At 35.7% G+C, this 144,179-nt stretch overlaps 1 long non-coding RNA gene and 1 other non-coding gene across 2 annotated transcripts; both read left to right on the top strand.

The window, feature by feature from the left end:
- The first annotated feature begins 26,422 nt into the window (after positions 1 to 26,422).
- Positions 26,423 to 75,451, top strand: LOC122234847. The gene is made up of 3 exons (XR_006212777.1): positions 26,423 to 26,494; positions 27,093 to 27,194; positions 75,426 to 75,451. It is a non-coding gene; the product is annotated as an uncharacterized LOC122234847 (long non-coding RNA).
- LOC122235197 lies at positions 44,638 to 44,742 on the top strand. The gene has a single exon (XR_006213323.1). It is a non-coding gene; the product is annotated as a U6 spliceosomal RNA (small nuclear RNA).
- Positions 75,452 to 144,179: the final 68,728 nt, after the last annotated feature.

Below are 144,179 nucleotides of genomic sequence, written 5' to 3'. Positions count from 1 at the left end.
TGAAACTTGACTATTTTGGTGATCATTTTTTGAGAAAAATCATAGGCAATTATAAATACAAAATTGAGTACAAAATTTTGAAAGGTGTTTATTAAGATCAGAAACACTAAGACTTAATTTTTGTTAACTTCATGTAAATCTGCTCTGGTTGGGGAGATAAATGATAAGCAGTGAAGCTGACTAAACAGTAGGAAGAATCTAAGACAAGATGGTGAGAAAAGATCCACTGGTTTAAATTCTGATGACTGCACAAATAAGGTGAATACAAAAAATAGACCATTGGATTGGACAATATAGAGACATTGTTGAATTTGACAAAGAATACTGTGGGTTGGTGGGCAGGGGAAATCAGATGAAAGTCAGTAATGAAGATGCTATTCAGTATTTCACCATGACTCGTATGGCTTGAAGGTATATCTTTTGTATTGATAGGTGTAATAGCAATAGACCGTAATTAATTTTTCTTAGGCAGATTCATGAACAGCTCTTATTGTTTGTTGGAAAACAACCCTTAAAAAAAAAGAGACTACATTAAGATTAAAAAAAATCATCTGCTACTGAAAAATCCAAATGTTTTAATAATAATAAATTTGTGACAAGCAGAGCTTACTTAATCTTAGTATTTTTTCTGTTATTGTTATAAATTTTAAAAACCTTTCATATCTTACTATTGAATTACACTTTTTAAAACTAAGCCATTTGTTCCTCCCTATCTCTCCTTTATCCTCTATCAAAAAAAATTTTACTTTAGGGATGCCTGGGTGGCTCAGTTGGTTAAACGTCCTACTTCAGCTCAAATCATGATCTCAAGGTTGGTGGGTTGGAGCCCCACAATGGGCTCTGTGCTGACAGCTCAGAGCCTGGAACCTGGTTTGGATTCTGTGTCTCCCTCTCTCTGCCCTTCTCTCTCTCTCTCTCTCTCTCTCTCTCTCAAAAATAAACCTTAAAAATTTGTTAAAGAATAAAAAAATTACTTTAATAAACTCTGATCTATTTTTTTAAGTTTATTTATTTATTTTGAGAGAGGGAGAGTATGCACCAGTGGAGGAGGGGCAGAGAGAGAGAGGGAGAGAATCCCAAGAAGTTTCTGCAAAGCAGACCATGTTGTGGGGCTTGAACCCACGAACCATGAACTCATGACCTGAGCCAAAATCAAGAGTTGGCGCTTAACTGACCAAGTCACACAGTCTGGTCTATCTTTATTGCTTCCATAAACTTTTAGAGATATCATTTTTTTGCATTAATTTAAACAGAGTTTTTTGGAAGTTAGAAACAAAGTAGAAAGGCTAACCAGGTTTAAAATAGAAATAATAGTTTTTCACCGATAATTAAAAACTAGTAAGTTATAAATGTATGTAAAAGAGTATAGAGGGGATAAAATACTATACAGTAATATAAATTGACATTTTTTAAGAATTTCAAAATATCTTAGTATATTGAATATTGCCAATGAAAAATTTTAAAAAGCTCTCTTACATAAATCACACTCTTTAATGCCAAAAATGTAAGTATGAAAACTGAATTATAAATTAACTCACAAATAAGAAGCAAAGTATGTTCACTGTAATGTTAAAAAATATTTCTCTTTTAGTTAGATAAGCTATACCTCACAACAGATATAATACACTTAATTAACAAGGATTTTGACAGCTGATTGCTAGACAAATATTTTTTGAGATTGCCTATGGAATTTCAGAATTTTGTTAAACTATACTTACTTAAAGAAGAATATAAATTGTTGCAAGGATCCCCCCCCAAACCAACAATCCATCTTAAAACCTTTAATTCAGAAATTATAATGTTCCAGAGCATGATTTCTTTTGACTTGGAATTAGTTGAGGGATTGATGTGAGAATCATCATAAATAGAAAATGTGACAGGAACTGATCTTTGGGAGGTCCACAGAGTTTTGATGAAGAAGCCTGTGATGCTGCCCTAAAAGGGCATCATCCAGACTAAAGGTCTCTGGGTTTGGTCCTCTCTTTGCTCTTTTGATCTCTACTCAGCATTTCAATGTCATTACCTAAGAGTAAGAAAGAAAGGTCATTTTTTTCCCCTTAAATTTTATAATCTTAAAACTTCAGTCTGTCTTCATTTCTCTCTTTTCTTTGTGGTATCAATTTATCTCACCTGGTCCATGGTAGTCCAGAATTATAACACTGGCAGTAATGTGTAGGCAAAGAATTCCAGGAGAACCAAGTCAGATAGTGTCTCATAGGCATTAAAACATTCATGGACTTTACAGCTCATTAGAACTTGCTTCTACTTCCAACTCAGTTTCTATTTAACTAGGTGACTGGATCAATTGCTTAGCCTTTCTTTAGTTTTAATACATGTAACATAGCATAGCAATATCCTTTATTTATTTTATACTCATTCTGTATATTAATCCTCATCTCTAACAGATGTGTGCTTTGGGTTAACAAAGAAGCAGCTTGTGATTTTGGTAAGGGGAAAAAAAGCCAAAAACATTTATGTTTTCTTACATATGAGCCTATATGTAGGTGATTTTTATAGCAGCCACATAACTCTAGTCTCATGTTCAGTTTGCAAATAAATGTTACTGTATGAGTATCCTGTGGAATTGAAAATTTGCAAGTTACTCTAATGATCTAAACATAAAGTATGACTTTAACTCCCATGGTTTATTCCAAAAAGGTCATGGGCCTCATTTGTTGTCTAATCTGGAGTACTGGAATAGGGGGACGAAAAGGCAGAAATGAAGAAACATGAATATTAAATGGAAGAACTATATCGATAAGGAAACAATAAGTTACACTCTACTGAGATGAAAGGGCTTAGAGACAGCTCTGAACTGTAACTATCTCATGAAATGAAAAGCCAAATGGAGTTTGTCTCACATAGGGAAGTAGACAAGTAGGTTAGAGAGGCTAGAGGTGTTCTGGATGAACACCATGTCCAAATTTTCTCCCAGCAAAGAAGACAAAATAGCACCAGTGGGCATATGACCAAGGTACTCAGCAAAACAAATAACACAATTCATGACTTACAACAGACTCTGATATTGCTTAGGTATGAATCTAATCTGGGCTCTTTTGGCAAAGGACTTTAGTAGTTTCTTCTGGATGACATCAAAACTTCATTAGCTTAAGAAACAATTTTTAAGAACTTGCTGTATTAAAAGGATGTCTTTGGAGAACTTTTATCATTTCTCATCTTCCTTGCTTTTGCTTTTTTGTTTTTATTGTGGTCTAGTTAACACAGAGTGTTATATTGGTTTTAGGTATATAATATAGTGATTCAACAGTTTCATATGTAACTGAGTGCTTATCAGTATAAGTGTACACTTAATCCTCCTCACCTATTTCCCAACACCCACCTACCTCCCCTCTGGCAACCATCAGTTTGTTCTCTATAGTGAAGAGTTTGTTGTTTGATTTGTCTCTTTTTTAACGTTCGTTCATTTGTTTGTTTTTTAATTTCCACATATAAGTGAAATCATATGGTATTTGTCTTTCTCTAATTTGTTTTGCTTAGCATTATACCCTCTAGATCCATTCATGTTGTTGCAAATGGCAAGATATTATTCTTTTTATAGCTATATTCACACACACACACACACACACACACACACACACACACACACACACACCACTTCTTTTTTATCCATGGACATTTGGGTTGTTTCCATAATTTGGATATTATAAATAATGTTGCGATAAACATAAGGTTATATATATCCTTTTGATTTAGTGTTTTTTATTCTTTGGGTAAATACCCAGCAGTGTGATTACTGGATCACAGGGTAATTCCGTTTTTAATCTTTCTGAGGAACCTCCATACTGATTTCCATAGTGGCTGCGCTAGTTTGCATTTCCTCCAATAGCATCTGAGGGTTCCTTTTCCTCCACATCCTCACCAACACTTGTTTTGTTGTTGTTGTTGTTGTTTGTTTGTTTTGGCTTTTGATTTTTGCCATTCTGACAGGTGTGCAGTGATATCACACTGTGGCTTTGATTTGCATTTTCCTGACAGTGAGTGATTTTAAGCATCTTTTCATGTGTCTGTTGGCCATCTGTATGTCTTCTTTGGAGAAATGTCTGTTCATGTCTTGTGCCCATTTTTTAATTGGATCATTTGATTTTGGGGTTGAGTTGTGTAATTTCTTTATATATTTTGGATACTAAGCCTTTATCAGATATGCCATTTGCAAATATCTTCTCCCATTCAGTAGGTTGTCTTAGTTTTGTTGATTGATTCCTTTGCTGTGCAGAGGCTTTTTATCTTGATGAAATCCCAATAGTTTCTTTTTGCTTTTGTTTCCCTTGCCTCAGGAGACATATTGAGAAAAATGTTATGGCTGATGTCAGAGAAATTACAGCATTCACTCTCTTGTAGGATTTTCACGGTCTCAGGTCTTATATTTATGTATTTAATCCATTTTCAGTTTATTTTTGTGTATGGTGTAAGAAATTGGTTTACTTTCATTCTTTTGAATGAAGCCGTCCAGTTTTCCCAGTACTATTTGTGGAAAACTGTGTTTTTCCCATTGCATGTTCTTGCCTCCTTTGTTGAAGATAATTGACCATATAATTGTGGGTTTGTTTGGGGGCTTTATATCCTGTTCTATTGATCTACCTGTCTATTTTTGTGCTAGTACCATACTATTTTGATTACTGTAGCTTTGTCATATAACTTGAAATCTGGAATTGTGATACCTCTACCTTTTTTTTTTTTTTTTTAAGATTGCTTTGGCTTTTCAGGGTCTTTTGTGGTTTCATACAAATTTTAATATTGTTTGGTCTAGTCTGGCGTAAAATGCTATTGGTATTTTGATAAAAATTGCATCAAATGTATATATTGTCTTGGATAGTATGGCCATTTTAGCAATATTTGTTCTTCCAATCCATGAGCATGGAATATATTTCCATTTGTTTGTCTTCAATTTCTTTCATCACTGTTTTATAGTTTTTAGAGTAAAGGGCTTTCATCTCCTTGGGTAAGTTTATTCCTGGGTATTTTATTATTTTTCTCAATTGTAAATGGGATTGTTTTCTAATTTCTCTTTCTGCTGCTTCATTATTAGTGTATACAAGTGCCATGGATTTCTGCACATTGACTTTGTATACAGTATTCATTTACCAATTCTAGTAGTTTTTTGGTGGAGTCTTTAGGATTTCCTATATATACTATCGTGTCATTTCAAATAGTGAAAGTTTTACTTCTTCCTTACCAATATGGATACTTTTTATTATTTTTTCTTGTCTGATTGCTCTAAGATTTTCAGTACTATGTTGAATGAAAGTGGTGAGAGTAGACATTTTTGTCTTGTTCCTGACCTTAGGAAAAAGCTCTCACTTTTTCACCATTGAGTATGATGTTAGCTGTGGGTTCTTCATATATGGTCTTTATTATGTTGAGATATGTTCCCTCTGAACCTACTTTGCTGAAGATTTTTAGCATGTATATACATTATGCTTTGTCAAATGATTTTTTTTTTTGATATCTGTTGACATGATCATATGGTTTGTATCTTTTCTTTTACTGATGTGATGTTGATTAATTTGTGAATATTGAATTGCTTTACATTCCAGGAATAAATTATTTTTTAAATGCGTTTTGGATTTAGTTTGCTAATATTTTGTTGAGGTTTTTTGCACTTATGTTCATCAGAGATATGGGCCTGTAGTTCTCTTTTTTTGTAGTGTCTTTATCCGGTTTTGGTATCAGGGCTCAATATTCACAAATCAATCAATGTGATACACCTCATTAATAAAAGAAAGTTAAGAACCATACGATCATTTCAATAGATGCAGGAAAAAAACACCGGACAAAGTACAACATGGCACCTGTCAGCTCCTTTGTTTCCTGGCTCTCCTAGAGCTGAGCCTACTAATTTTTAAAATTCCAGGTTTTAAGTCCCACTGGTTGTAAGAACTCACCAAATTTGGTTCCTCTGGTTTTCAAAGTCAGTGTTATGGGGATTCATCGGCTCCCCAATGTAATAGTTTGTTTCTCTCCCCACTCTGTGCCTTCAATGTCCTTCCCTCCTGCCAACAGTCCTTTGTTCTATTTAGGTCCTCACTGAGCCTCAGACCTTCCTACCCTCTTCAATTTGGCCTCCTCTGTACATTTAGTTGTGGAGTTTGTTCTGCCAGTTTTGGGGTCATTTTCTGGGTTATTTACATGGTTATGAGTGTTATCTAGTTGTATCTATGAGATGAGGGGAACTCAGGGTCCTCCTACTCCTCCATCTTCAACACTGCTTGTGCTTTAAATATTTTTTTAAGTTTACTTATTTTGAGAGAAAGAGAAAGAGCGAGTGGGGGAAGGGCAGAGAGAAGAGAGAGAGAGAGGGAGAGATAAAGAGAATCCCAAGTAGGCTGCACACTGTCAACATGGATCCCAAGCATGGCTAAAACTCATAAGCCATGAAATCACAACCTAAGCCAAAATCAAGAGTTGGACGCTTAACCAACTGAGCCACCCAGGCGCCCAACCTTGCTATGTTTTATATCCCAAAAGTTTGAATTACTTTCTGATTCCCAGAAAATTCTTTATTATATAAAGTTTCATTATCCTGCATTTCTCTCTGAAATATTTCATCTTAACATTAGTATGTCAGCTAAAAGACTATTCTGTGCAGAAGCCTCTCCTGACTTCAGCAGGCTGGCTAAATCTCCCACCCCCTTGCACTCACTCAACATTATACACATCTCTGGGAGTCCTCAACTTTATTATATCATAAATGTTTGGATATTTATTTCCAGTAGAATTTAAGCCTGTGTGGGCAGACCCATATTCTCCATTGCTCCTCTCTTCTTTTCAATCCATAGACCTAGCACTGTGCCTGACAGTTAATTTTGTCAAATGATGAAGAAACCAGGGAGATGGCTGCCAGTGCAGGACTAGAGGCAAATTGTGAAACCAAATAGACATTCAATTCCATATAGGACATTTCAGGGCACCTAGTAAGTGATTGATAGGAGTGACTTGTGTTTTCTATGCCACAAACTAAATCTAAAAATGTCTGAGATTTTGTGGTAGCCCTAAATAACTATCTAAATGTTTCTCAATATGAAAATCAAAATACAATATATATAGTGCCTTGCACTAAAGTATTCAATAAATATCTTTTGACTGATCCGTGGCTTGAATACACAGCAAGGGTGAATTAATGAATGAATTCATTGTCCCATAGGCAAAAAAAAAAATGACTTTTATATTATTTTTCAGTTCTGACTTTAAGTTGTGACTCCTGGAGTCACATAACTACTAAAAGTCACTTTAAATATACCATCCTATTAATTTGAGATGCTTTATTTTTTTTGCAGATGATTTTTATAAATATCCATGATTTGTTGATGAGAAACATAACATTTTCTGTGTGATGGTCTTTTCATTAATTTCTATAGAAGCTCCTACCTGAAATCTCTGTCTTAATCTCTTTTTCTCTTTCTCTCTGGGGAGCCATTCTTCTAAAAGACCTACTTCTTCTAGAGAAACAATTACATTTAACAAAGGACAAGGACTAATGCCATTACCATGTATATCCTGGTGCATCGACAACTAGAAAATCATAGTAGATTTATAAACAGTATTGCTGTTTTGCACTGTAGGAAACTTGCAATTTAGTCAAGATCCACATTTAATTCCTGTCCTTATATTCAGTTCTCAGTTGTATTTTCTCCTTGGCATCTTTAAAAGCTATTTTATACAAAAGAATTCTATTAATAATGAATCAGTCTGCCTTTATACCTCACTATAACCCCAAAATTGCTTTAGATAGGTAAAGAGATAGGTAGCACCATAGATAAATAAAAGAAATAATAGCAGTGCATCATATGATTTGTTACTGCATTGAAGATTGTATCTTATAACTTATGACAAGAAAGCTTTAAATGAGTTTCCAAGGTCATAACCTTATGGTGATGAAAAATATATACATAAGCTACAGTGTTCTTACTTTATTTTTTTAATAAAATATTCCTTTTTGTGACAATAAAATATTAACTTATACCTCCTATATTTTTTAAAAGTCTTCTCTGATTATTGCATATGTATGTTGCAGAGCATGCTTGCATCAATAATATATATTACTTTTTCACAACTGGATTTTATGTTCAAACATCTTGATAAATGATTAAACTTTGAACATATGCATTTTCTTTTTCAGGAAACTTGAGAATACCAGAATGAAATTTTATAAAAATACTATTATTTAGTGACATACAACTTTCTGTCTTTACATATGTATATATACAGCACATATAAAATTATCTACAAGAGTTCCACAGAGTAGCTGTGGAATAGGTGGATTATAGTAAAAAAAACACTATAATAACAAGTCTAAATTTAATTTATTCATTAAAAATTATATATATATATATATATATATATATATATATATATATATATATATATATATTCTTTGTGATAGATATCATTTCTGGAGATGACTACATGGGAGAATTATAGTTTTTTTTTCTGGATATTTCTTGATGTTTTAAAATGTGTCCTACCCTCAAAGTTAAGGTTCCATCCTGTTCCAAAATGGAGATTTAAAATTATTATCTCCTACAATCTGGTAAACCTTTGATTTTTGCTTAAGATGAAATGTATAGGAACACAGAATGATTCTTTTCAAGAATATTCAAAGTTTAAGAGTTGATGACTCCAAGTTTATCTTTTTTGTCCCAAAGCTGATGGTTATTTCAGTGCTAAATGGCTGCTATTATTTGCTGTTCAAATTTTAGGGCAAAGAATGCATAATAACAGTCTGTGTCCCCCTGCCCCTTTCCTTCTTTAGCGATGAAATTAAAATCACAGGAATGGGGGGAAATGTAAAATTCCTGAGACGACTAACAGAAGAATTCATTCTAACAAGAAGTAAATATGTGCTTTTCAAGATGAGAAGACTTAAGGCTAACACTCTAAAAGAATTGGCACTCTTTGTGCTATGGCATAATAGATTAACAGAGAGAAACTCCGCCCCTTGAGCATCTCATTCCAATTCAGTCTTGATTAACCGGTTAGTTTGAAACTTCTAAAAATAAGCCCCAAAGTGGCGACCAAAAAGTTATATATAACAAGTTGTATAAAGTTGGTAAAGCCTGTTTGTACTGTGAGAGTCTCAAGGTTGGTAATATGTGGGGGAGTTACTGGTTAATCCCTGGATGGTCCCTGGGAAGTTTCCTGATTAACCAAATTTGTTGGTGCAAGGGGCATGCTTCAGCTTTTTAACTGTGACAGCAGCTGGCAGCATGCTATAAAGAACCTATGCAGTAATCACCAGCTCACTCTGTGAAGGCCAAAAGGAAAACCTCTTTAGATGAAGCCCCAAAGGGTTTCATGCCTCAGAACTGCTAAGATTTTGCAGTTGGAATGATTTTAGAGAAATTTACAAGGAAAACTTCATTATGAATCTCTCAGACATGACATCCCCCGAGAAGCTTATCACTGTTTGTCAACTGCAACAGAAGGCATAATGCTTTTTTATTAATAGGGTCCTCTTTTTTTCCAAAGGGATTGTTGTAAAATACCATGATTAATTGAAGATTTCTTTTTACTTCTGATTTGCCTGATTGACACAAGTAACCCTTATTAATTTCCCCAGATGCCTAAAGCAGCAGTGGCACAGGAACACAAGACAATGCATTATTTATTCTGATATTCGGTGGTCATTTTCATCCTCATCACAAGTATTAATTTAATGAGGTCACATTACCATGCTGCCCACCAACTCTCCCATGCAGAGTGTTGTTGATAAAACTGATTAAACTCTCTAGATTAAGCACACTTACACAAATTCATGTTCAGATACTTAAAACTCTTGCCATGCATTATACCATGCATAATGTGTCTCCTATTACCAGCTGCATTAAAAAGTGATAAAACAAAATGATTTATGTCAAAAAGTTAGAAGCTCTACCAAATGCATCTTATCTCTAGCTGCTTGCTACCTAAAACAACTTGACGGTGGCAGCTTTAAAATTTAATGGGCTTGATAAATTTTTGCTTCACTCATTTGTTTAGAGAGCGTAATATTTTTATCAATATTTCTTATAGATTTTAGCCTTGCAAGACTCAGATACAAGAAAACTGTGTGTTACTCTGTCAGTTATATTTTGTTAAATGCCTTAGGTCCTACTAAAATATGTTATTAGTCTTTTAACAAGATATGAATTTTATCTCCATCCATGGAATAAATTCTAGACCTCTTCCACTACCTCCATGGACCCTCATCTTTAGTTAATTAAGTATATGTACATTAAAAATATAATACTGTTTAAAAAACAAATATCTCATTAAGGATAGGCTATGGTTAATTTCTGAAGACTAAAAGTCATGGGACTAATACCTTTTCTTTTCTTCAAGTATAAGCCCCAAAACATGTGTTTCAAAATTTTTGAAATTACTGGCAATAAATTTGATAGTTTAGGGTTGTGCTCATTATTAGGAGAGTTTGAACCTTGTGTTTTTAGGAACTTGGAAATATGGCCTTCAATATTTTGAATTGTGTCTATCCTCCATCCAACTCCCAGAACCACCTTGGAGGTTAAAATACAGATCTAATCATATTACTTTGCTCTTATAAAATACTATTTGAATTTTCTTTGCCCATAAATAAAAAGTATTTCTTCCAAGAAATGACTTTTTTCTTAATCCCATGACATTGTCTATGTCATTGCCATTTACTCTTGTAGCAAAAAGCTGTTGTTTACTTTTTCTCAATCAGCCTAAACAGGCCAGTTTATATATAACCTCCTCTGTGACTGCTTATGGGATCTCTCGCGAACTTGTTTGTCTCTCTGACATCAGTGCTCAAGATAACCTTGAACTAGCTTTTATATGGTACCACCGCGTTGTGATTCTTTGTTGATGAGGTAACATCGACTCCGAATTTCTCCAGAGAAGGTAGAATTTTGCATCTACAGTGTCGAGGACTGCGCTTGGGAAAGGTGGATATATGGATAACTCAGTAAATAAGTGAATTATTTCAGGCCAATGAGCATTACCTAAAAGAGTATACTTCTGAAGGCAGGCCATAAGACATTTGTTGAAATTTAATCACAGGATCACACATAATACATAGAATGAAGAGACTTAGCATCAATATGGAAATTAATAGTTGGCTGGCTGCTTCTTCATCCTCTAGAAGACTACAGTTTCCCCATTATGAGATAAATGGCTCCTGCTTCCTTGAGTAGTCCAGATTAAAAAAAAAAAAGCTATCAATCAGTGAGGAAAGACAAGTCAGGAGGGATAGTGGGGCCAGAGATCTGGAACTATGAACTACACTAGAAAACCCACTGAGACCCAAGAGCTCAAAGGCAGAGGAAAAGTGCATGACTTCTTCGTTCCCCCAATAGTGTGCTTAAATTCTTTCTTAGGGGCCTAGATGAAATGTAACAGTATTATCTGCTGTCTTACCAGACTTCATGCACTGTAAAGACTAGAACTACGTTTCTTTCCTGTTGCTCTTTCCATCCAAGCTGGGTTTTTTAATACATGGAAGAGCACATGTGCTTGTTGAAAAAATTAGGTAGAATCCTTGCTAAGAGACTCTTGATCTCAGGGTCGTAAGTTCAAGCCTATGTTGGGTGTAGAAACTTTTAAAAATAAAATCTTTAAAAAAATTTTTATAAGACTCTTCTTTAATCCTCACAAGTACCATTGAAGTAGGTAGTGTCTTTTCCTCACTTTTTGTATGAAAACACTGAACATACATAATCTATGTAAGCTAAATCGGGTGATCTTTTTATTTCATATGTGTATGTTTGACTATGTTATGAAGCTCCAAGTCATGCTACCCCATGTATCAGTGGGTTTTTAGCCTCCAACCAATGTGCCCCAGTTATTCATGGGGGTCTCTAAGGAAAAGATCTGATTACTCCCAAAGCAGTCTTTAGGCTGGGGTCCTCATACCATAAACGCTTTACTGCCTTCCCTGCTTGTTATTTGTTCACATGCTGCATTGTTGCTACTGCCCATCATGGGTGTGTTGTCTCTGGATGCTTTCAAAAAGTTTGAAATCCTAGGCAACAGAAAGGGGCTGGGTCCTGGGTGGGAGGAAGGGAGAAGTTGGCTGCTTACAAGGGGATTGGATATCTTGTCTTTCTACCCCTTTTACTTTTACTGGCTAACTGTAATCATGGACCCTTTTAGGATTGAAACTGAAAAATGGATGGCAAATAAGCAGACACAAATGTATACAATATTCATTGATTTAGTAAATACATCCTAAACACCTACTCAGTTCTAGGCATTATTCTAAGCTCTTGGAATACACTCCTGAACAAAATAGACAACAATTTCTTACTTTTATGCACTTATACTCTATATCAGTGCCTTGACTTAGGGTTCATGAGGTCCTAGGAGCTGGCCAATAAAACCAGACTCTGTTCCTGGCTCTCCTACACACAGCTATTACTCCCATATATCTATCTATCTTGGCTTTCCATTCACAGCATGCTCCATTTTCTTTCTCTTACTTGTCTAATTCTTCCACTTTAGAAATTCAGTGTAATCCTTATTAGATGGTCTCAGACTCAGTTTGTACTTCCAGAACTCCTGCAATTCCCAATCCAGTTAACTCTAGAAGGATGAAACAGAGATTTTGGGAGGTGGAGTGACCATTTCTGCATGGATTTAGAAAGAAGAAGTCATGCTGACCCCAATAGGGTATTTTTGTAAAGTTATCATGAAAAGGTAATGAAATTTTTTCTAAACTTAAAAGGAAATATACTTAAAAATAGACAAGTTATCTATATTTGTCCGTACAATATCTTTATCTATACAGCATCTATATTTATGCATTAAGTAAGTTGTCTACTTTTCTGTTTCGTAAACTTCATATGAAGTTCTAAATGATTGTAATTTACTTTCATGTATCTTCCTACATGGATATAGGAGCAATTCAAACAAAATCTAAGAAGCTTCCTGCCCCACCTCACATTTGCTCTGTAGTAACTAGCAACATAAAAATCCACTTAGAAAACTAATTTGTAAATATATCTAATAATAGCCTATACTTCAGAAATATACATTTATATGTACTTTAACATTTATGTAATATGCAAATTTCATTGCTTGATATATATATATATATATATACACACACACATATATATACATATATATCTTTAGTTATATCTATCTATCTTTAGTTATATATAAAACTAAAGAAATATATATATATATCTTTAGTTATATATAAAACTAAAGAAATATATACATATATAATATACATATACATATACATATATATTTCTTTAGTTTTAGTATAAATATTACCAAGGAATCAATTAAGGGGTGGTCTACTGACAGTTTCCATTTGGAAAAATAATAAGGATAGTGAACATATATTGAGTATTTACTATATGTTAGGCACTATTCTAAGGCACTATTCTATTATATTTACTATGTTTTTTTGTTTTGTTTTGTTTTGTTTTGTTTTGTTTTAGTCCACACACAACTGTTCTACAAGAACAGACTATGACTATTCCTATCCTCAGAAATATCATGGAGAAATAGAAAGTTTAAATGACACATCCAAAGTCACAAAACAAGCAAATGACCTGTCAAGGAGTTGAAGGAATTAAAACCAGGCACTATTAACGTTAGCATCCTGGGTAGACTTACTTGTAAGTGTGTGTGTGTGTGTGTTGATTTTGATGGGAATTTAACTTTTATTTATTTCAGACGTTTAAAATGCTTAGTGTTTCCTTTGATACTAAAATCACTATTTTTGTAGAATACTTAACTATGCTCAGTGCTAAAAGGGAATCTCATAATAACTCCAACTATTCAGCATAAGAGCCACCAAAAATTTGACAATTCATATACTGTAATATATTTATATTTGCTTTCCCATGTCTTGCCTCAAGTGTATTGCATCATCATTGATTTAATATAAGGTTATAGAGGTTGACTCAATTTTATCAACCACATACATAACTCCATCTAAATCTTAGGGAACAAAAGAATATATACATTTCTATTTCTAACCAAGCAGTGCATTGAATGGTCTTGAATTAATACTTGAAAAAACTCTTTCTTTATCTTTGAAGAAAAGTTGGGATTCCAAGCTTCAGAGAAGCTAGGATTCAGATATGACTTAAAAAGTACTAAGGCCGACACACCAGTGACATATCATTGAATTTCAATGATATATTATCATACATTTGTAAGTGAAAGGTTATCTCAACAGCAGAGCTGGTCCAAAATCTGGGGCATATTGGAAGCTAATAATTTGACACTTTTAAAATTGACATTCTTTAGGTATATAGAGGGGAGGCTGACCACAGTTTGGGGGAAGTTGAGGAATGTGTATCTAATCTGCAGACCCTACTCACAAAACTAAAGTACTTTGGTTAACTGACCCATTCTCATCAGATGTAGTTTAGCTACTATCTTTTGTTTTTCAAAAATCCCCATGAGTGCTTCACCTTTCCCCTAGGAGCAAATGAAAATTGCCATTTTATCTACATGCAAATATATATCCACATGTGTACATAACCAAATCCAGATATCATATATTATATATATGCATCACCTTAAAATTTCAGAGATTTTTCTATAGATCTTAATCTGGGTAATCTACTGGTTAATCATTCTTGCCTTTTGCAATGCATAAAACCCCAGAAATAGCTTCCCATTGCTCTTAAAATGAAATTTCTACTCCAATGCAGCCTGCAAAGATCTGCATGACCTCAAAGCAGACCCCTCAGGCCTCTTGTAATATGACTCACTCTTTGGTTACCAGACTCTAGACACTTAAGCCTGTGTCCTTTTTTTTAGATACTTGGAACACTTTATCATCTTCTAGCCCTTAACCATGTCCTTATATCTTGTGAAAATTCTTTCACCATTGTGTGATATATCAAGCCCTTTTCCTTTCTTAGATAGGAATTTAAATACTACAACCTCAGTGAGATCTTTTTGACCTATCATACAACTAGTCACTATCATATTACCTGTCTATTTTTAAAATAGAATTATTACTGTTTGTACTGCTTGTTGGTTTATTATCTAATTGCCTGTGATGGTTAATTTTATGTATCAATTTGATTACGTCGTGGGGGTGTTTATATATTTGGTTAAACATTATTTCTGGGTATGTCTGTGAGAGTGTATCTGAATGAGATTAACATTTGTATTGCTTTACTGAGTAAAGTAGTTTGACCTCCATATCTATATATGTCCTCTGTGTGGGTGGGCCTCATCCAATTTCCTGAATAGATCAAAAGATGGAGTATGGAAGAATGAGTTCTCCCTGCCTTACTGTCTTTGAGTTGGGACATTGGATTTTAGGAGAAGACCTTTGAACTACCGGAACTTACACCATCAGCTCTCTTGGGTGTTTTTTTTTGTTGACTATAAATCTTGGACTTAGCTTCCATAATCACATAAGCCAAATCCTTACAATATTTCCCTCACTGCCTCCCTCTATATGTAGATGATATAGATAGATAGATACGTAGATATATAGATAGATAGATAAGATATAGGATATATATTCTAATCAAAGATGTTCAAAGAATTCCACATTCTTTCACTTAGTTTCCATTTGCCCAATTACTAGAAACATCATGAAACTCTTTTTAAAAACTCATCATCTAACCGAGTTTATTTTATTTACATTTTTGTGTGTGTGTCTGAATGCACCAAAGTCAGTTAGGATGTTTTCATGTAATATTTTAAAACTTTACTAGGATTGATTTTTTTTTCCTCCTGAAGTCTGTGTAAATAGCTTCGTGAGAAGTACTATGCTCAAATTTTTCATGAAACATTTTACTACTTCTTTCCTTTGAAAATTCTGTAATTTCACTGACTGATTAAGTCTACCAAAGAACGTATTGCATGTTAAAATGTATTACAATCTCAATGCCAGTAAAGGAAATCCTGCTTCCCTGTTCGCCTGCTGCAGTGAGTTCAGTGCTGGTATAAACATTTGACTCCCTGATGTCTATTTAACTGTAAATAGGAGCCATATGTTTTGCACTGTAACAAAGGAGCTTCTTGTTCCTTGGTCTTTAATTAAAAGATAATTTCAACTGCAAAAAAAAATGTCCTATTGGTTTTGTTTCTCTGGAGAACTCAGACTCATTCACAACGTTAAGTAGAATCTAAGCTTTGTGAGAGAAAGACCTTCTATGCCTTATTCACCACTGGTTCCTCAGCACCTTGCAGAATGTCTACTGCATAGTAACTGTTCAATAAACAGTTGCTGACTGAAGGAATGTTGTTCATGATTACTACAATTTTGAGAAATACCATGGTTTCAGGAGAAGAAAAGTCCCTACCATGTAACTTATAATGAGTTATTTATAATGGTCATTTAGTCTTATGAATATGTTATAGAACAGTTAGTAAAATCTCCTATAAAATGCTGAAAAGGAGAGCCTGGGTGGCTCAGTAAGTTAAGTGTTTGACTCTAGATTTGGGCTCAGGTCATGATCTCATGGTTCTTGAGATCAAGCCCTGTGTTAGGCTCTGCACTGACAGCGTGAAGCCTGCTTGGGATTCTCTCTCTCCCCCTCCTTACTTGGACTCTTTATCTCTCAAAATAAATAAAATAAACATTAAATAAAACACTTCTTGGGGAGCCTCAGTGACTCAGTCATTTAAGCAGCTGACTTCGGCTCAGGTCATGATCTCGCGTTTCATGAGTTCGAGCCCCGCATCAGGCTCTGTGCTGACAGCTCGGAGCCTGGAGCCTGCTTTAGATTCTGTTTCTCTCTCTCTGCCCCTCCCCTGCTCATGCTCTGTCTCTTTCTCTGTCATAAATAAATTTTAAGAAACATTAAAAAAACACTTCTTAACAAAATATGATTAGTAAAATAACGAAAGTTTTAAAAAATGAAACAATTTAATGTATTATAACAACATAAACAAAACCTCAAAACACCAACATGAATTTTTTTTTGTACAAATGTTAAACAAGAAAAAAAATCTCAACCTATTTGGAATAATTATGGGAATATATGTTTAAAACTAACAACATTAAAAGCAAGTAGTAACCCATATAAAATTTAGAGTTGCATTTAACATAAAATATTTTTTAATCTTCTAAAGATGTCTGTTCCTTTACTAGGCTACTTTTGGATGAACCTGTTAGAAGAAAAATCCAAATTAAACTTTGTATTGGAGACAGAGTTCTAACTACTTTGAAGTGTTTTTATTATGGGTAAAATGGTTCTCTGCTGCATTTGAAAGGACACTATGGAGATTGTTGTTAGGAAAGAATGACCACTGTGAGCAAGACTAATTTAAGCTGAGCTTCTTTTGAAAAAAAGTCCCACTAATTTTTTTTCTTGGAAGTAATGACAATTACTCTGTGGTTGTATGATGCTATAATTCTTCTGTGAGAAGTCAGAGTAAACATCTGATGGTAAAATTCATAAACTAATCACTTTTGGTCTATTTCCTTTGGCTTCGCACTCTGTGTATATAGCGGTATGAGGGTTTCAGTTACTTCTCTGTCTGTGAAGTTTAGCCTTGTTTATGTAGAGTAGCTTTGAAAAATAACGGAATGGGTCTCCAATGTCAAATGACGAATATACAAAAGAGAATTCTATATGTAACTATTATAAGACAAAATATATAAATATCCATCCTCAGAAGTACCCTTCTTCTGTAAGATAGCAATTTCTGGGGGTGCCTGGGTGGCTCAGTCAGTTAAACCTCCTACTTCAGCTCAGGTCATGATCTTACAGTTCATGGGTTCAAGCCCTGCGTGGGGTCGGGCTCTGTGCTGACAGCTCAGAGCCCAGAGCCTGCTTCAGATTCTGTGTCTCCCTCTTTCTCTGATCCTCTCCCACTGGTGCTCTGTCTCTGCCTCTGTCTCTCAAAACTAAACAAAACATTAAAAAAAAAGATAGCAATTTCTGACCACTGAGTGACCATGTCACTCAATGTCCAAACTGGAATAGTTTTTGAGAGTGAAAGTGGTTGGGACAAGAGGCATAAATCAGAATCATCGGGTCAACTGTAACACATGTTGGGACACCTTACTCAGCGAACACTTTTAGACCGGTTTGCTTCTCTGTCCCTTTTTTTTCCTGTCATTTTTCAACACTTCTATCTTATACTGTTTTTATGGCTTATCTTCCTATCCAGGTGTCAACATCATGCTGTTATTTGCATTATAGCTACAGAATTCAAAGCTAAAAATGTCCATGAGTTTATTTTTTTCAGGTATGTTCACATAAAGTTCATTTGTACTCAGCAATTATACTGAATGTAGAGCACTCTGATCTTGCACAGAGTAATTATCATCCTAAGATTACCGCTTGCACCAAAAGGGTCACAAGAAACTTTATGGCAGTAACATATAAGATCTGAACCCTCTGATCCTTTTATCTCCAGAGAACATAATGTATTTTTTTACTCTAACTACTGAAATTACAGTCCATTAAAAATTAGGCATTTAACATAATCATTAGCAGCCATTTGTGAAGGATGTAAGTGCCTAGCTACATTTCAAGACTATCTGATATGTGAGTCATGTAGTATACTCACTACATGCAGAAAGTAGACATGTTTAGTACCAGAACTATAATGAACTCTAGTGAAAATTATACTTATTAAGTGGCAGAGTGATATATTATCTAACAATTTCATCAGTAAATATTTATTTTTGTATTAGATTCCTAAGCCTTCATGCAATTTTGCCATTTTGTGGGGGGTTTTTTTGTTTGTTTCCTACTTTATTGGGATATAATGGACATATAACGTGTAATTTTAAAGTGAACAATGTGATGATTTGATGCACATATATATATGGCAAAGTGTTTACCACAGGAAGGTTGGCTAACATCTCCATTGCCTCACATAATTACCATTTGTGTGTGTGTGTGTGTGTGTGTGTGTGTGTGTCTGTGTGTGGTTGCGTGCACACACACATGTGCGTGTGTGTGTGGTGAGAATATTTAAGATTTACTGTTAGCAACTTTCAAGTATATACTACAATATTGTTAATTATTAGTCACCATGCTGTACATTAGATCTCACAACTTCATCTTATTATTGAAAGCTTGTACTCTTTGACCAAGAAATCTCCATTTCCTCTAACTAGAGGGACTTTAATGTGCAATCTAATAATGCTAATAAAAATAAAATATTACTGAATTTTATTTAATGTGTAACAAATCTACTTGGCTTAAAATCCATGTATGGATATGCATATGCGCACACATACTTCATTTTGTTTCAGACTTACAGAAGAATAGAGCAGGAAATACAGTTCCCAGATGTAGCCTCCTCCTCATTTCTCTTATTCTTAATGTTTTGAATTTGTGTGGTAATTTCTTAGAATTGATAAACCAATACTTATATGAGTAACCAAAGTCCATAACTATATTAGAGTTTGCTGTTTGTGCTGTACATTTGATGGGTTTGGCAAATGTATCGTGACATACATCCATGATTACACTATCATACAGAATAGTTTCACTGTCCTCCGCCCTTTTGCCTGAAGTGTTCATAGTAATATTACCAATAATTTTCACAATACTTGATCCAATTGCCCTTCCCTTACTTGATCTTTCAGCAACATGACAATGAGTTCTTGACACACTTTTTTTACCTGGCCTTTAAGACTACATAGTCTTTTGTTTTTTCTCTTCCCTATTCACTATTTCTCAACCTTTGCTGGTTTCTTCCCTTCTCCATAATCAATTAATAGTGGCTTATCTTAAGGCTCCTTCTTTGTTCCTATGCACTTCTTTATCTACATGCATCACCCTAGTGATCTCATCTGGTCTCATGATTTTTAAGAGCATATATATATTAATAATTTACTAATTTATGGCTTTAGTCCAGACTTCTTTCTCATAATCTCAACTCATATATTCAGCTACTCCTTTGATGTCTCAACTTGGATGTGTAATACACATTTTAAGTTAAAGTAACTAATGGTGTTCATTCTTTAATCTGTTTTCTTAGCGTTTTACCAATTCAGTTTGATGGCAAATCCATTCTACCAATTGCTCAGTCCAAGAAGCTTGGATTCATCCTTGACTCCTCTGTTTCCAATTCATCAGAAAATTTTACCAGTTCTAACTTTAAACTACATCTGAGATCCACCAATTTCTACTTTTTTCACTCCTATCACCCTGGTATGTGCCACAAGATATATAGACTAAATTATTGCAGTAAACTCTTAACTCCCGCCTCCTAAGTTTCCATGCTTGTTGGCCAACTGTTCAATATTATAGAATTACCAAGAATTATTATTTTAAACCATGAATCAGAGCATGCCACTCTTTGTTTAAACTCCCGCTTTGCCTTCTCATTTTACTGTGAGTAAAAGTCAGAGTCCCTACAATGGCTGCCAGCCACCATATCTGTCCATCACCACCACTTCTTACTCTTCTATCCCTCGCCCTTGTTTCACCCAAGTCACACTCATTTCTTGCATTGATGCACCATGCACACAACTACCGTCGTGGCTTTTATTCTGGTAGTGCTTTCTTCTTGGAATACCCTCACCATTTTTACCTTCCCCATCTTAAGTCTTTGTTCAAATTTCAAATTTTTATTCATGCCTTCCCTTCCTTTGATCAACTTTTTGTTTTATTTTTTAGTAGCATTAATTGCTGCTAGCATAGTATTGTATAATTTGCTTATCTTGCTTATTGTTTACTGTCTAGAAGGTTAGCTCTTTAAAACATGAATCTTTGTTTTGTTTTGTCCGTTAATATATCCCAAGCATCCGGAACTGTGCCTTGCACATACTGGACCCTCAATACATGTTTGTTAAATGAATCCCGTATTGTGTTTTAATTTTCCCCATGAAATTTGACACTATTAATATTGGAAAAGCACCAGTACATGCCATATGTGCAATCCAAGCATGTCATTAGTAAGGGAGAGGAAAGATTATTATCGTACAATATCATTGTGATATGTTAGCATGTATATATCACAATGAGGCAAATTAAGGCTGATATTTTATAATGTGAACTATTAAAAGTAATGTAGATGTTCAGAGATAAGGGTAAGGGAAGAGAAATAAACTGAGTTTCTAGATTTTTTAAGGTACGTATGAATCATAATTGAATGTAATTTCCTAAGAATAAATGCATAGACCTTGTCTTTATCTTCAGTTTTAGTTATAATATAGCTCACTAGATATTTGAAAAAAATATGTAGGGTTTTCTCTTTTAAAACACATTTTATGTGTCAAGAAATAAACCACGGTTTTCAGGAGTAAAAGTGCTTCCCATATGTTAAAATCAGATTCTGGGTACCAGAGTGCTTGACTTTTCAGTCATCTAAGAGAGATACAGGAAAAAAAAAGGTTTCATCTCAGTCTGACTATCCAGGGAGCCAGTTGTTTATTCTTTAAATTAGGCTAGATGGGTGTTTTCCTTCTTATGTTATATGCAGACCTTGGATACATACATCAGTGACAAATCACTGTGACACTACAATACATAGAACATTTTTATAAATACTAACTTGAGAATTTCTAATTACAGTTATAAAAATTAAAATTTCTTTTAGTTTTTTAGATAAAAAATGAAAGTTTCTCATGATAAGGCAGCTGGCTTCCCTTAGACTAGGTTTTTAAATTTTATTTAAAAATTTTTTAAACTTATTTATTATTGAGAGACAGAGAGAGACAGAGCGTGAGCAGGGGAGGGGCGGAGAGAGAGGGAGATACAGAAGCAGAAGCAGGCTCCCGGCCCTGAGCTGTCAGGACAGAGCCCTACACGGGGCTCGAAATCACAAACCGTGAGATCATGACCTGAGTTGAAGTCGGACGCTTAACCTACTGAGCCACCCAGATGCTCCCCCACCCTTTAGACTAGGTGATTCAAGACAGCAGGAGAGCAACCAAAATCAAAATCATAATGTCTTTCTACCCTAATCTTGGAAGTAGAATACCATCATTTCTACCGTATTCTATTGGTCACACAAACCAACCTTGGTACAAAAGGGAGGGCACTACAAAAAGCTGTAAATATCAGAAGCAGGAGAGTATGGGAGGGCATTTTGGAATTTGGTTACCAGAGCTCAAAGAGACAAAATTAAGGACAATGAAGAACAGATTCCACATGTTCAGAGCTGCTATGGGCTGAATCATGTCTCCCCAGAATTTGTATATTGAAGCTCTAATCCCTAATGTGACAATAGGGCCTGTGAAGATGTGATAAGGGATAAATGAGGTCATAGGGTGGGTCTGTAATCCAGTAGGGATGGTGCTGTCACAAGAAGAGGAAGAAACACTGCTCTCTCTACCAAGTGAGAGGACACAGTGAGAAGGTGGACATCTGCATCTCAGGGAGAGAGTCCTCGCCAGATACTGACTCAGTATCTTGATCTTGGATTTCCATTCTCCAAAGTTGTGACACATAAGTTTCTGTTGTTTAAGCCACCCAGCCTGTGGCATTTTGTCATGGCAGCTCAAGCAGACAAATGGAGGAAACCAAAGAGAGGGGTATCACAGAAGTCAAATGAAGAATACATTTGCGAAGGAAAAGATAACCAATAGTGTCCAAATGAAAATTATTTTGGGGGGATAGCAGGTGAGTTAATTAGAGAAAATTAAGATTTTAGACCACAATTACTTTCTCTGCTTATATAAAGATACATATTTCCTCAAGTTTGATATCTTACAAAAATTTGAAATTGTATTAAATTCCTCTTCCCCAGCTATTTGGCTTTTTAAAATTAGTGCATTGTGACCCTATGATTTTAGGGTATTGTGTATTCATTTGTGTATATACATTTTTTTCTCTGAAACTCTGTAGTGTCGTTAAGTTTGCTAATTCTTGTCTCATTTATTCAGAGAGAGAAAGGTCTAAACCATATATCAGTGTAGTGAAACATTGTCTTCAGGTATTAAATTCAGTGCATGTATTCATCAGATTTTAATTATAAGCAACAGGATACCTTTTGAAAATGAGATATTATTGTTAAGCCTATATAGCATTCTTACAACATTTGATTACCTATTTTTAAACTGATTTTAAAAATTAGCCAATTTTATACATTATAAAATCTTCAAACAGGCCAGTTGAATATTTTAAATGCTCTGATTTGAACTAGATATTGTGTTTCTTCAGCTTACTGCAAAGAGGTAAAAAACTTCAAACCACACCACTCTAGTAAACAGCAGGTGTCAGCTTTAACTGCTTCTGAAAATATTTAATGTATTCAGTTAATCGAATTCTTCAGAGAATGTTTCAATCCTGTTCATTTGTCTTATGCAGTCCTTTGGTAGATTTTGTTTATTATTTATTGCACTCATTTACATTCTATGATAAAATTATATCTGAGATTTTTCTGGTTTCCCAGTAAAATAAATTTAACCTTCTTCTGCCTTTTAATCACAATAAACTGAGCGTCCCACTAGTTCCACTTCTTAACTTCTAGAATCACAGAAATTCATTCTGAGCATCCTGAGACTAACCTGACAATTTTGGAAATTTTACATATCTCAAATTAACATATAATATGTCCAGTATTTTAAAGCTCCATTGATGGGCGTACATCAAAACATGAACATATCTTTTGCCTTATGAGTTTATGAAGCAGATTAAATGAAATTGGAGAAACTGTCAAAAGGCATGAACTTTGGTCTGTGATAGCATACACCTGAACAGTAAGGGACAAGTGACCATCTTTTGTATGCTTGCAAATCCAGTTCCGCAGATATATTTTGAGGTAATTTATTTAAAGAGTGTTTTGCACTTAGTGTCATCTTACGCCATTTTCTTGGATTTTTTAAAGAAATCATGTTGTTCAAGGGTCATAAAATGTGAATCAGTTCTTTAGAAGGCAGCCAAGCCTTAAGGACAAAGCTGAAATAGCGACATCTACTTCCATGTGTGGTAACTTGGCTCCAGTGCTCAGTTTGCAGAACTGTAACATGATTTTTGATTTTAAAGTGGTGTCTTCACTTTGTAAAAGTAAATGATAATTTTTATGTTAGAACAAAGGGAGGGATACTGAGGAAATTAATATGCTATTATAACTTTATTTCAAATGGACACCTAACTATGCCAAACATAGAGTATTATTTTATTCATTTTAAAAGCTGTCCTTATGTCTATTTCTGGTACACTGAGGGAGGTGTATGTCTGTGTATATTTAACTTACAGGCAAAGCACATTTCTTGCCTTAATTCAATAATGACCTGAAGACAAATTCGTGCTGAATATTAGTGAATTGAAAGGAGTTGAAACTGAATAATTGGGAAGCTTTTAGGTAGATTAAGTAAACTCCTGAATAAGTAACATCAATGTTTCATCGAGTCAATGAGCCTCATGTGGTGAGGAGTTTAGAAATCCTGTCTGTCCCATCCTCTTCCCGCAGAGAGGTAAATATAATAATCTCTAAAAAAAAGGAAGCATAATCTCAAAACTCAAGTAATGATTCTGAGGACAGCACATCCTCCTTCATCCAAATGCCAACTCATTTTAGAATGATCTTCCTAACTGGTGAGGCTTAAGGCCAGGAAGACAGATTATCTTCCCTAAACACTTCCATTGTCTGTTATCTACACAGAAATTTCACCATTGTTAATTCATTCAGGTGGGTCTTAGAGGCTTTTGGAATTCATGTTCAGTGTAGAGACTTTCCCTCTGTCATGCTTAAATGACTCAAAGTTACTTGTCAGAGGTAGTTTTCAGTGAAGTAAAGTTTTAGATATGAGATACATGCAGTTCTATCTATAATGCTCCTGAAAGACAAATCTCATACTTAACATCAATATAATTAGTGTTAACATATTAATCTGAATAAGTTTTAGAGATAGACCTTGTTCTGTTTCCCCTCCTCTTTACCAAGGTGCATATTAAACTTAGATAAAAGCCAATTTCCGATGGTGGAGAGTCCAGTAACTTTTATTGCGTACATGGAAACAAAAGTGTAAGGGAAGCAGAATTTTCTTTTATCGCTACTTTGGAATCATTTCAGCGTGCCTCCATTGCTCTCACCACTATTTTCTACCTCGTCTCCTTTCTAAGATGGCAGAACTTTATTCTGTCCTTTACATACCCATTTCAGAGCGTTCTGCACAGATTCATTTGTATCAATTTGATATGTTTGACATACTTTCTTAAGTCAAGAAAAAAGTAAAGTCCCATATATGTAAGCCTAAAGTAAATGGAGTGTTTTGGTGCAAAAACATCCAAACTTTTCATAAACAGTCATTTTAAAATAAAGTCGATTTTGCTTCTAAGTTTCTTTTCACGGAACTTTAAAAAGAATCTTATTATCCAAATTCTAAATGAGTTTCCCCTTTTCTTGCTGAATATTATATTTGGCAGGAAAATTGTTTTAATTAATTCAGTCAAAATTCTGATTTGGGTAAATGTGAGTGGTATGTCTTTACTTACACAAATACATTTATTCTTAAATTATTGTAATAAGGAACATTTGGATGCCAAATCTTAGTGCTGAAGCCTGTGGGTTCAAAGAAACGTTGCATACATATGAAATATTAATTTCTTTTTTTAATGTTTATTTTTGAGAGAGAGAGAGAGAGAGAGAGAGAGAGAGAGAGAGAGAGAAAGAGAGCAATAGAGGAGCAGAGAGAGGAGACAGAGAATCTGAGGCAGGCTCCGCGCTGTTGGTGCAAAGCCCGTCATGGGGCTTGAACCAATGTATGGTGAGATCATGACCTGAGTCGAACTCAGACACTCAACTCACTGAGCCACCAGGGCACCCCAATATTATTTTATTTCTAAAGATTAAAAAAATTGTCAAGTTGTTCTTATTTAATTACTTCACGTATTTCCACAATAGCACACGCTTTTCTTGTAAACGAGTATTATTAAATTTCCTAAAGTTCTCTGAAAAGATTTTTGATATTCTTGTTATATTTTCACTTGGATATGACATTTTCTATTTTATTCTGCAGGAATTTTATTTTTGAATACAGCAATCAATGAATATTTATCACATAAACTTAGTAAAAGGATATGGGGCAGCGCTTTAAATATTTTCATATACATATTTTGTAGCTCTCATTTTGTACCCATTCTTATTTCCAACATGTTGTATTATCAGTTCTTTGATGAACTATTTAATAGTTTAATTAGCCTCTCTCTTTCTCTTTCTCTCTCTCTCTGTCTCTCTCTCTTTTTTTTTTTAGCTGTTGCACTTTTTTTGACAACTTCTCTATGCTACCCAGGAATCTTTATTGTTTGTCTGACATCTATAAAATAAAACCCATGCGTTTTAATCTGTCAATTAAATTTCTATCAATTTGTTCTAATTTATTTTTTAAGTTAAAGTATTATATCTTTTACATCTTCTGTTTCAATCGAATGTGTATGAGTATGTATATGTGAGTGCATGTGTGTATGTTTTAATTGTTCCTGGGCAATATTTTTACATCTTCTAGCCCCACACATGTTTTACCTTATTCCATATGTCTACAACGTCTTCCCCTTTCTCTTTACCTGATTAAATTCTTCCCACCCTTGTGTTAGAGTAACTCCTGCAACTTGCTACAGAAGATAAACACAGAATCTCAGAGGCTAAATACCAACAAGACTTCTCTCTCCCTCAGGTAAGGTCCAGTGGCTCAGGTGGCTCAGGTAGTTCTCCTCCATCCCACAGCTATGCCATCTGTAAGAATAAGTAACTTCCAGGTTCTAAGGCTGAAAAAGAGAATGACGGAAGATGCTGCTTGACACCTAATTGCCCTCACCTAGAAAATACACAGGTCACTTCCTCTCTTACTCCTTTGGATGCTTCCATGGTTCCAATCTAAACAGGAAGCTAGGAAAATAGGGAAACCTATGGAATATTTGGGGCACACTATCTTCATCAGTTCTATTAACACAAACACAATCAACTCCTACTGTAAAAGCCTAACCCACCACCTAAAGCTAAAGCAATCTTTTTCTCCTCTGAAATTCTATACCAATATCCTGTAAAATTGCCCTGCCTGATTATAATGAATATTCTTGCAGCATCTTTTCTACCATCTTTTAAATTAAGATTTAATTTTTCCAAAATTTATTTTCTCTCCTGAATTGAACTGTAAGTTCTTTGAGGGTGGGATCTATGTCGATAGTAACTGTGTCTTGAGAGTACTCAACAAGATGCCTTACCTATAGTGAAGGCTCAATCAGTAGTTTTTGCTAATTTCACATTCCAAACAGGGTCAGTTAATGGAGAAATCTCCAATGAGATAAGAAGTATTGTTTTCACAAGACAAGACAAGACGTCCAACAGAAGTCTGGACTGGACTGCAGGCTTCTAAGGTATGACATCCATTATTAAGACTGATTATCATTTTGCTGATGATGTTTCTTCAAAAAATCCTTAAGTGAAGGACCTAATTCATCTGAAATCATCTGAAAAAGATTTTTTAAAAGGGGTAAGTCACACAATATAGTACTGTTCTTCTGAATTCCTCAGTATCCTCAAGATAGCTTTGTATCGCCTAAGCTTGCTAATACTGCTGTGACTGATGACAGTAACAATTTTCAATGGTAAAGTCTAATTTTCAAAAAAATTACTCTGATCCTTAAAACAGACCTAAAGAAAGGAAAGATGTTATCATAAAGCACGTTGCTTAAATGAGGAAACTGAGGTTCAAAGTAATTATGGAAGTTATACAACTTTAGCATTGACAAAGACCTTAAAGATGTTCCAGTAGAGCAGTTTCATTTACAGATGAGAAAATCGCAGCCCAAATAGGTTGACTTGTGCAAAGTCCTGTAGAGATTGAGTGGACACAGCAAAATGAGAGCTCCCCCAGTCCAGTGATATTTAGACTGCACTATCTGTCTTTTATTTAATTAAGTGTAACCCAAAATATGCATTGTTTAAAAAAACTATTTAAAACACCATCTACCTGAAACGGAGTAAATGTCAAAAGGACTTTGTAAGTCACAAGTTTTTAATATCTTTTACTTCTTCCTCATTAAAAGAGAGAAATCTTTGGGGAAGAAAAAGAGAGAGAGAGAGCGTGCACTCTCTTAGGTGAAAGTGTTCAGTATAAATCTTGAACCTTAATTATATTTGATTTTAAATTGGGTATGCAGCAAATATGCGAAGTTAACTCTAGGCTTAAATTCTACTCAGCGTGTGACAAATCTAGGATATACAGCAAAAAGAAAGAGAACAGAAGATATTTAGAACTCTTCTTCACATAGAATTGATAACCTCATTTGGTTTCCAAAATATTTGGTAGCGTTCATTTTAAACCAGCAACTGCAATTCTACTATAAATTATTTCCGCCATTATTTTAAAGCCGAATACTGTGGATACTATTTAATATGAACACTCTCTATGTCCTAGATTCTGTAAGAAACAAATAAAATATGCAGTTCTGTTTCCAGGACAGTTTCATTTGCATTTCATTACACTTTTAACCCTCAATTTTTATTCTTTTAGAGGCCATTAAAGGGGCTGGTAATCATACCTTATATATTATAAACAACACTTGGGTCATCAAAGAGATCATGTGGTCCATTCCTCTGTTTCTGAGCATGACAACCTGAGATCATTCAAAACTAGAGTTGCTTCTCTAATTTTTCAAGACATCAGGTGTGAAGATCAAATCAATAAAATAAAACGTGTATTTCCTTGGAGGCTGATCTGTAAAACGAATTGAGCTATATCTTGTGATAAATCAAATAATTAGCATTTGGTCTCAAGCTCACAATCTAAAGATAAACTAAAAACACAAAACAAGGTGCAAAATAACATTTCTAATAAAACAAGAGTGAAGTCATTAAGTGATATTCGATTTATTCTCAAATGTTTGATTCAGGCCATCCATGCTGTTAGAGTTAGAGAAGGGGGAAATATATCCCGATATTCAACAGAAATTCTCTCTTACTGTAACTAAAGGCAATTTTATTTGACTTAGTCATTTATGATCTCTAGAGCTGACAAGTTGCAAGTATCATTTTTTTTTAATTCTTTCTCTGCTAGATGTTATCCATGATAACATCTTTTTGAGCCTTCTTTTGTACTTTTTCCCTAGGTTTCAGTTGAGTATCTATTAAATAATCTATCTTCATTGATAATTATGCTTTAAGTATATTTCCATGATATGTCCAACTTTAAACTAATGGAAAGTTTATTCTTATCTCTCATGTACATACAGCATAGTTAAATCCATGCTGTTACCTTTCATGATTTCCAAATCAGTTTTAGCCTTATTTGAGTCTAGGTAGGCCTTTCTCACCTCAAATATACACAGTTCTTTCTTGAAATAATATGTGTTCTGACCCCATAACTATATCTTTTTTGAAAGCAACTTGATTCAATTCTGCTCAAATATATTAATATTGTCATTGCAAATAACTCACTTGGCAGGGACAAAAAAGTTCACATGTCAATGTGATTAGAAAAGAGGTGAGGCACTGGAATAAGTGAGAGAGGCATTTTGGAATTAATCAAGATAAGAGTACTGGCACATCATATTTTACCCACATGAAAGCACAGGGTATATACAATGTACACTTTCCCTTGAAATACTTATTATTTCACTTTGCCTTGTAATTGATAAGTCATTCCTTTAATTAATCAATTCTACTTCTAGACTACAAAATATTAGGTTGAATGTTCTTTTTGATTATTTTTTTCTTGTAGCTTACATTGCTGAATACACATAATGTTGTAATAGGAACAGAAATAGAATATTTTGTGTAGAAGGAAAATACTAAAGACTACAGTGTAAAAGAAAATAATATTTTAGTTATTAAGTCTTTTCGGTGTTATACAAATCTGAAAGAAATGCACTTGTAGGTATCGGAGGGGAATTTCTCTTCCGCTGATGAAATGCGTGTGGATTCAGTGCTGTCTGCCATTGTGTTTACTGTGTAAATTAAAATGCCTTTTCTTTCTCCGTTTCTCCAAGTCACTGATATAATGAAAAATTATCAGTGCACAATAACATAACCAAATCTTATGTAGCTATTCTTCCTAGGTGAATATATTGTTGGAGATTTTTCTGTCAGGGCATGAATACATGAAGGTGGAAGGATGAAAAATGTCCTTCTCTACCTAAAACTTTCCTTCATGTCTATCACACCCCACAAAAAGTGAGGAGACCTGAGATGGAGTAGAAAATAAGTAGAATAAAGCCATAAAGAGCTGTGGATCTCTTATGTTTCATGCTCACCGGTGCTAGTATACTTTCTCCCCAGAGGGAATAGTATCTCTCTTGGATACTGTGAAGATTATAAACCAACCATTTACACAAGCGGTAATATAAACAAGCAAATATGGCATCGATCCTTAGATAAGATTTTATTTCCACTAAATTATCCTGAATGATTTTAATAACACTCCAAATGGGCAAGAGTACAGAGAAACTGGAAGAAATTTAAACCGAGACTACAGTTGATCATATCTAATATTAAATATTCTGGTGCCAGTGCTCAATCAAGTGACTCCATACCAATAATTATGTCTTTTGCCCTTGTTCAAATTATGTCATTGAATAAGTTTCCTAGAAATCAAGCTGTGTATAACAAATCTGCTCCCAGGAGCTTAATCTGTGGTTGTTGCTGGGAAACAACAGAACAGTTGTTGAAGGGAAAATTAGAACCTGACTCACCCGCCTTCACCTGTATTGATATTGAACTATATTCATATCTTCTATGTATTTCCATGTGTTACAGAACTACCTATAATAGTAGGTCATCCATTCATTCAGCCAATACTTAAATAGCATTCTCTTCATGCCAATCACTATGCCAAATAATAAGCTTTCAAAGAAAACTGGAATCCCCTGAAAATGCTAATTCCTTCTCTGCACTAGCATAAAAACAGACTGAGGGCCAGACCCATTAGATCTGTATGTAAGTTATGACTAGGCAGCCACTATAGGAAGAAATAGCAGCAAAATAGGGAAGATGGGCTATATTTATCACAAAAGCTTTTAGTTGTTTAAATAAATACTACTTTGAAAATGTAAAATCATTGTTTCATATTACTATTAAATGATTGCCATGACGATTCCTCAAAGGAGAGGAAAAAGAGGAACACAGAAAAACCCTTGATTTCCCAGAGTTTAACAATTGATAATGGTAATTGGACCAAAGTCCTTTGAAATGTTATTTATACTCTTCATAAGTCACGTCGCCATCTCTTTGCAACATATTTGAGCATTGAGTGTACATACTCGCTGCTTATGTGTGTTTATATAATATATATACAAACACTACATAAATATATTTTGTATGTATGTGTATATGTATACATATGCATTTAGAAAATATATTACACGAACAATTATTAAGAAAATGGGAATAAGAAAGCAAAATATCTTTTACAAAGTGTAAAACTTTTATAATGAACTCATACATCAGAAAATTCCACATATTGAAGATATATTTTGAAAGCATATTGTCAGAACCATAATCCTTACTGCCATGAGTACTCTTAGAGCAATGAGCTTATGAGTCATTTCATTGGGTTTCATTTAAAGAAAGTTTCAGTTCTTAGAAAGAATATATGACAGTTCAGATGTGAGTGGTTTTGTCACTATGACCACATTCCTGTAAGAAAAACTAAAGACAGTTGAGCAAGCCTTCTGAGTCTAGAAATAAACGTCAATGCATCTTTCACCTTTTCATAGAAAGTGGCCCTCAGTTACCTATATAATTGTCATTGATTCCAAGAAATATTTATTGGATGAGAAAAATAAAACGCTAATTTATTAATCATATTTTTGATATTAACTTTGATTCTTTGAGGGTTCTTTCTTTGCCACTTTTATGTGATCCCTTTTTATAATGTGCCTCTATTATAGTGAATGTCATAATTTGACATAGACAAAATTAATCTTGATTCTAACTTCATTTTCTTATAAGGAAATGTGTGGAATCAAAGCTATATGCTTAGTGAAGAATTATTGTAATTCTCTCTCTCTCTCTCTCTCTCTCTCTCTCTCTCTCTCTCTTTCTCTCTCTCTCTCTCTCTCTCACACACACACACACACACACACACACACACACACACACACACACACGCACACGCACACAGACACACACACACAAGATACTAACCTAGTTTTCCATATGCTTCTTTGAGTGATTGTTCCCAACCACATACACTGAATGACTGTGCTGATTAAATTCTGTGATCTTTTCTCTACATTTAATTCATCTTGGCATGTATGGAAGACCAGTGGCTTCATTTCAGAAAGAAAAAAAAAGGCATAGGGCTTTGTTCTTTGACCTTTACTTCTGAGAAACATACTAAAACGCTGAAACACACACATCTAAGTGGCAAACATTTATAGCTAGTTTCAATTTTGTGAAGGTGCGTGAGGGGTTTTTAAGCTTTAAAGTCAATCTAAGTTTTGGAGTCAATGCAATTTTTTCTTTTGCCTTGGACAACTGCTGGAGAAACGGCCTTCCATGTCTCTGTCATTTCCACATGCAGCCTGTGAAGTTTCCCTGAGTCCAGCCTGGTTATCTCACAAATCTGTGCAAAGCTGCAGTGAATAATTTATACCAGGCATGAGGTGACAAGTTAAACACGCCCATTTTGTCTAAAATACTATGAAGGCATCAAGAAGGAGCCAAGCTGCAGGGCAAGGGAAGCTCGGCTGATGGGAACCCGAGTACATCTAGAAGAGAGGACGCCGCTGTAAAGAAAATGAAATGTAATGAGATACTTTTTCATGCATAATTCATAGGTGAAAACATGACTGCATAAAAAAGCCATGGATTTTAACAAGGCAAGCCTGCAATCATGCACATTATCTTCCCAGAGGAACTTTATATAATATTGGTCAAAGGAGAGGATTCTGAATACTGGTACAAAATAAAGCCGACAGGTTTTCAAATGCAACAGAATTTACTTTAATGTACAATGCCCGTAAAAGAAACAATTTCTATTTACACCTGAAAATACTGCTGAGCCAAAATTTACTTTAAGACGTTTGCTATCTCTTCTTTAAATGGGAAAAAATAAGCAGAGGAAGAGAAGATTCATATTGATAAACATAACTAACATGCATAAGCCATATGCACTCAATGTTGTGGGGTTAGGTTAGACTGGACAGGACAGGCATTTTCACTTTTCTGGCAAAAAAAATTTAGATAGAAATGTCATCAATGAAGAGGCTTTAAAAATGATAGCGTGTTAGCTACTGTCAACATAGAGTTTAATTTCGTTGTGTTGTAAGAGCCTATATCATTAGTCTGCTTTTCAAGACCAGTTTAGGGGCTAACACATGCCTGATTTGAAATGCTGTTTAACATGTGAGGCTCTTAGTTGAAAGATTCCAGAGGAATGTTGATTAAAGCTTGGGATGTCTGAAATTTATCACCACCAAACCCTAAAAGACATCTTAGCTTAAAAGAATTGGTGAGGTGGAGGTTGGGGGCCGGGGACCATCCTTTGTCTACATTTAGAAAATACATAGAAATACAGGGAGTACAACAGAGGGGGTCAGGAAAGTCTGCAAAACACACAGGCTCGAGAGCTCTTCAGGCTTGTTTGCTTGGCTTATGCCATGTAATACTAATATTTGAAAGAAAGCAAAGTAGCTACATTGTGCTCAGTTAGTTTTGTGGCACTGATATTTGGCTGAAGAAAGGATTAAATGTTGAAAAAGGTTGACAAATCAGTCTCAAAGGGATCATCTACCACAAGATTTTTGTGTAAGTTGCATGGTTTAAGAAAGATATACTATAAAGAACAGCAGGTGGAAGTGACTTAGATGCCAGATAATCTGTTCCATTTTAGCAAAATTGTATTATTAACCTCTGCTTGATGTATCTCAGCTATGCTTTGGGTTTTGACAACATTTGAAAAATGTGGGCTTTAGGAGTTAGGTGATGACTTAATTTCTAAATATGGACTCTGAGCCTTTGGGACTCATTGTCAGGACAAAGCATAACTATGCCTGGAAGTGGTTACAAAAGAGAGTTCTTTCAGTATTGCGGGACTTCCATTCAGGTTCCAGAGATAAATTTATAGCCTGAGTTTGGCCATTTGCATGATGTTAAACTATTCACTTTAATACTCCTGTGGCATATTCCTGACACTGTTTTGCTATTAAAAGGCATTTACAACATATTGCCTGTTATAGGACCTCAGTGACATGAGGTTATCTTTCCAGGATATCAATAACTAACCAGCTAGTTACACTTGTGTAACTCTAGCAACATAATTTAATACTCCACTCTTGCTTTTCTTGTTATTTTTCTTCTTTCCTTCCTTCCTCCCTCCCTCCCTCCCTTCCTTCTTTCATCTATTGATCTATCTATCTCTGTCTTTATCTCTCCCTCCATCATCTCTCCTACCCTCCCTCTCTCCCACTCTCTCTCACTCTTAACAGCACACACACACACACACACACACACACACACACACACACACAGACTTAGCTCTGCTATTAGCAAATCCAAATTTGTAGTGTGGCTGGGAAAAGACAGTTCAGGGTGACACTATGTATTCCTGACTCTGCTGGAAGGTGGGAAGAAGCGATCACCAGCTGTCTCCTCTACCTGACAGATGTACTCTCTTCTGCCTCTTCTGCCGGTTCAGCATGCTGCTGAGAAGTTTGCTACATTGAAGGATCAATTTTCAAGCACAGAAAGAATTTGTTTGCTTGTACACCTGTGCTATAAAGGAAGTTTTCCTATTGCTTATGCCAGTTGGATGACTTACTGAATTCTTTAGCATATATAAAAATGCAAAGTGCCTGAAATGGGAATCAAACGATAACATTATTAGAATTCTCTCTTGGGGTCAGATGAGACGGACGGCTGCATAAAGAGGATGTGCCTGGGTACAGCTTCTCTAGTCTAAATTTGTTTCCTATTTGTTTCCTTTTCTGTGAAAGCAATGCACATATTAAATATCATATAGAATAAAAGCACATTTAGAATAAAGAGGGAGCAGAAGAAGACAAGAATTTTAAAACTCCCATTGGCTGAGCTTCATGCAAAAGGACTGGTAAAGGCTGTTGTAGGTCTTCTGGATTCTACCTTTCTCCAAGAACCTCCTCCAGTCAGGCAATCTTATAAAACCAAGTCATGAGAATTCAGGAAGATGCAATCCCAAATCAAGTAAATTTTCTTTGCTCAATCAGGTAAAATTAGATTACATCATCACTTGTTCAAATTCTCTAAAAAATTGTCTTATGACACTTGAAACATTGATCCCTTTTGGGGTTTGGTTTCTGTTTGTACCTCCAACTTCCCCTCTCATTCTGCTTTAGTTACTCTGGCTTCCATGATAACAAGAAAGATGATGGGGTCTAGAAGCAAGAGTAGAGACATTAGTAAGGTAAGAACTGTACCTCCCCCACTGTCATGAGGAAAAGGCGTACAGACACAGACGGTAGGAAAATTAGGAAATTCTGCTCTAACGGTGTCTTTTCTATAAGTGACACATGAGGTAAGGAAAATTTTTGGAAGGATTTCAGATTTCACATTTTATCATAATATTACCTGGAGGAATTAGATGCCATTTCATGAATCTAGAAAAAGAAATGATGATAACCAGAAACCAGCATGGGTTCACTAAGAATAACAAGTTTGAGCAAATTTCGTTTCTTTCTCGACAGGGTTATTAGATGAGCAGATCAGAGCATAGTAACGGCCTTTGGCGAGGTCTCCTGTGATGAAAAACCTTGACTCCATGCTTATAAATGTGATGCAACAAAATGACTTTTGCCCAGAGCTGCTAACCATTAACAATCTAGAAAGAGGAATCCAATTGTGAGTCACAAGGCTCTATTCCTCTCCCTTCTGTCCACAATATATGAATAATTTGGATGGAAAAGCTCAAGGCACTTATGTCACATTTGTGGGTAACTTGAATCTGGGAAGAATGGATAGTTACGTGCAGAATTAATATTTCAAAAAATTATGACAAACAAAAGAAAGTGCTTGATTCCTTGATTAAAGTCCTTAATACTCTTGTGTCTCCTTTTCTTTGAAGAGTTTTAAAATTAAAATGGTTTGGGGGTGCCTGGGTGGCTCAGTCGGTTGAGCGTCCTACTTCAGCTCAGGTCATGATCTCGTGGTCCATGAGTTCGAGCCCCGCGTCGGGCTCTGTGCTGACAGCTCAGAGCCTGGAGCCTGTTTCAGATTCTGTGTCTCCCTTTCTCTCTGACCCTCCCCCGTTCATGCTCTGTCTCTCTCTGTCTCAAAAATAAATAAACGTTAAAAAAATTAAAAAAAAAATTAAAATGGTTTGTCCATGATATCGATAAATTCAGGTTTGGAGTGTGCCTGAGTAAAAGAGTTCTAAAGGAGTGAAAACATGTAGGATGATGGCATCTACCTATTCCTAAAAGTGTTTAAAGATGTGAAGTGATCAGTATAATATTAGTTCCCTCTACCTGGGTGAGGAAGTTTATTTGTTTGTTTATTTTCTTTTTATATCTTTATTTTTAATTTGAATATAGTTGACACACAATGTTACATTAGTTTCAGGTGTAGAGCTTAGTGATTTGACAAGTTTATACATTGTGCCATACTCACCAGTGTAGCTGCCATTTGTTCCATTAAATCGCTATTACAATATCATTGAGTGTATTCCTTAGGCTCTGCTTTTTATTCCAGTGACTTACTCATTCTGTAACTAGAGGCCTGTATCTCCCATTCCCCTACACTCATTTTGCCCAACCCCTCACACACCTCCCCTCTGACAACTATCAGTTTGTTCTCTGTAGAGTTCTGATTTTGATTTTGGTTGGTTTGTTCATTTTTAAAATCTAATTTATGAGTGGAATAATATGGTATTTGTCTTTCTCAGTCTGACTTATTTCACTTAGCATAATGCCCTCTAGGTCCATCCTTATTGTTGCAAATAGAATAATTTCATCTTTTTTATGGCTGTGTAATATTCCGTCATGTGTATATACTGTATTTTCCTTATCCATTCACCTACTGATGGACACTTAGGTTGCTTCTATGCTGAGAACTTTTAATTGTCCCCGCCCCTCTTTCTGCTGATCCTTTTCAGATTCATAATTCCAATTACTTCCTCATTTTCTTCTCTAAGTATCTGTGTACCCAGAAACATCCAATGTATGAACTACACTGTCTCTATTTTCTAGATTACCTTCTCTAGAAGGATTTAACTACTTGCCAGGAAGGAGTTCTACATGTTTGGTCTAAACACGCTAAAGCTGGGCTTATTTGCCACAAATAGACTCCTGTAATGAAATAATGTAGAAATATATGTTTTTAACACTTTTTTCAGTTCAAGAGGCAAGTTTCTATAAAATCATCTTGTGCTAAGAAGTTTGCAAGTGAGATTCACTGCAAGAGATGATAGAAAAAAGTTTAAATCTGAATGTTTTTGTAACTGTGCCTTTAGCCATTGCCAATTTATGGAATACTTGAATTAAGATGAACCAGAGGCTGGGCATTTGGTTTATTTTAATATGTCATATGACTAGTTCTTGGAAACCAACTGATATTTACTTAGCTGCTTCCTCAGATCAAGGGCTTTATACTTTGTTACTCATGTAGCAGAATGCTAAAACATGCTGAATTGTAATCTGTGAGAAAAAAAAATAAGGGCATTGTAGATTTTTCTCAAGGAGGAGCAATAATTCAGTTTTAAAATGCAGGGAGTTCCTGAGAGTCTGAGACCATACTCATTTACTGTTGTGGAATGGTCCTAAGCTAAATGGAACCCCTCATTTTTACAAACTGCAGAATCATTTGCTGGAAAAAAAGAACTTAAGATTAAATTTTCAAGAATTCATTGAATATAAATAAGTCACCTTTTTTTGGTCTCCTAAATTATGTTAATGTAAAACAATTAAAAAATACCTTGGGATGTTTTTCAGAATTTACTTGGTAGGCTTATTATGGAAATAATGCTTTTTCCATATAGTATGGGTTTGACCAATTTTCTATTATATATATTTGTTATACTATATGTATAATACATTATATTTTATTTTATTTTATTTTATTTTATTTTTTCTTATCCCCCCAAAAGGAGCTTATTTTATTTTATTTTATTTTCTTCAAGGATTTCCATATGTTTTATTTATTTATTTTTAAAATTTTATTCTTTATTTAAAATTTACATCCAAATTAGTTAGCATATAGTGCGACAATGATTTCAGGAGTAGATTCCTTAGTGCCCCTTACCCATTTAGACCATCCCTCCTCCCACAACCACTCCAGTAACCCTCAGTTTGTTCTCCATATTTATGAGTCTCTTCTGTTTTGTCCCCCTCCCTGTTTTTATATTATTTTTGTTCCCCTTCCCTTATGTTATTCTGTTTTGACTCTTAAAGTCCTCTTAAGAATTTTTGTCTTTCTCTGACTACTTTCACTTATCGTAATACCCTCCAGTTCCATCCACATAGTTGCAAGTGGCAAGATTTCATTCTTTTTGATTGCCGAGTGATACTCCATTGTATATATATACCACATCTTCTTTATGCATTCATCCATCGATGGACATTTGGGCTCTTTCCATACTGTGGCTATTGTTGATAGTGCTGCTGTAAACATGGGGGTGCATGTGTCCCTTCAAAACAGCACACCTGTATCCCGTGGATAAATGCCTAGTAGTGCAATTGCTGAGTCGTAGGGTAGTTCTATTTTTAGTTTTTTGAGGAACCTCCACACTGTTTTCCAGAGTGGCTGCACCAGCTTGCATTGCCACCAACAATGCAAAAGAGATCCTCTCTCTCTGCATCCTCACCAACATCTGTTGTGGCCTGAGTTGTTAATGTGAGCCATTCTGACAGGTGTAAGGTGGTATCTCGTTGTGGTTTTGATTTGTATTTCCCTGATGATGCCTGATGTTGAACATTTTTTCGTGTGTCAGTTGGCCATCTGGATGTCTTCTTTGGAGAGGTGTCTATTCATGTCTTTTGCCCATTTCTTCACTGGATTATTTGTCTTTTGGGTGTTGAGTTTGATAAATTCTTTACAGATTTTGGATACCAACCCTTTATCTGATATGTCATTTGCAAATATCTTCTCCCATTCGGTTGGTTGCCTTTTAGTTTTGCTGATTGTTTTCTTTGCTGTGCAAAAGCTTTTTATTTTGATGAAGTCCCAGGAGTTCATTTTTGCTTTTGTTTCCCTTGCCTCCAGAGACGTGTTGAGTAAGAAGTTACTGTGGCCAAGATCAAAGAGGTTTTTGCCTACTTTCTCCTCTAGGATTTTGATGGCTTCCTGTCTTACATTTAGGTCTTTCATCCATTTTGTGTTTATTTTTGTGTATAGTGTAAGAAAGTGGTCCAGGTTCATTCTTCTTCCTGTCACTGTCCAGTTTTCCCAGCACCACTTGGTGAAGAGATTGTCTTTATTCCATTGGATATTCTTTCCTGCTTTGCCAAAGATTAGTTGGCCATATGTTTGTGGGTCCATTTCTGGGTTCTCTATTCTGTTCCATTGATCTGAGGGTCTGTTCTTGTGCCAGTACCATACTGTCTTGATGATTAGAGCTTTGTAGGATAGCTTGAAGTCTGGGATTGTGATGCCTCCTGCTTTGGTTTTCTTTTTCAAGATTGCTTTGGCTATTCAAGGTCTTTTCTGGTTCCTTACAAATTTTAGGATTATTTGTTCTGCTCTGTGAAGAATGCTGGTGTTATTTTGATAGGGATTGCATTGAATATGTAGATTACTTTAGGTAGTATTGACATTTTAACAATATTTGTTCTTCCTATCCAGGAGCATGGAATCTTTTCCCATTTTTGGGGAGTTCTTCTTCAATTTCTTTCATAAGCTTTCTATAGTTTTCAGTGTATAGATTTTTCATCTCCATGGTTAGATTTATTCCTAGGTATTTTATGGTTTTTTGTACAACTGCAAATGGGATCAATTCCTTGATTTCTCTTTCTGTTGCTTCACTGTTGGTGTATAGGAATGCAACCGATTTCTGTGCATTGATTTTATATCCTGCCACTTTGCTGAATTCATGAATCAATTCTAGCAGTTTTTTGGTGGAATCTTTTGGGTTTTCCGTAGAAAGTATCATGTCATCTGCGAAGAGTGAAAGTTTGACCTCCTCCTGGCCTATTTGGATGCCTTTTATTTCTTTGTATTGTCTGATGGCAGAGGCTAAGACTTCCAATACTATGTTGAATAACAGTGGCGAGAGTGGACATCTCTGTCTTGTTCCTGACCTTAGGGGGAAAGCTGTCAGTTTTCCCCATTGAGGATGATATTAGCATTGGGTCGTTCATATATGGCTTTTATGATCTCGAGGTATGCTCCTTCTATCCCTACCTTCTTGAGGGTTTTTATCAAGAAAGGATGCTGTATTTTTTTAATGTATTGTTGGAGCCGGTTGGCTAATATCCTATTGAGGATTTTTGCATCCATGTTCATCAGGGAAATTGGTCTATAGTTCTTTTTAGTGGCATCTCTGTCTGGTTTTGGGATCAAGGTAATGCTGGCTTCATAGAAAGAGTTTGGAAGTTTTCCTTCATTTCTCTTTTTCAGAACAGCTTCACGAGAATAGGTGTTAACTCTTCCTTAAATGTTTGGTAGAATTTCCCTGGAAAGCCGTCTGGCCCTGGACTCTTGTTTTTTGGCAGATTTTTGATTACTAATTTGATTTCCTTACTGGTTATGGGTCTGTTCACATTTTCTATTTCTTCCTGTTTCAGTTTTGGTAGTGTATATATTTCTAGGAATTTTTCCATTTCTTCCAGATTGCTCATTTATTGACGTATAATTGCTCATAATATTCTTTTATTATTGTTTGTATTTCCGTTGTGTTGGTTGTGATCTCTCCTCTGTCATTCTTGAATTTATTCATTTGGGTCCTTTCCTTTTTCTTTTTGATCACACTGGCTAGGGGTTTATCACTTTTGTTAATTTTTTCAAAGAACCAGCTTCTGGTTTCATTGATCTGTTCTATTGGTTTTTGTTTTTGTTTTGATTGCATTAATTTCTGCTCTAATCTTTATTATTTCCTGTCTTCTTCTGGTTTTGGGTTTTATTTACTGTTCTTTTTCCAGCTCCTTTAGGCGTAAGGTTTGGTTGTGTATCTGAGATCTTTCTTTCTTCTTTAGGAAGGCCTGGATTGTTTTAGATTTTCCTCTTTTGACCGCCTTTGCTGCATCCCAGAGGTTTTGGGTTGTGGTGTTATCATTTTCATTGGCTTCCATATACTTTTTATTATCGTCTTTAACTTCTTGGTTGGTCCATTCATTCTTTAGTAGGATGTTCTTCAGTCTCCATATATTTGTTACCTTTCCAAATTTTTCTTGTGGTTGATTTCGAGTTTCATAGCATTGTGGTCTGAGAATATGCACGCTATGATCTCGATAATTTTGTACTTACTTAGGGCTCATTTGTGTCCCAGTATATGGTCTATTCTGGAGAATTTTCCATGTGCACTGGAGAAGAATGTATATTCTGCTGCTTTAGGATGAAATGTTCTGACTATATCTGTTAAGTCCTCTGGTCCAGTGTGTCATTCAAAGCCATTGTTTCCTTGTTGCTTTTCTGGTTAGATGATCTGTACATTGTTGTAAGTGGGGTGTTGAAGTATTAGTATTGATGAGTTTCTTTATGTTTGTGATTAATTGATTTATATATTTGGGTGCTCTCACATTTGGAGGATAAATGTTTACAATTGTTAGGTCTTCTTGGTGGATAGACCCCTTAATTGTGATATAATGCCCTTCTTCATCTCTTGTTGGAGTCTTTATTTTATTTTTATTTTTATTTAAAAAAATTTTTTTTTAACATTTATTTATTTTGGGGACAGAGAGAGACAGAGCATGAACAGGGGAGGGGCAGAGAGAGAGGGAGACACAGAATCGGAAACAGGCTCCAGGCTCTGAGCCATCTGCCCAGAGCCCGACACGGGGCTCGAACCCACGGACCGCGAGATCGTGACCTGAGCCGAAGTCGGACGCTTAACCGACTGAGCCACCCAGGCACCCCTACTGTTAAATTCTTAAATGCTTCCTTTCTACATTTAGGGAATGATTGAGACCAATAGATGGGGTCAGGAGTGACCAGAAAGAAAATCAGCTTTCCTTATAAGTATGGAATTCTTTCTACTTCTCCATTTAATATAAACATTGCCTTCCTAGCAAACACAAAATTACCGTGTTGTTAGGCAAAGAAAAGATTAATTCTGGTTTCTTCTTCTTCTTCTTCTTTTTTTCCCTCTATTTAGTATTTGTCAAAACATTGAAGAACTATACTACTGCTTATTCCTGAAAGGATAAATAATTTTAGCCTATAGTAATTGACCTAGTTGTTTTTGTTTTTGTTTTTGTCTTTGGTGTATAGATTAGGGTGTATAGATTTGTGAATGTCTCTTAGAATAGTATTTCCAATCTTTACGTATAAACCCATCGGTGAATCATAAAAGCAATTTAGTAAGTTATGAAACATGTTTAAATGTTTTAAAAATGAAATCATAGAAAATATCAAGAGTTCGTCACACAGTATTGTTCTGGGAAACACATTTTTCAGTTGTGTGTGTGTGTGTGTGTGAGAGAGTGAGAGTACTGGGTTGTAGGATAAAAAGGATTTTTGACTACGGTTTGGAACAGCAACAATATTTCTAAATAGTTTATACGAGTATTTTTAGAGGATCACCTAGAAGTTTCTGATAGCTGAGATAACTGAGCACACTTCCTATGAAGAAATAGGTAGTAAATTATTGTTGAACTCAGCACTCAGACTCACAAATTTCATTACAGTGGTGTTGAATAAGAATATTAGGTTCACAGATGGCTCTCTTACATCTTTGTCTGAAGCCATTGTCCACTTTTTAATTTGTTGCTTAAACATTTCTTAGAACAGTAAATCAGTATATTTTCAGGACATTTAAAAAATTAAAATATCATTGAACTTCTTCGGTTCACGTTTTGATGAAATACAAATATTCCATCATTTTTTCCCTTATTTTTAAAATTTCCTTTGCCTGGAATTCTCTGCTTCCAATTGGTCATACAGGCAAGTACTTTGCATAATTCAGAGATCATTTCTAAGATCACCCCCATAGAAGGGTTTCCTGAACCACCGAATCTAAAATCTGTCCCCTCAGTGTGTCACAAAAATATTGTTTTCTTTTTAGTGCCACTTATCACTTCTCTAAATTGTCTTGTTTAATAAAATATTGGTTTTCTTCTTTATTCTTCTGGCCGTTCACTCTGAAATCCACTTACCCATCTCTCCAGAATGTAAGCACCACGAAAGCAAGGTCCTTGCCTGTCTGTCCACCACATGCCTTAGAAAAGTGTTTGTCACATTCGTTCCTCAATGCTTGTTGAGTAGATGACTGATTTAATTTCAGAAATAATGACAAAAATTTGCTTGTTGCTTTATAAAAACTTTCTAAATATGGAAATGAAGATAGCTACAGTGATATAACATTTATAATGACATCTTTTTGACCTGGCTTTGCCCTCACTAGGCCTTATCTATTTATTTTATATTTACTCTGAGTAGGAATGTTCCGATTCCAAACCTTGAATGGCTTAGGAAATAATCAAGGGTGGGAAAAAGAGCTTCTTACCAACCCTGACTGGCAATGACATTTAAAACTGGAGTCAACAATAACTATCATGAAGGCAATTGAAATACTTGGGAGTTTGTAAGTCAGGTGGATGCTTTGGTGTATTACTGTCTGTCCATCTCCTGTTTTAGGGGTCAATACAAGCCCTCAGTGTATTAAAACCTATTAATATACTACTGAGAGATATTTTTTCAGTAAGAAAATTAATAGAAGCAGACGATTACTATCTCTATTGTACGCTGGGGAAACAGTATATCTGCTTAAATGCACTTATTTGAATGGAAAATAGGTAAATATGAAGTATGCTAAAAAGATATAGGATAAAGCCCTTACGAAGAAGCTGGCCCTATGTTAAAGGTTAAACACTTCAGAAATAACATTATTTGGGGGGAAATTTTGACTCATTATTTGGGGATAATTGAATTGAGTCTTAAGAAATTCAGATATTGATGGGAGTGAGGAGATCGGGGGCAGGGTAAATGAGTGATGCGCATTGAAGAAGGCACTTGTTGCTATGAGCGCTGGGTGTTGTATGTAAGTGATGAATCACGGGAACCTACTCCCGATGTCAAGAGCACACTGTATACACTGTGTGTTAGCTAACTTGACAATAAATTACCTTAACGATTCAGAAATATGTAACATTTAATAAGCTGGGTACATTTTAATAAGCTGGATGCATTTAATAATAGTGATAGTGATATACATTGGCTATGATGTAGCTTTCTTACTTAGGATATTATTGTGATTATAGAGCCACTAGTTTAAATAGACTGTAGTTATTTGGCAGAAAGATCCTATAATAAATACATTACATCCATATTAATACCAAGGAGCAATTAGTAACTTTCAAGTTGAGATTCAGTTTATTTATATACATCCTTCTCCAGATTCTCATTAAGTGCTACCCCCGTTTGTTATGTTTTAACAGATGTATGAGACACCAAAGAGGAAATATGTCAAATCAAATTGTTTATTATTTGATCTTAAAAGATGATCAAGAGGAGCAAATGTCCAATGTTTAAATTCTAGGACCTAAAATAAATATTTCAGAAGACTCTCATCTTTTGTTGATTGCTGAAATACACAACAGAATCTCACTTCCTCACTACTTAATTTGCTGTTAAGAAATAATTTCTTGAAAAGAATTGCTTTGTCTGACAAAAATGGAAGATGGAAGGTCTACCGAAATAAGCATTATGTGCGTGTGTGCATATAGATATTGATATAGATAGATACAGATATAGATTGCCCACTTTGGCTGCACACATAATAGAACTGAAATGATACAGAGAAGATTAGCATGGCCCCCCCATAAGGATGACACACAAATTTGTGAACTGTTCCATATTTTTGCTATAAATGAAAGTTAAGATAGTAAATCCTAAGTTTTTATCACAAGAAAAATATTTTTTGTAACTGTATGAGATAATTATGTTAAGTAAACTTGTAATTACTTCATGCTATATGTAAATCAAATCATTATGCTGTGTCTCTTAAATGAATGCAGTGCTATATGTCAATTATATCTCAGTGAAACTGGAAAGACTGATTATGCCACAAAGGCACAAACTGAAAGGTAAAAAAAAAAATAATCATAGCAACAAAATAATGTTAGTCTATTTTACTGAATACTGAGTTAGTGCAGGTTCTGACCCAGGTATTTTTTCACAAAAATTCTAGGAAGTAGTTAATACCAGTTATACTTCTTCCCAATTTACAAACATAGAGACTGAGAATTTTTTCTTACTTAAACTCCATAAACACTTATACTAGAAGTGCTTAAATACCAGTGAAAGAACTTGGTTTCCAAACTATGACTGGTGAATACAATGTTTCAGGGGGATAATATGCTCCTTCTATTACTGCCACAAAATATTACTTTGGTTAAAAAGAGAATGATTGATTGACTGATTGACTAGTTATGACAACCCTATTTACCCTCACTTTCAAGTCTATTAAGAATTGTCCAGCTGCTACAGGTTTGAAAATGTTTGTAAGTGAGAAAGAATGCCCTTGATAAATGCAGTGTTTTACTCTGTCAAAATGTAACAAAACTTTAAAAAGTGACTATTACTAAAGCACAATTAAACATTTTTTAAGGGCATGCATTTTGGGTTTTTCAATCCATGATACACATTTGGAGTTCTGGCAAATAGCAGAGAATTAGGTCTTCAAAGGGATCCTGGAAGGATGTCTATGGTCAAATGCATTTTCCAAAAGATACTCAATAACTGTTGTTTCCTTATTCTCACAAGGATCACACACTACAAATCTATAGCTATTTGGCCATTGTCATATTACTCTTGACTTACACTCCATTCTTACCATAAACAAAATAGTGACTGGGGTCAAGTAGAAGATTTCCAGTTCTTAATTGCATACCAAGAATTACAGAGAACCTTGGTAATGTAAGATTTGAGGTAGATTAGTTTGAAGCCAATGGCTTCTTGGCTCTGTCTTTCTCTCAAAAATAAATAAAAAGGTTAAAAGAAAAGAAAATGTTATTGAAAGCAGCAACATTTTCAAGCTAGCCCACAAAAGTATCCTCAAACCCAAAATACTTGGGCTCCCTTTGTACCTTTTGGGATATTTATATTGGAATTAAACTACACAGCCTTTGAGAGTTACCTAAACACTATTTAAACAATCTGCTAATAGCAGATTATGTTCTTAAAAATAGATAATAATTCAATCTATCTAAAAATATTTTGTAGCTAAAACTAAAATTGATAAAATGAATAAAAAAGTATTGGGAAAGGACTAATATACATAATGTTTGTATAATTCTGTTTTCATAAACTGCTGTTTAGGCTATCTGAGGAAACTCTAATATATAACACAAATTAATGTATATGTATACATACATGTGTACATACACACGTATGTATACCCAAATCTGAAGGTAAAGCCCATTGTATATGCCAGACTTTCAAAGGGGTCTCGTTTCTAAGAAACATTAAAGATTGAGGGCATAGAACTCAATTTTAATAAGTTTGTTTTTTTCTTATAACTAATACAGTCTATTATACCAGTCTCTAAATAGTAACAAATATTTGATAGTTCACAAAATCAAAATTTATGTATAGTAAAGTGGTTAACGGGAACATTCTGGAGTCTGTCTGCTAAGTTTTGAATCTCAGTTCTGCCACAGGTGACCACAGACAAATAATAATTTCTAATTGTCTCCTTTTAATTTTTGTAAATTGGGAAATTTATAGGGCTTCCCTTTTAGCTTTATTATGAGGAATAAGGAGAAAACTCGAGTAATACACTTAGAATATTGCTTAGTACAGAATAAATGTTCATAAATGAGTTCTTATTATAATACTTACCTTTGCTGAGTGGAAGCACTTATACAGTTAAAGATATATGTATTGTGTGCTTATTTATTTTGAAATCAACCTGGATTGTATATTTGTCCCAGATACCAAAACATATATAGAATTTATTATCTTTTATGTCACTCTTAAATGATAAAAACAGTATATGTTTTAAGAATATATACATTTACACATACATATCCATAGTTAAAATGAACAACCCAGTCTTTTTCTTCCATTGTAGGGAAAAACTCAGTTCATTCTTCCTCTTGTGTGTCTCCTGTACTATTCACACAGCACACTTCATTCTGGCACTTCTGGTCACCAAATTTGTAGGCTTTTTCCCCCACAACAAGCGATTCTCTGAGACATCAGCTGTGTGTCCTATAATTCAAGTCACTTTTAATACTATACCTGGAGATGGTATCAGACCCCACAGGTTAAGGGCTCAGTCTCACAAGACCGTGCCCCCTCTTAATTTCAGATGTCAGTCACAAGGAGTAGGTCTTCAGGTTATTCACCACTTCTGTCTGATTTGGCTGTAAATCAGAGGTTCTTGTGACCCTTTCTCAGTTTCAGTTGAATTGTTAGAGTGGCCCACAGAACTCAGGAAAATACTTACTTATGTTTACCAGTTTAGTAAAGGATATAATAAAGGACAGAGATGAAGAGACACCAAGGGTCTTGCGGAGTCTGGGTATGCCACTCTCTCGGTGAGGATGCATTGGCCAGCCAAGAAGCAGTTTGAACTCCTCTTATTGGGATTTTATGGAGGCTTCTTCTTCACATAGGCATGATCAGTTTTTTGCTCCATTTCCAGCTTCTCTCCCCTCACTGGAGACTGGGGAGAGGGGTTGAAAATTCACAGCTTCCAATGATGCCTTGGTCTTTCTGGTGACCATTCCCCATTGAGGAGCCATGCAAGAACCCACACAGAGTTGTCTTAATAGAACAAAAGATGCTTACAGTGCTCTTCTCACTCAGGAAATTACAAAGGTTTTAGGAGCTCTGTGCCAGGAGCCGGAGGCAGAGACCAATAAATATAGTTTCTATGATGTCACAGTAATGAAACTATAACCAAGTGCACCAATATCAAAAGTTTGGTTACCCTGGGGTGCCTGGGTAGCTCAGTTAGCTAAGAATCCAGTTACGGCTCAGGTCATGATCTTGGGGTTCCTGAGTTCAAGTCCTATGTTGGCTCTGTGCTGACAGCTCGGAGTCTGGAGCCTGTTTCAGATTCTGTGCCTCCCTCTCTCTCTGTCCCTCCCCTGTACATGCTCTGCCTCTTTCTCTCTCTCTCAAAATAAATAAACATCAAAACTTTGGTTCCTTTGGGTAAAAAAGGTTGGACAATATATAGAGAAGAAAGGGAGAGAGAAGTGAGCAAATACAGTGAGATAGCTACATGGATGAATGATTGTATGTTATTTTCCATATGTTTGAACTATATTAATAAAATATAAAATATGTACAAAAGTGCTAGAAACTTTAATGAATCTGGGTGACACTGGTAACTTTTTATTCAGTTTTTACTGTTTCAGAACTACAAGTTATGATATTATTCCAGAAGACCGTTTTTTTTTATTAAGTATTACCCTTATCCCTCTTAAATATATATTAAATATATTGTTCACAATATATAATGACTATATTGGATAACAGCAAAATAAGATAAATTCATTCTTTTAGTAAAATAAAACATTTAAACATTGATAAAATCCAAGTACGTGTTATCAGTAGATATATTTTTGTAATCAGTAGATTAATTTTTCAGTCTGATATATAAGGATATATATTGCACTAAGTCGCTAATTATTTAGTTTAAATAGGTCTTTATAATGCCTTGGGATATTTAATTGATTACAAGGATTGCTTTTCTGCTTGGGTTTAAGTTACAGTTAGAATTTAAAAAGATCTGCAGATATATACATTTATATGCAATACAGACAGTTACATAATGTTGTTTGGTAATTCCTATGATAGGTAAGATATTTAGATAATTATTTAATACCTACTATGTGCCAAGAGCTGGGATGGACTCTGAGAAGATGACATTATAAGTTAATTACCTTGAGGATGATTTGTAGTCAAATAACTACAAAATTGTGAATTGTAAATTATGTTAATATATCTGTGTAAAAATGTTATAGAAGAAGGCAAGAAAAAGGTGTGAAAACTCAGAGACTGTGATTTATGTGACTTTATTTCTCAAAAGTAAAGCTTTTACATTCCGTCTTGGATACCTCTCTTGCTATATCACCTATGCAGGGGCCGGCTGGTGTGGGGGGAGGTGAAATGACTGCTATTTACACACAATAACTAATGAAAGAGAGTCTCTTGGAATTGTGCCAACTGATGGCTCCTTGCAGGGGTGGTGATTTGTCTAAATGAAGATTGTTGTCTTGATTAATGAGATAACAAATACAGAAGTTTGTGAGATTAGATTCTCTGTTGGAAGGGCAAAATTTCATAGAATAAGCATGCTTTTGAAATAAAAAAACACATTTTATTTTCTAGCTGACACTTTCACTCTTATTTGCTGTCAATAAAATAGAGCAAAATTGGTTATACGTGTGTCCTTTCATTCCTAATCCCAAGTTTCCTAGTGATACCCCTCTGCACACGCAGAAATATTCACACATCAGAGGATCTATGACCGAAAATGAAGGCCCCCATATGTTGCAATGTAATTAATAGGAGATTATGAGTAAAAGCTAAGCTCGTGACATATTCTATGGGAAAATCGTCTTCCTTAAATAACCAGATAATCAATATGCAAATATCTGGTTTCTTGTAAGATTCAGACTATATACTCTAGTATTTAATAATTTAAGTATAGATATAAACCATATATAAGAAGGAATTAATAATAGAAAGCAATAAATGATTAATGAAAAAATATAAGTGAGATAAATGAGTAGAGTGTGCATTACGCAGTACCTTTGCTACTCTTACATGGTAAAGTGTTTTGAATTGATTAATTAGTTTGGGATTGGAGTGAAAGAGGGAACTCTAGCCAGGATTTGAAAGATTGTCACAATTTTGTTAAGTGGAGGAGACATGGGGGTTATTTTACTCATTCGTTCAATAATTCATTCATTTAGTCAATTAGTATGTAAAAAAAAATTTGAGCATCTAAGATGGACATCTAAGTAGCAAAATGGGCTTGTCACTGGATTGACAGATGTAAAGCCATTAGAAATGATCTCTGACCACATGGAACCACAAAGTTCATGATAAGTATTATGAAATAAATGTGCTATAATATTAAAGCAGATAACTTTTAATTTAGACTTCTGAGTCACACAGAAAGCTTGTTTGTGAAATAAATATTGAAGGCTAGAAAAATGAATGGAGTGCAGGGACCAATATGTTCTCTGAAAATCAATTTTAGGAGCTCTTTCTGGGTTGCCTGACAATGGTTTCCCTTCCAGTAGCCAAATTCAATGTCCCTCAGAAAAGCCCTGTTTTGGGGCACCTGGGTGGCTCAGTCGGTTAAGTGTCCTACTCTTGGTTTCAGCTCAGGTCATGATTTCATGGTTTGTGGGCTTGAGCCCCACCTTGGTCACTGTGCTGACAGTGCAGAGCCTGCTTGGGATTCTCTCTCTCTCTCTCTCTCTCTCTCTCTCTGCCCCTCCCCTGCTTGCTCTGTCTCCCTCTCAAAGATAAATAAATAAACTTAAAAGAGAAAAAGAAAAGTAAAGCCCTGTTTGTGGGTATGGATGAACTTCTTCACTTCTCATAGAATGTCATACAGCTTGGTCACCCCAAAAGCACAGGAGCAGAGGCAGGGGAGAGTTTGTCTTTCGAGTGAAGACTTCAGTCTTTTGGGCCCTTGAAATCACTGCTTTAGCTGGGCATCGTTCTCACAGATAATTTTGCACCTCCAGACTCCTCTTTTCATTTGATGCAAATAGGCCTTCATGCCGCAGTGAGAAGCAGATAGCACTCTGCAGTGCATTTTCCCCTCTCCTATGTTCTCAGCTACATCCTCATCAAAAAAAAAAAAAAAAAAAAAAAAAGTAAATCAATACATTTAAGAGAGAAAAAAAATCTCATCCTATCTCTTTTCGAAGGTTCCATATAACTGCTCTTACAAATATTCCCTTCGAATAGGAAAATGCACTAAATAATCTTGTAAATCACATCAGAAGTTTACAATAATCTGATAAAATCTATTAGAGGAAATCCCTAAGGCATTCAAGGTGATACAAGCAGACCCAATATTTGATATATCATTCAGTAGGGAACTCAGACATTGAGTATGAGTATGAGAAACATTTCCAGATACCCTATGCCTTTTTCCAGTCAAGTGTGATACATTTTCTATGTAATCTAGACAGGAGTGCTCTAACCTAAGAATTTTAATTATATTATTAGTATCAGCAACCACAAAATTACATTGTGTTCTCCGTTCTATCACATTTTTTTTTGAAAGAGAGAAAATGTGCAATGGGCTAACCTTTACTTCCATGGATCCAAATACACAATTATGGGCAGTGAAGATAGGTGCTGAAGGATGTCATCAGCATGGTATAAATCCGGAGATAGGGAGTTTTCCTTAATGTTATTTTAGTTACCTCCAAACACTGTTATTTAATTAAAGACGTCTCATGATATATGCAGATAAACATTTGTAGAATGGAAATGTGTGCCCTGGGATTCTTTTAATTGTAGATTCTGTGCAGAGGTGTTTGTATTGATGAAATCTTGCTTTCATGCCTTTCTGTACAATGTTCTCAATTTCTTTAGATGGAAAGATTTCCATATCTGAAATATAAGGCATTGTACTCAATACAATCCAAAGAATTCTCTTGTCATAAAACATTACATGGCATCTCCTCCTCAGACATTTGAACTCTTCAGGGAGAAACAAATGTCATAAAAATGGTGCCAGTCTCACAGTAGTGGCAATCCAATATGGCTACCTAACTCCTAACTTCAGATTGTTTTCTGTTTTGCTAACCCAAAGGCTTTTTCCAATGTCCATGTTTAATAATGTGACTATTATACAAAAAAATAACCTGAAAGCAAATACTAAAAATCAGGAGAATAGCAGATGAAAAATACATCTGGTGATGCTTCTGTGGTGTTAACAGCTGACATGTAATTAAGCTAACTCTAGCCTAAGCCTCATTATTATTATGCTTTAGTATCTGTGGACTTTTAATTACTTGGCATGATATGTGCCAGTGTGCTATTCAAATACCTCTATTTTCATTTTCATTGTTTTTTGTTATACTTCCACTGTCATCTTTTCTTTTAATAATTTAATTTAAAGGTAACGATGGAGAACTTCTAACCCTCATGTCTCTGAATATAAATTTTAATGAAAATGGGTTCAACAGTTTTGATTCTGTTTTCTGTTGTTTGGAACTGACTAAAAGTCATGACTATTTAATAAAAGTGAGAAAAGAATCCAACAGAGACCAAATTAGAGACACCTTCTAGTAGTTACATTGAAAATCCGTTGTTAAAAAAAACCTGGTTTTTTGGGGCGCCTGGGTGGCTCAGTCAGTTGAGCGTTTGACTTCAGCTCAGGTCATGATCTCACGGTCTGTGGGTTTGAGCCCCATGTCAGGCTCTGTGCTGACAGCTCAGAGCCTGGAGCCTGCTTCAGATTCTGTGTCCCCTTCTCTCTCTGCCCCTCTTCCACTCACACTCTGTCTCTCTGTCTCAAAAATAAACATTAAAAACATTTCTTAAATCTACTTTTGGGGTAGCCACCTTCATTAACTATCATAGTTGGATCTTCTGGATAATTTGCTGCTGCTTCTACATCAACATTTGCTGCTTCACTTTGCACTTTATGTTATGGTGATGGCTGCTTTCCTTAAACCTCATGAACCTGCTTCCACTAGCTTCAGACTTTTCTTCTGCAGTTTCCTCACCTCTCTCAGTCTTCACAGAATTGAAGAGAGTCAGGGCCTTGCTGTGGACTAGGCTTTGGTTTAAGGGACTGTTGTGGCTGGTTTGATCTTCTATCCAGACCACTCAAACTTTCTCCATAGCAACAATAAGCCCGTTTTGCTTTCTTATCACTTGTGTGTTCACTGGTGTAACACTTTTAACTTCCTTCAGGAACTTTTCCTTTGCATTCACAACTTGGCTAACTCTTTGGCACAAGAGACCTAGCTTTTGACCTGTCCCAGCTTTCAACATGCCTTCCTCCCTAGGCTCAATCATTTCTAGCTTTTGATTTAAAATGAAAGACAAGTAACTCTTTCACATGAACACTTAGAGGCCATTGCGAGGTTATTAATTGTCCTCATTTTAATATTGTGTGTCTCATGAAATAGGGATGCTCAGGGAGGGAGGGAAGTGGGGGAATAGCCAGTCAGTGGAGCAATCACAGCATACACAACACTTATCAATTAAACTCACCATCTTGTATGGATGCAGTTGATGGCACCCAAAACAAAATAGTAACACCCAAGATCACTGATCACAGACAAATAAAATAGTAATGAAAGCCGTCACAAATAGAATAATAATGAAAAAAATTGAAATTTCATAAGAATTACCAAAATGTAGCATAGAGACATGACGTGAGTAATGCTATTGGAAAATGGCTGTGACAGACTTGCTCAACACAGGGTTGTTACACACCTTCAATTTGTAAAAAGTGAAGTACCTGGAAAGCACAATAAAACAAAGCACCATAAAATAAGGCAGGCTTGTGATATATTTCATAATCAGCCAAAAATCAAATTTTGTTTATTGCATTCTATTTAAGAAGCAGAAAATTAGTAGTCTATTAAAAAATGTTATCGGGGCACCTGGGTGGCTCAGTCGGTTAAGCGTCCGGCTTCAGCTCAGGTCATGATCTCACAGTTTGTGAATTCGAGCCCTGCGATGGGATCTGTGCTGACAGCTCAGAACCTGGAGCCTGCTTTGGATTGTGTGTCTCTCTCTCTCTCTGCCCCTCCCCTGTTCATGCTCTGTGTCTCTCAAAAATGAATAAATTAAAAAAAATTTTTTTAAATATTATCAAAGCAGAAAGTAATAATGTTTTTCCTTCCTAAGTTTTTATTTAAATTCCATTTAGTTAATATACAGTGTAATATTAGTTTCAGGTGTAGAATTTAGTAATTCATTGTTTAATACATCATCCGGTGCTCATCACAAGTGTATTCCTTAATACCAATCACCCATCTAGCCCATTTCCCCGCCCACCTCCTCTCCAGTAACCCTCAGTTTGTTCTCTATAGTTAAGAGTCTGTTTCTTGGTTTGCCTTTCTTTTCCCCCCCATGTTTGTTTGTTTGTTTTTCTTAAACTTCACATATGAGTGAAATTATATGGCATTTGTCTTTCTCTGACTGACTTATTTAGCATAATACTCTCTAGCTCCATCCACATCAGTATGAATGGCAAGATTTCATTCTTTTTTATGGCTGAGTAATATTCCATTGTATATATTTACCACATAGAAAGTAATAATTTTAGACACACAGATTGTGAGGTCATATCTCAATCTGCAAATATTTTGGCACTGAACAGTGAGTCTTATATATCTGTAAAATTCACTTCTATGGACCACATTATATTTTACTGAAGATGTGGTCATGTTCTTGAATCACAAGGTACTTTTGACTTCCTGTTAACCACAATCCTTACCTCCCTGTCTTTTCAAACAAACACCAGGATTTGTTTCTATATATTCATATATGCAAGGAAGACTTATTCACAGCTAGGTGAAGACAGATGATGTTCTCTCATGCTAGCAGTGAGACATTAGTCGAAAAAGGAAAAGAAGGGTATACTACAATAGAAAGGCTTCTATAGCACACTAAGTGTCTTGGGGTGGGCACTCTAGAGATGGGAAGTTAGAGGAGGATGTAGATGGAACTAGTCAAGAGGATTCAGAAGCCAAAAACATGATTTTTCTCTGGACCCAGTAGTGTCCCCAGGATTGGAGGCGCTAGGAAAATCAGAATATAATAACTAGGTTGACACACAGATGACCCCAAGCTGTATGGTGGCAGCATCTGGGGCTGTACAAGTGGCTTTGCTCATGGAGCATGCAGACAGGGCAGGACAGGAAGAACAGAGCAACTAATACATTGATTGCAAAGGGATTTTGAGAAACTCCCAGAAACTACTAAGCAAATACTTGTGGATAGAGTCTATTTTAAACGGGTGGATGTTTTTGAGATCATGGACCTATGAGCCACATTCAAATTTTATTTTGTTTTTATCCTGTTGAACTTACTTTAGGTGACCAACCTTTCGCTTTCCTCGGAACATAACTGGTGATCTGTCCTTACGGGATGATAGACTAATTTCTTTGTATAAGATTATACTGAGTTTGCTTCAAATGCACATTTGGGCATGTTATGCAAATAGACAACTGTTATAAATCTCAATATCCAGGCTGACACTCTCCAAGTATGTGTGAAACTCAATTTAACTGTTAAAAGTGATTTATTATTTATATTTCCAAATATGTATATGTCTCTGAAAGTTCTATTTACTGTTCGCTCAGTGAAATATACTGAGTATTTGTAAATGAGTAAATTGCTGATCTAAGTCACTGACCCACACAATTCTCTTAGATATTCTGATAATTAACTGGAGGAAATCTGGCTGGTATCTATTGATTTAGTCAAACAGTTTACAACTTCACACAAAGTTATAGTACTAGATTCAGCTTCTTGCCTTAAAAATTCCTGCACAGGATGACAACTGAACTTCTCTCTGTGATTAGAGTTGTCTGCTATATTTAGATACCCAAGGAACTCCAGCATGGACCATCTGCTTTATTCCATGTACTTTTGTTTAGAAACTTTCTAAACTTTTGTTTAGAGTTTGTTTCTATCCTGACTTGATTCACCAATTATTTGCACAGCTCCCAATGCTTTTCTATTTCAAAAGTCTTTCCTATGATAAAGTGGATAAACAGCTCTTTAAACATCAAGTGCTCAATTATTTTCTTCAATTCTCATGAACAGAGTGTGTATATATATTATTTTGTCTGATCTATGACATCTTTGGAGAAAGAAAGAAGCCATTATCATTAATGGCATTCTAGTGCATTTAATGGGGCACTAGAGTAATCAACACACTGAATCTGTGGCCTCCTTACCTGTGACACACAGGAATATGTTATACAGATTAGTGAAAACCTCAAGAGACACATGTACTCTTTGTATATGTGCTTATGTCTAATATGTATATTTATATCTACATCTGCATCATCTATATATCTTTATCTTGTACCTTGTTTTCTTGTACTTTGCCGATTATGCAAGACAACAAAGAACCTTGCCTTAGGGGTGCCAGAGTGGCTTAGTCAGTTAAGGGTCTGACTCTTGATTTCAGCTCAGGTTATGATTTTGGCTCAGGTCTTTCTTTATTCCAGCTCAAGGTTTGTGGGATTGAGTCCCATGTTGGGCTCTGCACCGAGCATGGAGCATGCTTAAGATTCTTTCTCCCTCTGACCCTCTCCTCCACTCTCTCTCTCACCCTAAAAAAATAAGAATAAAAATAAAAGAACAGTAGTGCCTTTTGTGCCCGCCTCTCACCACCATGGAATGATGTGACAGTAAGTGGTAAATAGTATACTTTCTGGGCTTATTATTTCCCTTGGTGGTGTATACAGGTTATTGCTTTCTTTTGAAAATCTCTGCTGTGACTACTGCTTCTTTCATGACTTTACAAGATGTTTTTTACTGATAACGATCCAGAAAAATTTAATTAAAAAACAAATTTAAATAGGGCCATAAGCAGAGATCTCCTGTTCCCATTTCTAGCTACAGTTTTCACTAGTTCCTAAGTGAGAAGTGAGAAGCTGGAGGTTAAGGTTTTATATTACCTACTGCTGGTTCCAACTTTACTATATTTGATTTAACCATGAAAAAAGCTTTTAATGATGTTATTTAAAGCATTTTCAGGAAATCTTTGTTGTCTTCCAAAAAAATCTGGAGTTAAATAACCCCTTCAGATATTGCTAAAGAAAAAATATTTAAATCAGCTGGTGCTTAAAAGACATTTATTATGTAAATTCTGATGTTTGTACTTTATGGGGGAGAACACAAGACAGAAATACAATAAATTATTCTCTATTTCCTACAATTGCTTTTCAGTGTAGTACTTCCCATGGCTCTTCACAAAATTTTCTATACTCAGAATCTGGAATATTCTGTTTGAGCAAGTCCTATTTGTTTAAGATAATTGTCTAGAAACTATACTACATGTCATCGATATTAGCAACAGGACATACAAGTTTCCTAGAATTCAGTACACGTGATGACAGGGATCAGAAGAACAATTGGATATCTAGGCAAAGCGGTGGAAAAAGTCTGGAGTCTGGACTTGGGTTCACTTAAATTGCTTGACACTCAATATGGTCACCTGCAAAATAATGATAGTAATACTGACTTTTTCCAGAGAAAGGAAGGAGATAATGTGTAAGAAAAACCCTTCCTATACACTTCAGAGTGCTCCACAAACACTAGTTCATATTAATGATGACTGTCACAGATAATTTTGCCACTGGTGGGAAATATGGTCGTCTGTGCAGCATTGATACCAGGGAGGGTATTGCAGAGAACAAGAAAGCTTCGGTATTCGCTAGACCATTGTTGTGTCCAATTTGGGACTGCCATCTGCCCACAGCAGCCTAACCTCTCAAGGTAGACCTGTTGCCGTTCACCACACAGTGTTACAGTAAGGGTCAAAAGAGATTAATTATCCTGCCCTTGTGGCTATAATGCCCTTCATTCACTTTCCCTTTGTCCATGGATGGGATAACCGTCAAAAGCTAGAAAACTCTGAGAACTAACCCCTTGCAATGGCACATCCTCAGCAATGTCACTGGCCACATGTAGATTTCATATTTTATTCTCTAAGGTGAAGTTAGTTTATTTGAAATGGCTGTTTATTTCTCTTTGCAGAAAGGATTGACTTTCTACAATGTCCCTTTTCTATTTGTCTCTTTCCTTGTCTGTTTCCCTTACTCTCTGCTTGAGAGCAGAACAATGATAAATTTATTTCTTGAAAAAAATAGCAAATTGTGAGAAAGCTCTTTCATTAGCTTTTCTTTCTCTGCTTTATTTGCTTCAAGAGATGGAGTAGTCTGAAAGCAAGCCTTTTACAATGGTGCTGGATTTAACAATTATTTGCAAGACTCTACCTTCAAGTGTAGAATTGTACCCTAGCAAATTCCACTAAAAGTGTTATAAATTAAGTAGATGTTCCAATTAGCAATTGAGACTCCTGCAAGCTAACTTTTGAAATAACAAGAGCCCTGAAAATCCAGCTGAGAAACCAGGAAAGGACATTGGAAAGGTTGTCACAATGATGGGATTTTGTCCTGATTGTGCAACATTTTAGTTCCTTTCACTGAAGGTTCTGGAAAAAGGGGCAGATTAAAATCCTTAAGGTGGGTTAGGTAGCCTGACAGACTCTGTCTCACTCCGTATTAATGATGCTAATCTGTGATAAATATTTGGTCTTTGACCTTCTTTATGCCAACCTTCTTTAATTTGCCTACTTTCCTCCTTTTTTGTTTTCTCCTAATTGCTTCACTTGATTCTCATTCAAACTCACTTAGACAAAAAGAGAGGTAAAAAAAAAAAGAAAAGAATATTACAAACATTCATTGAATACATTTAAAAGATATTTAATTAAGTTTTGCCATAGATGCTTCATTATAATTGCTTATTAGAAAAAAAGTAATTTTTCTAAGCTTGTTTATAATTTTACAAATTGGAATCTGGGTGGTATTGTGGCAAGAAACGGAATGTATGATCAGAAACCTGGTCGGGTTGACTTGAAAATAAGGTGTGTGTCAACATTTACCACCCTTAGGATGTTGAGCAAGTGATTTAATTTATATATGTGGTGCATCTTATTACTATCACAGTTTCAAAAATGCAAATTCCCTATTTTATATGCAGCTCATCTGCTCTTAAACTGGTATAATATAATGCCATTAATTGAGATTAACTTGAAGTAATGACATTTTACTTTGGAATAAAGTTAATATTTTAAAATTCATTTTACGATCGGTTAGAACACAGAACTGATAGTTTATTTCAGAGCCAGAACTTGGTGTCCGAATGGGGCTCAGAAAGCCCACCTCAGTGCTGTGGGGGAACCAGATGGCCTTCTGAGTTCCCCCCTTGATACGAAGTCTGTGAGTCTGATAGTCACCCTTAACAAATGAGTACCACATAAAATGTACATATGCTAACATGATTTCCTGCACAAATGTGCAGAGGCCAAAAGTAGATGACATTAGAGCCAGTGAGTATGATAGTCCATCCTGATGGCAAAATAACCTCAGAGTCACCTGAGCTCTGGTGCAGCATTCTCTGCTGCCTCTTTTCATCCCCACTCTTTTCTGGTCAGCTATCAGCTTCTTCTCTCTAATTGTCATACATGTAGACCATCCTGTGCTCTCTGCACTGGTCAAGGCTCTGGGTCTTGTGCATGTATGTTGCAGTATTTGTTAGACATTGTTTTGTGAGAGGTGATTAATATGTTTGGCTATCCTCCGGCCAAAACACTTAGTTTACTAAAAATCAGATAAGAAGTTCTTATGTTTATGCATCTTTATGCTCCTGATACTTTAAAGTATGCTCATGAGACTTTTTAAATAAATCCTCCCCAAAATCACAGAAGTAAATAATATTTTAGTAAATATGCTTTAGCGTCTCTATAGCAAATATGCTTTAATATGAAATGCCTTAATGTTACAGCTGATAATAATTAATAAAGGAAATATAAATAAAGCTATGTGTGTAATCCTCAATTTCTAATTGAACATATTGAATCTACACTTGTCTCTCTGGCACCCTAGAAAAAATGTTCAGTTTTTTAACTTTGATTTTAAATGGACAGCAACTGTTCTCCCTGGGGAAATATTCTCAGCAGAAAATCCAGGAGTCCTATAGTCAATAATACAAGAAAAAAATATGAGAAATGGGGAAAATATCTTCTGAATAAATACATAGGTCAAGAAAAGAATGATATACTTAGAAGCATTTTTATAGTATCTGTACATCCTCTTTTCGGGGCTGGATTTAACAGAGAAATGTCCGGCAATGCGTGACTTGGTGTGATGCTATGGCATTCAAAAGGATACAAATTTTTGAGCAAGGCTGTAAATGATATAAAATATCTCCTTTTAAATCTGAGCTTATACAGTTATATCAACTCTGTAGTTGTAGCACACGTTAAAGTAACTATAAACAATAGTGTTTTCAACTAATAATATCTGGAATCATTTTTTTTATCTTGTAATAGGTAAGTTCAGATCACCCCATAACCAGAGTGTAATGAAATTGTCAACATTTTCTTCATTTCTTCTTTTCCTGACAAATGGTGTGAACATATCACCTTTTTCTCTTAATGGAAAACCTAACTGGAATACGTCAAAATGCTATTAGGTTTTTCATTTTCTTCTACAATGCAATGCTCGGGAATGCATGCAGCCTTCATCTGGGCACCACTGTGGAATATTCCTTGTCCCTGATAAAATGACTGCAAAGGAAAATCAAGCAGAATTGTTCTCAGGTTTGTATTGCTGCTCCTTTGTTACAGTCTCTTGGAGAAAGTGTGCAGGGGGATTATCTGTGCTGCAGGAATACACATGGGTTATGTTAACCAAAATGTGTTTAAAATTTTACCCGAGTTATTTTAATGTGCAAACATGTTTAATGAAAAAGTCTTCATGTCCAACACTACTTATGCATATGCTATATTTTGGAATAAAAGAAAGAACAGTAACATGGACTGCTTGCCATAAGTTTTGAAAGACACTTATTGCAATATTATGTAGGAAGAGGGGAAAATAAAATCAAGTGCCCTCGCCCCATGGGAAATATCTGTAGCCTATTCATTGTTTAATTTATTTTGTCTTGAACTAAACCAATAATGGGATATAAAATAAATCCAAGTGAACATACATGAGACATAGAAGTCAGTATAGGAAATGGACATTGTTTCCATCTAGAAAATTTTACCTATGGATTGCAATTAATAAAAAAGAAAGTAACATTTCCTCCAATGGCAACTTAACAAGAAGAAAACCTTAACTGATATTTTTGTTGACCTGGTAAGCAATTTGATTACCTGTAGCAAAATAAAAACAAGAATACTTAAAATGGAGCGTGTGTGTGTGTGTGTGTGTGTGTGTGTTTGTGTGTGTGTGTGTGTCTGTCTGTCTGTGTCTATATATGTATGTATATATCTTTCCTCTAGGACATCAGTTTCTAAAAAAAGTAGTTACATGGCAGAAACACAGATTTTTGAATAATCAACACAAATCCTAATGTCATTTTTAGAGAGGTGGTCCAGTGTGACATATGTAATCTGATCATTTCAAAAATCATATAACTTAACAAAAAAGTAATTTGAAACTATTTTGAACCTCCCTAGAATTCAGCACAACATAAAATTACTTCATGCTTACTTCTATCAATCAGCTTTAAATACTTTAAATTGTTAATAAATGAAGAGACAATTGGCTCTTTTCTCCAGGTCTGTTATTCTTGACAATGCTTTAGTGATTCTTCTAGCAATGTCTGAACAGTAGTATCTTGATTTGCTCTGAATGACAGGTCCAGAGCAAGCATTTCTCCTAATGCTTGGGAAGAGCAATAAATATTTTCTTGGAGCTCTTGTTATGATTTATTTTTAAAATCCTAACTAGAGTTATGGGAAGACTTCATAGTGAAACATTTTCATTTTATGTTCACCTCAACAAAAATGCACCAGCTGGTAGGGAAACTCATTTGAAGTATAGAAATGATGCCACAATATTCAATAACTGAACTTCCTAGAACAAATGGCTATTAAGAATACACAGTACAGTCCTTTCAATCCCCAAATAATTTACTACTAAATGTGGAATGGACGATCTCAGGCCAGAACAAACACATTTACGCTTATGCCCCTTTCTCTTTTCTGTGTCCAAAGAATTTAAAGGCCAAAACCAAATATTTATGCATCACATTTTCCTTAGGAGGATAATTTTATAAGGAAATATATCTTCAAATTGAAAATTAGAATTAATATTGTACAAATTGCGTATGTATCCGTTAGAGTGATTTGAGGGCTACTCAGCTACTGTCTTCAAATTTGGCTGATTTAAGGTGCAATAGTCACTATGGAGAAATTCACACTTTTTATTCAGGCTCATCAGTGTGCTGAAGCTACTGTCTCAGATAGATATATTTTCAAATCAGGAAAAAATAAAATAAAATGCACCTAGAAATCAAATGTCGAGGTCATTAGCTACCACCATTTGGTCTTGCTGTAATGACATCCCCATCGCGTGCATGGCAATTTGCATACCATTACCCATTATGCTCTGTTCTGCAATTTGGCTTCTGGAGGTCACTGTACCTTGATTTACTTTGTTAAAAGAGAGCATTTTCTAAGCATCAAAGTCATGCTGTTTCAGGGCCCACTATATCTCTGCTGGCAGCTTCTGCGAAAACAAGGTGCAATAACAAATTGAACTGGAAATCCTGAAATTTTAACCATTAAAAAAGAAATCTTTAGAAATATCTCACAATATTCTATTTTAAGAAACCCAAAGGAAAAGAGAGCTAAATTGGAAACTGGTGTCTATGAAGTTTTGTCCTTTGGTGCATTTTTGCAGCTATGACATAGATTTCTCAGGCTCCCTTTATTTGTGTGGCATTTATTTGTTTTATTTTTAATTATAGGTGTGAAGTAGCTGCCTCGCTGATTCATTTACTTCGGCATTAGCTGCTCATGGTAGATACTCAATCCACTAGATATCTGTCACAATTTTGGATTGGATACCCATTATCGAGATTGATAGCAGTTATCAAACCTCAAAATACGTGTGTGTTCTCTTTTAAATATTAGCTGTCAGAGTGTGATAAGTTGTGTTGGGTTGTATGGAGCAGGGTTGAGCATATGACACAGTGAGGCTTAGTTTTAAAGAGGAACACACTTTACAGCTGAAATCCATGACAAAAGAGAACGGCAGGCCGGATGCCAACATGCCGAGAAGACAAACACCGGGGGTTCAGTAACCGTTCCAGATAAAGGAAAACAATTTGACCTTCCTACTTTTGTCTTATAAAACGATCTGTTTAACTTTTGGCTTTAAAACGAATAAAAGAGAGAAAGAGCGTAAAATGGTCCTTGTTATGCAAGTGGGGAATATGAGCTCTATTGTAAGTGCTCAGGGAGGTCGTTCTGCCAAAGAATTATGAAATTCTTGAAATATGCATTCCGTGTAATGCCAGATATCATGAAAATATGAAAAATATTTCCATTTTCAAGACTTTGTTGAAATTGGTATGGAGCACTTTGGGAACTCATTTTGAAAAAGGACCTTCACTGGATGGGTATCTTTTTTGTCACGTCGTCAACATGCTTCTGTGAAACACCACCTATCGGCTTAGAAACAGTCCATGTTGGCATATCCAAAGTCCAGTTTACTTATTTTGTCTTAGCGATTTTATTTTTTCCACTCCTGACTGGTTTTCAATATTTTGCTTACATATTTTTTTCTGCAGAAATTTGCACATTAATTCTATCTAATTGGCTACTCTACAACCTTTATTGTATCCTTGCAGAACAGACAGCTGTAATAGGGAAGCGCTGGCACAATGTTGCCTCTTTAATGGCTACTTTAAAAGTATATAATTGTCCCTTTGTCCACACAGTCTAACAAAGATGCTGTTCTTCTGACAAAGAGTAACTGCTAATTTTATTACTATCGTGTTTTATAGCTTCAAAATATGCTAGCGGAGAGTTCACTTGTAACCAAGCAAATGCGGTGTTTTAATTAAGCGGAAACTTGAAAAGGAAGGCTTCTGCAGAGAGGCTCAATTGCTTCCCACAACCTTTATGAAAAGGGCAGGGTGTTAAAACAAACCTCCCACTTTTATTTTCAAAGGAGAAAAAAAAACCAGAGCTAAAGATAATCTCTCCATTAGTATTATTAATAGTGTTCAGCTTTCTTGACATGCTTTAGAAGCAGACAGACTTGTCATGAGCATCACATTTGCAAGCACTGTCACGGCTCCTGAAGGCTCTGGTGAAAGCAGGGAAGTGTGTTAACTGTAACTGCGAACGGCCTTTGGGGAACAATAGGCTTACCTGAGACTGCGCCTGGCTTTTCAAAATACGAGTTGCTATATTATACTCCATACTCACGTTAGTAAGCATACAATACTTGACCCAGCATCATTTGGTGAAGTACCATTTCCGATTCTAATCTCCTCTCTCATCCCCTTCGGATCATCTGGTTTGAGCCTTAGCGCATTGGCTCACAGAGCTGCGATTCCAGCATGCGTGTCCAATGTTTCTTGCACCCGGGCTTAGTTACTCAGATTCATGGGTGTCTGTTTTCCCTTTTCTCCAAAATGTCTGACTTGTTGGTTCTGTTCAGTCTTCTAGCATTTAGGTGACATAAATAATTATCTAATAAAACTCATGGTATTTAGCTAATAGCTGTAGGTGATCCCAAGGTTTGCAGAACAACTGTGTCATGAAACTCTTCAAGCATATCAGAAGCACTCAACAAGAACAATGTAAAATTTTTACAGAAATGGCCGTAACTAGGATATAATTTCTGTTTCACTGTTCTGTTTTATAATTAATCTGCTCTATGTTGCTGGTGTCATTGCATAAAATACCTTGTAATGGCAGTTTCTCTATGCAGGCTGGCCAAGGGAATGGGCTAAATTTACATGACTGGATTTTGTTCCAACAGAGCAGTGGCTGCAGCATAATCAGTTCGAATAAGTAATCAGCTCGGATATTGTTTTGAGATTTGTTTTTTCCTTAGGTCAAGTAAGTCCCTAACTGACATACTTTTATAGAATTAGGCAAGGACTAACTGAGTTTGGCATCTAATCTGTTTTAGCCAGTAGTTCATTTTATCTATTGTCTACATCCATTGGGAGCCCAAGCTGCCCATCATATAAACAATGTGTGCTCTATTTCTTTGTAGAAATGGTATAAACTTTTGTTACAAAGGTGAAATACGAAAGTAAAATATTTCGTATAATCACATGAAATATAGAACAGAAAAACTGTTATGGAGAAAAGAAGTGTCTAAAAGCAAGACAGGTACACGCATATACCCACACAAATATCAGGCATAGTGAAACAAACAACGAAAAGATCCATTAAATGTTAGAGGGATGGGTAGCATTATTTTAACTCTCTTTTTGTGATTTGCAGAGGTATACTTAATATACACTATAATGTTCATGAGGAACGTGTTTTTCCCTGTGAGATTTTCAAACCTGTAGCACAGAAGATCACTTTAGAATGGGATTTTTACTGGGTATCTTTCTATTTAGATTCCTAGGTAAGAATATCACAGCATCATATACAAGCCAACTGACATGTGGATTCTAATTTTGAATATAACATTGAGGCATTGCAGTCTTGAAACAGAAGACATTATAGGATGCAAAAAAATAAGGAATATTAATCCACTATTATAGCAGTTAAAATGTGATACACATTAAAAAAAATAGAAGGTAACCGAGGAAAGGAATATGGATTATCTTTCTGGATAAATTTGAGAGGGTCAAGTAAATTTTCAAAATATTTTACACTTATTTTAATCCAGAGGGAAAATGTTTTCAAGTTATTAGAACTTGACTTTATAAAATCACGTAAGTACTCCCGCCTCTACATACACAAATGTGTGTGTGTACATGTTTAGTGTTTGGGAACACATGTACATTTACACGTACACTCACATACATATCACTGTAATGGCTTTTCTTCTTTTGTGAATTTAATTTGGAAATACTTAAAAATAAGAAATGGTAATGAACTTGTTCCTACATATGATAAAAGAGAATATAAAATCAATATAACATTATCAGGACATTAGAAACTAATGTGGCTTCTAGGCCATAAAGGAATCCACAGGCGTAATATGGTTTCATCTGTTGTTATTTTTCTCCCACTGAGCAGTCCTCTCTAACTCTCAGCTCTGATGCCCAGGGAAAGTAAAACACAGCAGCTGAATTTCACCCACTCACCCTCCACCTGACTTGTGGATAAAGATAACAGTTCTGGTCCCTGTTGCCTTCGCTTCTTTCCCTGAGATGACTTAATTCATCACAAACAGAGTAAGCAATAAAAACTAAGGCTGAAGCTTGTGCTTTAGTATGAACATAAACTGTGCCTTATATATATTCAAATTCCTGTCTAGTTGGAGGAAATATTCATGACTAATATTAAACTAAGCCTAGAATTAGGCAAAATGCAACAGACATATATTGAAGTGAGCATTTTATTATGTGCCGTGTCAGTCAGATTAAAGAAAAGAGTGCGTGACACCAACAGGATATTGCACGTATATCAAGCAATCTATTTATATGTGACAGGGAGGGTTTGATTTCTGGAGAGAGTGACAACCCAATGAAATAAGAGCTTGCCTTCAAAATTACTATAGTATAAATGTACATCTTTTAAGATGGAATTTTAAATTACAATTAACAAAATGTAGATAAATATGCTTAGGAATGAATAGTGACATACAGAAAAAAGGGGATGGAGAAATCTGTACAAATGCAAAGGCTTTTCAAGCCATTAGTGCTCGTGTCCAGCACAGAATACTGGAGGAGACTTTCTATGTTCCTTAACAATCTAAGAGCCAGACATTTCAAACAAGTTAACATTATGCTGCTACTCAAACAGAGAAGGGTGCAGGTATAGGAGGTAGTTAATCATCAACTGGGAAAAACTAGAAAGTAAAATACAAGCACTACTCTTTTATTAGCAATAGATGATCAGGAAATGATTATATTCATAAAACTCAGGTCTACTTTATTCTTTACATTGACATTTTTTCAAATGAAATTATATATTTTGCTCCACAAATAGCCTGCTTCTATTTCTTTAATTCTTTCCCTACTTATTAAGGGATAAGGACTGAAAGAAGGCAGACTATTGTGCTAAAAGTGTGTAATTACTGTTTGTCTTTCATAAAGGTGGCCTTTGGAAGAGAGAGAGAGAGAGAGAGAGAGAGAGACACTAAAGTTGAAACCACTAACTTCATTACCAGCAAAGATAAAGTGCAGTGAAACAGAAATTCTTTGAGTTCACAATCATTACACTCGGATGCTCTTACCAGGTTCTGGGATAAGAGGAAAGAACAATCAATGGTCAATTGACTTTATTTCCTTTTTTTAAATTATAATTTGTATGACTTTTACATGTTTCTAGGATTAGCTGAGCAAACCACACAGAGACCACCTGACATGCAGTCCATAAAGTACGTTAAATGAGAAAAACAGTTTGGATGTGATGCTCGTCAAGCTGGGTTCTCATAGCAGCAGCTGGAATCTCCTGTCTTTCATTTCCAGAGATTTAGGCAATATCCAAGCGATGCATGTGGGGGAGCTACAGGACAGAGGCAATCAGAGCTGGCTTTGTACATCAATAATGGCAAACCGTATTTTCTCATAACCTTTCCTTCTTTGTTCAAAAGGGGACTTCCATTTTAAACTGTAATCTGTGACTTTTGAAACGGACATTAAGGCACCTTGCCGACAAGTACTTCTGGCTGATTTTCTTTCTGTCCCTCTTGCTGGTTTAAAAGAAAATCATCATGGCTGTCTTATGTGCAGGTGAAAGGTACCAGACCTTCAGGAGACAATTAAGCTCCCCTCCACCTTAAGATTCTTTGACGGGATTAAGTTTTTAGAAAATGCTAATCAGTGTGGTACACTAATATTACAGTTCAGTGAATATTGTCTGTATGTCCTCAGATCGAGCCATTTCCACAATACTCAGACTAAGATCTTGGATTGGGTATTTTCTACTTCCAATTTCCTTTTCCATTTTGCTTAACTATCTGCAACTTCTGAATGCATTGCCAATGCCATCTTAATCATGAATGGACATTCAACAATTTAACAACAAGTGATGACTTAGAAACTCTAAAACTCTAAGACAAAAAGTATGGTAAAGATGATTTGTTATATGCAACTGGTCATTGTCGCATCGTCTTGACCATCCCAAGGTAGAAAACTTAATGATGTTTGCTTGAGAATGATCCTCTGTCTCTCTCTCTCTCTTTCTACTCCTCTTAAGAGTAAGACTTTTTTAGCCACATCATTGGCAGATAGGTAACACACTGGCTAAATCTTGGAAAAAAGTGTGAGAGGTAACACATTTGGCTCCTATATGGTCCATCACCCACAATAAAAAACATATCTTGCTTGAATACCTCATATTAGACAACCTCAAATCATCCTAAATCTTTTGGGAGAATTTTGAGAATTTTCATCTTGAAAACACTTGTGAAGAGTGGGGGGAGGGGTGGGAGAGGAAATAAACAACAGTATTTTGTAAGGTGTATTTATAAATTGGGTTCCAATATTTTCTTTTTGGTAGGTTTACAATTTGCAAGGCCATATGCCATGGGCAGAGTGTAACCACATCTGGCATATGTACCCTCTAAATAAAAAGCAGGAGGTGGTTAGTCATCTGGTGAAACAATTTTGGTATACTGAACCTCCAATTAATTGAACAACAAACCTCTGAGTAAGACACAGAAGAGTGGTTTCTTTTTTTTTCCCCCCAGAACATTAGAAGACACAAGATATTTGGAGATGACAGATCATTCTGATTGCCTCATAAAACTAAATACATATCCAAAGATAATGATTGTGAAAAAGCATTGGAGTAGTCGGGGTTCCAAATACCTCGATTTATTTGGAGACCATGAAATCAAATTCTAAATACGTATATTGTTTTGTTTATGATGATATTGCTACTAGCTTCCTCATATGTAGTATTATGGCAGCAGCATTAAAGCTTTTCCTGAACCCCAGTCCTTTGTCTTCTCAATATGTTGAAGTCTGTCTTCTGAAGAACCTATTAGTGTTCCCAGTTCTCCAGATATAAGAAGCCTTTATTCAGATAATACCCTATATCTGATACAAAATGAATGCACTGGGCATGGTGAGAAGTGGTAAATGTTTGAACATCTTAGAAGCAACACCAAAAATTCTTATTTAACCTAAACGCATTCTGTTGCTTAAATAATGTGAGTAAAAAGAGTCATTGGAAAATAATGGTATATAATAAGTAATATGAAGAAAGAAATGACTTTTTATTGACAGGGCAATTTAGGCCTAGTCTAGTGACCTAAACTAGCAAGAAATATAGAAAATTCAGCTAGCTTTTCCTGACCTTCCCTAATGATGTTTTATTTGGGATTAGTTTACTTCATTAATTGTATAGAAGTTCCTTCATCTGCTAGTAACTATGCAGTGTTTGCAATTATTTGGGAAGACTGCAGACAATAAATGACTAGACTAAAAACCTAAAGAGAATGCTGGAGAAGTGTGTTTGTATTCACCTTTGAAAAAACAAAGCCTAGCTCAATTCTTGTTCCATGGGAAATGCTTCACAGATTGTTTAATAACTGAATGAGTAAATGAATAACTACACAAATGGGGAAACACAGAAATTTGAACGTGCAGTTGCAAAAAGGTAAAATAAAAAGCCAAATTTGAACTTGGAATCATGATAAAAATATTGAATGATATTAAAAATTATTTATATTTAAAAAGGGATTTTTTTTAGGTTTCAACATTTTTTATCCAAGAGTATGCTAGGCAGAATGTTATCAGGACTGTTCCCAAAGAGTTTCAGTCGGGGTGTCTGGATGGCTCATTCGGTTAAGCGTCCGACTTTGGCTCGGGTCATGATCTTGTGGTCTGTGACTTCAAGCCTCTCGTGGGGCTCTGTGCTGATAGTTCAGAGCCTGGAGCCTGCTTCAGATTCTGTGTCTCCCTCTCTCTCTGCCCCTCTCTCGTTCACCCTCTATTTCTCTCTCTCTCAAAAATAAACAAACATTAAAAAAAAGAGTTTCAATCAAGTTTTGCCCATTGCTGTTCTCCTGCAGGCACCCTGTGCTTGAGCGTAGTAATGCTGTATAGCCGCCTAGCAGCCCTACTTTTGAAACTACCGTTCCCTCTGTGCCTTGCTCCTTTTCCCAAACTATATTATTCCTTCTTACTTTGTGACACTCAATCTATCCATTGTCCTTTTGGCATTTTTCTTACGTCCTCAAGTCCGTGACCACTGGTTCACAATACTTAGACAACCTCCAAAATCCCGTAAGACTCAGAACATATGTTTCTGTTGTCATATTTCAGGAAAATATTGTAGTCGTACATGGCATTCTGTATCTTTTGAATTAGTCCATGTCTTATTCATTTGTTGTTTCAAATTTTTTAAATGTGTATTTATTTATTTTGAGACAGAGCATGAGCAGGAGAGGGGCAGAGAGAGAGAGAGAGAGAGAGAGAGAGAGAGAATCCCAAGCAGCCCACCTGAGCCTAGATCCTATGACCCCGAGAACACGACCTGAGCCAATATCAAGAGTTTGGTGTTTAACAGACTGAGCCACCCGAGAGCTCCTATTCATTTCTTTAACAAAATAGTTAGCACTGTTTCTGATAGATGGACAATCAGTACATTTGGTGACTTAATCTACACAGAGGTGGGGCCCCTGGGTGGCTCAGTAGGTTCAGCTTCTGACTTCAGCTCAGGTCATGAACTCACAGTTCTTGAGTTTAAGCCCTGCCCCACCGCTGTCTGTTCTGACAGCTCAGAACCTGGAGCCTGCTTCTGATTGTGTCTCCCTCTCTCTCTGTTCCTCTCTGGCTCACACTCTGTCTCATTCTCTTTCTCTCTCAAAAGTAAATAAAGATTAAACAAAAATTTTTTAATAAAAAAATAAATCTAGACAGGGATGTACAGATACAAAAATTTTACAGGGATGTAACAGACACAAAATAGTCCTGACAAAATAAGTTAAATTATCTGGGATGGAAGAGAATACATATTATGCTAGAAAGCGAGTGTTAAAAATACATAAGGACAGGTAATAACACGTGTGATAAGGACAGACACATAATAACAAAAGTATACAAGTTACTCATAAGGATTCGACTTTTGGGTGTTTAGTAAATGCATGCAAACAAGAATTACTTTTTCAGTTTAAATTTTTGAGCTAGTCTCCCAAATGAGTTGTATGTTAACCTACCAAGGTCACCCCTGCTCTTGAAAACACTTGGAAGTTAAATAAGCCTTTTGTTTTGTTGTGTTGTGTTTTGTTACATTTACAGAAAATGTAACCCTTGCCATTTATAGCTTTTGAAATTAATTGTAGTTTTCTCTGTGGTCCAGCATATGATTGGTTTGTAAATGTTTATGAATACTTAGATATGAGGTTTGGCAGATAAAAAGTTTGACATATATGTGTGGTATATCATTCTTATCAGTATATCAACAACATTCATCTCTGTTTTTAATTATATTTTGTCCATTAAGATTACTAGAATGTAATGATGTCATTCTCCCATAAAATTTTTACTTGTGCTATTTTTTCCTAGTATCTCCCTATTTTATAATAGTAATGTGGTGGTATTTAGCACATGTAAGTTCAATGCTGTCATAGTCTGCATAAATTATATGCATTAAATGTTCACCAATAGAGGGGTGCCTGGGTGGCTCAGTCGGTTAAGCGTCTGACTTCGGCTCAGGTCATGATCTCACGGTTTGTGGGTCAAGCCCCGCTTCAGGCTCTTTGCTTCGGACTCTGTGTCTCCCTCTTTCTCTGCCCCTCCCCTGCTCTCTCTCTCTCTCTCTCTCTCTCTCTCTCTCAAAAATAAACATTACAAAAATTTAAAAAAAATAAATGTTCACCAATAGAAAATAACCTTCTTGCTCCATTAATTCTTTTTTCCCCATTAAATATTTTGACCTGAAATTTTACTATCCCTTACACCCTGCTTTAATTTTGTTTACATTTGTTTGACATATCTCTTAACCATTTTCATTTTTAAGTCTTTTTTATTTTATTTTAGGTACTTAATATATATTTAGATTTTGGCTGATTTCACTTCTTACTATACACAATGGATTGAATTGTATCACTTTATCTTCTATATTTTTGTTCTGTTTCCACTTTAAGTGTCTCCTTGATATTTTTTGTTTGTTTTCTGGATTTTATTTACTTTTTTACTTTCTGTATTAAAGGTAAAGATATGATTAGTGGGGCTCAGCGTACTGGCAATCACTTTTCTATGTACTCACAACAGATTTAAATTCCCAGGCATCTAAAACACAATGACAAAACCAAACCAAAAGCAACGGTCTGATAACACCACAATGTAATATGGACTTTTGTGGACCCATTGTAATCAAGAAAGGTTTTATATCTTTTTGGAGTCTGTGAATTAAGCTGTTCAAGTGCACAATTGCCACATGGGTGGTTTCACTCTCTTCTTTCTGCATTATTCTCCATTCTCTTACCTTGTTTCATCCAAACAGCATACAAATTCCAGCCAGAAAACCTATCTGACTGTGGCTAGAAGAGTAGGGCTCTGGTTTATATCATTCAACTGTTGTTCCTGCCACTGCTCTTTGCCTTCATGAGGTGTTGCTGATGAATACTATGATGGTACTGTCTGCTAAGATCACTGCTATTTGTCTATGAGGCAGCAAAGATCTGCTTGTCTGTAGTGTAGGAAACACTTTTTGAAGGATGCCCAATTTGCAGTGATACCATGATCTCAGCACAATTGTTGTCCCAGGGTACCATTTGCATGGAAAAGGATGAACCCTTTCATACTGCAAAATTTTTCCAGCAAAAGCACTTGATTGTATGTTTGAGTACGGTTTCCAATACTTTTTCCTTACTTTTTTTTTTGTTTAATTTCTTGGTATGTCGAGTTGAGTTTCTGTTCTTTCTATAAGGTCCTTTCTTACATGTTTCTGTATGTTCTATTTTTAAATAGACTTTATCTTTTATAGCAGTTTTAAGATCACAGCAATATTGAATGGAAAATAAGAGATTTCTCATATATCCCCTGCCCCCATACATGCATAGCCTCCCTCATTATTAACTTCCCCCACCAGAGAAGTACATTTGTTACAATTGACAAACATATATTGATGCATCATGATAATCCAAAGTCCACAGTTTACACTTAGAGTTAATTCTTGGGATAGGTACATTCTATGGGTTTTGACAAATATACTATGATATGTTTACATCATTATAGTTTCAATACAGAACAGTTTCACTCACTAAAAATTGTCTGTGCTCTGTGTATTCATCTCCCCTTTGCCCTGAGTACCTAAAAAGACCGTTGATCTTTTGATATATATATATATATATATATATATATATATATATATATATATATATATATATATATCTTTTGACCATTGATCTATATGATATAGTTGGAATCATGCAATAGGTAGCCTTTTCAAGTTTGCTTCATTCATTTAGCAATATATATTTAAGTTTCTTCCATGTCTCTTCATGACTTTATAGCACTAAATATTTCATTGTCTGGATGTACGACAGTTTATTTATACATCCACCTAATGTAGGGCATCTTGGCTGATTCCAAGTTTTGGCAATTATGAATACAACTGCTATAAACATCTGTGTGTAGGTTTTTGTGTGGACATAAGTTTCCTACTCCTTTGGGTAAATACCAAGGAATATGAATGCTGGATTGTAGGATAAAAGTATATTTAATTTTATAAGAAACTGGCAAACTATCTTCCAAAATGGCCATACTATTTTGCATTCCTATCAGCAATGAATGAGAGTTCTTGTTGTTACACTTCTTCACCAGCATTTGGTATTGCCAGTGTTCTGGGTTTTTGCCATTCTAATAGATGTGTAGTGCTATCCCATTGTTGTTTTAATTTGTACACCCCTGATGACATATGACATGGAATATCTTTTCATATGCATATTTGTTATCTATATATCCTCTTTTGTGAGGTGTTTGTTAAGGTTTGGGCTCATTTTCTATTTGGGTTGTTTATTTTCTTATGTTGAGTTTTAGGAGTTCTTTGTATATTCTTCGATAGATATAGGTCTATTCAGATTGCCTATTTCTTATCTGGTGAGTTTTGGCAGATTGTGCCTTTCAAGGAATTGGTCTATTTCATCTAAGTTATAAAATTTATCAGCATAGAGTTGTTCATAGTGTTCCTTTATTTCCTATTAATGTCCATGGGATCTGTAGTGATGTCCCCTCTGTCATTACTGATATTAATAATATGTATATTTGCTCTTTTTTTCTTAGCCTACCTAGAAAGAGGCTTATAAGTTTTATTTATCTTTTCAAAGAACCAGCTTTTTGTTTAGTTGATTTTCTCTGTTGATTTCCTATCTTCAATTTCATTGATTTCTGCTGTAATTTTTGTTATTTCTTTTCTTCCTACTTTGGATTTAATTTGCCACCCTTTTCTAGCTTCCTATGGTGGAATATTAGATTACTGATTTTAAATCTTTCTCTTTTTTTGGATATGTGCATTCAATGCTATCAATTTTCCTCTAAGCACTGCTTTTGTATGTCCCACAAATTTTGATAAGTTGTGCTTCCATTTTCATGTAATGAAAAATATTTTTTAATTTTTCTTGAGATTTGTATTTATCCATGTAGTATTTAGAAGTTTGTTTTTTAATCTCCAAGTATTTGCAAATTTTCCAGATAGCTCTCTGTTATTTATTTATAGGAACAGACATTGTATGATTTATGTTCTTCTAATATTGTTAAAGTTTGTTAAGAATGTAATCTATCTTAGTGAATATTTCATGTTAGCTTAGGAAGAATATGTATTCTGTTGTTGGATAAACTAGTCTATAGATATCCATTAGATCAAGTTGATTGATGGTATTGTTGAGTTCAACTATATCCTTACTGATTTTCTGTCTGCTGGTCTGTACATTTCTGATAGAGGGATGTTGAAGTCTCCAACTATAATAGCAGATTCATCTATTTCTTCTTACAGTTCTATCAGTTTTGCCTCACATCTTTTGATGCCCTGTTGTTAGGCACATACACGTTAAGGATCATATGTCTTCTTGGAGAACTGACCTCTTTGTCATCATGTAATGCCACTCTTCATCCCTGATTTTTTTTTTTACCCCGAAGTCTGCTTTTTCCAAAATTAATATAGATACTACTAATTTCTTTTGATTACTATCAGCATGGTATATCTTTCTTCATACATTTACTTTTAAACTATATGTATCTTTATAATTAAAGTGGGTTTCTGGTAGGCAACAGAGTTGGTTCTTGTTGTGTGATCCACTCTGACAATCCCTGTATTTTAATTTGTGCTTTTAAACCATTGATATTCAAAGTAATTTATTTATATTTGCATTAATATTTTCCATATTCTTCTTCTCTATTTGTTGCCCCAGCTCTTTGTTTGTCTCTTTGTTTTCCACATATTTTCTGCTTTTTGTGGTTTCAATTAAGCATTTTCTCTCCTTCTTTAGCATGTTGTTATACTTCCTTTTTTTACTTTTTTTTAGCAGTTGCCTAGAGGTTGCGATACTCACTTTCAACAAATCCAAGTTTACTTCAAGTAAACTACCTACCACTCACTTCACTTCACACTTCAAGTATACCTACCACTCACAGGTAATATGAATACTTTATAATAACAAAATAATTCTAATTATTCCCCTTTGCCTCACGTATCATTACTGCTATTAATTCCAATTTTACATGAACATAAATAAAAATATATATGCACAAATATATAACATACATAAGCATACATAGCTAATAAGTTTTGCAATTATTATTTTGAATAAGCTATTATTTGTTAGATTAATAAGGAACAAGAAAATAAAAACTTTTATTTTAGCTTCACATATTCCTTCTCTTGTGTTCTTATTTTCTTTATGTAGATCTGCGTTTCTGATACTACAGCAGCCTGGAATGTACCTTCAATTTCAAGGACCTCATCTGTCTTGTTCACTATTATGTATCCAGCGCCTAGAACATTCTCTAAATCCAGAAGGCACTTAATAAACATTTATTGATCAAATGAATAGAAAATAAATGAATATTCTATAGAATATTGCTTTTACCTTTATTGCAAATGTCACACTTACATCACCATCACAGAACCTAAGAACAATATGGCTGCATATGTGTTCCAAGGTATTGATGCTGTTAGCATCAAGTAACATTTAATGAAATTGAAGAGAAAAATTACTAAATGTTTTCTTACCCTGAAAATAGGTGGCAGCTTTGCATTCTAAAATATATGATTGCTCACAGACTGACCACAGTTAGGCAATCATACAAAGAGTTTTAAGACATTATTAAACGTATGTTATAGTTCCCTTTAAAATGCCAATCTCCAACGTCCACAGGGATTTTAATCTCCCCACAAACACATTAAAAGAACAAAAATATCCAAGTTTCTCTAAAGCTAAAAATCCCATGAAAACCCAAAACTTGAAAAATGGAAGAAAGCAAGCTGCAGCATTTTCTGTTATTTACATCTTAAGATTCTTAAGCATCCCTTCATTGGTCTAAAGCTATAAATGAAAGTGAACTTTATGTTACAAGCATAGAACTTCAGAATAAACTGGGGTAATTTTTGAACTAAGGAAATACAGTTATAGAGTCCCTTTCAAAAAGTATACTATTTTTTGTGCCTCAATTCTGATTATTACTGTAAATCTTTAATTCAATTGGTGAGAGTGCATATAAGTGAGAAAACCTTTGGTATTACATTTCTATCAGGCTCGTCATCTGTAAAAAGAAAAGTTTTGTTTCCACCCTCACACTGAGGGTAACTGAGATGTCATATTCTTAGTAGTTTGAGTTTCTTAGAGAAGAATATCTATATAAACATAAGATATTGGGGTGCCTGGCCAGTGGCTCAGTAGGTTAAGTATCCAACTTCAGCTCAGGGCATGATCTCCCAGTTTGTGGGTTCCAGCCCCATGTCGGTCTCTGCTCTGACAGCTCACAGCCTGGAGCCTGCTTTGGATTCTGTGTCTCCCTCTCTCTCTGCCCCTCCCTGGCTCGTGCTCTGTCTCTCTCTCAAAAATAAATAAACATTAAAAAATATTAAACAAATGCATAAGATAGTATTTTAGGGAAATTTTAGAACATTGAAAAAAATGATAAAAAAAGTAATAAGAACAATAAAGGCTCTCAGAATTACAAAAAAACACCTTCCTTCCCGGGAGCCTGTTTACATGTATCAAAGGTCAATAGGAAGAAAAATCAGTGGTATTTAATTACAGAATTTGTGCATAGACGGTTCTGATGGAAATAAGAATGTTTAGTATTGCACACTGAAACTAAAGGTTACTAGCCCAAATATTTGTACATGCTTAATGGCCCAGTTTTGGATGTTAAAATGCCATAGCTTTCCATGTTTGCCCAGGTTTTGGCATGCGAGTCTGAGAAAACCATTTGTCTGTGAAAAACTCTCATTTGAACAAAGATGGACTTAAAAAAAATCCATACTAGAAAATGCTGCAACCTGCTGAAATTAATTTGAGTAATTTGGAGAGATGTTTATTCATCACAGCAGTTCCAGAGATGTATATTATTATCAATTGGCCTGTTCCTATGGTGAACGGGAGTAAAGAGAAAGAGCTTTCTGACAGTAAAGTGCTTCACCGCAGGGACTAGACTAACTCTTTATGAGCGATGGGTCTTATGTACAAGTAACCTCTTCTATGGTGCTAAGTGGTTTCCTAGAGACTAGATGAAGTTAGTTTATCAAACTGCAGCTATAATAACAAAAAATATATAGAATTTCCATTTGCTTCAAATGCTTTCTACAGCATATTTTGTTTGTATAATCACAAATTCCATATTTAAAACACATACAAATGTTTGCACACAGAGAAGAAAAAGTACTACTTCCAGAGACCAGTGAATAAAAGAGTTTGCTGGAATCAATATATTTTTTGTCCCATTGCTTATGTATTACCTGAATTACCTGATTTTAAGACAGACATTTTTGCTTTTTTTTTTTTTTTAAAGGTCAATGATGGTGTGGTTCAATCTGTACCTCAAACTGTTTTGAAGCTACTTAGGGAAAAAATAGTTTTCTAGTACATGAAAGAGTTTAGTATTCTTCATTGAGAATTGAAATATCAGGACATAGCCACAGACGTAAATTCAATTGATTAGAGTTCATTGTTTATAAGTAAGAAAATACAATGTTTGCACAATTTATTTTGCTTTTCTTAAATTCATTTTGAGGTTTCTGAAATTTGTTTATATTACATTATTTAAAAATTTTTTTAATTTAGTGAACTTTATTTACCAAAACCTTCCCCCTTCTTTGTCAAGTTTTGATATTTATGAATCCATACTTTCCAGTGTTTCATAAGCTTCAAAAACTGGAGTTTATGTAAATAGCCTATAGTTCTTTCAACTGGCCTTAACCTTTTAATTCTTAATGTGCTTATTACTCTCTCTGATATATATACATATGCACATACATGTATGTCAATATATATGCGTAAACATAAATGCGAATGGACATATATTTGCAGAAAGAGAAAGCGATGGATAATGATAAGTAGATAACACCCAGTCATATTGTATTTTTGTATGATGTTCTTGAGAATAAAAGTTCTAGTGGTTATTTTCCTCCATTGCTTTTAGAGTGGCCAAATGCCTATATCACAAAAATATATAATCTGTATTCTTGACACACAGGTTACATTTCACTAAATCACCCACTACTAAAGCAACCTTGTTATTGTGACCAGACACACCTTTTTTCGTGTCTTGCATCTCATTGTCATTTCATTTCTTCAGTTGAGCTCACTGGCTGCTAGAGTGGAACAAGTTTTTTGAAATTTAATGGAAAGAACTAAAGCCATTGCAATGAAAACAGGCAAAAACTGCCACTCTTGGGAGTTTGATTTCTGATATGGACATAGATACAGACAGACATAGACAGATAGATATAGATATAGATATAGATATAGATATAGATATAGTTAGTTATAGGTGAGATAGGTATAGATCAACAGAAAAATGTTGAATACCTACTATGCACTGGCCTCCACTGGACACTATGATAAACTATACTTTGAAAGATTGAATCAGAAAGATGGGAAAAGTTCTGTTGTTTGCTAGTACTATTTATTTATCCCATTCTTTCTTTCTCCATTGTCACCTCCCAAAATGAGTGACTCAATGTGACTTCTCCCTAAGCTTCTCATTTCTTCTTTACATCTATCCTTGATGAGGTTAGAGGAAGACAGAATGGGGAGAAAATAACTATGTACTTGGATTTTTAAAGTGTGCAATAAATAGCATTTCCATAGTCCAGGGTTAAAAATGGTCATAAGTAAAAGTTGGGAAAAATCAACAGGGGGTTTCAATGAAATTTAATTACAATACCAAAAAGAAAGTGAGGACAAGATGAGCTCAGATTAATTAAAATAATGAAAAGCTGCCTACAGATAATCAAGCGTTGACTGTAAAATCCAATTTTGGTAAAATAAAGACCCTGACAAAATAATCCTACCATTTTATTTAGGTTTGAACAAAATATTTATTTGTATGTTTTCTTATATTAGTGTCATATTTCTTCAGCGTAAAAAGCTCCCAGAATTTTAAACTTGTCATCATTTTGGATTAATTAATTAATTTTTATTTCTTCAATATATTTACTTTTGAGAGAGAGAGAGAGAGAGAGAGAGAGAGAGAGAGAGAGAGAATGAGAGCAGGCAAGGGGTAGAAAGAGGGAGACACAGAATCTGAAGCAGGCTTCAAGCTTTGAGCTGTCAGCACAGAGCCTGACTCAGGGCTCTAACTCATGAACCATGAGATCATGACCTGAGCTGAAGTCAGAACTTTAACCGACTGAGCCACCCAGGTGTCCCATCTTGGATTAATTTAAGTGAAACTCTATGTGAGCATGAATATCTAGGAAAGGGCATATGCAAATTCTGGTAATAATAGTACAGTGATCAAACAGGTATGTGTGACGTTGCTATTAATACCACTTTTGAAATTATTTCCCTAGGGCATTAAATAATCAAATCAAATTTTTAGAACAGTGATATGACAGCAGTGTATAAAGCAAATCTACAGAGCTAAAAATCATTTTGTTAGCATCTCAGAAATTCATACCTTTATCTGCTCCTTGTTAGTGCCAGTGTAATAATTTATAAAAGGTCATAAATTGTCCTCAGGCAATGAAATGAAATGAAAGGGAGATGATAAATATGGTAAACATTAAATACCAAAATTTGACATTGTAAATGAACCGTGCTGCCTTAGACCTGGAGGTTCCTGCCGCGATCATCTTTAGAAATCCCTCTAGCATGTTCTCAAGCATCACCTGTTCCTATAAGGACAAAGTTTTAGCCTGTTAATAGGGCATCCCCATCCAAAGGCCAGGCCTCCCTTCTATACAGTTTGGGTTCCTTAAATTATCTGCAGCTTCCAGAGGATAACTCATATGCCAAGGCCACAAAGACAAGCTGGTCTGGACTCTAAGTCAGGGTCTAATTTCACAATTTGTGTCCTAAATACTTGCTGTACAGAATTAGTGATTTATGAAATCTTATAATTAGAAAATTCATGCCATGGTTTTAAGAACCTAGAAAATGAAAATATCATTCTAAGTTTCTTAGTTTTTCACTATATAAATTCTTAAATACTATATTCTAGATATCTACCACCATCTTCACTCAGAAGCTGGTTAGATTCTGTCAAAGCTTAACTAGTTATTTTTAGTGTTATTCAATTCTGACCAATTTGATTTGATGATTAGAAGTCCAACTATATTTTCCTAAAAGTAACAATTACCTGTTCCAGCAGGTGTCAGGCATTATGGATCATGCCCTTAAGTCCACACTGCCTAATATGGATTAAACTACACTAGATTCCTTTGATTAGTGTTTTCATACATGTCTTTTATTCCTGTCTTTTTTTTTTCCCATTGTTTTGTGCCCTTATATTTAAAGGCACTTATATTTATATTTGTTTCTCTTGGTTTTTTTTAATTGTTTTTAAGGTTTATTTTTGAGAGAAAGAGAGAGAGAGAGCAGGGGAAGGGCAGCGAGAGAGGGAGACACAGAATCCAAAGCAGGCTCCAGGCTCTGCTCTGTCAGCATAGAGGCTGACGTGGGGCTTAAACTCACAAACTGCGAGATCATGACCTGAGCCAAAATCAGACACTTAACCAACTGAGCCACCCAGGCGCTCCTAAAATACATCCCTTGTAAGGAGCATTTATTTTTATCCATTCTGTTGATGTCTTAATTGGAACATTTAATCCATTTATATTTAATATAAATATTTATTTATTTCTATAACTGCATTATTTATTTTCCAATTACCTCACATTTTTCCAAATACTTAAACTAGCTTATTTTCCACTTATATCTACTTGTAAATTACCCTTTCTTTTACCATTCTTACATTTCTCTAGAGATTACCAAATGCATCCTTACCATATTATAGGCTACTAGTTTATAAGTAATGCTATTATTTGGACCATTTTAACTGTGTGTGTGTTTTAAATTTTCTGCCTTTTATATTATCATGCCATTTATTTTAATTCTACATTTTGTTTCCCAAAGACATTATTACCATTATTATTATATAATATATTCAACAATCATTTAAATCAATCCATGTTTTACCCTCTCAAATGGTCTTCATGCCTTTCAACATTTGTATGCTTCTAAGATAATTTTTCTTATGCCTGAAGCACCCCCTTCATTATTTTTTCTGATGCAGTTTGCCTCTAAGGTTTGAAATTATGGAATTCTTTTTAATTTCCTCATCACTTTTGAGAGAAACTCTTGCTGATCATATAATTCTAGGCTGTTGGTAATTTTCTTTTGGCAGCTTAAAAGCAATATTATACTGTATACTATTTTACATTACTATTCTTAAGACACAAACTACTTGTCTTATTGATGCTGTTTTATTTTTTTAATGTTTCCTTTTATTTTTGAGAGAGAGAGAGCAGGGGAGGGGAAGAGAGAAAGGAGACAGCAGGCTCCAGCTGTCAGCACAAAGTCCAACACAGGGATCAAACCCACAAACCCTGAGATCATGACCTGAGCCAAAGTCAGTCACTTAACTGACTAAGCCACCCTGGCATCCCAATGCTGCTTCAAAAGCAATGCAGTTTTATCCCTCTGTTTTTTAAATGTATTCTTTGGTTTTGTTTTTAGAATCACACGGATTTTTGAACATATGGCTTCATATTTGTCATTATTTTGCAAATTATCAACTAGTGTCTGTTCAAATATAGTTTCTACTTTAGTTTCTCTCTCCTTCTCTTCTAAGACTTTAATTACACATATTATTTTTCAGGCTTTTTCATATATTGTCTTTTTTTTGTGCTCTTAGACCATTGTCCTGGGTACTTTCACTCCACCTATCTTTCAGTTCACTAATTTTCTCTTTGGCTGTGTCCAATCTTCTGCCAAATCTTTCATAATTTTCTATTATTTTTAATTTAAAAATCATAAATTTTTTTATAAATTTTAATTTTTAGTAATATATTTCACCTATTTTTTAACATATTTATTATAGCTATTTGAAATTCTATGACTGCTTTCTATTGTTCTCTTTGCTGTTTATTTGTTTGTGGGGTGTGTGTGTGTGTGTGTGTGTGCATGTGGGTGTGTTGTGCCTATTTCTTAGTATATCTAGTAATTTTGGGTTGAATATTATGCTTTCTGTATGATAAATAATAGAGATTTTTGATGATGTGATCTTCCTCTAGAGAGGATTTATTCTTTCCTCTGATGGGCTGATAGAGTTAGGTATAAATTACTTTAATTCAGTGACTAATCATCTGATTAAAAGTTGGATTAGACTTTTTATAAGGTTTCACTCATCTCTGGTTTATTCTGGCTTTTAGAACACAAGTCTCCAGGGATCTCAAATGAAAAGTTGTACTGCTTACTGAGGACCTTCCCTTTCAATAGCTCCTGAACTAATTTTTCTTTTTTCTCTTTTCTTGGGATTGAACAAAAGTCCATCCTTGTCTTCAGATTTTTACTTAGATTTTTAACTTATTTTTATGTGCAGCTTTAAGAATTTGTCTAATGCCAAGAAGCAAAATTGTTGAATACAAAGTTCACTTCTTTGAACTTCACTCTTTAGTCAACTCTTGGTTCCATATGTCTTGGCTGCTTTGATAGCTCCTACTCTATTTTCTACAACTCCAGCCCTATATAGTTGCCAAATTTTCTGCTTTTGTTAAAACCTTCTATGGCTCTTATTTGTAGGCTTTTGTTTCACTTCTTAGGATTCAGCATAATGCCAATAATTAGCAATTATGCCAGGAGAAAATTGGCTTCTGGTCTATGGGTTCTCTTCTTTCTACATTTTTATTTTCCAAGATCTTAGCCTCTCAAGTTCTCATTGACTTGGCAGCTCACCAGTATCTTTAAACATAATTAAAAAGTAATGTACCTGGATTTTCCAAGTATTTTTAAATGTAGCATTAGTCTGTTACAAGACAAATACATCATAGTCTCAAATCAAGTCTTCAGAAAAAAATAGTTTATGAAAGAGAAATATTAATTTCTATTGTAGTGTTAGAAATTTATTAAACTAACAACAAACTGAAAAATGACCTCCTGCTTAGGTGAACAACTTATCTTGTTTTAATTATCTCTTTTCCAATTTCCAATTTAGAAGGTTTTAACATTGAATACATAAAACTATTCTGCTTTCTCTAACCATAGTCCATCTCCAGTCCATGCAACTAATGCTTAAATATTTTATTATATAAAAAAATCATGGGGTGCCTGGGTGGCTCAGTCGGTTAAGTGTCTGACTTTGGCTCAGGTCATGATCTCTTGGTTCATGAGTTCGAGCCCCGTGTTGGGCTCTGTGCTGACAGCTCAAGCCTGGAGCCTGTTTCGGATTCTGTGTCTCCCTCCCATTCTCATGCTCTGTTCTGTCTCTCTCAAAAAACAAAAACATTAAAAAAAATCATGGAAAATTGTTATCTCTTCTGTAAATAAAGTGTTCTAATCTAAAGTTAATGTACTTATGCTAAGAATAAAGTCACTATACACTTGGGCTTACATTTTAAAGTCCTTCCTCTCTTATACTTCCTCTGAAGTCTTTTCATCGGCTGGTATCATAAATAAGATATTTTAGAACCGGTCCTTAATTACTTCACAGGCCTTCTATTTTTTGGCATTGGCATTATGCAAAGAAAACATATTTGCTTTTTTAAATTTGGGTCTTTTTAGGCCTTATTTGACAAAGTGGAATACAAAGATACCCTAAAGTGGATACAATCGCATGCATGACTACCTGTAACATGGAGAAGACAGAACTACACATTAAAGTTAGGCTACAATGCTCATTCTGCTGACTTCAGAATGATTAAATATAAATAACACTCTCAAACATACAAAACCTAGTCCACTAATATTTTTTTTCCAAGAAAGTATCTACTTAAGTAGGCTTTAAATAGTTTTTATTAGCATTCAGATTATTAGTTTAAAAATCTCCAATCTTCAGGTATGTTCTTATAGTCAATGATTACCTATACAAGCCCAATTTTTACAGATTATGGTCATAATAAACTTCTGATAAAATGTTCATTAAAGAATTTCAATATATATGTACATATAAATACATGTGTATATTTAATGCTAAGTTCTATCTATAGTAAACATCGCCCTTAGATTATGAATATTCTATGAAAATTCATTGTTCTAATTATTTTCTTTCCATACGTGGAAAGCAAAGTAATTTCAATAAAATTAGAAGAGACATATCCTATAAGGAACAAGGAACATATTTCTATGTCAAGAGTATCCACAGAATTGGTCTCGATACGTTTATGTTTAAGTCATTTACTTTATAGATATGCTTATTTCTTATTGAATATACAAATAGTCCTCTGCCATAATAATAAACATCTCAAAGAATTATGATGTTTATATATTCATAAACAGAAACAAAAAGAAAGCAGTTCAAATATTTGATCGTGATATATGATGATATATTGTGACAAAAGCAATGTATGGGGCTTAAAATTTTCCAAGGACACTACATTCAGAAAACACTATGTGATATAATAAAGGATAAACACACTCTTTATGTGCCACAAGACATAGGTAATTTGTAAGTTCAATTTTTGAATAGTGTTTAAAAATGAGCGAAAACTAATTCTATTTTCAGATGGAACATTCTTATATGACCTCCATGTTGTTTTTGTGCACATGTTGATTGCCATTGAGAAGTAAGTGAGAAATAACATTGGAGTAGATTGAACACATTGTGAAGACACATTATTTTCCACTGAACATATGTTTAACTTGTGTGAATTCCAATTTCTTTATTCAGAAGTTGGATTAACTGTGTAAAGCCTTGTCTCAAATACCGCCCTAACTGTCTGCATTTTATTAATATGTGATTAAGTAAATGTTGACTGAGCTAGGGCTCAGACTGGGAGATTCTTAGTGAAATAATAAGGACACCAAATGTGGTTTATGTAACAGAACTAAACTAAACACATTTAGTTTTCCAGAGGTTAACGTACAGGATTTTGAAGAAGAAAGTCACATAATAGTATAAGGCCTACTTCCTGGTTTTGTTATAGATTGAAATTGCCCAAGATAGATTCAGTATTCAAAGAATTTCCTGCAACATGAACATGACTGGAAAAATAATTTTCGACATTAAATTTGGTGAACTGCTGAACTTTGTTAATATTTTTTGCAGTGTTCAATTTAATTTTAATAAATTGCATAGCTCTGGCAGTGGAGTGAAGTCTAAAGATTGAAAGCCTGAATAGGTCAAAGGAAAAGTTGGCTTGCCAATGCAAGCCTGTTAAAACACTAACTAGAAAATTAGGCAGGAAAAACAGTTTAAAAAAATATTGTGAGTATCTTTGATCATCAGCTGGTTGAAAAGAAGTAATATGACAAACAGGAAATTACAAAGAATAACTATTTTGACTGTAGTGGAAATAGCGACTTAGGTAGCCACATTTCAAACTAAATGCGGAATATTTTCCTGGAATTTAAAGAAAAAGTATCCAGATGTCTAAACATTCTACTCAATGCAGCTTTTATTTGGAGTTTGGCAAGCCTTCAGAAAACTAGTAGTCAAGTTTAGTTGGAATGCTTTTTCCAGCCTATTTACATAATTTCATACGTATTTTATGCTTCTGCATTACATTTTTTTTTTAGCAGTGGCCATATTTAATTTTAGGCTTTCTGCAAATGTTATATTTGCTTGCATGAATTATTTTATTGCTCCCCATCAAAATGCTTTGTGGATAAACTTAATATTTAAACCTGTGAAAACTACTGCAAACATCAGTGAAGACAACCTTACATAATATCATTAAGCCCTCTACCAAGTGTCTCCATGTCATGATCCCACACTGCTCTCAAATAGAAAAAAAAAAATCCCCCTCCAAGGAAGGGATGGAAATACTCTTACAGATTTTACACAAATTTGTTTGTTTTTAGTATTTAAAAATAACATATAAACAAAAATTGCTTTATGGATAATTACAGCATATTGGACATTTTGGTTCAGTATAATTACATGATAAAAACTTCCCTTATAAAGTTTTTATTATGAGAATATAAAAATACAAAAGAACTAGCAGGTGTTCTAAATGATTGTAAAAATAGCAACAAAAGTAGCAATTGAATTTATTTATTTGAATTATCTGATTAAAATTGAATTACTGTTACGCTTTGTGTCAGATACTACAATCATGCCAATTTTTAATACGAAAAAGCCATATGGAGTTTTAGTGCTGTGCCTACGGTCACAAAGCTAGTAAAATTTAGAACCAGTATTCAAATCCATTTAGTCTGATTATAGAGACTACACTGAACCACTCTACTAACAAATAAAAAATGGGGAAGAGAGAATAAAACAACAAAACAAAAAGGATCAGCAAACAATTAAGCCAAATCAGTTGAAAATGTGGCAACATTTGAGACAGCCATATTCATATGTTTATGGATACATGCAAGGTAACACTAGAAAAAGACAGAAAAGAAACAAAATAAAGAGTTCTTGATCTCAGGGAATTGAGTCTAGGTGAAAAAGTATACCAATCAGCGTTCTTAGTTGTAAGCAACAGAAACTGATGGCTTTTTAATCAGAAAAGAAAAATGTTGGAAGTATGCCATGCAGCTCACAGATGCCTGGGGAATACTGGAGTACTGAGTGAAAATGGTCACGAACCAAACAGCCTGTGCAGATATGATCACCCACCAAACTATTCCAATGAAGTTTCCCTGTTATCACCACTAGACTCACGAAGCTGCACACGCCATCATTTAAGAGGGCACTGGATGCTAGAGGCATGCTCTGGCATTGCTAAAACTGGGTGTTGCCAGTGTCCTTTCCAGAGAAGAATCATTATGGTCTATGGTCAAGCAGTCAGTCTCTACGAAGGACCAGTCATAAGGCCAATGATGTTTCTAAAAGAAGAGAACTTGTCTACAGAGAATCTGTAGTTTTGCTCTAATATTTTAAGGGTATGTGCTTTCACTTACCTATACAGTCCTGCCATGGGTTTCAAAAGGCATCCCTATAAACAGGAAGAAGAAATCAGGAAGAACCTTTACTACTTTTCTCAGAATTATCCTTCACTATGTAATGAAACATCATTTTAACATTCTGTTTTCCACATGACTACAGGAGGCAATATTTCTAAGCTATCTGTGACTACCTGACGGCCATCCTCTTTCTGATGCTTTCCAGTAACGTTTTCCTCATGTCCGTTTGAGCCCTCAGTGATAGTGTTCTAAAATTCTAGATTTTTACTAACAGTCCGGTTAGTAAACTTTCTCTGTTATACCCCTCAAAATTCTTCCAGCCTTGACTTCCAGTTTCTGTCCCAGCATGTAAGTATCTTAGAAGTCACCACCCTGTAGTAACAAGTTAAAAATTGAACAGAGTGAAAATCAACAAGTCATCTAAGATCCTTCAGAGAAATGCGATCACACAGCAAACTGCACCCAAAAGTTGGAGACACAGACAGGCAGACACAGCAGATCACAACTAGGGCAGCAACTTTCTAGATATGAGTGTCAGGGCAGGAAAACTTCAACTGTAATTGGTGAACCACTGGAGCCTCAGTGTAGACAACTCTGAGAATTAAAAACTCTAGGGGACCCAATCGTGGTGAGTTTTATATCCAGGAGTTCTCCTAGGTCCTCTCAGTGAATATCAGACAAAAATATCCCTCATGCTTCTGGCAGACAGAGGGGGAAAAGGAACCATTTTGAAATACTTGAGAACATTCTGTTCTTTTTTTTTTAAATAATTTTATTTGAATAAGATTCTTCTTTTCTGAATATTAGCAGGTGTTGACTTTTATTTATTAATTTGTTTTTAATGTTTATTTACTTTTGAAAGAGAGACAGAGCACAAGTAGGGGAGGGGCAGGGAGACAGGGAGAATTCGAAGCCGGCTCCAGGCTCCCAGCTGTCAGCACAGAGCCCGACGCGGGGCTTGAATTCACGAACCAAACCATGAGATCATGACCTGAGCCAAAGTCATAAGTTCGACTGACTGAACCACCCAGAGATCCCCAGAATATTCTGTTCTTAATAAGGCCTGCCTTTAGAAAGAACTATTTAACCAGATCCTAAACTGTTGGAGTCGTATCAGAGATTGACCTACCTGAGTCAGGTGGGGATGCCAAACTCCAGCCTCTCTAGTCACCCTGTCTCACTAAGCAGGAGGGCGGAGTGAGGTATGAACTAGTTAAGGGCACAGTCCAGGGAGGTAGGCTCACCAAAAGAAGAAATCCTAGGACGAGAGGATACTTACCCTTCCTGATACCTTAGCAGTATCAGGGTAAATTGAACATCTGAATGGCATAAGAGCACCTTTGAATATAATTTTAAAAAATCATTGTGAAGTTACAATATTATATATTCTATAAGGTTATATGTCACAAAGTGTAGCTGTGCAGAAATGTTTTCACTGAATGAAGAAAAAACAGATGCTTCAAACTCTTTAAGACAGTACCTCGTGGCCTCAATTCCATATTTTTTCCATATTTTTGTTTCTATTCAACAAAGGAAGTAAGTATTTATCCCTTCAAGATATAGAATGAGTACAGGACCCAGCTGAGTAATTTTCAGCTAAGTATTATATTGCTTTAATATCAATAGGATAAGAATAGTTTCTTAGGGGAAGTTACAGTTTTATGGCAAAAGCATTAAAAATCAAAACCATGCTCTCTGAGAAGCCCTGAGACTTGTTTTCTTATATAGTGTCATGTCAGAAGAATCTTTGTCTTTCCCCCCTGTTATTTTCTCCTTTAGTTGTTTGCTAGTGGTTATTTGGCTCTTCTTCATCTCAGCCTTCTTTATAGTTCATATTGTAATATTACATATAATACTCAAGAGAAACTAAAGAAAAGGCAGTTCCTGCCTCAAATTTAGAAGTGGCTTTTGTAGTTAAATCAGGATATATTGTGTCTCTTGGCTACCTTATCTTTAAAATGGGAACACTTAATTTAGAAAATATATTGAGATTTAGATAACAACAAATAATCTACACATAATCAAAAGAAAACATTTTTTAATGTTTATTTATTTTTGAGAGGCAGGGGAGGGGCAGAGAGAGGGAGACACAGAATCCGAAGCAGGCTCCAGGCTCTGAGCTGTCAACACAGAGGCCGATGCGGGACTCAGACCCACAAACCCCAAGATCATGACCTCAGCCAAAGTCAGATACTTAACTGACTGAGCCACCAGGTACCCCAAGAGAAAACACTTTTTAAATTGCCAAGTCCTCACCTATAAAACTATGTCTGCCATTTTTTTCAAGCTGTTTCTGAAGCTGCCTGGTTTTCTGCTTCAAGTTTTTGCTCTTCTTGTTCCTTCATAATGAACTAAACGCAGTTAGTCACACAATTTTGTTGGGGTGTTATGAGTTTGTTAGATTAACATTTGTTAAAGGAGCACAGGGTGCTGGAGGTGGTGAGCCACAGTTCAATGGTTCAACAATGGACCACTAGAGAAATTGAAATAGAGAAACTTATTACTCAGCAGTTCTGGAAGAGTTACACGCAGTGCTGCACAGGGTGACATGGGGAGGCCAAGGCATGGTACAGGCAGAAAGAGAGGCAGGTGCAGGGGCACATGCTTTTATTATGGTCTGTGGATGGAGTACATTAAAGTTCCTGTCCAAGGCCTAATTGGTCAATGCAAACCAAAAAAAGAGCAGGATTTTGGTAAACTACATGGGGATTTTATCTAAGGGGCAGCACAAGGATTAGGCCCTGGGAGGCAGGGGAGACTGTTGGGGAAGTCCTATCAGCAACTTACATTTGCCTGTGGCCCTGAGGGCTGTTCTCTTGGTCATGCAGTTGCACAAGGAGACCAGTGTCAGGTTAAGACGCCCCCCCACCCCCACCCCTGCACCCACCACAGGCTGCTTAGCCAAACAAAATGGATGATGAGGCAGCAATACCACGGACTATCTTAGCTAAAATCTTGATATGAGTTATTCCCATGTTAAATTCTAGGAATGTTTGCTGAGTCTCATTGAAATCTCTTAAGACTTTATTTGGAGATGTAATTCTTTTTTTTTAAATTTTTATTAATTTTTATTTTTTTAATACATGTTTGAGAGAGAGAGAGAAAGAGACAGAGCATGCACTGGGGAGGGGCAGAGAGAGAGGGAGACAGAACTTGAAGCAGGCTGCAGGCTCTGAGCTGTCAGCACTGAGCCCAACGCACAGCTCGAACTCATGAACCGTGAGATCATGACCGGAGCCGAAGTCAGATGCTTAACCGAGTGAGCCACCCAGGCACCCCTGGAGATGTAATTGTGTTCAGATAAATTGTGCACTCTGCTCTTCCTAGATGCTCACATCATCATGCCTACTACCACCAGCACTGCCATCCCCTGTAAACGATGTGTGTGCCATCAAATCAATGCTTCATTCTTTGCGGATCCACTTGGGCTGCTATTGCTGCAAGCGTTCTTCGACTGTGCTTAATTTTTTGCTAGTCTCATAACATACTTTAGCATAAGTGTAAGTAGAATCACCTTTTATCTAATCTTTACTCGTGGACTTTTTGCATTTTATATCTCTGAAGTACAGAAGAGCTCTAAAAAAGAGAGAGAAATGTTAAATAAAAACTTAAGTGTTCTTGAGGGTGCTAAAAGACATGGGTGCCACATTTCATTTTTGTTGTTGATATAAACCTGAGATGGCATTGCTGTCACGCCCGGTATTGAGCTTCAGAAACTGAGGCTTCCAGAAGCCATGGAACTTGCCCAAGATAGCCTACCAAGCAATCTACCGACATTGATTCAACCCCAATCCTCTAACAATGATTAATCTTCACCACAATACTACTGCACATCCTCCTGTTCTGGATTCCTTTCATTTCGACTCAGGTAAGATTTGGCAGAGGGGAGGTGAGGAGAGCAGAGGTGGTAAACAGGGCTCCCTTTGCTTTCAGGGATCTCAATGTGAGGTATATTTATTGCAGAGTGATTTGTAATAGTCCATCAAGAGAATCTGTTTTCTTAATGTGAAGTAAACATAGGTAAAGCGTATAGATATTTGATCATCCCAAGGGAAACTGTTGAGACCTTTGTCCATTTACCATATTATAAATTCTATAAAAGTATACCATTCCTTTCATAAGATTAGATAAAGCATAATGGGAACATGTTACATAACTTGCTTTTAATGACAATTATGCCTTTAAGGTGATGCCTGGGGAACAACAAAGCTATGTTGATATGTGGGGGTTGGGCAGTTCTTTCATTTTCTTTATTAGTGAAGAGACTTAGCCCAGCCTAAGGAGAACATGATTAAAATTTATGCTTCACTTACATTCTCAAATAATTGAAATCATCAATGTCAAACTACAAATGCCAAGAGTTTTTTGATTCTTTGTCAGACACCAGTTCAAGACCAGCAGAAAAACTAAAATCTCCGGCCACTACTGTGTAGTCTTAATGAATCACACAAAGAGTTTCTGTGACTGAAAGGTGTAGGAAATGGCTGATGTCGGAAGCATAGAATACCAAGTAGTGTAGGAGGTGCACCATGGGCTAGAAATTGCTGAAAATCTTGGCCATTATATCAGCCCTTTCCAGTAAGCTACTGAAATTCTTCATTAATGGGAACAAATTATTTGGTATAGATACTTCTAAAAATTCAATTTTTTAAAGATAGCTGTGAAGATGGCTGTGTTTAAGTTTACTTAATTGATTTGTGCGAGAGTATCATAAGCTTTATAGCCAGTGTTTTATTTCAGTTGTTAACTTTACACTTTAAGGAAAAATTCACCAGCCATTTCAGGGGGAAACATATTTGAAGGAAATGGTATATTGTTAGTGTTTCTCAATCTTTTAAATCCAAGCTTACTTTGATAAACAGATACTTGTCACATCCATCTTAATATTAGTTTGAAATCTTATGATAAATTATAGCACATGACTACTATAAAAGCAAAAAACAAAACAATAATTATTTTGAAAAATGTTTTTAAGATTATCTGAACTTCTGGATATATGTACATGACCTCTTATGAGACCATATCCTTATTTCATGTCTGGTACTTTCCTTCTCCATTTGAACATTTAAAAATAAGTTATTTAAATTAAACATTAAAAATCAATCTGTCCCACTCTAGAAAGAAGTTGAAAATACAAATCAAAACCACAATGAGATACCACTCCACACCTGTCAGAATGGCTAAAATGAACACCTTAGGAAACAACAGATATTGGCGACGATGTGGAGAAAGGGGAGCACTTTTGCACTGCTGGTGGTAATGCAAACTGGTGCAATCACTCTGGAAAGCAGTATGGAGGGTCCTCAAAAAATTAAAAATAGAACTACCCTATGGCCCAGCAATTGCACTACTAGGAATTTATCCAAAGGATTCAAAAATGCTGAAACAAAGGGGCACATGCACCCCAATGTTTATAGCAGCTCTAGCAACAATAGCCAAATTATGGAAAGAGCCTTCATGTCCATCAACTGATGAATATATATATATATATGTATATATATATATATATATATATATATATACCATCTCTAGCTAGCTAGCTAGCTAACATTCAATGGAATACTACTCAGTGATGAAAAAGAATGAAATCTTGCCATTTGCAACAATGTGGAATGAACAGGAGGGTATTAAGCTAAGTGAAATAAATCAGTCAGAGAAAGACATCAAATGAGTTCACTCATATGTGGAATTTAAGAAGCTCAACAGATGAACATAGGGGAAGGGAAGGAAAAAGTAAGATAAAAAAGAGAGGGATGCAAACCATAGGAGACTCTTAAATAGGACAAACAGGATTGCTGAGGGGTGGTGGGTGGGGGCATGTGTTAAAAGGGTGATGGATATTAAGGAGGGAACTTTTTGGGATGAACACTGGTGTCATATGTAAGAGATGAATCACTGGGTTCTATTCCTGAAGCTGAGACTACACTCTATGTTAACTAACTTGAATTTAAATTAAAAAAAAATTAGGGAAAAAAAAAGAAGTGGAGTGCAGAAACCAAAGAGAAACATGCCACCAGCAGAATGAGAAACTTTGGAAGTCAGATGTGGTTAGACAACTGCATTTGAGAAACAGGACAGGGAAGAAAGAGCATGGCAGCACAATGTTAGCATGAGGAGGAAGGATGTCAACAATGAAATAGGACATGGAGAAGGAAAAAATGGAAAATGGAGAATATACACACTGAAGATAACTTGCAAATTGATGGTTGAAAAGTTGCCTTGAATCAGAGTGTAGAATAAGGGAAAATTAGATTATTTGTACATGTATTAAAGCTTGACTAGACCATGTGATGGGCACATGTATTGGTTGCAGTGTGTCACCCAAAATTCCTGTCCATTTGGAACCTTAGAATATGATCTTATTTGTAAATTGGGAATTTGCCAGATATAATCAAGTTATAATGAGGTCATCCTGGATTAGGGTGGCCCCTAAATTCAGAATTATTGGTGTCTTTACAGAAGAGGGAAATTCGGATAGTGAGACATGGACACAGAGAGAAGAATGCTATTTGAAGACACAGAGACACATTCAAGGAAGAACACCAGGTGAAAACAAAGGCATGTATTGGAGAGAGGCAGCTTCAAGCCAAGAAATGCCAAAGATTTCCAGCAATCATCACAATCTAGGAAGAGGAAGAAAAGTCTTCCCTAGAGCCTTCAAAGACAGAGCACGACTCAGCCAACACCTTTATTTTAGATTTCTAGCCTCCAGAACTGTGAGAGAATAAATTTCTGTTGCTTTAAGTCTCCAAGTTTGTGATAATTTCTTCCAGCAACCCTAGGAAATTAATACAGCACATGTGAAGATACGGGGTGGGGGGGGGTGCGCAGAGAACTTATCACCTAAAGATGACACAACCCTAAAGATTATAGGCAGAAATTGGTGAGGATGCATTTAGCACTGACCAAGTGGAAGCCTGATTCAGATTTCAAAAATTTTACTCTCTTGAAAAGATTTTCACTGTATTGGGAAACAGAGTCTCAAGCAATCTTAGCTTAAGGACTTCTTGTTAGAATGGTTACTTCTCCTTTACTTTAATTTTACATTTTCTAGAGTAGTGAACTGCCAGATTACAATTCGGCAATTTGTTCATCTCTTATAGGAGAGGATGTCTTTAAGCATTTAAACGTCATGTTTTACAGTTTCCATGGCAATGATGCCTCACTAAAAATTAATAAATTGAGAGCCATGGGTGTCTTAAGCATGGTATGCACATCTGTGGGGCCTGATCACCCCTGGGCACTGATAAGAGAAATAATTCTGAAGGAACCGATAGCAGGATTACATGACCACTCAACCATGACCTTCAAATGCCCACTTTCCTATTCCTAAAACTTGCATATCACCATGTCAGACTCTACATACACATATGATCATGTGAAATAATTTCAGAATTGAAAGGAGCTCTTATGGTTACTAAATCCAATCTCTACATTAGTGAGTCTCAAATAGTTCAAAAGAGCCCCAGAGGTGGTTCTGCAGAAGTGCCTGAAATAACCCCATATCTGTTTCCACTTCAGTTAGACGCCCTGAGTTAATCTGTTTTTTAGAGTGAACTTTGTAAGATTCTATTTGAAGGAACATTTCTAACACACACACACACACACACACACACACACACAGAGAGTTTGAAAACTGCTTCACCTTGGTCCATGTTCAATCTCTGTACCATAATGAAGGAGAATAATATGGACTTTTCTTTTTTTTTTTTTTTTATTTTTTTTATTTTTTAATATATGAAATTTACTGTCAAATTGGTTTCCATACAACACCCAGTGCTCATCCCAAAAGGTGCCCTCCTCAATACCCATCACCCACCCTGCCCTCCCTCCCACCCTGCCCTCCCTCCCACCCCCCATCAACCCTCAGTTTGTTCTCAGTTTTTAACAGTCTCTAATGCTTTGGCTCTCTCCCACTCTAACCTCTTTTTTTTTTTTTTTTTTTCCTTCCCCTCCCCCATGGGTTTCTGTTATGTTTCTCAGGATCCACATAAGAGTGAAACCATATGGTATCTGTCTTTCTCTGTATGGCTTATTTCACTTAGCATCACACTCTCCAGTTCCATCCATGTTGCTACAAAAGGCCATATTTCATTTTTTCTCATTGCCACGTAGTATTCCATTGTGTATATAAACCACAATTTCTTTATCCATTCATCAGTTGATGGACATTTAGGCTCTTTCCATAATTTGGCTATTGTTGAGAGTGCCGCTATAAACATTGGGGTACAGGTGCCCCTATGCATCAGTACTCCTGTATCCCTTGGATAAATTCCTAGCAGTGCTATTGCTGGGTCATAGGGTAGGTCTATTTTTAATTTTCTGAGGAACCTCCATACTGTTTTCCAGAGCGGGTGCACCAATTTGCATTCCCACCAACAGTGCAAGAGGGTTCCTGTTTCTCCACATCCTCTCCAGCATCTATAGTCTCCTGATTTCTTCATTTTGGCCACTCTGACTGGCGTGAGGTGGTATCTGAGTGTGGTTTTGATTTGTATTTCCCTGATAAGGAGCGACGTTGAACATCTTTTCATGTGCCTGTTGGCCATCCGGATGTCTTCTTTAGAGAAGTGTCTATTCATGTTTTCTGCCCTAATATGGACTTTTCTAAAAGTGAAGTGGTACAATAGTAATTCTAAATAGAGTGTGAAAAATTAAAAATATGTAATATAATTTCTAGAACAATCAATAATGCAAAGAAGTATAATTTCCCTCCTCAAAAAATATTACAAATAACCCAAAGGAAGGAAAAGTTGGAACAATTTGACAACAAGAACACCAACAACAACAAAAAAAGGATGGAAAACCAGAAATCAGATTATTAACATAATGAACCTAAGTCCAGTCATATTTAAAAGTATGCTAAATGTTGATGGGCTAAACAGTCCAAATGGAATGCAGCGACAGCTAGAATGGATTAAAAAACAAGATACAACTATATACAGAATTGATGTGAAATAGTAGGGAGTTATGCTTTGAAAAATAGAGTACTCTCTGTGGTAAAGAGGGCATTTCAAAATGATGAAGGATCAGCTCATCAGAAAGACATGATATTCATAAATCTTTATGTACCTTATATTCAAGCAGCAAAATAGATGAACCAATAACTGATAAAATATCAAACACAGAAATGTAGAAATTTCTATTAACATAGAAAATTCCATAATTATATATAGTTTAACACCCCGCTCTTGGCAATTAACAATAACTTGATAAAAATCATTAAACATGTAAAAGAAATGATCAACACTGTCAACCACTTTGACCAAATTTTAATTTGAAAAACTATGTGCAACGGTTGTGGAACACACATACTTTTCAAATGTCTGTGGTCTGATCACCAAGACATGCCATAAGCTACCTATTAAACAAGTCTTAATAAATCTAAAAAGATTGCAATCATAGTATATTCTCTGACCACAATGGAATTAAAACAGAAATCAATAATAATGAGATATCTAGGGATAATAAATATTTGGAAAGTAACAATACACTTCTAAATAATTTATGAATGAAGTAAGATTTTAATATATTACCTATATAGAAAATCCTAAAGAATCTGTGAAAAAAATGACTAGTTTAAAGGATCTATAAGAAACTAGTATTAAAAAAACCTAAAAATTGAATTTAGTAAGTTAGCAGCACACACAGAATGTGTACAAAAGTCAATTGTATTTTTCTATACTAGTAACAAAAAAATTAGAAAAAAGGTATGAATTATATTTATATGGCTCACAAACAAAGTATTTAGTGCTACATTTAAAAATAGATACCTTTTGGGGCACCTGGGTAGCTCAGTCAGTTGAGTGTCCAACTCTTGATTTCAGCTCAGATCATAATCTCACAGTTTGCAGGTTTGAGCCCCGAGCTGGACTCCGCACTGAGAGCCTGGAGCCTGTTTGGCATTTTCTGTCTCTCTACCCTCCCCCACTTGTGTGTGTACACACATGTGTGTGCTCTCTATCAAAATAAATAATAAAAATTAACTTAAAAAATAGTTACCTTTTGGGGAGCCTGAGTGGCTCAGTCAATTAAGCATCTGATTCTCGATTTCAGTTCAGGTCATGACCTGACAGCTTAAGAGTCAAGTCCAGAGCCTGCTTAGGATTCTCTCTCCCTCTCTCTTTGTTCCTCTGCCTGGTGCACGCATACATGCATGTGCCTTCTCTCTCTCCTTCAAAATAAATAAATTAATTAAAAAAGATAGTTACCTTTTTAAAATTGAAATATAATTGATATACCATGTTACATTAATTTGAGGTATATAATAAAAAGTTACCTCTTTTGCAGGTGAGAATACTAATGTCTATTCTCAACAAATTTCAAGTATATAATACATTATCATTAGCATTGACATCATGCTATACAATAGGTGTTCAGAATTAATTCATCTTATAACTGAAAGTTTACACTATTTGATCAATATCTACCTTTCCCCCCACCCACAGCCTCTGGTAAATACCATCTACTCTCTGTTACTGTGTTTCTTTCTTTTTTTTTTTTTAAGAGTCTACATACAGGTGAGATTATGTGATATGTCTCTTTCTATGTCTGACATATTTTACTTAACATAATGTCCTCCAGGCTCATCTCTGTTGTCACAAATGATAAGAATTCTTTATTTTTCAAATATAATTCCATTGTGTGTGTTTGTGTGTGTATACACACACAATAGTATACAGTATGTATATGCTATATATACATATGTATATATAAATTCATATATGTAAATTACATACATGAATATATCTACCACATTTTCTTTATCCATTCACCTGTCGACAGGTTTTTAGCATATCTTGGCTACTGTGAATAGTGATGCAATGAAAATGAAAGTACAGGTATCTCTTAGAGATGGTGATTTAAATTCCTTTGGATGTATACCCAGAAATGAGATTGCTGGATTGAAAAAAAAAAAAAAAAAAGAAAGAAGGTAACTACAGGATATGATGAATATGTTAATTTGTTTCATTGTGGTAATCATTTCACAAAGTATACCTATATCAAAACATAGGGTTGTACACCTAAAGTATATATAATTTTACATAAAAAATGAATAAATATAAAAATAAAAATATAAAAAATAAATGTAAAAAGTTTAAAAATGAAAATAGCCATGTAGGACTTCTACACTGCTGAGACATTGCTGAGAAAAATTAAAGACAACCCAAATCAATGCAGAAATACACCATGTTCATGGATTACAAAGCTCAATATTCATTTTTTAAATTAATTTATTTATTTTGAGTGAGAGAGAGAGAGAGAGAGGGAGCATGAGTGGGGGAAGGGCAGAGAGAGGGAGAGAGAGAATCCCAAGCAGGATCTGTGCTGTTAGCACCATAGATACAGGGCTCAGTCTCACAAACCATGAGATCATGAATGCAGCTGAAATCAAAAGTCAGTCTCTTAACCAACTGAGTCACCTAGGTGTCCCCAACGCTCTATATTCTTAAGATGTTATTTATCTTCAAATTTGTGTATAGAGTCAACACAATTCTGATGATAATTTTAGCAGGTTTATTTATAGAAATTGTCAAGATGATTCTAAAACATATATTGAATCACAGATAACTAGAATATCCAGAGCAGTCTGTAAGAAAGAATAAAACTGGCAAATTGATTACCTGACTTCAGGAATTATTATAAAGCTACAGTAGTCAAAGGAGCATGATATTGTCATGAATAGAATAATAGAACAGAATCAAGAGCTCAGAAAGAAAATCACACTTACATGGTCATTTGATTTTACAAAAGTGCCAAAACAATAAAATAGAAGAAATACAAGTCTATGCAACAAATAGTTTTAGAATATCTTTATATACATATAGAACAAAGTTGCACCTTTCCTCACACTATATGCAAATATCATAGTAGAAATCCATATCTAAATGTAAGAGTTAAAACCATAACTATTTAAATAAATTTTTGTGACCTAAGTGTAAAAAAGTTTTCTTGTTAAAAAATAATGAAATAAAACACTTGACCAACAACAGCAAAATTATTCTTGGACACATCACATAAATAAATAATCCAAAAAATGGCAATGAAAGTCATCAAAGTTAAAAACTTCTGTTTATCCAAGACCACACTTTAGAAAAGAAATAGGCAGACCACAGACTGGTGAAATGATTCACAATATATGTATGTGACAAGGACTGGATATCCAAAATTATAAATAATTCTTATAATGTAACAGTAAAAAGACAACCCAATAAAAATTGCATAAACATTTGAATAATTACTTCACAAAAGAAAATATGATAAGAATCAAGAAGCACATAGAAAAATGCTCAACATGAGGCACCTGGGTGGCTCAGTCTGTTAAGCGGCTGACTTGGGCTCAGGTCATAATCTTGTGGTTTGTGGGTTCGAGCCCTGAGTGGGGCTTTGTGCTGACAGCTTGGAGCCTGGAGCCTGCTTTGGATTCTGTGTCTCCCTCTTTCTCTCTGCCCCTCCCCCGCTCATGCTCTGTCTCTCTCTCAAAAATAAACATTAAAAAGCAAAGAGAAGAAAAGTGCTCAACATTAGTTATCATGGATGCTTGAATAAAACACCTTAACACCACAAGTACCAGAATGTCTAAAATTAAAAAGACTGACAATTACAATTGTTGGCAAGCACTGGAAAAAAATGAAACTCCCAAATTTTATCAGAATATAAAATGGTACAATTATTTCAGAAAAATACCTGGCTGTTCTTATAAAACTAAACATAAATCTCTCCTGTGATCCCACATTTCCACTCATAAGTATTTATCCAAGGAAAACAAAAATTCAAAAAGATTAATACATGAATGTTATTAGTATTTTTAATCATAAAGCTAAAAACTGGAAACAGCCAACATATTTACCAACAGGAAAATCATTAACAAACGATACAATAGAATGGAAGTCTGCAACACAGCAGCAACAGATAACCACACAATATCCACAAAATTCAAAAACATTATACTTAGGGGAGAAAAGACTTCCACTTACACAAAAGAGTATACACAATAAGATTTCATGTATACTAAGTTCTAGGAGAGAAAAAAAAACTATGGTCATAAAATATCAGCACAGTAGTTTCTTCTTGGTGGGTGGGAGGATTAACTGGAAAGAGAAATGAAGGAACTTTCAGGGTTGATAACAATCCTCTATGTTTTGATACAGATGTATGCATTTGTGAAAATTCAGCCAATATACACTCAAGATTTGTGTATTTCATTTTATGTAAATGTTACAAGTAACGTTATCATATTTAATGATATTCATCAGAAGTGTTTTGGTGGAAGCATACTGATGACAAAAAGAGATAGACAGATAGATGTGTGGTAAAGCAGAGTAATAAAATGTTAACCATAACATTTGTGTGGTGGAAATATAGGTAAGTGTAAAATTCTTTCAATTTTGCTATAGGCTTGGAAATTTTTACTAGAAATGATTGGAAAAAGAACAAAATTAACTTTCGTTCCAATAAGAAACATGTTTTGGTATGGTAGACCTACAGACTCACCACCCATTTTCTCCATTCAGGGAAGGGCGTGTTTTCCCACTTCTTTGGAATGGAATTCCTTGGAATGCAATAGCCTTTAGCTGTTAGCCCCTTAAGAATTGCTTCAGCTGCACAGAGCTTCCTCATCCAAGGTCATACCGTCCCTAGGCAATCCAAAGACGGCTGGAGGTGGAGGATACGAAGTTCAAGACATTTTGGCTCAAAGTGTGATGACTCTGATGGGCCATTTCCAATCCAAGAGTGTCCCCTCCCTTCCACAGGTGCTTCTTCCAAAGACACTCCCCAGTAAACTGCCTGTGCATTCAAATTTGTCTAAACTTTCACTCAGAGGCTGGTTTCTGGAGAATACATGTGACAAGTAATTGATTAAGTTGATTCAAAATATTTTACATTTTTTTACATCCACTAGAAAATGATGAGTCAAAGTTAAGTCAATTATAGGACAACACTTTTAGTTTTATTTGCTCTTTACAATTCAAGGTTGATCGTTTTTATATATGCACATAATTATCTAATTACTTGAAAACTTTCTTTGATTTGTGGTTATTTATTGATGAGTAGCTCCATCAATCTCCAACAATTAAATGTTTTAGTTAACATTTTCTGTTTTATTCTTATAGAGGCTTTGTGTAAATATTGTCTTCTTTTTTCAGTTCTTTTTCAAATGTCTCAATTTTCAGAACCAGCAACATCAAAAGGTATATTCTTATTTCAAAACCTCCCTATTGCTATGAGTCAAATACCAGGAATAATAAGAGATTTGACAGTACTTGCAAATCATCCACTGACCCTGCCATTGTTTCATAGATGTTAGCAGAAGACAGAGACAAAAAGGTTGACTACTCAAACCCATCAAGCATCACATGCTTCCTGGTCATGTCAGAGTCATGGGGGTAACATGGAATCGCCCGGGGGGGGGGGATGCTTTGCATCTAGTGTGTTTGTATAATGCTTGGAGCCCATCCCTTAGGCAATCCAAATTCTTCAAACTGGGCTTCCAAGCAAACTGCCCTACCATTGCCCAGAGGAGCTGGGTAGAGTAACTTTTTCCATCTCTCTATCCTCTCCCAGGGCAAATTGTTAGCTATGCAATCTTCTTCAAAAAGATAGGTCAGAGGCACCTGGATGGCTCAGTTGGTTAAGTGACCAACTCTTGATTCAGCTCAGGTCATCAACTCTCAGTTCCTGATTTCAAGCCCCTAGGTGGGCTCCACACTGAGACACAGAGCCTGCTAGAAATTCTCTTTCCCTGTCTCTCTCCCCTGCCCTTCCCTGCTCATTTGTTTGCTCTCTTTGTCTCTCAATCTCTCTCAAAAATAAATAAATAAACTTAAAAAAAAAGATAGGTCAGAAAAGAGGCTATTAGTATTTCTTCCTCAAATATGAGCAGAAACGTAAAAAAAAAACAAAACATGGAGAATTGACTCCCACATAGTGAATTACAGTTTCATTATTGAACTGTGTGGTTTTGTGTGTGTGTGTGTGTGTGTGTGTGTGTGCGTGCGCATGTAGGTGATTGTATCTTCTGGTTTCACGATCGTCTTGTTTCTGTAGGATCATTAATATCTGTTACTTCTTACTTTTCTTTTACTTCTATCTAAGAGGTGTCTATCTGTCCTAAGTTAACTGCTCCTCTCATAGAAATGATGCCATACAAGGCTGTTATTTCTGTTCCTATGAACTGTCAAGCTTCTCTTTTGTTTCCTCATCAAGCAATTTTCTGATTGAATCAGGCTCAGGTTTGTTTTAAACATTTCCCCACATAGTTTAGAATTCTCTTTTTTTTTTGTCAGATTTAATTTGGCCTCTCTTCAGCTACTAGCATGATAGTACTGACCTCTCCCATTTTATTTGCCTGGCACTCAATTCTGTTGTGTATTCTAGAACTGGCTACAATGGTTTCAGAATGTTATTTTCCCCACACATGTGGAGAAATTTTTTAGTGTTCTTATTTCTTTGGGAAATGAGTAATTTTACACGTTCTCCTTGCTGGATTGAATGGCTTTTAGAGACTGTGCAAAAAGATTAATATTTAGATGGCTTTAGACATGTGGCCACTAAATTTTTGTTGACGCTAAGTTAATTTTATAGTTTACCTAGGAGAAACTGAACACTTTTACAATATTAAGGTTTTGCACCAAGAATAATGCTATGGGTCTTCATTTATTCATATTTTATTTTCTACTCTCCTATAATTTTTTGTCTATTTAAAAAATAGGTCTTATTGTTTGTGCTAAGATATATTATTATTGTAATTTTTGTTGTAAATTATATCCTGACATTGTTTTCAGCTTGATTTTTGCAAATACTCTGTAATGCAATTTAATTCTGCATATTTATTTAATAAGAGACATATTTTCTGAATTCTCACAAGGGTTTTAATTTCTTTTTTTTACACTGCTTCTCTTGTTTTCCCTCCCGGGGGAACATACAACTAATGAAAATTAATGTTACTCCCGGCCAATATTTGTAACTCATATTTTATTTTCTGATTCCTTTGGATAAAACTTTTAAAACAGGATTGAATTATGGACACAAGAGTAGACATCATTGTTTTGGAACTCATTACAGTGGAATTACTCTTGTAATTTTACTATGATACATAATGTTTGCTAATACCTTTATATAGATATCCTTTATCATGTTAGGAAATTATCCTATTCCTAGTCTAATAGTTGTCTTCCTAAGTGAAGGCTAAATTCAATCAAATAAATTTTAAACATCTATAAAAAACAATTACCATTATAGGTAATCATTGACACATTTTGGGAGAAAGGAGATGTGGGAACCTTATCCAATCGACACACTGCTGTGGCACTAGCTTTTAGAGAGACTGCCTCAAACACCAAATCCAGTCCTTTGGTTTCCCAAAAAACCTGTAAAATCAGGCTTGGTAGTCATCACTCCAAACATCAGAGAAAGATAGATGCTGACCAAACTGAAAATTAACATCTCTTCTCAGATACATCTGAGAATCAAGGTCACAGGGCCAACTTTTGCCCCCCAAATTGAAGAGACTGATGTGAGATAGATGCAGAGAATCATAACTCAGCAAGGCACAGCCAAGGAACAGAACTTCCATGGGAGCCAGAGCTGCTGTAAGAAAACCTAAACTGTAATTGACAAACTGCTGGAAATTCATTGTGGACAAATTTGAGAGATTTAAAAACAACAACAAAAACAAAAACCTAAGAGAAGCAGTCTTAAAGGGGCCCCCGAGATTTTGAGGGTTGTTCACCTCTATGTAAGAAACTTATAGGTTCTCACAGTGAAGACTGGAGAAGAACCAATGCTTCTGACAGAAGGAGGGAAAAATTAAACTTTTAAAAATACATGCAGAGAATTCTGTTCTTTTTTTAATTTTTTAATTAAAAATTTTTTAGATAGAGTGAACATGTGCATACACACAAGCAGAGGAGGGACAGAGGGAGAGAGAGAGAGAGGGAGAGAGAGAGAGATTCTCATGCATGCTCCATGCTCATCACTGAGTGACATAAGGCTCGATCCCATGACCCTGGGATTATGACCAGAGCCAAAATCAAGAGTGAGACATCAACCAACTGAGCCACATAGGCACCCTGAGAATTCTGTTCTTAACAATGCCTGCTTTCAAGAGAAACTACTTTATCAGAATCTAGCTGAGCTGGGTTTAACTAGAGCCTAAGTGACCTGAGGTGAAGGAAATATACAACTCCAGTTCCCTCTAGGCTTCTGTCTCATCTAAAGGGGTGGGAAAATAGGTTGAGAAACAGCCTGGGGGAAGAGGCTGACTGAAAGATTGAGACCAAATAGTAGGCCTATGGAATACTTCCCTTCCTTGCCCCTATACCTTACCACCACATCAGTAGAGCTCCTATATAATAACAGGTGATTATAGGCTGCAAGTATCAAACCTTATTTAAAAAGTCTTTAGAGAAACCTAAAGACACCAGAGAAGACAAGAAAAGGGATACTGGAAGAAATTGTAGCCCCCGACACCTACATTATATGGTAAATGCAGCCTAGTCTCTAGTCAGATAAACACAAAGTTTAACACTAAAGGTTTATTTGTCTTAGTTCCTTTTACCCAGTATATCACATTCTGCTTTCAACCAAATATTATAAGGCATACTAAAAGATAAAAATCAGAATTTGAAGAGACAGAGCAAGCATCAGAATTAGACTGAGATATGACAGAGATATTAGAATTATCAAACTAGGAAATTAAAACAACTGTGATTAATATGCTGAAAGATCTAATGGGAAAAGTGGACAACATGCAAGAACATATGGGTAATATAAGCAGAGAGATGGAAACTCTAAGAATAGGAACTAAAACAAACAAAGAAACAAAAATTGTAACCAGCAGTGCAGGATGCCTTTGATAGGCTCACCAATAGACTAGACCTGGCTGAGGGAATACCTAATGAGCCTAAAAAGGTATGAATTATAAACTTCCAAAATTTATTTATTTTTTATTTTTTTCCAAAAATTTTTTAATGTTTATCTATTTTTGAGAGAGAGACAGAGCATGAGCAGCGGAGAGGCAGAGAGAGAGGGAGACACAGAATCCAAAGTAGACTCCAGGCTGTCATCACAGAGCCTGACATGGGGCTGGAACTCACCAACTGCGAGATCATGATCTGAGCCGAAGTGGAATGCTCAATCAACTGGGCCACCCAGGTGCCCCTGAACTTCAAAAATTTAAATACAAATAGGAAAAAGAAAGAAAAAAAAAACAGGACAGAATATCCAAGAATTGCAGGACCAATTACAAAAGGTATAATATATGTGTAATGGGATAGCAGGAGGAGAGAAAAGAGAGATGAAAATTTCAAAGATGAAATCTTTGAAGCAATGGTAAGTAAGAGTAAACATTATCCAAGTACTTTGCATCCTCTTTTGGGGGAAGTATTAGTGCATTTTCTGTGGTATATAGAATAGTTAGGTATCACATTAGGTGGAAACAATTAGTGAATTTTGAGTAAACAGATTGCCCTCCATAATTTGGGTGGCCTCATCCATACCTGAAGGCCTGAATAGAAGAAAAAGACCAGCCTGCCTTATCAAGAGAGAATTCTCCAACAGACTGGCTTAGACTCATCTGCATCATTGGCTTTCCTGGGTTTCTGTCCACTGGTCTGGGGTCTGGACCTGTATCATCAGTTCTTTTGGGTGTCCAGCCTGCTGGCCTACACTACAGACTTTGTACTCACCAGCCACTTTAACCACATGTACCACTTGCTTATAATAAACCTTTTTCTATGTTCTGTTTCTCTGGAGAGCCCCGGATAATAGAGGGATTTTATTGCAGAGGGACTCTTCAAGAACTCTTGCAGAGTCGTGCAGATGGGAGGGCAATGAGCTCTAGTGGATGTTGGGAATGATAGTAGGTGGAATATTTTTTTCTGTTTTAACCCCTTGTTTTCCATACCTATATATTTTTCCTAATGTGAACACAGTAACATGTAAAGACGTTTGATGCAATGGTGTCCTGCATCCTCGATGATAACACCTGATTCTCTTATTATTTCCAACCTAGTGCTTCAACTGCACATCAGCAGACCATTTCAACACTCCACCAAGACAGTTGGTTTTACACCAAGACAGTATAATGTGGAATTGGCCAGTGGGTTCACAGTCATGGGTTTACAGCCACATCTTCTTTGCCATAAAGTTGTCTATTTTATTTGAATGCACACTTTCTTCTCGTTTATGACTAAATTATAATATAACCATCAAATCCATAGTGTTTTTCTTGTAGTTGGGTAACATTAATACATTCTAGTAAGGATATTACATCTGTTACGGTAGCTAAAATTGAAGTTACTACATATACATATATGAGTTTGTAATCATCTACTCTCATCTTCTAAAATTCATCTGGTTTCTATGAGGTCAGATTGGTAAATTAAATGAAAATATGATGGGGACAACTATCCCTGCATCCTTTAGATCTTTAAGGATAGCCCAACTTTTGATCATTCCTGGAATGCATTTTTTTAAAATTGTCTTGAAGGAGGAGTAGTTTCAGAGGATTCCACTGAAACCTTCATTCTGATGGTTATTTTATATATCAATTTGTCTGGGCCACAGAGTCCCCAGGTAGTTGGGCAAATATTAGTCTGGGTATGTCTGTGGAGGTGTTTTGGAAAAGATTAATATTTGAATTAGCAGACTGAGTAACATAGACTGCCCTTCCTAGTGTGGCAGACCTCATCCAATCAGAAGAAAGCCAGCAGAGAACAAAAGGGCTGAAACTCCCTGACCCATGGAACTCCTTTCTAATTGTCTGTGCTGAGACATTGTCTTTTTTCTTACCTTTGAATTCTAATGAAAACAAGCTCTTCCTAGAGCTTGAGCCTGGACTCTTGTACTGCAATTTATACCGTTGGCAATCCTGATCCTCAGTGCTTCAGAGTCAGACTGAACTTATATCCTCAGCTCTCCTGGGTCTCTAGCTTACTAACTGCAGATCTTACAATGTCTCAGCCTCTGTAGTCATGTGGGCCAATTCCTTATAAAAAAATCTCTTTATATAAAGGCAAGATATATTTATGTATATATGTAAGACATATATACATGCATGTATGTAAGATGTAAAGATCTTCATGTATATATACACAAACATTTGTATCTTTACATGTATATATAACTTATATGCTTATAACACAGCTTATAATTTTATATGTGTATATAACTCTGTGGGGTGTGTGTGTGTGTGTGTGTGCATGTATAAAACTTGGTTAGTTCTGTTTCTCTGGGGAACACTGACTAATACATTCATTATGTTTCCTCTTATTCCAAAGGGCGAGGACTCAATGTGCTAGTTGTGCTAACTGCTTAAGTATAAAGTGTGTCAATTTCAGGGTGCCTGGGTGACTCAGTGGGTTAAGCATCCAACTCTTGTTTTTGGCTCAAGTCATGGTCTCATAGTTCAGTTAATGGAATCGAGCCCCATGTTAGGCTCTGAGCTAACAGAATGGAGCTTGCTTGGGATTCTCTCTCTCCCTCTCTCTACCCCTCCCCCGCTTATGCTTTCTCTCTTTCTTTCAAAAATCAATAAGTAAACATTTACAAAAACCTAATGTGTGCCCATCTCAGTTAAACATTCAGGGATAAGACCCACTGGATATACACGTAGCAAACCTAGAATTGATTTATTACCTGACATGCATGTGTCCTGGTCTAACAGAGCATTATATTTCAGGTATCAATGTTGTCTCAGTCCCTGTATCCAACAATGGTCCTCAAAATGTTTCTCTTTTCCCCATGTACAGTTATGTAAGAAAATTACTATAGATCTCCTTGAAAAAAGGCTAGGGATATCATTATTGTTTGCAATTGTCATAATGTTATAGATTCCGTCCCCTTGTAGACCTGGTCTTCCCTTAAGACTATGGGTTCTAGATCAGAAAAGTGTCTCAAGTCTGGAAATGTGGGAAAGGACCTTTATTCAAATGAGTGTCCGCATTCTGCCACCGATCCTTGATTTTTTGATGATACAAGTTGAATAGTGCCTTTCTTAGCTGCCAGTCTAGTCTGTTTGTAGGGATGCCATGTTCTGTTAACAATCTCCATGACTCTGTGGGTCAAGCACATTTGGCTATCATTCTGACCCTGAAGCTTATTATGAAATTGCATCCGTCTAGCTTCTTATCTTGTAGTTGCCTGACCTCTATTGTTTCAAGGTCCTATCATTGCCATTGCTATTAGCAAGTCTCTTCTACTGTTAGCTCTCCTTACAGAGGGGAACCACTACCAAACTTTTCAGTACTGCCACTGCCTTTCTCACTGGTGCATTCCTTAAGACCTTAGTAATGGCATAACTTCTGTGCCCTCTGTGGTGAGTATTTCTGCTTTACATGGTTTATTCACTCCAGCATGTTCACATTACTGAGCCTTTTAATCCCATTTTTCACAGTCTGCCATGCAATTCTGGCATTTTAATTTTAATTATCATGGGCCATTGCTTTTTCCCTGCCCCTGGAAGCCATGCTAGCAGAGAGTTCTCAACATTTCATGGGGTCATTGCTAGAGCATTTAAATCTATGTCTTGGGAAAATGCTCCCAAATGAATAAATGCTCCTTGATCCAGTTTTATGTTCCAGTCCCCTAGATTAAGTATCCTTAGAATCTAGTCCATACGTTGCTCCCTGGATCCTGTGCTGGGTGTTGCTACTTCTGGGAGATATAATTGTTTGTTTGTTTGTTTCCTTGTTAGACCAATATAGCTCTAGTTAATTTATGCCATGACTTAACCCTAGTTACAGGCTTAGTGGAGGGAGAGGAGAGGCATATGTTGTCTTGATCAAAAAGGCACCTACAGTTTTGTTCAAATACGTGTAGAGCATTAATTCTTAACAGGAAGAGATGTGTCATTTTTGCATGCATAAAGATATGTATGCATATATCTGTGGGTTCAATATTTTTGTGAGAACTCACTTAAATGTCTCCATCTCAACTGCCAGAGTCCTGTTTATTCCCAAGTAGAGTCCTGGCTTTGACATAAAAAAATCTGCCTTGCTTGGCATTTAACCTTCTCTGGAGTTCTCTGGAATGGTCTGATTATTAAGCTCTGGGCCTGATTTTTACCTCTCTCTGCCTCCTCCCTTTTTGAGGCATGAGATAAGAGCTTTGTAAATTTCTAGTAAGGTCATCTGGTTTTTATACATGGTTTTCAATTGTTTGTTAATCATTAGCATCTCATACTTATGTTTCTATAGGTTATCAGTGGCACTTTGTAATAGTCATCCAACCTCATTATCCTTAGACTTACTATTTCCTTCCAAACTTCTTGACTGCCTGATGAATCACAACAGTTAGTATATTGACTTCTCTGAGTAAAACATCTCAGTTCACTACCAGTGAGAGTTTTAAATAATTGGATCACCATTTTGTGTCTGGAGCTATCTATATTCTACCTACTGCTAGTGTGGTCCTCATATGCCAGCTAAGCAGTGTGGGATATAGTTCCAAAAAACCCACCTTATTACCTGCTTTCTAGGATGACTCCCCACACCAAGTATCACAGGTTGGTTTCTTCAAAAGTAGACCAGATACTGAGATGGAGCTTAGTGTGCAGACTATTTATTAAGAGATGACTACTAAAAAAGAGAGAGGGGAGAAATGAAGGATTGGTCAGAGGGAGTCAAACTGTGTAGAACAACCAGTAAAGTTTCAACCAACCTCACATGGAGTTATGAAGTATCTATGACTTACCAGAGTTTCCTTCAGTTCTCCTGGGGACTGGGCTTTCTTCCCCCTGCCTCGATCAGTCATTAGATTTGGGTCTTCATAGGAAGGGCATGACCTTGCATAACATTGTCTTCAATAGCTGCACCAAACCATGAAAATGCTGACAAAAGGAGACTTGATTGATGGCTGGGCAGCCAGTCCTTGCGGAAAAAAAGGAGGACTTGGGCGGTATATCTCTGTGTCCACCACAGCATTCCCATTATAATGCTGATCTACATGATGAGTTAACTTTTGCATATGTGTATTTTATCTGTCTGATTAAATTATCTATTTCCTGGAGATGGAATATGTATATTCTTTGTTGTACAAGAGTAAATAAACAAAGACCTGTGTAATTATTTGTTCAGAGTCTGTGTAGAACATAAACTTGATAATAGCAAAAATAATCTTTCTTTCTCTTGTTCAATGTTGGATCCTCAATAACCAGGATAACGCTTGGTACATACTAGGTGAGCAATAAATGCTCACACATAAATACATGCGCCAGTAAGTACATAGTAGGTATTCATGGAACATTTTTTTTTTAGTTTTATTTTTTATTTTTTAAAATTTATATCCAAATTAGCATATAGTGCAACAATGATTTCAGGAGTAGATTCCTTAGTGCCCCTTACCCATTTAGCCGATCCTCCCTCCCACAACCCCTCCAGTAACCCTCAGTTTGTTCTCCATATTTATGAGTCTCTTCTGTTTTCTCCCCCTCCCTGTTTTTATATTATTTTTGTTTCCCTTCCCTTATGTTCATCTGTTTTGTCTCTTAAAGTCCTCATATGAATGAAGTCATATGATTTTTGTCTTTCTCTGACTGACTACTTTCACTTAGCATAATGCCCTCCAGTTCCATCCATGTAGGTGTAAATGGCAAGATTTCATTCTTTTTGATTGCTGAGTAATACTCCATTGTGTGTGTGTGTGTGTGTGTGTGTGTGTGTGTGTGTGTGTATATATATATATATATATATATATATATACCACTTCTTCTTTATCCATTCATCCCTCGATGGACATTTGGGCTCTTTGCATACTTTGGCTATTGTTGATAGTGCTGCTATAAACATGGGGGTGTATGTCCCTTAGAAACAGCACCCCTGTATCCAGTGGATAAATGCCTACTAGTGCAATTGCTGGGTTGTAGGGTAGTTCTATTTTTAGTTTTTTGAGGAACCTCCATACTGTTTTCCAGAGTGGCTGCACCAGCTTGCATTCCCACCAACAATGCAAAAGAGATCCTCTTTCTCCACATCCTCGCCAACATCTGTTGTTGCCTGAGTTGTTAATGTTAGCCATCCTGACAGGTGTGAGGTGGTATCTCATTGTGGTTTTGATTTGTATTTCCCTGATGATGAGTGATGTTGAGCATTTTTTCATGTGTTGGTGGGTCATCTGGATGGCTTCCTTGGAGAAGTGTCTATTCATGTCTTTTGCCCATTTCTTCACTGGATTATTTGTTTTTTGGGTGTTGAGGTGATAAGTTCTTTATAGATTTTGGATACTAACCCTTTATCTGATATGTTGTTTGCAAATATCTTCTCCCATTCTTTCAGTTGCCTTTTAGTTTTGCTGATTGTTTCCTTCACTGTGCAGAAACTTTTTATCTTGATGAGGTCCCAGTAGTTCATTTTTGCTTTTGTTTCCCTTGCCTCTGGAGATGTGTTGAGTAAGAAGTTGCTGCTGCCAAGATCAAAGAGGTTTTTGCCTGCTTTTTCCTCTAGGATTTTGATGGCTTCTTGTCTTACATTGAGGTCTTTCATCCATTTTGAGTTTATTTTTATGTATGGTGTAAGAAAGCGGTCCAGGTTCATTCTTCTACCTGTCGCTGTCCAGTTTTCCCAGCACCACTTGCTGAAGAGACTGTCTTTATTCCACTGGATATTCTTTCCTGCTTTGTCAAAGATTAGTTAGCCAAACGTTTGTGGGTCCATTTCTAGGTTCTCTATTCTGTTCCATTGATCCGAGTGTCTGTTCTTGTGCCAACATGGAACATTTTTTAAATGAGTTGTTGAATAACCATTTTATCAATGATTCAAAAGCCAATAGTCATTATATAATTTTCAGAAGATAACATTTTAAAATAACATATATAACTTAGCATCTAATATGTTAAAGTCCTTCCAACATATGAGATTAGGTTTTCCACATTTATATTTACTTTTACTTCATTGACACAATGGCATAGCAGTGAAGGAAGTTATAGTAATAAACATTAGTGCTCAAAGTAATTCATCTGAATTTCACCTCTTTATTTATCTACACATATATTTTAGGATCTAATGAACTTTTTTGAAGTATCATCACGATGATTTATAACACAATTAAGGTTGTGTTTGACCAGCTGTTACTACTTCCCACTTCCCACTACCTCTCAATAAAACACCAATGAGGCAAAGATAATGGAAGAAGCTCACAACAATATAAGCTGAGAATGACAGTCATTGTAACTTTAGAAACTCAGAACTCCACACTGACTAAAGTACTGGGTGAGAACCAAATTGGAAAGAAATCAACACTTTGTTTTATGATATTCTTAGGCTTTTTATAGCTCATGAAATATATAAGATCTAAAACACCCAAATACTTTTCATTCATCTTCACTGTTTTTCTAGTAAAAGTAATTTTTCTTCAATGTATTTTAAAGTTTTAGAGCGCTCTTACACAAGGACGGCTCTCTACCTTTTAGACATTTTGGGGCTCCTGGGTGGCTCAGTTGGTTAAGCATCGACTTCGGCTCAAGTCATGATCTCATGGTTCCTGAGTTCCAGCCCCACACTATCAGTGCAGACTATCTGCACACTATCAGTGCAGAGCCTGCATGGGAGCCCCACTCTCTTCTCTCTCTCTGACCCTCCCCTGCTCATGCTTTCTCTTTCTCTCAAAATAAATAAACTTAAAAAAAAGTATTTAAAATATAGACCTTTAATTTTCTATACTTCGGGTTTTTTCCTGCTAATCCTATTGTTTATACCTCAGTGTTCTCCTCTGTACTTAACATACACTGATCTTGAGTTTGGGACTAAATAAGCAAAGTGCTATCACCCTTAATGTTCTGTTTCATCTGTACTAAAGCTATGTGTGAGTTAATAAGAACTCTCAGTCCTGGGCAATGAAAGAGAAAATGCACACATCTTGGTGGGCCATAGGACCTGAAAGTGTAGAATGACTCAGCCTGCTTAACACTGAGGAGCAGATTGGTAGAATATAATTGAGTGCTAAAATTTGCCTAGTAGCCCAGGCTCAGAAATAGCAACTTCTTTTATTTTTTATTAAAAAGTTTTTTTAATGCTTATTTATTTTTGAGACAGAGACAGAGCGCGAGTGGGGGAGGGGCAGAGAGAGAGGGAGACACAGAATCTGAAACAGGGTTCAGGCTTTAAGCTGTCAGCACAGAGCCCGATGCGGGGCTCAAACCCATGAACCATGAGATCATGACCTGAGCCGAAGTCGGACGCTTAACCGACTGAGCCACCCAGGCGCCCAGAACTAGCAACTTCTTAATGTAACTTTAAATATGCAAGTATTTTGATGCCTAACTTTGTCTCTCACTATTTCATTTTTTCCTAAGTAACTTGAATAATACTTGAATGCAAGAATCACATCTTTTCAGTGCTTTTACTTTTTATGACTTCTACAAATAATGTGGGGTATTAGTACTCATTAATGGCTTCTTACTCTCAGATTAACAGTTATGCTTGAATCCTAGCATAGTTCTTTCATAAGTGCTTAGTAAATGTTTGTTCATTTGTATTATAAAGAATTTTCAAATTAAAATAAGCAATCTTGCATAACACTTGGGTTTTATGGAAGAGTATATTGATGCCACTTTGAAAATAGGTATAATATGCATACACGAGACTTCAACTCCAGAACAAAATATGCTTTCAGAGAGAATACTAATTCAGAAAATATATGTGAGAATTGTTTTATATTTTTGAGACTCTTACAAAATGAATAAATATTCTACTGTCTTTCCCAGAATGCTGAATGATAACATGAAAAGTTCTTCTTTTTAATAAAAGAAATATCACATTTTTTGCTTTAAGTAAGTACTTTGAGATTCTTAATTTTGGGTTTTGACCAACACTTTCTGGAAAACTAAGATAACTTAGATTTCAGGCAATTGCTCTAAAAATTTGTGTATTTTTCCCCTTTTAAGTTTTAAAATATTTCAGTTCTTGTTTTAACTTACTTCAGATTTTATTGCAAACCAAATAATAAGCTTTTAAATCCAGGAGAAAATAACAATATTTGTTTTCCATAAATTTTTTTGAGTAGAAGGCTCTTTGATTTTTAATATTTTGGGGTTTATTTGTTTTGTTTTTGAGAGAGAGAGCAAGTGTGCGAGTGCATGGTGGGGAGGGGCAGAGGGAGAGGGAAAGAATCTTAAGGAGGCCCCATGCCCAGTGCCCAGCACAGAGCCCCACACTGGGCTGAGCCCCACACTGGGCTGGATCTCATAACTGTGAGATCATGACCTGAGCCCAAATCAAGAGTGGGACACTTAACCAACTGAGCTACCCAGGCACCCCTAAATTTTAATATTTTGAAGCACCAATGTTGTAGGATCAAAACCTTAAATAAAAAAAATGATGTAGTTCTTTTGGGACAAGTTCTGCATAAATCAGCTAAAGGCCTTTTAAAAAACAGAACTATCTGGTAAGAAGACTTCTGATTCAAATCTACATCAAACAAACTTACTTTAAAAAAAATCTATAATTTATTAGGATTTAAATGTCTTCCATAGGATATAGTATAAGCATGAAAACTAACACAAACAGTAGTTGCAAAGTAAATATGGTATGTAAGTTAAGTATTGCATGATTTGTGTAATATATTTCAACTATTTATCCTTTTTCTAAAAGAGTAGGCATCATTATCTTAAGCTTTTGTGATATATCATGAGTCCACCTATATTAGTATGAAATCAGATTGTCCTGATTTACAGAATTAAACAATGTTCCTGATTCTTTCCAGACAAAATTTTATTCAGAAGGATAATTTTGAATAGGTTGTAAGACATTTTCCATAGTTATTCACATGAATGGATATATTTTTAATTATAGTGAATCTATTATATATCATAGGAATGCATTTTTAATTAGTCCATCTTAAAAATTATTGCTAATGCTGGTTATAAATGGTGAGCTATTATTTTATAGAGATCTGTTAAAAATAATTACCTCAGAAGTTTTATTATAATAAACCAAACATTTATCATTTATCTCAATTAAATGCTCATGAATAGTTAGATGGAGATGTCCTGTGATACAAAAACCTGTTTTCATTGACATTATAAATATTTTCATTGGAGAGGTAAATTATAGAAAGTTTTTGTGTAATAATGTCTATGCCCCATTTAGGGCACAATTTTAATACAGGTGACATCAACACTTAGCTCATACACCTAGCTCATCCCTCCCAACTTAATCCTAATGTGCCCAGTGGAATTCTTTTATAGCCTTGCTAAATTTTTGTCTGCTTTATCTATCAATTACCAAAATAAGTTTATGAAGATATCTCACTATGATTATAGAGTTGAAAATGTGTGTTTGTAATTATGTCAATGTTGCTTTACATATTTTGAGCTATATTATTAGAGGCAAACAAACTCAAAATTGTTATCATTATGTATTATTATTATTTTTTTTGGTTTCACTTAAAAATTTTTTTTTATGTTTAATTATTTCTGAGGCAGAGAATGAGTGGGGGAGGGGCAGAGAGAGAGGGAGACACGGGATCTGAACCAGGCTCCTGGCTCCCAGCTGTCAGCACAGAGCCTGATGCGGGACTTGAACTCGTGAACTGGGACATCATGACCTGAGCCGAAGTGGGTGACTCAACCGACTGAGCCACCCAGGCACCCCTGGTTTCACTTTAAAGTTATATTAACATGACTTGAAACAAACTGCAATGCTTTTCTTTATTTTTCTAATATAACTTTCTCCTTCCTTTTTATTTTTAATACCTTTGTGTACTTACAGGAGTGGGGCTTACATATAATATGACTTAACTACTTTGATTTAAATAAGACAAATCTGGTTATCTCCATTATTTAAAATTGCATTCACCTATATTTCGCCATTTCCCCCTTTTAAAATTAGTTTAGAAATCATGCATTGCTTTTCTTTAGCATGCCTACTTGACTGAAAATCTGCAATTTATCAATTTCTCAACCTTCTTTGAAAAACAAATGCAAATACCTTAGCACACTTGAACAATGTTTAACTCTCTCTGTTTTTTAATAGACTACTTTTTAGAGCAGTATTAGGTTCATAGCAAAAATGAGTACAGAGAGTTCCCAGCACCTCCTATCCGCACAAGTTACAGTTTCCCCCACTCTGGACATCCTCCACCACAGTGGTACATTTGTTACTACTTATGGACCTACATTGACACCTCATTTTCAAACAAAATTGTCTGTTTACATTAGCTGTACGGAAGAGACAAGAGACGCATAGAGCAAGGCGTATGGGAAGGACAGGAAGCTTCCGTATTCTCCGAGCATGCCACTGTCCCCAATCTCCAGTTGTTAACCAACCCAGAAGCTTTCCCAGTCCCAGCCTTTTTTGCATTTTTATGGAAGTTTCACTAAGTGGGCAAAATTGATTTAGTCACTGGCCATTGGTGATTGATTCGATCTCCAGCTCCAGTCTCCTCCCCAGAGGTTAGGGGGATGGGAGTGAAAATTCCAACCCTCTAATCACTTGGTTGGCTCTCTTGGCAACCAGCCTTCCTTCTTAGGTGGGGGCCCAAAGTAACTTTCAACATAACAAAAGACACCTTTGGGGCTCTCAGGAGCATTTAGGACATTCTAAGGGTTTAGGAACTGAGCGACAGAAATAGGGATGAATAACAAGTATGTATTTGTTATAAGCCACAATATAACATCACACTTTCTCACACGTATATCTGAGCTACATTTAATTTTTGCTAACCAATTTCTATTTATCTGAGAGTTAATATATAGTTGGCAAACTTTTTATAAGAAGACATAAAACACATTTTCACTAATGTACTTTGTAATATCTTTCTCATGCATTTCCTTTTTTTCTCTCTGTCATAAACTGCACCAGAGCCTCACTTTTTTTCATATGGGATGTTTATAATAGCCAATTAACCAACAATCCTGGGAAAGAGCCCCGAACTAAAAAATCAAAGACCTTTTTTTTTAAGTCTCTTTTCGACTATCCTTGGATCCTTTTTGACTTCTCATGTTTGTTATTTTTGTGATTCTTTCTTTGCTTTCACACTATTTAACAATAAGCTCTTTTATATATAAGAATGCAAAGACATTTTAAGGTCAAAACAAACCATTTTTTTAAGTAAGGAAACTATATCCAATAGTAGAGTCATTCTTGCAGACAGAAGAAATCAGTGAGAACATTTGAGTGACTAGTTATGGCTTTAAGTAAGGAAGTAAACAGGTAAAACCTTGGAGCCTTGGAGAAAAGGTTCATGAAAAGATTAAAGAAAGGGTCTGAGGTTTGGTGGAAGGATGACCTACGAATTTCCAGGACTTGGGCACAGATATCCTTATTCCTCCTTCATCTGGACCTGTGGCTGAGGTTCACAGGCTAACTTGCCTTACTTTCTAATTCTACTCACTCAAGTCATAGAACGATTCCTCAGTTTGCTTGCAAAGGGTTGAGTGCTTTGCCTCTATGAAACATTCTTCTCAGCCTTTAATAATGACATATGACTCGGCACTTCTGTGAGAGTGTGGTTGAAAGCAGAGAAGGGGACGACCTTGTTCTGTTAGGGGGTTTTGAATTCCATATCGGAATTAGTATAGGCACACTAATCCGAATCATTCCTTAGCACCATGAATTTTCCAACTTTCTCTAAAAGTGATGTGTGAGCCTGCACCCATGCACACTCACACAGGCCTCCACTTTTCCTTTAAAAACAATGTAGGACACAGTCATTTATTTGCCTTACACATCCACACATAACTGCAGGCAATATGTGCCCTGACCTATTTTTTTTCCCCTGAAGCCTTCAGAGTCACTTCTACCGTCAAATAGCTCCTGCCATTCAGGAATGGGATTGAAAGTTCTGGAACAGCAGTGAAGGACTCATCCTTTAAGAATATAGACCTAGCAAAAACTTTCCCAGGTTGCTTATACTAAAACAAAAACAAAAACAAAAACAAAAAACCCAAAATCTTTCTAGGAGGGACTTGATCAACCACTCTCTTGTTTGACATGTTTAAACTTAATACCTTTTTGCTGTGTTTTAGTATATGTGTCTTGTAGTCTTGGCCTGAGGGCAAATTGCAAACATCTGGTTACTGTTTCAGAGTAAGAGGATTTGATAGTTGTTAGAGGTTAGTAGTAAAAGGAGAAATTCTTCAGTCAAGCGTCAATATATTTTCAAAGACGGCATTGAATGTATTGTTGCCAACTTGTCTAAAGGCTTAACTGGAAATTGAAAGACATAATGGTTCTCTATTGTGGATTGTGTAACTAATTACTTCATTAATTCTTTTAAACAAATTTCCCAACAAAAGAATTTCCTCAAGGAATAGCAATAAGAGAGAAGAGGCAATAGAAGAAAAGAGGCGAGACATGGAGGGGTGGGACAAGACATTGGCGTCACTAACAGAGGTAAATAGGAGGATGGCAACTGAATAATCCTCTGGAGATGGCAGTTTAATAATAACACACATTTTCATCAAAGGAATGTATAAAAGGGAAGGTCAAGAAATTGTTAATAAATAGGGGCACCTGGGTGGCTCAATTTGTTGAGCATCTGACCCTTGATTTCAGTTCAGGTCATGATCCCAGGGTCATGGGAGCCAACAGCATGGAGCCTGCTTAAGATTCTTTCTCTCTCCCTCTGCCTCTCTTCCCTGCTCTCTCTAAAATTAAAAAGAAATTATTAAAAATAAAAGAATCAGTTTTGTTCAAGATCTGTCATACTTAATGTGTAATTCTTCTCCATAATTCTCCATAATTCCTGAATTCCTGGCTCTTACATTTTAATGGGTTCCATTTGTAGACTTATCATAGTGTAACAAAAACACAATCCAGTAAGCAAACATGTACTGTAGTTCTTGCCTCTTTGGGTAAGTATATAAATACAAATATATAAATATATGTATTATCGATGTAGTTTCATAGACTCCGATCACATCAATATACATAAATGTAAGCTCTTGACTATAAACTGTGGGCCTTATATATGATATGACATGTTTTTCATCTCTTCCAGAGGTGGGAAATTTTAAAAGAAATACATGTAAATATATTTTAAACTGCCCATTGATTTTATATGTCTGACCTGAGAGAGATATAGGTATGTTCCGGTTAAATTGAGCTATGCAAATGGTTATTTTAAGATAATTCCTTTGGCTTTGGTATTTCTAGCCACCTGAAATGGGGGTAGAAAATTAAAAATGTAAAGTAAAATCGTGGTAAAAAACTTGGTAATAAGAACAACCAAGTTGGAAGCAAAATTGGATTTGGAGAACATGTCTTTCTTTTAAAAAAATTTTTTAATGTTTATTTATCTTTGAGAGACAGAGAGAGACAGAGCATGATCAGGAGAGGGAAGGAGAGAGAGGGAGACACAAGATCTGAAGCAGGCTCCAGGCTCCGAGCTGTTAGCACAGAGCCTGATGCAGGGCGGGAACCCACAAACCGTGAGATCGTGACCTGAGCTGAAGTCAGACACTTAACCGACTGAGCCACCCAGGTGCCCCTGGAGAACATGTCTTTCATATAAAGACATGTGGCATACCAAAGGGATTTTCTGCTCTGCAAATGTTTATAAATAAAAATATACATACATGAAACATATTTGGCAATACATAAATTTCCTCAGAACCTAGATCTGTTGTTTCTTTCTAGTGTATAATATGTTGGGTGATACAAATGTACACAGAAACAAAATCAAACCAAACCAAATTAAGAAGAAAAACAGTGCACAAATGATACTTGGGATTTGTATGCTGAGCTAGCTTAGGAGATATGCACAAGTAAGATGTGAATATCTTGACTTCCTTCTCAAGTCTTAATGTCCTTCTACGAAATGTAGGTTCACACGTCCAAGCTTAAAGTTATAGTCTGTATGTAGAGTGTGAAACTTGGCTTTTGTTGCATAAAGAGACAATTTTGAATTTTTAACAGCTTTTTTGAGATATTAGTCACATTCCAGATAATTGATCCACTTACAGGGTGCAGTTCAATGGTTTTTAGTCTCTTTACAGTTATGTTAACATCACCACCATTTTAGAACATTTTCAATTAGAACATTCTGCATAGATTTCCTTACTTTGGAAACATATATATCAATTTATGTAATGCATAGTGTTTCTGACTGGCTTCTTTTTTAGCAGAGCCTCTTCAAGGCTCATCTATATTGTAGTATGCATCAATACTACATTCCTTTTTATTGCAGTATAATATTCCAGTGTGTGAATATATCACATTTATTTAGCCATTTGGAGGTTGATGGGCATTTGGGTCATTGCCAATTTTTGACTATTATGAAAAAGCTACCATAACCTTTCATGTACAAGTTTTTACATGGACATAAGTTTTCATTTCTTTCAAATATACATCTAGAAGTGAAATTGTTGGGTCATATGGTTATTCTGGTTTTAACATTTGATGAACTGTCAAACTGTTTTCTGAAAAAGCTGCACATTTTGCCTTCCCAGCAATTTATAAGGCTTCCAATATTTCCACATTCTCATCACCACTTCTTATTATCTTCTTTTTGATAATACCCAAATGAATATGATATGTATCTCACAGTGCTTTGCATTTCTCTGATGGCTAACAATGTAGAGTATCTTTTCATGTCTTTTTTGTCCAGAGTTGGGTGGCCTACTTTAAAAAAAATTTTTTTTAATGTTCTTATTTATTTTTGAAGGAGAGAGAGAGACAGAGCATGAGCGGGAGAGGAGCAGAGAGGGAGGGAGACACAGAATCCGAAGCAGGCTCCAGGCTCCCAGCTGTCAGCACAGAGCCTGATGTGGGGCTCGAACTCACAAACTGTGAGATCACGACCTGAGCCGAAGTCTGACACTTAACTGACTGAGCCACCCAGGCACCCCGAGTGGTCCACTTTTTTTTTTTTTTTTTTTTGATATCGCACCTCTGCTTTATAACTGGCTCCTGATCAGGGGAGAAAGGCTCTTGTCTTGTTGGTCTGCCTTATTTGGTACGGAGCTTCCATCTTATGAATTAGCTGAGGCAAGAGGCATTGGGACCCAGTATTCTTGGTAGAGATTCTTGTCCTATGAATGAAGACTGGTTGAGAAAGAGAGTCTTAAGACTTCTCAGTCTCTCTTTCTTGGAATAGAGTTTCTGCAAGATAGATATGGGGAGTGGAGCATAGAGATATGGTACCAGTCTGGCCCTATGGAGGAAGATTCTATAGTCCTAAACTGAGTTTTTTGGGGGGAGCCCTGTTTTCATGGCTGTATCCTCTGGGAGTTGAGATTTCTGTATTTATCAAGATTCAGTAGGTTTTCTTAAATAATTGTCTCTCATTTGCTCTATGACCCTAGGACTATTTTAAGAAATGTTAAGTGGTTAGTTAAAAAAAATAACTTTAATAAACAATTCTGGTTATTTTATTCAGGTCCTAGAATTCTTTACATGGCTATTCTAAAAGTATCTCTCTCCAAGATTTTGCATTTTGAAAGCTGTCTTCTGCTTTGAAAAGGACTGTCTTCAAAGTGATTTTCTAAAATAAAGGTCTAGTTTGAAACACAATCTAGTGCAATGAATCTTACAATCTCAACTGCATCCTTTTTTTTTCTGAAGCAATGAATGAAAATTACCTAATGGTAGGGGAAAGCCAAGGATTAACTGTGGATGGTGATTTTAGAGGTGGAAGCAATATACCTAGATATTAGCCTATCTTTTACCTTTCAGCCATGACTTTGGTAACGGTGTTTTCTTTTGTTCTTTGTTGTTCTCCCAGGAAATAAGATTGCTTTTTAAAAATGGAATTTATTATGTATTTTTTATCCTGAAGTTTTTACTTTGATCTCATTATACATTTCTGTGGCATCTTCCATTCCCTGATAATCCCCATTCTGGAGTCTTTTTTCCTCTTGTGCTAGTCTAGACTATTTGATTTCAAAGCCTACTAGGTAGGTGTTATCTAGAAATATCACTTTTCAGGTTTTTAGTTTTGTTATGCTGTTTCCCGAATCCAATGCCTATTTCTTGATGAATGTCATCTCTTAGCAAGAGTACTTCAAGATACTTCATAACAAATTGTGTCTTCCTATACCTTTGCATCATTGAAAATGTTCTTTATTTTGCCCTTTGTCATTGATATATTGATAAATTAAAGGTAAATTTTCTTCAGTAGGCTGATAAGTATATTGCCAGTCTAATTTAGAATTTTTTGAAGGTGACTTTTTTTTTCTTTTCTATATATGGAATCTTTTATCTTTTTTTTTCTTTTTAGCTCTCCTTGCTGTAACACTAGTATTTGTCGAAGGTATTTATTCTTCAAACCATGTTGGCCCTTCCCATCCTGTTATAAATCCCTAATTACATAATCTATGGCTCTCTATATTCTTTTTTACCCTCTCCTTTATGTTTATCACCTTCCAACTGCTTATTTTCTTCCTGATGTCATTCGTTAAACTTTTTAATAAGTGCTGAGCAGTGCTCTTAGAACAGAGTCAACCCTTGTAGGAATCTACTGTCCCTGAAATCTACGTGTACCTTTGCCTCCTTCATCTGTTAGTCTGCCTGGTTCTCTGTATTCCCCTTTTGTCAACTGCTCAGGTGAAGCCATTCAGTCAATCCCTGGATACCTAACTTGGCCTTAAGCTCTAGGATCAGTCATGATCCCTGAACTTAGCAGGAATCAACAGAATGCCTATCAGCAGATTAGTGGCTCACAGTCAGATTGGTCTTTTGGTGACCTCATTGCAAACTTGTACCCAGATGTTGATAAATGAAAACACACTTTCGTCCTTGTTATCAAGCTCTGGCTGCAAACACCAGTTATTACAACTCTATTCTTCCACCCTCGCCACCCTAACCAGGACTCAAATTCTCTCATAATGATTTCTAGTTCTTTTTAGGCTGAGAACTACCTGGAACTCTTATCTTCTGGCAATGTCCTCAGTATTTATTTCCAGAACTTTTCATACTGTGTTTTTATTATCAGAAATAATAATAGTAACTGGTAGACAAAATTACATTTAAATTGGCAAAACAAGTATAATCTACATGAGACAATTAAAGGACAATTAACTTCTAAATTGTGTCACACTGACTTGTAGTTCAAAGGGAGTTCACAAAAAGTTCAAAAAACATTTGAAAACTGACTGCTTTGTTATAGGAGTTAGAACTTGATTTGGACCTAAATAGCTATCATTTATTGAAAATCTACTATGTGCCACAGTCACTTTTTCTTATTTATAATCTTTGGAACCATTTGTCATGATATTGATTTTTTTTTTAATCTATAGATCAGTATATCAGGCTTTAGAAAGAGGTTAATGCTCAAGTTTACCTGGCTATTACTCTCACTGTTCGATGCAAATTCAGTTCTCTGCCTTATCCCCAAGCCAATGAAATTTCACTGAGCTACTTTGCCTTTAAGAAAGAGTAGGTTGGGGAAGGAAAAAAAAAAAAAAGAGGTTAGAGTGGGAGAGAGCCAAAGCATAAGAGACTCTTAAAAACTGAGAACAAACTGAGGGTTGATGGGGGGTGGGAGGGAGGGGAGGGTGGAGGATGGGTATTGAGGAGGGCACCTTTTGGGATGAGCACTGGGTGTTGTATGGAAACCAGTTTGACAATAAATTTCATATATTGAAAAAAAAATAAGAAAGAGTAGGTTTTAGACCATAAGATAGTTTAGCAAAGGAGCATGTGTTTAAATGACCTATAGGGGGCAGGTTGTGCTAAGACAGGACACTCTCCAGGCTTTGCCGTGAGAGTGTCAAGAAAGCAGTGATGCTGGTGGATATTCCACAGTGATCAGAAGCTCCTGAAGTAGAATGATAGCAACAGCAGAAGTGGTAGCAGAAGTAGCACAAAAATAGCAGCAACTTATGATCCTTTTGTTTCTGGAGAGGGTACAACTGAATGCTATCCTTTTCCAGTCAACCTGACTTCTAGATGCCTTACGACTACTGAAGTAAGTTTAATTTCTGGGTTTCCACGAGATTTATGCGGCATTGTACCAATTACTCCTGCCCAGTCATATCACACATACTTTGCTGATGCATGAAATTCCTAAAACAGAGCACAAAGACTTTCTTTCTACCATTTCACATGCAAGTTTAAAATGCAAATACTGCTATGAGAGGTAAGTAGTATGAAATCAATGACAGATGTTTTTCTGCTTTGAGAAAGAAGATAGATAGAAGAGAGGACAGCAATGGGTCCTTAGCTGTAAAGAAACAGTTAACAGTAAGAAGAGCAGGGGATATGTACAAAAATGTCAGTCCTATTTCCCTTATGGACTTCTATCAAATTCCCTTCATCTGTTTTTAGGTAAATTTTGCAATAATTATGTACCTTTGGCCAGATACCTTGCTAGAGATGCCACTCGTTAGGGGTGAATTTTTACCTTTTCTGCTCTCCCTGCATAACTCAATTTTACTACAATTATCAACTGGGTAATGACCCAATAATTCTAAAGGAGTTATGCTAATTATGTATTTTAATGGTGACAACAGAAGCCGTCATTTGAAAAAAAAAATGAGCACCTCGATATAGTATGTATATTATAATAATTTATGTATATTTTTGTATACTAAAGATCTACCAAAATACAACCACAGTGGGGTTTTACTGTTAATTTGTAATCTCTGTTTCCTAAAAGAATTGGTGAAACATTAAGCCAAGCATTGTTAAGGACAGCCTCTGTGTCTTTAGCCTCTTTTTGTGTCATTCATTGCTCCATCTGGACACGAAGGTGAGGTTTCTGGGGAACCATATCATTCTTTAATGATCTGAGCATTTCCTTGAATTAAGTCTGATACATGACATGCAGGGACTCTTCAGCTTCTTTATGCATTTCTCAAAAAATTTAGACTGTAAGTAGAAGGTTTTATTAATTTTGCTGTGTAAGTTGCTATATTATAAGATGTATTGTGCTGATTTTAATTATTAGTTAATATCCTTGCTTTCTCATTATAGTATTGTGGGCAGCTTGTGCTTCTTCATATCTTGCTGGGTTTGCTGATAACGTGAGGCCTTGACAATTTCTCAGGACTGTATTTGCAGACAGAAAACTGGAGGGATGACAGAATGTTTATTTCTGGCACAAAGGGCAGGTTTGCATGCTGCCTGCTATAAAACAGCGGTTTCCTCAGGTTGTGTTCCTCTGCTGTGATGTAAACATATGTGAACACCATCTATCTGAGCACCTGCACATCACCTTTGTGGGTTTTGTGGGGCAGAAGAACTGACACCAACATGAATCCCATGTCGCTTGCTGTGTTGTGAATGGTAGAGTCCCTTTGTCTCTGTCTTCTGCCAGACTCCATAAAAGAGTAACAGGCTAACTTATCAGCTTATAAAATCAAATCATAGACTCATCTATGTATCAGCTTCCTAAAGGGTGTGTGTGTGTGTTTTATTCATTTCCATTTCTTTAGTGCATAAAAATTGCCTGGAACCTAAAGATGTTTCAATACTTTTTGAATGATGAATGAGTTTTGTTCTAGCACTAATACATTATTCCCTAAATTGAAATATTATTAATACTTACAACTTGGAAACTTAAGGAAGTTCATTATTCTCCAATACAATGCTGAGAAATTTTGTATGCTGCTACTGAGCATGAGTTCTTTCTGTGTCAGGGCAATGACAAAATAATTATAAAGATTATTCTAACTTTTGATAGAAGAAAAATAATTTCCTGGTTTCCTACATGGAAAAGGCTCAGCTGAACTATAAAATGCATTTCCTTGTGGTTACTTCCTAGGTCTCACTGTTAACCATACCACCTCTACTATGGTCTGCAAGGGAAGAGGGGGTAGGGATATAATCACTTCACTCTTTTCATGATTAAATAAAGGCAGCTATCTGAAGGAACCTGTTCTTTTTATGTCCTTGCCCATAAATACCTTCATTGAAATCGTGCAATTTAAAATGGCTTCTCTTTGGGCACCTGGGCGACTCAGTCGGTTAAGCATCTGACTCTTGATTTCGGCTCAGGTTCGTGACACTGAACTCACAGTTCGTGAGACTGAACCCTGTGTCAGGCTCCACGCTGACAGTGTGGAGCCTGCTTGGGATTCTCTGTCTCCTTCTCTCAGCCCCTCCCCTGCTCATGATATCTCTCTCTCTCTCCCTCAAAAATAAATAAATAAACAGAAAGAAAGAAAGAAAGAAAGAAAGAAAGAAAGAAAGAAAGACTGAATGAATAAATAAATAAATAAAATAGTTTCTCTTTCCTGCTCATGTCAAGGTAGCAAATATGCTCCATCTCTATCCTTGGTTCTCTAATGATAAGTTAGTCTATGTTTTAAATGCTCTGCTGTGCCAGCCAGATCCCCTTCAAGACAGAGATATTTTGATTGCTGATGGCAGACAGCTTAGCTTCTCTCCAGAAATTCCATTGACTAAAGAAAACTGCTTCAGTCAAAGTAATGTCCCTTCTCTGGGACAGTAGATAACTAATATCTGATTGTTATGAAGGTAAAAGATGGCCTCTTTGTTTCAACTTGGAACATCTCAAAAGGACTATCCCAACATCAAAGCTCCATGTGGGGTTGGCTGAAACCCCTGCTGCAACTGCATTGTAGTTCAACTTCTCACTTTGCCTAAAATTATTTATGTCTTCTCTGCAAATCTCTCTCAGATTCTATTTCTGGGGGACTTACGTTATGATATTTGGTGCCAGGAGACATCCTAAACAATAGGCCCCTAAGTAGAATTTGGAAAAGAATAGTGATAACCCCTGGGATATTATAGCAGTGTAGTTATTAAAAATTTTTAATAGTTCAGTGGTAAACTGGATAGGATACTAGTGGAAGAGAGCATACTAACTGATACAGCATCTTTGGCCTTAGAAAGTTTCAAAAATGTAGAAATTATAAGGACAGTGGAATCAGATGTTATTGCGGGGTGTTATGAGATCATGCAGGAAAGTTAAAGAAAGCCTTAGGATAATTAATTATCAGTTTAAGGCAGAATGTAAGTTAGTAGGCTTCCTTGTAGCATGTAAAGAGACTATAAATTCCTTAGGTCTGAGGGCAGATAAAGCAAAGGGTCAAGGGCAGGCTTAGTTTTAAAATTAGTAAAAAAAATTAGTTTTAAATTTAAAATTTTAAAGTCCTAAACCCTCTAGGACTTCAGAAGTGCTGACTCTTTACTGTTAAATCTAGGCTTCCTCTTTGTTTGAAGATAATGCAATGGCATATGCCTTCCAACACAAAATGCACTTCCTTTAGGAAGACCATTCTTCTTCCATGGACAGATTAATAATTAAGGTCAATCACAACATAGAGTGATGGAGAAATGTTGAGCCTGCTATAGGAAGAAAGGAACTGAACACTAAAGAACATTGGGACCCATCTACATGTACTGGCAGGAGCCAGGAAAGTGTATTTGAGATTAAATCTTGAAGGGTGTTGATTGTGGGGAAAGGGATAGTTATGAAAAGGTTGAGTTTCAATATGGAAACACTATCACTTAATACAGGTTTTAGCATCTCTATGCAAAACTTCCAGGTTCCATTGCTAACAAGTTTATAGGGTGGTTCTTCGACATTTGAAGAAATAGCATCCTCACTATTTCTTGTCTCATAGTATTCTCATGGCTAAGTGACATAGATATGACAAACTGCTATGACAGAGGGTGGAATAAGTCAACAAAAGACATAGTCATACCAGGGTGAGTAAGTGACGTTAGGCTGAGAAACACACTAGAAACTATGATCAGCAGAAAGGAACCTCCAGAAACCTGGAGGAGGTTGCATTTAGCAAAGTACTGGTGGATCCTCTATAATGTAGTTTTAAGCATCGGTGTGAATTTCAGTTGTGATTGTCCTGTGTAGGACAGAACTGATAGTAAGGGATTCTGTTACAGAATTTGATTCTCTGAGAACAATGGGAGATGTTCTCAGAATTCCTGGAAACAATTAAGCAGTCCTTAATTGTCAAAAGTAATGTGAGAAATTATTGTTATGAGAAACAGGAGCAGAGTGCCAGTTCAAAGATATCTTAATCTGTTTGGGCTGCTATAACAGAATACCGTAGACTCGATGCTTATTAACAATAGAAGTAATTTCTTGCAGTTCTGGAGGCGGGGGGGTCCAAGATCAAGGCATCAGTAGATTCAGTGTCTGGTTAGAATCAACTTTCTAGTCCATAAATGCTATCTTTTTGCTGTGTCCTCCCTCACATGGCAGAAAGGATGAGGGAGCTCTCCGAGGTCTCTTTTATAAGGCCACTAATCCCATTCTAGAGGGTTCTACCCACATGGCTTCCTGAGGGTCACACCTCCAAATACCATTGCAGTGGGGATTACAAATTTTGGGGAGGACACAGATTTTTAGTCTATAGCAAAGAGGGTTGACTTTTATAGAGCTTTGAGTTGGTTATTAGAACATGTAATTCAAAAAGGCACAATAGATGAGAAACAACTGAGGGTATTGCAAAACCTATTTAATGAAAAGAAATCAAGAATAGAAAGATAGACTTAAACACAAAGTTATGAACGCTTGCCCAGTTTCAGAACCTGAGTTTCTTTCATCCAGAACCCATTAACTGAAGGAGAAACCAGATTACCAAAAGGAAAGACTGTACAATACCATAGTGCATGTATACAGCAATGTTTCCCCCAAGTGTAACTCAAAGGCTATTTACTTGAATAGCCATATACTGGGGAAAAGTTTTTATTGAAATCTAGGTGCCCAAAGTCTTGTTATGGATCTCCTGTTAGAGAAATACATAGATGAACCTTGTAATGGAGTTCTGGCCCAACTCTAGCTCACAGTGAGTACAGTGGGGTCACTGACACATCAGTTATCATTTTCAGTATGAATATAATATTTATACTTGATAGTTAGAAGAACCTCCATATTAGTCACTTAGCCTGTGAAGATGGATTATCATAATAGGGAAGGAAAAACCAATGTGAATCCTAGAAGATGTCAGTGGGCTACCACAAATTCATCCAGAGAGAAGCCTTATTTTCAGCTGTTGTCCAGGGAAAATTAATATGACTTTAAGTACATGGTATACAGATATTGAGCTGGTGAAAGCTTAGTTTTTCATCCTTATCAGGCAGGAGAGCAAGAAGTAGCTTATATTATGTGGAATAGGCCACAGAATACTTTTATGGTTTTGTCTCAAAGCTAGGTTAACCTTCTGGCCTTCTGGCCTATATAGTTTAAAAAGATTTGGGCCATACGGATATTCTGCAAAATACCACTTTGGTCCACTATCTCAAAGATACTATGTTAATCCAGCTAGATAATGGCAATACATCAACTAAATTTGAGGCCTTGATAAAGAACATATATTCTAGATAGTTGAAGAAAACTCTGTGAAGATTGAAGGTCTTGCCACATCAATGTACTTTTGTCATAAGTTCAGTGATCCACTGCATGGCAGGACTTTCTCTCCAAAAATTATCGCATCTTTTATGTCCCACCACTAGCAAAGAAGCTCAGTATCTAAAAGACTTCTTCAGGTACTGAAGGCAGCATACACCACATGTGGGAGTATATCTCTGATTTTGTACTGAAAAATAATGAAGACTGCCAGCTATGAGGAAGGGCAGTTCTGGAAAGAATTCCTAGCAGGTCCAGGTTGGGTGAAAGCAGCACTGTAGCTTTGGCCATATAACTCAACAGAACCCATGGAATTTGATGCGTTGCAGTGGGAAAAATATTATGTTGAGTTAAGAAATGCCCCTGCTGAAAAATTACAAGATATACTATAGACCCTAGAATTCTGGCACAAGGCCATTCCATGTGCATCAGAGAGTTTTATTCCATTTTAAAAATGGTTTTTGAAGTGTTGTTGAACCTTGCTAGAGATAGATAACATGAGCAGGACCATGTGGCCAGAGTCGTCCATAATTAGCTGGCCCTTGTCATACCCACCATGTCATAAGGTCAGGCATGTCTAACAGAAATCCATCATATGATAGACGTTACTGGGGAAGTGCAGAGTCAATAGGCACAGGTAAACTTTATGAGCAGATTGTCTAGATCCCCTTGTGATCCACCATGATCATTACACTGGTGCCTCTTCCTCAGCTCACTCCTGTGTGGGATTATGTCCCTTATGACCAGCTGGCAGAAAACAAAACAATCTTGGTACATGGATACATTGGCTTGGTTTTGGGGTTGGAGCTGAAAATGGATAACTGCTGTGATGCAGCTAAACTCCAGGGTGGTTTGCAAGACAGTAGTGGATAGATCTCCCTAATGGGCAATCCACATTTCATGGACTAGACCTTAAACATTGCATGGAAAGGGAAGTGGCCTGAAGTGATAATGTATATGGATTCATGGGCATAGATGATTATCTTGGATATGTCAAGAAAGAATATGTTTGGTACCCAGGAGGTCTACTGGTATACCACTTGGCATTTCCCTGCTCACCATAATGACAAATGGACAAATTCAGTAGCTATAGCTTGAAAAGAGCATGGTGATTAGGGGCTCAATATTTTCTACTAAACATACTTTTAATAATGTGCCCCAGGAAAAGACTGGCCACAATACAGGAGTAGCTTTCCAAGATGGGACAAACTTACCACATAAAGCACATGGATCTAAGTGGCACATGGGTAAACTACAATCAACACTATGGTACACCTCCAAGATCCTCCTTTAGGACCAAGTCACTCATCCTTCCAATGATAGAGTGTTGACTGCTGAAAGCTCACAGGTAGATTCCTCTCTTGGCATTACCCTCACTTTAAGGTGCTGCCTCATAAAAGCTATTCCTCTTCCTCAGGGGCAGTTTGCATCAAATGACTAGTCAATGCTGGCGTTCAAGTCCTGAGTATCTTCTGTCAATTTGGGACAACTTTAAAGGGCCATCCCGCCCTCAGTGCAACATGTGCTAATGGTTGGGATATTAGTTGCAACTGTATCACAGTTAAATTTCTCCCTCTTTTCCTTAGTGCTTTAGTGGTATGGTTGCTAAGTTCATCCTTCCTAATAAACTTCCTGTATGCAAATTTCCATCTTGAAATCTGCTACGGTGTGAGTGAGTATATGCCTCCAGAATTCACAGGTTGAAATCCTCATGTACAATGCAATGGTGTTAAGAAGTAAGGTGTTCTGGAAGTAATTAGGCCATGAGGGTACAGCCCTCATGAATGGGATTAGTGTTTTGGTAATGGCAGTTCTTGAGAGATCCATCGCCCCTCCTGACCTGTAAAAACAAAGCGAGAAGCACCTGTGCATGAACCAGGAAGTGAGCCCTCATGAGCCACCACACTGAATCTGCTGGCACCATGATTTTGGACTTCCCGGCCTCCAGAACTGTGAGAAGGAAATGTTTGATGTTTATCAGCTACCCAGTCTGTGATATTTTGTTATAATAACCTACAAGAACTAAGATAAAAATCTGTTTCTGCTGAAATCAACCACTGGCTTCACTTATATTTTACTTGTTCCCACACCCTAGGCAAATTTCCCACCTACCATCCAAAAGTCATGTGCAGCCAGTTCCAAGATATTACCCAGCACCACTCAGAAATGTCTACTAAAGAGTTGAGAACTCTCATCTATTTCCTGTCCTTACACAATTGATCATAGCATTTCATTTCTCTGAACAATCTCCCTCTCTTTCCTGCTTCTCCAGGTACTAGAGAGTTAAGTCCAAGCAGTGCTCCTTTTCTATGCTCTTGGAGACACTTGTATCATGGATATGACCATCAACATTCTCTATTTTGTATTATTTCTGTTTGCATGTTGGGTAGGGGAGCAGTGCTGTGTGGATTAAGAACTTGGGTGAATATTCTTAAAATGCAATTTCCTATATCCAAATGAACAGATTCATGAAAATATGTAAGTTATGTATGGAATGTAAATTAAAAATGGGTTTTGGAGTAAGAAAGATCAACTCTCCCATTTTTATGTGAGCAAGTTATTTAACTTCATCAAGCCCAAATTTCCTCTCTCATCTATAAACACAACACCTTATTTTAGAGTAGCATTATAAGAATTAAATAATTCACTGAAAGAGGTTAGCAAAACTCCTAGCACCTGAGTTCAGTAAGTGGTGAAATATTTTTATTAAGGAAGGAACATCTTTTCATCTCCTTATACCCCTAAGCCTGATTCTTAAGTACAATAGGCGCTCATTGCAGGTTTTTGACATGCTTACGAAGAATATTCTCCAGTATTTTTCATAAAGAAAACAGTCAAGATATTAATTACAAGATATTAATAACAGTCAATGCAATGGTATTGGATTTTAAACCTTTTGAGTAAAGGTTAACAGCAAGGGAAACACTGGGTATGTCCCTGGTGTTTTTGAATTAGCAACTGCTTTAGGAATGAAAAATCTGGAAGAATAAGGCTCTTCATACTCCAATCATGGAATAACACTTACATTACCCAAAACCACCCCTGCTTAATGTTGGCAGGTTATTTTTAAACTTATATGAAGTCAAACAAGTTCTATGGAAAGCCTATCTTCTCAACTTCATTCTTTTGAAAATCTGCCCCAAATATATATCATTTTCCTTATAAAAAATAAAAGTCCACATAGAGATACATAATCTTTTTATTAATTCAATACTTGTGCAATGCTTACAAAAGGACCATATCTAATTCTGGACAATGTTAATAAAACACAACATAAAAAACTTGGAGAGTTTTCAAGAAGAGCATACAAAATATTTAATATGATTTATGTGGAAAATTTTATCTGTTAGGAAATTTTGGAAATCTGTGCTAATTTAGATAAAAAGTCCAGTTAATAGAAGTTTTAAGCATATAAAACATGAAGAAAATAATGTATTGCTTTATAATCATATAAAGTGTAAAGGCATTATAAACTAGTTAAATAATACAGAAATATGTTCACTATACTATGAAAATCTTCCATTCTTTCAATCTCTTATGAAGGTAACCACTGTTTACAGTTTGTTATATATTTTACATCTTTTCTATGCCTTTAACATATTGATGATACATATATATGATTCACTCTTATACAGGGCATGCTGAGTATCTTTGCTTCTATTGAGGGATAGAAAATGGTCCCTGATTAATAAATTCTTTCCTATGGTTCAAAGATGGTTTGTAGGAACTTCAGGAAGAAAGTACGTGTCTAGGAATGAGAACTGTCCTTCCAGCTTACTTTTGACACTTCATTATCATCACTCCTTAACTCAGCCACCTCTTCTTTCAAGGTTTCAAGGAGATACAGAACTAATTTCCTTTCTAAAAAGTCTGAAGACCTATTTTTTTTAAAGAGTTATACAGTTGAAATCTGTATTCTGATTATGGAAAGCACATCTTTTGAGGTCTCATACAGCTGAAACATGTGTCTCTAAAAGTCTTTTGCAAATTCTAATGTATAATTCTATGGTTTTTTAAGTAAAAGCAAAAGGAAAAAAAAAGAAAGCAACGACAACAACACAAAATTATTCCGGTTATTCCCGTTTCTTCTGCCGGTTCTGTTTCTTTCTTGGCCAGTTCTGTCAATCAAGTATAATTGTGAAATTGCCTCGTAGATGGATATAAATTGAGACTAGTTTGCAACTCATTTTCTCTTTTAGTCCAGTCTGACAATTCAACTCCATGCCATTTCTTGGACACACAATGGATAACAACCCTTTATTTAAAGGACATCTGGTCATCAATATAATTTGATTCTCATCTACAGGAGGTTATCTGTGTGTGTGTGTGTGTGTGTGTGTGCGCGCGCGCGCGCGCGCACTTGCGCGTGCGCGTTCAGATTAAAACCGAAGACCTAAGCATATAAATGATTATCAGCAGGAATAGTAAAGGAAGTTTAACGAGGAGATTATAATCAGAAAATGCAGTAATGGGAAACTTGCTTAATGAGAATATTGGTGCCAAACTACATTATTCATAGGACATTCTGATTAGAGACAAATGCAAAATGAAACATACATTCCTTGGTGGAAGTCTTCATTTACATTTCAAATAAATACTATTACTCCAACCTTTAGCTCAGAAAATGAGGCTTCATACTGAATAACTAAAGACTCCCCCAAAGATAATGGTGTACCAGATATATTGTTAAAGAATAAATGGAGGATATAAGAACATTTTCTTGATTTTAAGGGTCACATTTCATTGTATATCCAGTGCAAGACAAATTTTTTCATCCCACTAATAAATGTACTAAACTCAGGATCTCTGTCCATGAAATAAAACATGGCTATAAATGGACTTATATATTTTGCTATCTTATTATATTCTAATAATGCCCCTTCTCTTTTTAAGAATCAATCAGTTCAACTGATTAAAGCAAAGTGATAATGAGACCTGGATTATGGATCATAGCTTTCCTCATTAGATATTTTTGGCCATGAAATGGATTCTTGGTCTAGCTGGCCATGTCACAAATACTACACAATGAAGATGAATTGCCTTAGAACAAATATTATGTTATCTGTTGGGAATATTTCTCAGAACAAATATTCCTAATGAGTGTGTGTGTTCATGTATGTGTAAGTGTGTGGAGAGCAGTATGCTTATCACAGTCACCTGTGGAGATTTTGTGCACTTAAAGGTCTTTTTGGACATGGAACATAAGCAGCATGGTTACTGCAGGTTGAGAGCTTCCTGTAGGAATTCCTACAAGGCAGAGTTGAGAACAACTGGTGGGGCAGATCATAGGACTTTTATACAATTCTGCTTAAAGAGAATCTATAAAGTGAAAAGGTATTTTCTGAATGGAGCATAAACTGATGCCTAAACTTTTTTTTAATGTTTATTTATTTTTGAGAGAGAGTCAGAGTGTGAGTGGGGGAGGGTCAGAGAGAGAGGGAGACACAGAATCTGAAACAGGCTCCAGATTCCAAGCTGTCAGCCCAATGCCCCACGTGGGGCTTGAACTCACGAGCTGTGAGATCATGATCTGAGCCAAAGTCAGTTGCCCAACCAAGTCACCCAGGCATGCTGGATGCCTAAACTTTTGAGTAGAGAGTTATTAACTTGCTTTGCTTGGAGGAATAGTAAGGGTTAGTTATCATTCTTCGATAAAACACAGGGGGAAAAAAACATAAAATAAATTTTAAAGTTAAAGAAAAAAAATAGACTCTCTTTAAATTCTTTAGTACTTGATTTTCTTTGGCTTAACAGTAACCAATATAGAACTTTCTCCAGAAGTAAAAAAAAAAAAAAAAAAAGATATATAACTTTGAGAAAAAAAAGAACATTAAGGAATTTGTAGATATCTATCAATGGTCACTGATATTGACACTAAACTTTGAGAAAAAAATCTTATGGGGATTTGGGCTCAGAGTCTTGTGGAAACTAAGTGGTTACATGAAACTTATGTGGGTAGTTTGAAAAACATGTCAATGCCATCTTTGCCCTGCACCCAATTCTTGACCTCTGTGAAAGACATTTAGATGTAGATGAGGGAACACAGAGGTTGGTATTCACATAAACTACATGTTTTACACAGTATTGCCCTTCACTAAGGATGCACACAATGGAGATAATGTAGGAAGATGTGTGGAGCACCCCATGTGGCTCTTTGGGTTTTTCGTTCTTGTTAGGGTCTCATAATCCGACTGTTTGTACGTTGGGTTCCTAAAGAAGTTTTCATGTTAGTTCATAAAGAGATTAGGATGAATTTAGGTTATGACACATCTCCATTTCATACCCCAAAGATCTGTATAGCTTACATGACATTCTTCAGAGAGCAATGCCTCATAAATCTATAGATCATATATTTTATTTATGGTATGCAATCTTAAACCAGGTTGCGCTGCCAAAAAAAAAAAAAAAAAAGGCATTTCATGTATCAGAAGTCTCCTAGAAAATACTGTTAGTTTATACCAGGAGATGAGTTATCAGCATGTTTACAAGGAGTCCAGTTACTTGCTTTCTTTCTTTCCACAGAAGCACCTGCCCAATAATCAAAAGAGGAATATTTCCTAAAACACCTAATTTTAAATTTTTTTAATTTCTTCATCTCCAGTAGGCTGAAGTTCCAGTGAATTCATTTTTAGCTTTAACAATTGTGTAATGGATATAATAGCATTTTCTAATCTTATTGTGCCACTAAACCTGTTATGTATTGTGGCATATTGCATTCTATTATACTTCAAAAGTACTTTAAAACTCTAATCTAGATACAATATTGCAAGGAATTTGATATATATATATATATATATATATATATATTTAAAGTTTGTTTATTTTTAAGAGTGCAGTGTGCACACAAGTGAGGGAGGGGCTGAGAGAGAGAGAGAGAGAGAGAGAGAGAGAGAGAGAATCCCAAGCAGGCTCCATGCTCAGCACAGAGTCCAGTGTGGGACTTGATCTCATCACCATGAGATCATGACCTGAGCCAAAACCAAGTGGGAAGCTTAACCAACTGAGCCACCCAGGCACTCTGAATTCTTTCTGAAAGAGCAACTAGTTGGTGCCCTTCTGAGTTTGAAGGTGGCAAACTGATGGGATATATTTAGATTTCTCACAGACACGACTCAGCAGTCAGGTGTCTGTGCATCATTGAGGCTTTCAATTCTGGGGTATCTTTTTGATAGTAAGTTTATATAAAAACTAAGCATGTCTTTGGATTGTAGAGTATATGGCAAATTTGTTTATAGAAATACACTGTTTCTTTTTGCCCCACCATCAAAACATGCCTGGTTTGTGTTTAACATCCTTAAAGTAAGAAGCTCCCATAAAAAGTAATTTGTTTTATTAATATGTTAATGACTGAAGCAGTTTAATGTTCACATCTCCCAGATGACAATTTTTAGGATCTTAGATCACTTAACCTAAGTAATTTAATAAATTTTTTTTCAGACAGTGGATAGATCTATTTTATCTAATATTTATTTTTTGTGCATTATCTGCTCATTCTGACTACAAATGCATTTATCATTCAATAAACAAATTCTAAATGCTTTCTTGATAAAACAAGCTATAAAAAATGAGGCATTCATCTTCATCTGTGCATTTTTAGTTTTTCTTTAAAAAAATCATTCCTTTTCTCAATAATTCAGCAGATGAGAAAGCTGCTTTCTTAAGTTACAGCTACAGCTATATTGAAAATGATACATGTATTTTATGCAAATCACATTTTAATACTTCAGACTAAACTATAAATGGTATTGAAATGAACATTTATTTCTCCAGTCATTTCCTAGAACCTGCAATACCCACAGCCATAACTTGATATGAATAATGTTAATATTAATTATTAGTGATATTGTTTTAATTGAGTACAGAGTATGATGGCATTTATTAAAATGTTCATCAACTGCACATGATAATTGTTTGGCAACATGCTACAGTGAGTGACACAATTACTATGAATTCCTAGGGTACTCATTGTTAGAATATGAATCATACTGAATTGTTTTGGTATTCATGTGGATGTAAAATGTAATTCCACAGGAATCCTTTTGTAATTTGCCAGAGCAGTAATTAATACTACTGTGCAAATATGAGCAGATAAGCTACATACAGAAATGAAGCAAGGAAAGCGATGGATTTAAAGTTCTAAATTATACCACTTTTCATTGTGATCATTCAGTTTTGATGTATGGGAAAGAGCTGCCAAGGAAAAAAGGTGTCCCAATTAATGAATCCACATCTCTGGCATCCAGATGGTTATTATAGAGTCTTAAAAGTTAAGGTCTTGAATATTAATGTTGATTTCAGGAGGTTCATCTCATCGGAAGGTCCTTGCCCTATAGCATTCAGAAGTCCTCTGTATTTTCAATACCTCAGGGAAATAGCTGTGCTTGTCATGTTCCATCCTTAGGGAGGTTTCTTGAGGACAGTAGTCACTGTTTTGCAAACACCCATGTAAATGTTGTGAGGTCATATAACAAGTACTGAGATATACAATTATAACTACATAAAGAAGACAATGTCTGGTCGGAATGCAAATTTTATTGAGTTCAGCAGGGTGTGGTGGCAGAGGTACAAAGATGACTATGGATGTGACCTCCCCATCTGCTGGTTACAGCTGCATAAACGTGGGCAATTTGATTAAACTCGCTATGTTTCATTTGTTCATCTTTCTAACGGAGATCATATTGTTCCTACCTATGAGAAGAAAACTGTATCAGATGATTCTTTTGAGACCTTTTAGCTAAGTTGTCCTCCTAATGTCTATGGCGTTAGACTAATTTATTCAGGCCATTTATAGCGTCGAGGGCTTCGTCTCTCAATCTTCTTGTTTCAGAGTGTGTGTGTGTGTGTGTGTGTGTGTGTGTGTGTGTGTACAAATGCATGCATACGTGCATATATACTCAACTCCTAATTTAATTTCACATTTATCTTTTCCATGTTTGCTTTATCCTCCCCAAAGTATCCAAAAATAACAATCATGAGGACTACTTTGGCTTCTCATGGTAAAAGTTAAGGTCTTAGTGAATTTTTTGAGTGAAGTATGCAGAATATATTCTGTGGTTTCCACTAACAATTAACTAACCTACCTTCCAAATATCTATTCCAAATACTGGCCCTTTGACTTACCTTTCTGTACGTTGTTTCCTGAAACCCAGTCAAGATCCATCTGTGGTCGTTTTCTACTGCTATTTTTCTTTCATATTGTTGGCAGTCTTCCTAAAGATGTTATTTGCAGTCACTTCTTTCACTGACTCTGTGCCTAATGAGCTTTTTTACATCTCCCACCACTCTACTAAAACCATATTCATAGAGGTGTCTAATAGCCACTTTTTGTCAAACCTGGATTTTTAAAATCTATTATCATTCTCCTTGGTGTCTTTGTGGCATCTCTCTCTATGTATATTTTATTTCTATCACTCATACATAAACTATCGATAATACACATACAGGCACACATATACATAACTCTTCTTTTTGTAATGATTGTTCCATTGGCTTCTGGGACTATCATTTGCTTTTACCTCCATTTTTCTCCTAATGAATAACAAATAGATGTTCAGTCCTTGACTTTCTGCTTTCTTTCTCTTCACTTAGTTCAGAAACTAGATGGGAGAAAAAGTACTATTATTTGTTGAATTCCCTCAAAGGTTTAGTCAATAATATGACCTGAGAGCATCTGGTTGCTACAGAAGCTCTCAGTTACAGCCTCTCCATTCTCATCACTAATGCTCTTATTTGCACAGGCGTGATTTCACCCTGGGGCTACTGTGAAGATCTGTTAACACTTCAAGGTTTTTTCTTTTTTTTTCTTTAAGTTAGTTAATTCATCTCTTCTTGGCCTTTTAATATTTATCTATTGCTTACTTCTTTTCTTTCCTTCTCCCATTTGCCTACTGCCGCATTCTCTTCCTCACACAGATAGTCATGCCAAACCTGGTTAAAACCTACTCCGTATCCTTCCATACTTATCACCATGAGTATAATTCATATTAAAATATAGCACACACCCACAGGAATTTTCTTGCCTTTGTTTTAAAAATGAGAACATATTTGAGGCAGTTAGTTAAGCATCCGACTTCTGCTCAGATCATGATCTCACAGTTTGTGAGTTCAAGCCCCGTGTGGGGCTCTGTGCTGACAGCTCAGAGCCTGGAGACTGCTTTTGATTCTGTGTCTCCCTCTCTCTTGGCCCCTGCCCCACTCATGCTCTCTCTCTCTCAAAAATAAATAAACATTAAAAAAATAAAAAAATAATAATAAAAAGAATATCTTATACTGTTTTTGCATCTTAGTAGTCTCACCTAAAATTTTATCACTCTAAGAACTCTGAAAGAATAATTCTTTTTAATGGTTCGACAATTATCCACAATATGGATATACTATGAATTATTCAACTATTCTATTAATGGACATTCAGTCTATTTCCATTTTTGACCACCATACACAGTATATATACTTATATAATGAATGGGTTTTTAAGATTTCCACGGGAGTGAAATTCCTGAGCCAATGCTGTGTGTATGTTTTAATTTAATAGATGCCCAGTGTCTGTAGCAATTTTATATTTCTACCAGCAAGATATGACACTACCATGTTTCCTAAATTCCTGCCAGCATAAGATGTTATCATATTTTCATTTGTCGAGCTAATGTTAATAAAGTGTTACTTCCTTGTTATTTTGATTTTTTATTACCCTATGTATCTAGTGGGTTTGAACATATCTTCATGTATTTGTTAAATTTGTAGGTCATGAATTGTTTGTTCCTATCCTTTGCATACTTTGCATTGAGTTATCTGCCATTTCCTGGGATTTTTCTATAACTTTACTTCTTCCTTCCCAACTTGGAGGCTATTTATTTCTTTTTCTTGCCTAATTGCTCTGGCTAGGACTTCCAGTAGTATGTTAAATAAAAGTGGTGACATGGGACACCCTTGTCTTAATCAAAAGCCTTCAATCTCCCATCATTGAATATGATGTTTAAGATTTGATTTTGAAGTTATATTGGATTCAAAAAATGAATTTGAGAGCTTTACATCTTTAACAATCTGAAATGGATAATTTGAAAATGAGTAGAAAACAACTGTGAAATGGGAGTGTTCTGGTTACTTTTTCATTGGTAGCTATGCAATCCTATTTCTCTCTTATGGTAATTGGCATATTTATGTTTTTTGCTTCACTTCTGGTTAATTTTGATATTTATATTTGCAGGGAAGTCATATTTCTTCTAGGCTTTACATTTATTTTTGTAGAGTTGCATACATTTCCTTATAATTAATTTGAGCACATTTTATGTGTGCTTTTGTCTTCAATCTCATTTCAAATATTAATTTTAATTTTTTTTTTGAGAGAGAGAGAGAGAGAGAAAGCAAGTGGGGAGGAGCAGAGAGGGGGATAGAGGAACCAAAGTAGGCTCTGTGCTGACAGGTTAACAGCAGCGAACCTGATATAGGGCTTGAATTCATGAACCATGAGATCATGAACTGAGCTTAAGTCGGATGCTCAACCAACTGAGCCACCCAGACACCCCTCAAATATTATGAATTGTTATCTTTTTTCATAATCAAGCTCATGTACTGATTAAACATTTTAAATGTCTTTATATTTTTCTAGTAACTTTATATTGGTTTCACCTTAAATACTGATATGTTTCCACTTCCTGTTTCTTTTTCAGTTTAATTTCTTAAGATTAATTCAAAGATCTTTTTTTAAATTTTCTATTTGTTAATCTTTATAATGAAATTATTTATGGATGTGAATCTCTTCTGAATCTCGCATTTATACTATTGATTAATGTTAACATGGCATATTTTTCTCTATCCATTTACTTTATTCTGTACATGTCTTTTGCATTTAAAATGGGTTTCTTGTATTCAAGAAGAATACAAGAAGAGTTTTTCTTGTTCCTTTCTGGCTATGTGTCTTTTTTTGCTGTTTTAGACCATTGATGTTTAAAGTGATGTTTGATATATTTGGATTAATACCTACCATATTTGCTACTGTTTTCAATTTGCTGTCTTCATTTTTATCCCTGGATTTGTGTCTTTCACTCTTTTTCTACATTTTGTGTTTTTAATTAAGCATTTTACATGATTCCATTTTCTCTCTTTTCTCGATATATCAATTATATTTCTTATTTTTTAGTGGTTACCCTAAAGTTTGCATTATACATTCATAACTAATGTAAGTCCACCTTCAATAGCACTATATGCTTCACATATAATGTAAAATAATAATCTTAATTCCTCCCCTCACCATTCGTTGTATAATTGCTATCATTTGTTTCACTTATATATAAGCATACATAAATACATGTATGTGTATATTTGTGTGTGTATATTTAATGGAATATACTTATGCTATTATCATTTTGAATAAACTATTATATGTTAGATCAGTCAAAAAGAAAAATATTTTACCTTCACTTATTTTATCTTTTTATTTTGCTCAGTACCTTTTTGTTATTTTTTTAATTCAAATCCAAGTTAGTTAACATATAGTGTAATAATGATTTCAGGAATAGAATTTAATGATTCATCACTTACATATAACACCCAGTGCTCATCCCAACAAGTGTCCTCCTTAATGCCAATCACCCATTAAGCCCACCCCCCAGCCCACCCCCCCCCACCAGCCACCCTCAATTTGTTCTCTGTATTTAAGAGTCTCTTATGGTTTGTCTCCCTCTCTGTTTTTATCTTATTTTTGCTTTACCTTCACTTATTGTAGCTTTGATGTTCTTCCTTTCTTTATGGAAATCTTAATTTCTGATATGTTGTCTTTCTAAAGAATTCTTGTTAACATTTTAAAAAATGTTTATTTAATTATTTCTAGAGAGAAAGAGAAAGAGTATAAATTCAGGGAAAGGAAGAGAGGGGGAGAGAGAGAACCCCAAGTATGCACTGTCAGCATAGAGCCCCACAAAGGGCTTGATCCCACAAAATGTGAGATCATGATCTGAGCTGAAATCAAGAGTTGGACACTTACTGGACTAAGCCCAGGCACCCCTTAGCATTTCTTATATGGCTGGTCTACTGGCATCAAATTTTCTCAAATTCTCATTCACTGTTGAAGGATAATTTCCCAGTGTAAAGAATTCTAGGTTTCTTTTTTTTCCTTAATACTTTAAATTTTCCTTAATACTTTCATTCCACTGTGTTCTTACTTACATAGTTTCTGAGAAGATAGATATAATTCATATCTTTGTTCCTCCATAGGCAAGGTGTTTTTCTCCTCTAGTTTCTTTCAAAATTTTTTCTTGTTCTTGATTGTCTGTAGTTGGAAAATGATATACCTACTGTAGTGTTTTGTTTGCTTGTTTGTCTTTGTTTTTGTGTTGTTTTTTGTTATTTATCCTGCTTGGTATCTTCTGAGCTTCCTAGATCTGTGATTTGATGTCTGACATCGCTTTCGGGAAAAATCTGTCATGACTTTTTTTTTCAAATATTTCTTATTTTCATCTCTTTTTCTTCTCCTTCTGGTATTCCCATTATACATATGCTATACTGTTTGAAGTTGTTCCACTGTCCTTGAACATCTTTCCTCCTCCTCCTCCTCCTCCTCCTCCTCTTCCTCCTCCCCTTCCTCCCCCTCCCCCTCCTCCTCTCCCTTCTTCTTCTTCTTCTTCTTCTTCTTCTTCTTCTTCTTCTTCTCCTTCTTCTCCTTCTTCTCCTTCTTCTTCTTCTTCTTCTTCTTCTTCTTCTTCTTCTTCTTTTTTCTTTCAGTCTTTGTTCCCTTTGCCTTTCAGTTTTGGTGATTTCTATTGAAATACCATCAAGCTTAGAGATTCTTTCCTCACTTGGGTCTACTCCACTAATAAGCCCATCAAAGGTATTCATTTCTCTTTCAATGTTTTTAATCTCTAACATTTATTTTTGTTTTTTTTTCCCCATGGATTTTCATCTCTCAGCTTATGTTACCTATTTGTTCTTGCATATTGTCTACTATATCTGTTAGAGTCTGTAGCATATTCATCATAGTTGTCTTAAATTCACCATCCCATAATTTCAACATCCCTGTCATGTCTCATTTGGATGCTTGTTCTGTCTCTTCAAATTCTGTCTTTTTTTGTCTTTTGGTATGCCTTGTATTTTTTCTGGATAGCCAGACATGATATACTGAGTAAAATGAAATGCTGCAAATAGGCCTTTGGAAATGTGGTGATGAGGTATGGGGGTACTGGTTGCTTTCTATAGCTCTACGATTAATTGTCAGTCTTTTGGTGAAACTATGTCCTTGGACTGTGCACTTCACAAGTTTCTCCCAGTTTTTCCTCCACCCTTAGGAGAGACAGGATGGGAAGGTGAGCTAGAGCTGGATATTTCCCTTTGACCATGTCAGTCAGACTGTGATAGTATTCAGCAGTTTAGGCTCTGGTTAACTAGATTCCCTAGTGGGAAGGCCTTGTTAGGAAAAACAGAGGGCTTTGTCATCATTTAAAAATGATTACTTTTCCCTCCCCTCCACTGGAAGAATGAGGTGTTTTTCTTCAATATTTACTGGGAGTACTTGGTAGTGCTCCTAGAACTAAGCTGACAAAAGTATGTGGGTCCCATTTGGATCGGTCCTCTCGGAATTTTTTGCTCTCAGAGTTGTTCACACTGAGCCTCCAGCAATTCATCAGTTGCAGTCAGGTTTTCCTACCCTGACATTGATTCCCATGGTGGCTTCTGCTCCTGAATATTTGTTCTGGTAAGACTTCACTCCTTGTATTTGCCTGTCTCTCAAATCGTGGAGGCAGTAGTTTGCTCCAAGTCCTTACCTTTCTTATGGATTAGAGAAGGGTTAATTTTTCAGCCTGTTCAACTTTTTTCACTTGTTAAGGTAGAATTTCTTAAGCTCCTTACATGTAGAACCAGAAACTGGAAGTATCATTATTATCATTTTTTTTTAATTTAGAGCTTTAAGGAAAAAAAATATATTAAGTGGAATTT

The sequence above is a fragment of the Panthera tigris genome, chromosome F2 (assembly GCF_018350195.1).
Source record: "Panthera tigris isolate Pti1 chromosome F2, P.tigris_Pti1_mat1.1, whole genome shotgun sequence".
In the NCBI taxonomy this organism is placed as follows: domain Eukaryota; kingdom Metazoa; phylum Chordata; class Mammalia; order Carnivora; family Felidae; genus Panthera; species Panthera tigris.
This window is presented reverse-complemented; position numbering and strand designations above follow the sequence as displayed.